The sequence below is a fragment of the Pogona vitticeps genome, chromosome 2, assembly GCF_051106095.1.
Source record: "Pogona vitticeps strain Pit_001003342236 chromosome 2, PviZW2.1, whole genome shotgun sequence".
Lineage (NCBI taxonomy): Eukaryota > Metazoa > Chordata > Lepidosauria > Squamata > Agamidae > Pogona > Pogona vitticeps.
In genome coordinates this window covers 242,810,916-242,941,521 of record NC_135784.1, presented here as the reverse complement: position 1 = coordinate 242,941,521, position 130,606 = coordinate 242,810,916, and the positions used below count along the sequence as shown (strand labels likewise).

Genomic DNA, 130,606 nt, shown 5'->3' with positions numbered 1-130,606 from the left:
GCCGGCTCAGGATCAGTATGAAGAGATAATCTATTCAGCCCATATTCTGAATGTGCCAGCTTGCTTATAAGTATTGGCCCTACACAACAAGTGTATTCACAGGCTACAGGCTATGACAGTTATCAGACACTCTGTACACAATTAGTCTGATGTCATGGTGAGACTTGGCAGACTCAATGGTCTTGGCCACTCTCTGCCTGTGATTACAATCCAGGTTGTTCCTTTAGGCATGGCCAAATGCTTGTACACACCTAAAGGGAATATGACACATTTCATCTCAATGCCAGCTTCCTTCTGTACAGCATGAACTGCTTTTACAGAATCATGGAACTGTAGAATTCAAAGGCTCCTTAGATGTCCAAGTGTCATCTAGTCCAACTCCCTGACAATGCAAGCAATTCTAGCTAAAGCATTCCTGAAAGATCATCATCCAAAAATTTCCAGTGAGAGTCTGCCATCTTCTGAGCTTGTACAGTTAGTAAGTTCATACTTCTACTGACCTTCCATTTATTTTTGTTTTTTAAGGATACCACTTGAGACATTACTATTTGGAGAGAGAATTTTTGCTTCTAATGCATTGACCATCTGAAGCTTTTTATGGATTTCCATCTACATTATAATAACATGACCAAGTGTTTGTGATGGTTTTTGCCAGTGCGGTATACCTCTGCAGCTATGAAAATGTGTGATGTTGCCAGCATTTGATTATTCATCATGCTTTTTCTGATGCTGCTGCTGTTGGTGGTGGTGGTGGTGGTGGTTTGTATACATTGCAATGAAAATTATATGCTGAGAATCTTAATAGCTTGTAACATTTCTCCGACAAAGTCTGTTTGTTCCATAACTGTAAATACACTATTGATCAAGTTATCTACCTGAGAGGGTGAGCATATTAAATCACTTGAACTGCATTTGCATGATGACTCTGCTAAACATGCAGGCTGAACTAGCAATTCCAGCAGTTTGAATGACACACTTGAAATTGCTGTTTATATGTGTGTGTGGTGGGGGGAGGCACGGGAAATGAATTGTTAGTTCTTATCCATTTCAAATTACATTCAGCCCATAATTCTGAAGACAGCACACCTAGCAGTGGTTTACATTTGTCTCCCCAGTAAGCTTTTTAATCAAAAGTAATTTGGTGTTAAGCATATTGGAGCGTGTTTCATTAGCTGTGGATGGTATTTGATTTATTCAGATGCTCTGCAACATATGTTGCCTGTGCTTTTGAAGCAGCATCATTTCCAACTGTAAATTAGGGCTTCTGTGTTTTGTTGATGTGCTGGCATTTTGCCTGTTTTCATTCTGACATGGTGGGGAAGGCAGAATAAAAAACTAACAGCTCGTCTCTGGATGAAAGTCTGCAATATTAGGTTTGTGTGAGAACAGTAAGAATGTAAAATGCCTCCTGTGGAAGGAAGTCTCAAATTAAATATCATAAGGTTGTTCAGGTCTTCTCGAGTTCTCAAATATTTTATATCTGACTCCATACATCCTTGATCTGTATCAAACATTCTTGAAAATATAACCCACAGAGATGAGAAAAAGTTATTTTCTCTCTCTTTCTTTCTCTCTCTTCTCTCTCTCCTTCTTTAAAAGAATTTTGGACCACTATGATCATAATACCACATAGTTCGTGGCTAAGAAAGGAACTTTTCCCATCTCTGATTAGCTGTATCATAAATATACAGTCTTTTTTCCCCACCCATTTCTCTCTCTAATATGCACAGGATGAAATCTATATGGGCATAACTTGATGCTCTTGGTGAAACAAAATAAGAACCAAATGACTGATTGTGCGATCAACTTTTTCAGTCTTTGATGATGGAGCAGAATCTCCATTATATTTGCACAGGTGTAACATCATGGTATACCTTCGCAAACAGGATTCTGGCCAGAGCTAGAAGAATGGAAACATATGAGAAAGAAAAGGCAGAAGTACTCAAGTCATACTTCAGCAAAGTCTTATCCCAAAAGAGAGTCTACAACTCTCCAAGCAAATGTGAAATACAAAGGGAGGAGATAGATTTGTAGCCTGAGATTGATAAACAAATAGTCAAGGAGTACCTTATTACTCTAAATGAGTTCAAATCCCCAGGATCGGATAAACTGCATTCAATGATATTGAAGGAACTGGCTGAGGGATCTCTTATTTTCTTGAAATCATGGAGGATGGGTGACATCCTGAATGACTGGAAGAGGACTAAAGTTGTCTGTATCTTCAAAACAGGCAGAAAGGAGAAACCAGGAAACTGCAGACCAGTCAGCCTAACATCAGTCCTAGGGGAAATTGTGGAGCAGGTCATAAAGCACTCACTCTGCAACCATCTTGAAAACAATGCCTTAATAAGCAGAAGCCAGCATGGGTTTGTCAAGAATAAATCCTGCCAGATTAATTTTATTTCATTTTTTTTTATCAGATAGACTCCCTGGTAGATAGTGGAATTGTTGTAAACATAATACATACAGTATTTACTTCAGCAAAACTGAAATCAAAGTTTGGGCTGAATAGCACAAAGTGTAAAATGGATACATTGTTTGTTACAGAAATGCACTCAGAGAGTGCTTGTCAATGCCTCTTTCCCAAACTGGGAGGAGGTAACAAGTGGGGTACCCCAAAGCTCAGTCCTAGGCCCAGTGCTCTTCAACATTTTTATTAATGACTTGGATGAGGGAGTGCAGGGAATATTTCTCAAATATGCAGATGATGCAAAATTTGGTTGAATAGCTAATACCTTGGAAGACAGGAACAAAATTCAAAAAGATCTTGATTGACTTGAGTACTGGGTTAAAAACAACAGAATGAAATTGAACAGGGATAAATGCAAAGTTCTACACCGGGGGGGGGGGGGAACAAATGCACACTTACAAGATGGGAGATACTTGACTCTGTAATACTACGAGTGAAAAGGATCTTCTAATTGTTGTAGATTACAAACTGAATATGAGCCACACTGCAATCTGGCTGCAAGAAAGGCAAATGCTATTTTAGGCTACATTAAGAGAAATATAAAATGTAAAGGTTCTCCTTGACAATTTGTCCAGTCGTGTCCAACTCTAGGGGGCGGTGCTCATCTCCATTTCCAACCCATAGAGCTAGCATTTTGTTCGAAGACAATCTTCCGTGGTCACGTGGCCAGCATGACTAGACAAGGAACGCCGTTACCTTTACCTTCCCACCGAGGTGGTACCTATTTATCTACTTGCATTTGCATGCTTTCGAACTGCTAGGTTGGCGGGAGCTGGGACTAGCGATGGGAGCTCAGTCCGTTGCATGTATTCGATCTTACGAGTGCAGGTCTTCTGACCTTGCAGCACAGAGGCTTCTGCGGTTTAACCCACAGCGCCACCACGTCCCTATTAAGAGAAATATAGTCCCTCTCTATTCAGCACTGGTTAGGCCTCACCTTGAATATTGTGTCCAGTTCTGGACCCCACACTTCAAGAAGGATGTGAACAAATTGGAACCAGTTCAGAGGAGGATGACAAGGATGATCAGGGGCCTGGAAACCAAGCCTTACAATGAAAGGTTGCAAGAACTGGGCATATCTAGCCTTGAGAAAAGAAAACTGATAGGAGATATAATACCACTTTATATTTGAAAATAAGTCATACAGAGGAGGGGCAGGATCTGTTCTTGATCATCTGAGAGTGCAGGACATGTACCGTAATAATGAGCTCAAGTTACAAGAAGCCAGATTTAGGTTGAATATCAGGAAAAGCTTCTTAAGTGTTCCAGCAGTACAACAATGGAACCAGTTACCTCTGGAGATGGCGAGCAGTCCAACGCTGAAGGCATTCAAGAGAAAATTGGACAAACATCTGTCAGATCTGCTTTGATTTGTATTCCTGCATTGAGCAGGGGGTTGGACTCAATGGCCTTATAGGCCCCTTCCGACTTTATTATTCTATGATTCTATTCTAATACTTTTCAGAATATTGGGGGGAGGGAATATATTATGGGAATTGTCATCCAAACTGGCAACCTTCAAAAGCTCTGGATTAAATGAATAACTTCCTAAGGACTACAAACTATTGCCCTTACCTTTTGTACTCCAAACATACCTTTTAGCTCCCTCACCTGTGTGAGGCTTTTAGAAAAACTCTGTGCCATAGGCCAGTGGTTCTTAACCTTTTTGAAAGAAACGCCCCCTTGAGCCATTGAGGAAGTTATCATCGGCCCCCTCCCCGCGGTGATGATATCTTATTTATTTATTTATTTATTTATTTATTTATTTATTTATTTATTTATTTATTTATTTATTTATTTATTTATTTATTTATTTATTACACTTAATCCAATGACCCCTGAAAACAAAATTCAATTCCAAGAAAATGAAATGCCCCCAAAAAGTAACATTTAATGATTTAGTTGCAAGCGAATTTTAAGACTCAAAAAGAAATATAAAAAGTGCATAAAAACAAACCGCAATGCAGGAACTAAAATTTTCAAGACGAAAACTCTGAAACTAAATTAAGATTGGAGGAAAATATATATTCATGCACATTGTAAAAAAGCTGCAGCCATCTTCACAGGTTTGTCTTGCTCCAACGCCCCCTACCGCCCCCTTCTGCTCCAGCACCCCCACGCCGCCCCTTTTCGTTCTACCGCCCCCCTGAAAAATGAAATCTGGGGGGCATTATCGCCCACGTTAAGAACCACTGCCATAGGCATAGGAACACCACTGTGTCTTACCTCAAGACTCATTCTCATTCAAATACACATTTCTAGACCCTCTAACCTCCAGGCAACAAAATGTCTTCCATTGGTGCTGGCTACCAAAATTGTTATGGAGCAAGTTTTATATCTTGGTGCACAAGAGTGCAGAATATTACTCTCGAAGGTTGCAGATTATCACAGAAGAATGAGAATCACCCCATATAAACACATAGACTTTTCCCTGTTTCTTTTCCACGTTAATGTTCTGAAGGCCAAACTGTAAAGCAGGGTTGTTCAGCTGATTGTTTTTAAACCAGTGATATTCTGTTACAACTACAGTTGCCCTTTAAACATCATCCAGAAATGGCTGCTATAATAATAAGGATGATCTGCAATATTGCAAAGACCCGTAAAGTTTAAAAAGCAATTGTGCAAAATCACCAGTTCTGTGAACACATATCTGTTAATATAAAATATGACTGTATAAAATATTCATTTTGCAACATAATCAGGACTGATTGAATTAATGGCTTTGTGATGAATTACTCCCATATACTCATCACTAGCAAAACTGGCAAAACTTAAAAGTTGTCCTTTTGCTGTGGAAAACCAAACATCTCCTTAACAAACAGCACCATCTAGTGGGTTTAACACATGGCAAGGGCTATTATACACTGGAATTCAGGAAAATGCATTGGGTGGTCTAGCCACAGCCAGAGGTTGAGAAGAAATGTTGGACCCAAACCTCTTCCTGCAGGTAAGAGCTCAGCTCTGTAGACACAGTAGTTTTGGTGACTAAAGGAATATGATAGACATCGTCAGCAGTATGCACACTCTTTTTCTCTGGTCCTCTCTCAGTCTCTGGTTTTACAGATTTTGCAGCTTTTAAATCCTCTCTGAGTTTGATCAGCATATTATTCCAGTTAAATGCAAGTAATCCCAAATAAGATGCTTGATCATGGATATAACGGCAGGGACACACTGGAGGAATATATGATGTTACTGCTTCTTTGCCGACAGTCTATGGACGGTAATGTATTGATGTCGAGCCTCCTTCCCACAAGGTCATCCCAGTACTTAAATATGGCACAGGGGTTGGCCAATAGCAGAGGAGTGAAACCTGTTGTCGGTTCACCAGCCCTAGTCAGCACAGCAATTATGAAGGATTCGGATACTGTAATAGAGCAACCTCTACAATAAGGCAGTAGGCAATTTGATCTCGTCTGCAGCCCAGTTTTATTACCTAGGGTCTTCTGTGGGATGTAGGCCTGTGAGCAACCCCTGTGCCCCCCCTCCATCATCACATGATGAGTACTTGCAGGAACAAGCTTTTACTGGAGCAACACAACTTCTTAAAGAGGCAGTGTGGCTCAGCAATAAAAGTTAAGACTTATAGGGTGTCAGAGTGTTGACTTCATTCCAAAATAGTCCAAAAGGGCGGTGGAAACCCCACAACAGTCTTTTACTGGGAGGAGTGGAGCTCCACTTAGTCAACCAGTTCCAGTACCCCATGCAGGTATGCCAAACCTGAAGTGCCGCAGCAAGGGTGATGGATACAGGCATTCAACTGTCCATGGATTCGTGTGGCATGGGCTCCTTCCCATTTTATACCTCCATAGTCACTACTGGCAGCAGTCACTCTGTAAACGCAGCACTCCTCCTTGGAGACATGGTCAAAGTCGATCTGGGCATGGCTAGGCCTGCCCAAGTAACTGGGTGTGGAGGAGGGAGGTATGGGAGGAGGGCCAGCTGACTGGCATTGGATATGTTGACTGGGAGGTTGTTGCTGGGGGGCTGTTGCCCCTGCTGCTTCCTCTCCAAGCAGCGCATCCATCTCTGGTTCTCCAGCTATGTTGATGTGCCCAGGCTGCCTCCTCAGGAGGCACCAGGAAGTCCTCCCAGCACCCGGTGTCTGGATCCCAGTGACAGTTTCCCAGCCTTCAAGCATTCCGGTACTCAACACCTCTTGGTCTGATCAGCCATAGTTTTCCTCACAGTCTTACCTTCTTAAACATGACTATAATGGTCTATGATGAGCTTGCTAAAACAGCATTCAGGGGAAATGAGATATAAATCAAACAACTGCGGCATAAAATTATCTGGAAAAGACCTGACCTTGTGCCATTAGGTATCACTTCAGTGCACTTCTGGCATTACTGTGGCATCGCTTTTTATGAGGGCAAAATATGGTTGTGTGTGAAACTATACTCCATATATTCTATATCCAACATGGAATACAGTGTCAGACACAACCGTACTTTACTGTCACAAAAATGTATGGCATAGTAAACAGTATGGACCAGAATCCTATTGTTTAGGTACACCAAAGTAAGAGCAATGGCATAAGTCACAGTGGCAAATTATTTCTACTTAAGGAGCTACCACTTCCATTCTTTGTTACATGCCACATACAACTGATGTACATCAAGGTGACTCCTTAAGTAACAGCAATTTGAAAAGGTGATGTATGCTATTGCACTTATGCTTGTGTACCTATGCAATAGGATCTGGACAGAGATTAATTTCCTATTCCACTTGGCTCCAATCTAGTTTATTATATAGATGAAGGTTGCAATTCTGCAAGGCCCAGATGCATAAAGTAATGCAGTGGTCCCCAACCTTGGGCCTCCAGATGTTCTTGGACTTCAACTCCCAGAAATCCTGGCCAGCAGAGGTGGTGGTGAAGGCTTCTGGGAGCTGTAGTCCAAGAACATCTGGAGGCCCAAGGTTGGGGACCACTGAAGTAATGTACCTAAGGCAGGTAGTGTGATACAATATCAGATTACACTGGGAAGACACAGATCTAAACCTTCTCTTATACGTAAGACCACAGTTTTTCAGTATACCCCACCTCATAGACTTGTCATGAGAATAAAGCTAGAAGAGAGGGGGAGAGACCACAATGCCACTTTGAGCCCTTGAAAGCTCAAGATGGCATCAACCACAGCTCTTTGAATATGTGGCTGGGGGACAGATGGAGAGAAAAGGGAAGTGGCAGAAGCAAAGGAAGGAAGGAAGGAAGGAAGGAAGGAAGGAAGGAAGGAAGGAAGGAAGGAAGGAAGGAAGGAAGGATATAAATATTGCTATATTACCCCATAAGTGCTTTGAAGTGTTAAATGTGGTTGTCTTGTAATACTACAATGTAACTCTTACAGCAAGGGTAAGCAAGCTCCCTGAGTTGCACCAGTCCCTCCATATGTGAATTCCAGTCCAGTCAGATTTGCTTTGGAAAAATCCACGTCTGATTTGAAAACAAAACAAAAAACTTTTTTTTCCCCTGGAGTAAGTAGGGGGCACACGTTGCTTTAGAGACCAATCACTATTCCTAGAAGCTTCTAGAAGAAAACTTCATTTTTAATTTCTCATAATTTTGGGGTAGGGTACAAAAACACATTCCAGGGCCTTGTGATTCCTACCTTGTTTTGCCTTAGAAAACCAATCTTCTTTATTTATATTTATATTTATTTATTTCACCTGATATACTATGTAACATGAATATGCAACAGGATTCCAGCCAACAACCTCTTCCCACAATATTCTTTGGGGTGGGGTGGTTTCCTGCAATAAACTAACACAGTCCTCGGAAAACTCATAGAAGCTAGTCACAGTTAAGACAGCATGCAGAAATATCAGCCAAGTAGAGAGAGAAAAGTACTATTGGCAGAATCAGCAGTGACATTTGGACATTAAAGGCTCCTTCCCTCCATCGTCCTGAGGCCCCTAAAGTATTCTCCGCATTTAAAGGGATCCCAAAAGGTGGGGAATCGGAAACTTTTGGTTAAAGATCAAATACTGCATCTGATGACACCATCAACCTTGTGCACACAGAGCTATGCCAACAGATTACGGCCACAGACTGTGAGTTCAGGAAATTCCTTTTGACTTTTTTCTTTTCTTCAATGAAAGTGTCACAATTCCCAAACTTCACTTTCATTGAGACTGCAAGATCTTGATACCATTTAGTACCCCACAATACCAGCTAGGTTTTGGTTAATGATCTTTCTTTTCAGTTGGGCCAACTTTGGGGCTGCTTGGCCTGCTTTGGGTCTAAAATCACAGAATATTGCTTTTGGTCAGGAAACAAACTTTTTAAAAAAGCGTACTAAAAGTTTCCATTTCAGTTTGTTAACCAGAAGTCCTGATTTTGTCTAATATGAAAGGTAGTCAAAAGCAATGTTTTTATGACAAGATTTACCATTTCAGCAGCAACAACAGCAAAAGCAATAACAACAACAAAAAGAGAAACTTTTCCATCTGAAAGCTATTATGATGAATGTATTTCCTCCCCAAACAGGCCTAATTATGAACGCACAGAACATCCCTGAGGGAGGCCATTCCATCTTTTATTAACATTTCTAGTCACACAGCTGCATAGTTAGTACTGTTTTGGTATTCAGGAGTATACTGATAAAGAAAAGGGAATCTGAGAGAAAGAAATGGAAACTGATGAGGCATGCCGGATGTGTCAGAGTGAATGGAAATCAGAATAAAAACGATAAGGCTGTGTTTGCAAGAACCATTTCAAAAATAAATCTGAAAGCTGTTGTTACAGTAGCCTGTACGTTCAATATGAGAAGGACCCACATAGCATTTGAGTAGCAAGAACAGAATACACCTCTGACACCAAGTGGTCAATCTGCAAAGTTGCGTTGCACAGAATGCTTTGCATGTCCTCTGGCCATTTGCAGATATACTGAAAATAATTGGCACAAAATCTCATTTTATTATAAGAACAGCCATCATTTGTATTACAATTGCAGCTTCTGCCACCTGGAATTAAGGCCACAATATTATACCCAGCCGCCTAAGATCAGGCCCAACCAGAGCCAGATGGTGCCAGAGAGCCAGCGCAGCACTACCTTACCTCAGGCTCAACCTAACTCCAGCTGGTCCATTTGGCCCTGCCCAGAGGCAGAAGGCCTCTTTTGAGGTAAATCTCTGGCCTCACACTATGTGTGTCAAAGAGATGAATAAATCAGCAGCAGGGAGGAACATTTCTAATATGGAGGAAAGGTGTATTTTTCTGTCCTACAGGTGAAGTGTAGAGTGAACAAATGGTTTGGTGATGAGGGAATATTTGTTTGAGTGCCTCTGTCTGTGAGTGCATGCACATGTACCCACTCCCCCCTAGCTTTAACTGTCATCCCTGGCTCCTCCCATCATTGGTTGTTGTACCTTCTGCCCCACCACCAATCACAACTGAGACTGTAGACACCAAGGAGCCCCACTGAATCCATGGACGAGGTGTCCACATAACTCAATTATATACAATTTCCTCCATTTTTCTGCAGCTACATATTAAGTCAGATGTTAGCCAGTCTCATGCTGAAGATTCAGAGCAAGTAAAGATACTTAAGGGGATAGTTATCACCATTCCTTCATCTGCCTGATGATCTCAGAGATGTGCTGACAAAGCAATCTGAAATAAGATCTGCTGACTAAGATCTACCAGCAGAAGAATGCAGGAAGGGGGCTGTTAACAGACAGTCCAAGCTTCTTCCAGACCAGAGACACAAACACATTGCATGAAGTTAAGCTGGCAGAAAGAAACTCTGCGACGTCTGGAGCACAGTATCATTTTTTATGGGACAGGAATGAGGGTTGTCAAAAGAGAGAGAGAGAGAGAGAGAGATTATTAAAATAAAATACTGACTATCTTATATATTAATAACTTAGAATTAATAACTTGGTAATATACAGCGACCCTTGACTTACAGACGGCTCGACTTACTGACTTTTCGAGTTACAGACTTCTCTGGCTGCAAAATTTAGGCTCGACTTGCAGCTGGAGAATCGACTTACAGACCAGAAAAAACCCAAAATGAAACAAAAACGGAACAAAAATGGCCGGTTACGGATTAATTGGTTTTCAATGCATTATAGGTCAATGGAGACTCGACCTACAGACTTTTCGACCTCAAATACGGATGATTAAAATGGATTTCCCCTGCAAATATTTTAATTTCAGTGCAATACATCTGAGCTCACTGGATAGTTCAGTGAATGGGTTAGAATTTCAATTCCCCACTGTGCCACCTAGGATAAGAGTCAACCTTTGTAGCTTAGGGCAAGCTGCACAGTCCAAGGGTGCTGCCATCTGAAGGGAATGGCAACAGTTGTTTATTTCCTTGCCTCCTTCTGTTTATTTAAATATCTGTTGCAGTTTAAGGTTGACTTCTGCAAGTGAAGGGATGTAAGAGGAAGAGTGAGGAAGGGAAACAGAGAGTAGTCATCAGAACTATACTGGATCAGGGACATATAGAATCATAGAATCGTCGTAGGGTTGGAAGGGACCGTGGAGGTCATCTAGGCCGACCCCCAGCCCATGACAGGAGACCTCATGCCATCCCAGACAGATGGCTGTCCAACCTTTTCTTGAAAACCTCCAGCAATGGGGCACCCAGAACATCAGGAGGCAAGCTGTTCTACTGCTTAATGGTTCTCACTGTCAGTAAATTCTTCCTTATTTCCAGGTTGGATCTATCCTCTGATGAGTTTCTACCCACTGGTTCTTATCTTACCTTCAGGTGCAATGGAGTATAACTCAATGCCTTCTTCTCTGTGGCAGTCCTTCAGATATTGGAAGACCACTATCATGTCTCTCCTCAGTCTTCTCTTCATTAAGCTACACATACCTAGTTCAGAACTGGACACAGAACTCCAAGTGTAGCCTCACCAGCACGGTATACTGTGGTACTATCACTTCCCATGATCTTGATGCCATCCCCATTCATGCAGCCTAGGACTGTGTTGGCTTTCTTGGCAGCTACAGCACACTGCTGACTCATCCTTAGGCGGTGGTCCACCAGGACACCTAAATTCTTCTCACAGGTACTACAGGTACCACCTATCCTGTACCTGAGCATCTGGTTTCTCCTGCCTAAGTGTGGGGCCTTACTTTATGGAGAGGAGGAGAAGCTACAGATTCCATGCAAGAGAGGAGGGCAACTGAATGTTAGTTGTCTCTCATCTTTCCCCCACTTCAAACAGCCTGGATAGGCTTGGGTTGAAAATGCCCCATTTTTACTATATGTACACTGTACATATTAACTCTAGAACTACAGGAAAAGTGTGTACTATATGGTGTCAATACAGAAATCTCTTAATCTACTTTGGCATTTTTCCAGCATATAGATCCAGCCCCTGGCTGTTTATACTGAGGCACTTCTATGCCCCTGCTGAGACAGCCTTGACAGGAGTGACTAAGGACTTCAGGTGGTTCATGATGACCATTGGTCTGTCCCAAGTGGTAGCTGGCCCCACTCATGCTACAGATCACACTCTGAGCCTGTTTTTTTTATTTTTATTTGTTTTTGTTTTTAATTCAGCAGAATGCTTGTGATCTGGGTGTGGAGTAATTCCCTGTCAAGGACAGATCATTAGCTGGTAGGCTTCCAACTCTCTGCAACTTACAGTCTCCATAGGAGTGGGGAGCGGATCATCATCCATCTCAGGAAAAATGCCAGATTTGAATGGTTTCCTGATGGCTCTTGAGGAATTTCCTGTTGCTTTGGCAATTAATCTATCTGAAAACCTGGCTAAACAGTGAAAAGGCCAGAGCTGTAGATGGAATGGTTTCTTGTCACAATAGCTACTGGTTGTTTCAAGACACAATTAGAAGTCCTGCTTTTGGCCTATAAAGGCCTAAATTACTTGAGCTAAGGCTATGTAGTGTGCGTCTCCCCATCCGAGCTTTCACTGATTTTACGATCTTCAGTGAAGGCCTTTTTCTTGGTTTCGCCACCCTCAGAGAACCACCTTGTGAGGGCCCATGAGAAGGCTTCTCAGTGGCTGATCCCAGCTTCTGGAAAGCTAGACTGGCCCCTTCTTGGTGCCCTTCTTTCTTTATACACAGGTTTTAAGTAACTGGTTGCTATGAAAGAAATTTTAATGGGAAATTGTATTTTTAAAATATCTTTTAATTTGTGCTTTTAGATTGCTTTAAATAGGTTTTTATTCACTAGGATGAATAAGTAATATGATTGCTTTTTAATAATGTCATTTAGCTTAGCTGCTTTGATATTGGTGTAAGCTGCTCTGGATCCCTTGGTTAGGAATAAGGCAGGACTTAAATTGAATAGAGAACTAAATAATTTTGGATGGAGATTCAGAATGAGAAAAATCTATCTATGCACCATACTTGATTGATATCCGAAATTGCATTATTGATATTTATACTGATGTTAACAAAGACAAAAGCATTAGCTTTGCTTTCTATGGGCTGCAGCTTGCTGGGAGATGGCTAGGTGGTGAAATGATACATGAGCACCACTGACTTTTGATATAACATGTGGTTTTTAACATCAGCAGAAAACTTTACAGAACAGATTATAATGTCCAATGTAGAGACAAACACTGACTTTTTAAATACAATGTTGTACCATTCTATTCTTCACACAAGAAGCAACAGCTGTCGCATCTAAGGGGCAAATATGGTACTGAAATGAATATGTCCAAGTGCAGAAACAGAAATCATGTAGCACTCGTTATTCAGTTTTATTGAGGAGAATGGCTGTCAGAGAGAGGGCCTTTGCAGGCTTGACATCCGAAGTGCATCCCCAGTGCTTTTTTTAAAGCTTCTTTTAGACATCAGGCAAAGCATGTCTTGTTTTCTCATGCCTTTAGTGAATTTTCAGTAACGTCTACTAACGAGAAGGGAAATGTAGTCCACCCAAAAAAAATCCCCTAACATAAGCTTCCCTACTTTTAAGATATTCAGGAGAGGCCATTCTCTCACGAGGACTTGAGAGAGGGCCTTTTTGAGCTCCTTTCCATGGCAGGCTGGTTTGCCCCATCTTTTTGCTACTAAGTAATGACCATTCTCTTCAGCCACGTTTTTGAAATTTATTTATTTATTTGATTTATTTGATTCATACCCCGCCTATCTGGACTGCCAGCCCACTCTAGGCGGCTATGGGCTGCAGAGAAAGGTGCTTTTCATGGGGACGCCAATCTTTTACATTGTACAGTATTTGAAATATTTTTAGTTGTTCTAATTTAGTCATCTACCGAGCCAGTGTAGTGTAGTGGGCAGAATATCAGATTAGGACTCTAGAGACCTGCATTCAAGTTTGTGTTCAGCCATGGAAAGTCATGGGAGGGGTAGCAACAATAAACAACTCCTTAAAACACCTTACACATCAAGAAAACCCCTAGGATGGTCACCATGAATGGAAAGGAACTTGACAGTACATTAAAACAATAACAAAATGTCTATTATGCATTTATTTCTGTTATTTATAGGCTTCATTTCTACAATAAACATAAAGTAAGCACTCCACAGTAACTCTCCTTCATTCTGTCCCATTCAATGGCTGATTAGCCTGCCTTTAAAAGGAGTTTTCATCTGTTGTCAGAAGAACATTACAATTAATATTTAATTGCATTTTCATGTTATAATTTATTTCTCATAAAAAAAAAAGGTTTACTAAGCTAGTTTGTGCCCCTGCATTAGAAGACAGACAGGCTATAAATGAAATCGATCAGACAAGAATCTATGGGGCATACATTAGGTCAAGGATCGGAAGCATTTTACCAATCAAATATTTCACCTGCAGTTGGAACAAAGGACAATGATTATTCATACATGTGACAGTGATGTTACCACTTTATGTTGGGGCTTTGGTGTTCTACCATAGTCACACAGTACTCACGTTTATTAAAGTTGGGTAATGACATAAAATCTGTCTGGATATCTCACTGAGTTGGAGCACTTAGTGGTCATGAGTGTGATTCCCTAGTGTGCCTTTCAGGACAAGAGTCAGCCTGTATGGCCCTGGGCAAATTGAACAGCCCCCAGGATAATAAGAAATCATCCTGATTACTTTATATGGGGGGGGGGGGAGAGAGACAGATGGCCACCATAAATTGGAATTGGCTTGACAATACACAATTATTGTTTATTACATAAAATGTGGGTATGTGGGGGGGGGAGGGTTCCTACAATCTAGAATAAAACAGTGAGCCCTATATCTCTTGTAATTCAGCAAATTTGGGGTGGTCACTAGTTCCCTACCTCTGTAACTATTGTTGTTGTTATATGCCATCAGGTAAATTCTGAGTTATAGTGACCCTTTTCAGGCTTTTCAGGGAATCAAAATCTTAATCTCTTACTCCATAGCCAGATACCTAACTCACTAAGCTATCCAGCCACTGCATGAAGTCCCAAATATAAAGTACAGTTAAAGCAGAGAGAAATTTACCCAAGATTCTGGAGAACTCTGGCTGGTATGAGGAAACTAGGGACGTACTGGTCAGCTTTTGAAAGACTGAAGGCAGCAAAGATTTGGCAAAGATTTCTGACTCCCAATTGCCTAGCAATAACAACTCCTTCAAAATGCTGGCATTGATTTAAAAATGTGGAGAGGTACCTTCTTCTGTAATTCAAATGTTATTGTTGTTATGTTGTCATCAAGTCACTTCTGACTTACTGCAAACCTTATAGTTTTCATGGTTATGTGAGAATTTTAAGAAGTTCTACCACTCCTGCCCGCCAGAAAGTTTCTATGGCCAAGACAGGCTTATTAAAATCCAGCTCTTCTGAGTCGTGGGCTAATGCCCCATACGCTACTTCACACTGCCTCTCTTGATTCTCACACCTATTGCACATTTCTGCCCTTAGCTCCAGTACATGGACCACAAGTTCCTAATGCACTCCTAAAGAGGAAATCAGAGAATAACCTCTGATCTACAAAGAATAACAGTTATTCTCATTTTTTTAAAAAAGGAACACAATTCATTACATAACTGTTTACAAAACCACCTCCCCTTTATTAATGTAACTAAAAAATAGTGATTCTTTGGTGACTTCTGCACACCCCCATACACATAAAACATGGGGAAATGAGTTTTAAATTGTGACTTTGATATGCCATTCTTTACTCCAAATGGGTAGCATTTCTCCTTAATAACTTCCCCTTCCTTTCTTTGAAATGTTATTTCTCCCTGCTCTCAAATGCAGGCCGTGGCGTTGTCTGCCTGTAACTGCTGACCCGAAACTCTGAATCTCATAAATAAGGACGAATCTGATCCCGCCTAACACAGTGTAGCTGGTTTTTCCACGTGTGGATACAAACCACGGCCACGGCTTTGTTGAACAGCCAACACAGTTTTCACAAAACAGGAAGGCACCCTTGTCGAACAAGACAGCTGAGGCCAGCAACAGGCCTCACAGATAATCTTTAAGAGATAGACTAGGGCGGGGGATACGAACCGCCAAAATGACGGTTCGGCCGGGTTCGTGGTTCGGCCAAGATTCAGCCTCGAGACCATAAGGCAGTCAAAACAAGAGAAACTTTTAAATCGGGGAGGGGGGGGCAAATGCAAGGAAGAGCGGCTACAACGACGGAAGCTCGACAATAAACTGCCATTTGAGGGGAGCCCGGAATCCGGAATCCCAAAGTGAAGTTTCGGCCTCTGTAGTGCGTTACCACCGGGAGAAGAGGCGGGGAATAACGCTGCGCGGAAGTTAGTAAAGATGTAACGACGCAATTTGCCTCTTCCGAGCTGAAGGAAGCAACGAAAGCCTTCCTTCCCGCCCGCCTGCCCGCCAGCCACCTCTCCCATGCTCGAGTTCCGCGGCCTCCGGGTTTGCCGCTCCTACGGGTGGCGGATTTCGCTTGCCCGGGCGTGAGTGGAGGGCTTCAGACTTCCTTTCGAAGGTCCGCTCAGGCTGGCCAGGGCGGACATGGCCGGGCGAGCGACGGGAACCCCGGCCGAGAGGGCCGTGGCGGCGGCGGCGCCGGTCACGCGGCAGATCGGGGACCAAAGCCCTTGGAGGCCGCCGGGAGAAGAGCCCGCGGAACTCCGCGACGCCGCCCGGTGTCTGGTGGTGGACGCCGCTGGGAAAGCCCTTCCCTTCGGGAGCCTCTACAAGGAGCGGAAGGCGATCGTGGTGTTTGTGCGGGTGAGCGACGTGGCTCCGCCACGCCCGGCCTGGGCCAGACCTCCCGAACGATCGCCTGACATTAGTTTTAAAATAAAAACGCTCTAGTTTCGTTTACGGGTGAGCAAATATTTCACTTTAGGATGCCGGAGCGTTACACGTGCACACAGAGCCTGAAAGTTGCTGAAAGGAATCCAGGCTGAGGAGCTGTGTTCCCCAGACTCCTCTTGTAAACAGGACGTGTGAACGGCCACCAACGAGCACCGACGTCCAAGACTGTGAAAGAGGCGGCGGGGGGGGGGGGGCGCGCCTTTCTTTGTCCACGTGTTTGGGTGCGAGTCGCAGGGAACTCCCCTTGGGAGCAGGAGGAGTTGTGTGGACCTAACCTTGAGGCTTGACTTGCTGGGAAGGCTTGCTGACATCAGTAGGGCTTACTTTCGAGTAAATAGAAATACGCACGGGCGAGGTGTTGGTTGAGATCCTATGCTGGCAAATGACCCTGGATCTGAAGCGATTTGGCTTTGCTCTCACTGGGCTTCTCCCTCATTCTGCCCCTTCTCTGCATCCTTTTCAACTTTTCTGTTGGCAGATCTTAGATGGCAAAGAAGTTCTGTCTGCAGGTCATTCGGTTGGCAGATTTCCAAGATGAGCCAGGAGAAGGGCTTTTCCCCCCTCATAGAAGAACCTTATATGGTGCATAATTCTAACCACCTACAGTGAGTGTATACTTTGAGTTTGTTGTTTAGTTGTGTCGGGCTCTTCGTGACCCCATGGACCAGAGCACGCCAGGCCCTCCTGTCTTCCACTGCCTCCCGGAGTTGGGTCAAATTCATGTTGGTCGCTTCTATGACACTGTCCAACCATCTCATCCTCTGTTGTCCCCTTCTCCTCCTTCCTTCACACTTTATTTATTTATTTATTTATTTATTTATTTATTTATTTATTTATTTATTTATTTCCTGACATCAACGTCTTTTCCAGGGAGTCTTCTCTTCTCATGAGATGGCCAAAGTATTGGAGCTTCAGCTTCAGGATCTGTCCTTCCAGTGATCACTCAGGCTTGATTTCCTTTAGAATTGATAGGTCTGTTCTCCTTGCAGTCCATGGGACTCTCAAGAGCCTCCTCCACAAATAACAGTATTCCTTCTGAGCCTGCCTGCCATTTCCCTATCAGTAATAAAACGTTTCCTACTCCCTGGGACCACATTGTTATGTCTGTTACCTTCCAGCAACATCAGATGGACATGGGTTTTCTGCCATTCTTTTTAAAAATCTCCCAGTAAATTAATTGCATGTTATATGAGTATGTTTTCATATCACTTCCACAGTACAGTGGTGCCCCGTATAGCGAGGTTAATCCGTTCCGGATTAACCTTCGCTATACGAAAACATCGCTGTGCGGGCAAGGAAAGCCTATTGGAATGCATTAAACTTAGTTTAATGCGTTCCAATAAGCGTCCAAACTTACCCCTCCAGCGATGTTTTCGCGTCCGGCGGCCATTTTGGAGCCGCCGATCAGCTGTTCGGCGGCTCCAAAATGGCCGCCGGACGCCCCAATCGTCGCAAAGCGAGTGCGGCGATTGGGGCAGATCCGTATAGCGATCCCCAAAAAGGGATCGCTATACGGATTCTTCGTTAAACGGTGCGCTCGTTAAGCGAGGCACCACTGTATTTCACCAACACATGGACACACATGCTCAATGAATACAACATAGTACTTTTATCTTCTCTTTGTTTCGGATGCTTTGATATTTTAGGAAACAAGAATGAAAACCAGTAAAGCCTCTCAATGTGCATCAAAACTTCCACCTTAAAGGGATTTCTATCCCCCCCAACCCAATTTAAGCTCTAGTGTATTTCCCTATTGTCCACTTTCATTATATATTTTGAATTACACATTCTCACTCATTATTCATTTTGAAACATAATAATTTTATTACAGTTATATCTCCTGACATCTCTAATTATCTCTTTTCAGCATTTCTTGTGTTACGTTTGTAAGGAATATGTGGAGGACCTGGGCAAAATTCCTAAGAAATATTTACAAGTAAGTTTTTAAAAAAGTTTTATGTTTGAAAGTATAGTGAAAAATTGGCTGAAATCCTGTTGCTTAGCCTATGTAACTGCACTAGAGTGAGCCCATTGAATAAGTGGGGATTTGGTGAGTCAGCTCCTGCATAAATTCCATTGATTCAGAGTAGTCTCTTCTGGTTGTGACTTACTTTAGTGTAGTAGAAAGTATGTAACAGAAAAGGCTCTGTACTGCAGTCTTTTGCCTCTAGTTCATAGAAGTTGACAAAGACAGTAATTGAGGTACAATACACTTTAATGTGCTTGCCACACTCTCTGCTTTTACATGTTATTTCCTTATGGAAAAAAGAGCCAGCGGCATCCATAATTTCATAACTATCATCTGGAATGTAGACAGTGCAGAGGGGAGCCAAGTGGTAGCCAGTGATTTAATCTGAGCTATTGGAGCAGCCATTTTGTCCACCCGTTGCTCTATTACAGTAAAGGGAAATAGCAGACAGCTGAAATGAGGAAGATCCAAATGATAGCTGGTTTGTCAACTAAACCAGTGGAGTAATCGCTACATCTAACCTTTTAATCTGGTTTACCAGGTGAAATGGCTTGTTTGACAATTTTGTCCTTTGACAGGAAGATGGACTTCATGACCCTTGAGTCCCTTCCAGCTACAAAATTCTGTGAATGTCTTGACTTAATGATCCTGTCATGTGCATTTTGACATTGAGTAGTTTGAAAATCTTCTTTCATTGGTCCCTTTACCAGTGCATTGTCATTGTGTCCATGGGTATTGTGGTCAGCTTGTTGGTTGGTGGTCAACTTTTAGGTGATGAACCTCTCTCTATATTAGTGGGTTGGTCTTTGAATGGCAAACCTGCAGACTATTGCCAGTCTTCTGTACTTGAGGACTTTCCAGCTCGATAGAACTTGCCAATACTTACAATTTGTTGGCACAGCACTCAAGAATCTGGGATCCCTTCCACACCACAACAAAAAATCAATTTTTTAAAAAAACTAATTAATCAATAATGTTATAGAATTGACTTTGCAGTCCAAATGCAGTTGTGCTAATATCTGCCTCTAATACTGGTTTAACTTCATTGTAAATTGCTAGCAAACTTTCAAATTTTGAATCACAGCAGTGTTGCACTGTTTCTTAGTCAAGCTTAATGTTGGCACAGCGATCAAGTAGTCTTAAGTTATGGGAACAGCTTTGAGATGTATATCCCTAATATGTTGTTGTTGTTATTTTAGGATGCAAATGTCAAACTTATAGTTATTGGGCAATCATCACACCACCATATTAAGGTAAGTAGGAATATATATTTCAGTTTAAACTGACACTTTATTGTATCAAGTAGTATATCAGTGAACAAGTACAAGCAGAAATGTGATTAGCATGTATTTAATAATACACATTACTTTCCCTGGAAAAGACGTGATGTTAGGAAGGTGTGAAGGCTGGAGGAGAAGGGGACGACAGAGGATGAGAAGGTTGGACAGTGTCATCGAAGCTATGAACATGAATTTGACCCAACTCCGGGAGACAGTGGAAGACAGGAGGGCCTGGCGTGCTCTGGTCCATGGGGTCACAAAGAGTCGGTCATGACTAAACAACAACAATAATGTTCTTGGAGTAGCCCAACACATTCTCACCACAGTGTGCACTGGTTGCTTATTTTCATTATTAGCCAACAGACTGGAAGCTGGTGAATCCCATTTTATGGGGACAGTAAGTTTGTTCTGGGTTCAGCCTGAACATTCCAGGAGCTAATCAAGGTGCTGAACACTATCTTCAAAATGGGCTCAACGTTTTGAATAGTTCCTGTAAAGTTCAAATTAAAATTTGCAGTCATCCCCTGAAATCAGAGTCACCAACCTCCACTGATTGGTATCCAGCATCATTTTTGTTGTGGAAATGGCTACATGCTCCTTTCACAATAGTGTCGTCCAGTATGACTATGGTAGTGGGAATTTTTACTTTGCTAATGATGCCCAATGTGGTGTAGTGGGTAGTTTGACAGAGTAGGGCTTAGGAGTTCTGGATTTGAACCTCCAGCTTGGCTGTAGAAACTCATGGAGAGTGGGGTGGATATAGTTAAAACCACTTCTTAAATCTATTTTGAAAGCCTTATTAGCATCTCTGTAAGTTGGTTCTGAATTTATGGCACATAACAATGTTACAGTACATGGGATTTAGGCCCATGTTCCTTTCTTGTATTCTGAAGTCAGTGCTTCTTTCTCTGTGAGTATGTGGGCATGCACCTTTGTTCAATTTCACTGTTTCCCCATAACAGTGCAAGGCTGGAGATGCAATACATAATAAATATATTGAGTAGACAATCACGGCTGATTTTCTTCAGAAGTTCTTCTTCCACATCTTCAGAGTTGGGTGGATAGTGGAGAGAGGGCCTTTGCAGGATTAGTACCTTATATGTGTGCCTAGTGCCTTTCTAAAACATCTTTTAGGTACCATGCATAGTATGTCTTTTCCCCCATGTCTTTAGTAAATGTTCAATAATGTCTACAAATGGTTGTTGTGGGTTTTTCGGGCTCTTTGGCCGTGTTCTGAAGATTGTTCTTCCTGACGTTTCGCCAGTCTCTGTGGCCGGCATCTTCAAAGGACTGGAAGAACAACCTTCAGAACACGGCCAAAGAGCCCGAAAAACCCACAACAATCATTAGATCCTGACCGTGAAAGCCTTTGCTAATACAGTGTCTACAAAGATTCTTGTTGTTTCCTTTTGCTGCTTGCTCATATTGTGATTAATTTTTGCTTACCAGTTTTATTGAAGAGAAGGGGAATTGTTCAGCCTCTCTGTTTTTTATGACTTGCTGACTTTTTAAAGGCTTTTATTCTATACACACATACCAGGAAATCTGCTTTCAAGCTGAGATACAATGTTGTTGTTTAGTCGTTAAGATGTGTCCGACTCTTTGTGACCCCATGGACCAGAGCACGCCAGGCCCTTCTGTCTTCCACTGCCTCCCAGAGTTTGATCAAATTCATGTTGGTTGCTTCAATGACACTGTCCAACCATCTCACCCTCTGTTGTCCCCTTCTCCTTTTGCCTTCACACTTTCCCAACATCAAGGTCTTTTCCAGGGAGTCCCTCTTCTCATGAGATGGCCAAAGTATTGGAGCCTCAGCTCCAATACAATATATAGGCTTATATAGTATATAGGCTTATGCTGTTAACATAGCAATTTTAAACTAATTCAAATCCCTTGGCAATCAAATAGTATAGATGTTTTAGGAGATGTCATGCAGTCCATGCAGTCTGGTTCATTTTTACTCAGAAGCAAATCTTAGTATTCAGTTTTGCTAGACTAGATTTTTTAAAATTAATAATTACAGTGGTTTTCCCTGAGCTTTAAAGTGGTTTTCAGGGCAAACAAAGCCTATTTTATTTAACAAAAAAATCCCATCAATTTTAAGGGAAGCTTTATTTGAATAACACATTTTTAAGTCTCAGGAGTAGCTATATATTAAATATGGAATTTGAATTATTCAGAATTAGATACATATTCTCATCCTAAATACAATGACTTGGAAATAAGTCTCTTTTCATTTCAGTGAGACCAACCAATTTGAAAACAGTTGTGCTTAGGACTGTATTTATATAGCATGATCCTTACTGAGCAGAAAGTGCCAATGAGTGTAATGGGATTTATTCTGTAGTAAATGTGCACCCTCTATAGGTCAAGTTGGATGGTAAGAGGAAAGCCTAGCTTCTCTCATTTCCCCTCCGACAATTGGATTTTCTCAGGAATGCATACCTCTTGCATTCTGACTTGCAAAAAAAGCCCGTGTTTACTTTCCAACAAACAATGGCAGAACAAAGCATAGCTAAACACAGGATATGGTGGTTGTGAGGGAAAGTATGATGTCAAACAAATGTCCTTCATGCTTGAGGAGCCACCTCTTCTAAATATGCGTTAAATATATTATAGATAGATTTAGACATAGATATAATTCGAGCTTTTCTTTTCCAGGCAGCAGAAAATGTCTTATAGTATGTTCTACAGATATTTTATTTATACTGTCTTTTGCAGCCATTTTGCAATTTGACTGGCTATCCTCATGAAATGTATGTGGATCCTGAGAGGGAAATTTATAAAACACTTGGCATGAAAAGTGGGGAGACATCTGTTACTTCAGGTAGGCAGTCCTACCATCTACTCATAAAAGAAAAAGAACTGAAATGTCTGGCAAAATGTTGTTAAACAAAGGGCCAAGAAATTTAAAATAAAAAGAATCAAGGAAAAAGAGAGAGAAGTGGGAAAGCAAGAAATTAACTCCCTGACAGCCCAACAAGCCCAGGATTAGCTAATGTGCCCTTCCCATTTCCAGGCTCATATAGGGCTAGTTAGTCATCTGTGTGTCCATGAACACGATACTGCTCAATCTTAGACTCACTTCTCTTTTCCCCCCTAAATGATGAATCCAATGGGGATGATCATCTCTGAAAACGAAGGATGAACTATTATCATAAATTACATAGACATAGATGCAAATTCTTTTTATACGTATAGAAAATCTTAAGGGCTGTTCAAGGCTTAGGTCGTAAAATGTCAATAGCAAGACCAGTGTAAGAGGGATGTATCATTGGCCAACAGGTGTGCAAATATTGTACCTGTGATTCCTCCTCTTTGAATGTGTACACTGTCAAACTTTGGAACCCTAGGGTTTGCAGTTCACCAATTCACGTAAAGAACTCATTCACATACTACTTTTCCCACCACTGTGTTGAGGAATCTCTTGCAGAAGTGATTGTACTGCACAATATAATGTATCAATCAGGCTGCAGTCTGAAATCCTCTTAGGAAGAAATGAATCCTACTGCAGAATAGAAGTTATGTCAGAGTACACTTATGTAGCTTTTGGGCTGTTAGTCTTGTGTCTGGTGATCACAGGTTCTGTAAAAGAAAAGTAAGTATAGTAATGACTTTGCAAATAGGGAGAAACCCTAATTTTCTTCTTCTGTTTGAAGTTTTCTGCAATTTTTTTTCTGCATCAATATTTCATTCTCTCCATACCCCTTCTCCTTTCTCATTTCCTATTGTGGTGCTGTATATCCGATACTGCTGTCTTAGAGAAGGGAAGAATCATTAATATTTTCCATCAGCACTGGAGTGAGCCCCAAACCTGAACACCTTCTCTCTTTTTTTGGGGTGTGTGTGTGTGAGAGAGATAATTTTATGCAGTATAAGCACACACAAAAATGCTTTCCCCAAGTTCTCTGATACATGAATACATGTAGCCTGAACCTACACACATGCATTTGCAGTTCAGCCTGTTGATTTCAACTTACAAGTCATTATGTACAGGGTTCTCACTCCAGCTATGCTTCCCCTTCTTTTAGTGCACAGCCCTCACGTTAAATCCAACTGGCTCTCGGGAAGCGTTAAAAGCATATGGAGAGCAATGGCAAGCCCTGCCTTTGATTTTCAAGGAGATCCTGCACAGCAAGGAGGGACTTTGATTTTAGGTCCAGGTAAAGCTGCATGACAAAAATCGTTTTTTTTCCCCCTTTGGTCATGTTACATAATGTTTTTTGTCTCCCAGCTGAGGCTGTCTGTGGAAAAGTGGTTTTGTGTTTTGACCAAAAGATTTTGGGGTTTCACATTTTTTAAGATGGGTTGGAAGCTTAATTGGTTTTCTTTGGAAGTCTGCAATGATTTGATCTGTGAAACATAAGGGAAAGGCATGCAAGCGTAGGTGGTAAAACAGTCCTTGATTTCCCCCGCACACTCTAATGCTGTTTAGAAATTTTAAGTTTGGAAATTTTCTACTTTACACATTTATTCCTCCTGGGTTAGAGTTAAGATTGCTCTAGAAATGGGATGTTTTGCAAAGTTTGTAGAAGTTACTTTTTTGGATGACTGGTCTGAAAATTTACACTGATAGGGAGTCATTAAAAAAAGATTTCCAAGATGTGCTGTTCTGCCCTCTGAAAAGCAGCTGCAGTAAATCCATGGCTGATGTACCATCTTGTCCCAAATCAAAACTGAACACCCAGTGCACTGGATCACATGGGCCAAAAAACAAAGTGATGCTGAAGCAGTATGTTGTATGGATAAAATATAACAGATGGGCGGGATAAAAATCGAAGAAATTAATAAATAAGACAATGTTGTTGGTTTCTAATTTCTTCCAGGTAATGAAATCCACTTTGTGCACCTGGACAAGAACCGGTTGGATCACATGCCTATTAACACTATTTTGCAACTTGCTGGAGTTCAAACAGTGGACTTCACCCAGAGATCTAAAATTATCAATGTGTGACTTTTCGGAAGTAGAAGGATCTAGGTGGCAACTTAAATGTCGCACATGAAAACTATGTGCCACCAAACCATTCAGGATGAAGTTAATGTAACTTTGCTGAATAGAAGTTCTCTGGTTATGATTTATTGGGCTTGCTTCCAAAGAATGAGAAAAGAACCTCACACTAAGGAAGCTCATGAATCAGCGTGTGTGGCGGCTAACTTAGAAATTAGCACCTCTGCTTGCCTGCCCAGTCACAGTCTGCTTATTCTCATGTTTAACACTGTATTTAAGAATGTACAGTAGTGCTTTGACAATGAAGCATTTGACAAAACTCATGTTTATGCACCTTCTGCACAAAATGTTGTATTTATACTGCAGTCCTATACCACATACCTATAATTAAGCCCTGTTAAATTTAGTGGCCAGTATCCTGTTGTGTAGCTCTGTCTGCACAACAGGAATGCCATCACTGGCTGCAGGAGGTTGCTGCTAATTCAGAAGTTCATTTCTTGATTTTGGGATGGGTGTGATTTTGGTATCATTGTGCATGACTCTCACACACACCAAAAGCAGAAAAGGAGCTGTTTAATTGCAGAAGTCTGCCATAGCTGGTGATGTCACAGCCATTGTTTCGATGGAGCTACATGGCAAGATACTATCCAGTGGGTCTCACTTCTGACTAAACGTACCTAGGACTGTGCTTTAAGTGTTAGCTATCACAAGCAGGGTATATGCATTCCATTCACAGCAATTTGCTGATATGTTCATTTTTAAGATAAACAGAAAAGTATGGACAATTTATATATTTTTCTCTCTCTGCAACCTAATAAAATGCAATGCTTAGCTAGAGATCTAAATTAAAAAGTAGATAACAGACATTGCAAGAAGATGGTAACACACCATTGGGGAGTCTGTATTCCTGTTGACAAATACTGATTTACACTCTGTAAGCCATATGATCAACTGGAGAAAAAGTGCTTTCATAACCATCACCCAGGGACCATGTAATGTCTTCAGCTTTTTCACAGCAATTATGCAACAGGGCCTCAATTTAAACTTGTTTACAAAGATTCTTTAAGTTTTTTAAATCTAATTTTAAACCTAGTTGATGGAAGATATGAGGATTATAAACTTTTGCTCAGTTTTGACTCCAAATGACTACAAGAGATTCCCAATGCACTGAAATAGTCTGTGGACATATTGTGGGATAAGATACAAAATAGACAGTGCAAAATGTGTGCAACGTGTTTTTCAGCATTTGCTAAGTGAAAAATAAGTTTGTCTTTCAGCTGCCAATTGTATACCAGAATGTTCCCCATTAGCAGTACAGCCCTGACTGAAAGATGCACTGATTAAAGTGAGTTTGGAACAGACAGAAGCCTCTTGTGCCAGCTGGTCTCAGAGGTCTGACAGCAGAAGGCTCTGACAGCAGAAGTGCTGTGCTGGCTTAAATCAGGCAGCAGAAGAACAAACAAAGCAGACAAAAAAGAAGATATGAAGAAGAGGTAGGGTGAAAGAGGAGCAAGGTTATGCCACATCCAGACTCCACTAGCCCAGAGACATAGCATTAGTGACATAGCAAAAATTTCAAGTGCAAACTTATAAGAAAATATGGATAGCCCCAATAGAGGCATTTACATTGAAAGTGTTAAATCAGGAGGGAGTTTTACTCACGTATAAAGACTTGTTAACTAAAGATCAAACTATGAAAAATAAACAAGACTTGGAGAAGCTGGGTGTAGCAACAGATTGGTGGTCAGTGCTGAAATTGGAATCAAGATATAAAAAGGACAAAAATATGGGCTTTTTTGAGGGAAAAGTTCACGTAGATAAACTATGGATTTATACAAATGAGAAAATAACAAAAAATGTATACATATCTATTAGAGTATGACCTAAGATGAGAGGGTAAAGGAGGTGATGGTCAAATTGGCACAAAATTTTGGTTATAATATTGATATTGATGACTCGACAAGAATGTGGAAAGATAATTATAAGCTGATTAAACTAGTCAGCCTCAGAGAAAACATCCTTAAAATGTTTCACAGATGGCATTTTACTCTGGCAAGATTGGCAAAAATGTCAGAAGGGATCAGTAATGTTTGTTGGAAATGTAAAAAAAAAAACCTCTAGAGACTTAATATGTATAGTGGTCATGCAAAAAAGCCAAAAAAATTTGATTACAAGTTTGGGAAACATCATAAGAAATTGTTCATCAAAAATTATGTTTTAAACCCGAAATGTTATTATTAAATATAATGCCACAGATTATTGATTAAAAAATAAAATATAGTCTGTTGTATATATGTACACAGCATCCAGGTTACTCTGGGCCCAAAAATGGAAGAATGGAGAAGTACCAACGATGGAGGAGCTATTAGAGAAACTACTAGATATGCTTTCAGAGGCTGTGTGGGATCAACCAAGATACTTTGTAAAAGAAAGCTGGAAGCTGATATACAATTGGGCCCAGAAACAAATGGGAATTCAGGGATAGAAATAGTCATGGCAAATCGGTGCTCACAGATACCCTTTGATGATATTAGATGACCAGCCAATGGCAAAATCTCTGATACATATATGTAGTATGAATGCTTAGCATTATTTTTGTTGTTTATGTTATTTTTGTTAGGTCTTATTCTGTATGTTTTGTATGTATGAATAGTAATAGTATGTTTTAAAGAATATGGATAGCCATACATTTTGTTTTGAGGGGGAATTGTCATATTTTCTTCATCTGGCAGTATTGAAAAATACATAATCAAAATTAATGAAAGCAATATAATTGCACCCAACTGCCATCTGGTTTACACCCCCATATAAAATTTGGTTGTATGGTTGTTCCTTTAAATATGGGCTTTTTAAAAATAATCTCCTTTTGCTGTTTGTTTCAACTCTGTCCATGTCATGTCTCCAGTAAAATGAGCTAAATTGTGCCACAAAAAATAACTTTTAATTTGCTGCGGGACCCTTTATTGGTGTTTCCTTTAACAAATTAACACAGTAATGCATGTGGGATTTCTGTTTTTAAACAAGAATCCTTGAAAATGAAATGGAATTATAATATATAAATATCCAGCAGATGGCAGACTTATCCCAAAAGGAAGAAAACAGAATCAGAGCATGTATAGACTTGAGGTGCAAAAAAAGGGTGAAGGGAGAACAGCCACTAACATGCTAGTGCCATGCCTTTCTGTTTAACAGATTCAATAGATGCACATTTTCAAGTAGCTGTGTTTATATCTAAAGGGCTTTTACTGTATTTTCAAACTACATTTCCATTGCATTGTTTGAGGGCATTCAAAAGCATTGTAATCAGCAATAAGAGTGCTTTTTGGGGCAAAAACAGTTATAATAGCTTAGAGCTCTTTCCATATTTTTCAATAGGGCTGGTGCAGCAGAATTTCCCAAGAAACTGTGTTTCTTGTTTTCAAGGAAGCTTCACTGATACCAATATACCCAGGATTCAAATTACATATTCAGCCCCTTTCTTCTTGCTATTAAGTGTTTTTCCAGATCATATTCAATATTAAGTTAAACTTTAATTTGCTTATCCAGTTCCCAGAAGCTACACTGAACATTATAAAACAACAGCAGTAAAACAACATGAACACTGGAAATCCACAATATAAAACAGTTTTCTGAGTTACAGAATCCAGAAACTCACAATCACCAGAACAGGGTGATTCAGCAATTCTAGGAACTGTAATCTGTTCATCTAACAACCAATCAATTAATCAATCAGTTACTGGGCTTCATAGCATTCACCATAAGATATATTTGTGATTCTGATTCCATGCTATAGTAAGCAATGAAATAAATACTAGAGCTTGGAGGGGTGTGTGTCTGTGAATCTTTTGATTTAATTACTTGCTATAGCATGAAACATGACATCACAAGTGTCCCATATGGCTAAAATTATGAATCCCAGTGATTTCACTGTAACCATTGGCCAGTGACGTGCTAGAAGTATCATTTTGCCCATTGCCAATTAAAATAGGAACTCCACAATTCTGATGCTTGCGCATAAGCCACTTTCAGGTTAAAAAAAAAACATCCCCACCAATAATCCCTGCATGAATAGTGCATGTGTTATCTTCTGCCCGCACACCAATGTAGCCCATGAATTGTGGGCTGCCACATGCTTAATAATCACTCACATCCCATGTAGGTAGCAAAATAATGAAGCTCATTCTGCTCTGTGCATAATGCATTTGTCATGTGTTGAATTGACCAGATATAGCTCATCATCTAGCACCACTTCAAGATGTTTGGCTGTAAAGACTAAAATGGTGACTTTCCCCACGCCATTTCCCCTGCCTATGTCAAATGAGCTGGCAGTTGAACCTTATTTCAGCACTGGTGGTGGGGCAACATTCTGTACATCAGTTGAGGGCAGAAAACTAGTTTATAGGGCACAGAATAGGTACACACACAGTTCTATTGTCCTATACCCTGCTCGCAACCCTTGTGTACCTTTCAGTTCTGCCTGAGAAGTGCGCTCTCTCGCTCTCTCTCTGCCTAATGACAGTTGGCCCAGTTATCACTAAAAAAGAAAAACATTCTCTGCAGCATGGCACCACAGCACTTGAGGGCAGGGGAAAATGTAATGTATTAATGAGAGCAGAGAGAGAAATGCAGTATTATAGGGCCAAAGTTGTGGCCCTGTGTTAGGACTGGGTTAGATTAATCCTGCCATTATAACTGGGGTGGGGGAAGTAGCTTCTATGTCTGATCAGCAGAAAATTGCTCACCGAGTTTATCTAAACTTTGACAAAACTGGAGGACACTCCTTCCAGACTGGCCCATGCCAAATCTGAGGTAGCAAAGCTAAGTAATTGTTTACAGGAGTTCAAAAAGTGCTGAATGACTTCCAGTTGTTCGATCATTACTGACTGCCTTTCAGCTTTGCTAGATTTACACACCAATATCTGCATGTGCATAGGGTCTCCTGAGGAACACACTATTGCAGTGTGTCAGGATGCAGGTCTGATATATACCAATGATAAGAAGTGATGATAGCTTTTATTTAAAATTGGGTGGTGGGTGATTCCAGCCCATTTTATCCTATGCATTCCATAAACTCTTCTTCTACAGGGACCAAAATTCTGTTTCCTCTCTAGTGCAGTTGGTGAGGGAAAGGCAAACGAGTGGCATACAGGGGGGTGAGTGAGTATGGCTGGTTACCACAAAAACAAAAGAGACTGCAAGGAGTAGGCACAGTTTAGTCCACCTTTGAGAAGGAATATTTCAGAATAGAACTGAAATCACTCGCCTCCCCACCCCCACCCGCATGCTTTGATTTATGCACGCTGTTGTGATTACACTGAATTGACTAAATAATTTTATCTGGTTATTAGTGAAACTCTGCTTATGATCTTGAGGAAAATACTGAAATGTAGTGTTTTTTAGACTGAACACACCTTGAGTTTAAACAGCCACTCACTTTTTTTCCACAAACATTCCCATACTCCAAATGCAGAAAGCTGAAGGAAGGAAAGCTGAAATGTGAAACTCCAGTCCCTCCATCTTAATCCGACACTCTGCGATTGACGTCCATCCAAGCTGGAGCTAACCACAGCATCACCATACCGTGTTCATGTCAGCTACATAGTGTGTCTATTAAGGATCCAGCTGTTTCCCAGTATTTTGAAGTTCATGTGAATATGGAAGGCCCTTAATGCCATATGCTAAATGGAAGTGTACAATCTGTTAATTGCATGAATTTAATCAAGGTGAGGTATGCCAATGATAAAGGAAAAGGGTGTTGTGTGCAATTAATCCCTTCTGTAGAAGGGCAGTTAATGGCCTGTCCCCCCCCCCCCCGCACTGTACAGTTTTTCCATGTATTTATTGTGCGAAGTAATGAAACACTTTTCAAACTGAGCAAGTCTGGATGGCTATAGTTTCCACATAACTTGAAGGGGTGTGTGTATAAATGCATGTTTTGCCACCAGCCAGGAGGATAAGAGCATCGAGAGCCAAAGTGTTCATCATCTGATCTCCAACTCAACAGTTTCTTATAATTAATGCATAAGGGAACCGTTTATTATCCCGTGGCAAGGAGAGGGACAAGAAAAGAAGGCATTCAGGGAAGGCTCTGGAAGAGGTCACCAAAGCTCCGGAAACCAGCGCGTAGCCTTTCACACGTGCGTCGTGAGACAACCCCCCCCCTTTTTCCCTTGTGTCCATGATGCAGATGTTCAGGTGTATCCGTATGATATCACCGCCGGCCGAGGCTCTGCGATTGTGACGTCACACGGCCCCGGCCCAATGAGAGGCGAGCGGGAGGGAAGGGGCGCCCGAATGAGGGGAGGGAGAAGCGGCTGAGAGCGGGAGCCACGGCGGCAAGTGGCAGGTTGGGAACAGACAGGGGCGGCGCTTCAGGGAGCGACCGCAGCGCAGCGCAGCGCAGCCTCCCGCCTTCCCGCCGCCGCCGCTTCTGCTGCTGCTCCCCCGCGGCGCTGCTTGAACCCCCTCTGGAAGAGGGCGGGAGGGGGAGCGCGCAGAAGGGGCGGGAATGAGCCCGGCTGTCCTGCCGCGACAGCAGCCGCCGCCTCCGCTCCCGCCGCCGCCATGAAGCGGAAGACCACGGCGGCGGGGAGCCGGCGACACTCGGCCCCGGCCACTCTGCCGGCCACGCCGCCGCCGGCGGTCAAGAAGACGCGCAGCGCCACCGCCGCGCCCCCGGACCAGGCGGAGGACGAGCCCGCCCTGAGACCGATCCGGCGGGAGGTCTGCCTGCAGATCACAGGTGAGGAGGCGGCGGGGGGGCGTGTGATGGGGGGCGGAGGGGGGCCGGTTGGCGCCACCGGGGGATCGACGCCAACAAAGCAGGAGGCGTGAGCTTCGGGGGGGGGGGCGCGGACGGAGAGTCCCGTGGGAATGGCAGAGTTTGTCCCCCCCCCCCCCGAGCGTTACTCTTTGGCAGTGGCCTCTTCCCCCCCCCGGGCAATCGGGGCCCCATAGCCCTGCGGAGACGGAGGAGGGCAACCCTCAGGCCACCCCCACCACCGTTCCTTCGACCGAAGTCCTGCTCCGTTCCCGCGGAGTTACTTTGAAGCGGAGCGGGTGGTCCGTTACCCCGATGAGCCGTTGCCAGGAGGGGCTCAAGGCGGCTCTCGCCGGACGTTCCCGCGCATCGGGTTGTCGGGTCCACACGATCGCGAGTCCGGTGTCCGCGGTCCTAATAGGACAGCTTCCTAAAGTGCCTTCGAGGATGTGGATTTAAAGCTGGATGGAACTCTTGATTTAAAAAAAAAAACAACGGGAGCAGGCTTGTAAGCTCTGTAACGACCCCGCAGAATAAATGGGCGGTGGTATGAAAACACAAGCCGATGCAAACCGGGACCACCAGCGCACACCGCGTGTGGGATCCCGAAGACAGATCTGACCTAAGAAGATACCCTATGTGCCTTCTGTAATGAAGATGAAGTCGCTGGGGTTGTTAATTACTTTCTGCTAATTTATGAGCCGCGGTGACAAATTGTTGCTTCTCCAGAGTTGGCTGGTACACCAGAGTGGGGTGGGGGAAAATAATCCTCCTTTTTATTGCCTGCTCAGTGGGTGCCCGTTTTCCTGGCTACGGTTTGTGCAAGCATCTTTGATGACTCAATACTGTCTTGACATGAACATCATGGACAAAAAGACCCGAGGGCGGCTTTCGCAGGAGTTCCCTGCAGCTGGGTTAACTGCTGGGTTTGCTGTAGAAAGTACTGGATCATTGTAAGTAGTTCTGAGATTCTGGGGGTGGTGTTAGACATCAAATCAAGGGAGAGAGTCTAAACACTGCTGTTTTTTGCCTTTTAAAAGTTTTGATTACATACATTTGAGAAGTGATTCTTCCTCTCTGCCTGTTTTCAGTTTTAAAAGGTTTTATTGCATACACATTTTTTAAATAAACATAATACATTCACAATATAGCAAGATCTAGGCTTGTATGGAAAATGTATCTGTGATACAATATAGCTCCAATTGTTATAATTACATAGTTATAAGAGACAGAGTACTTAAGTAATCATAAAAATTGCAATATAATTGGACCATTTCTTTTTAAAAATCCAATTTAAATAAAAAATGGACAATTTTTTAAAAAGTATTTGATTTTGATCCACCCTGTTTGCATTGATAAATTATGTATACCTTGGGACAGTATGTAACATTTTGAACTAAGGGCTAGAGAGAAAGGAATCAATAAGTATACTGCCTGATAGTTGTGAGCTGGCTGCTGCAGACGATTCCCTCTCTGACTAGCTGCTTACAAGATACGGGAGGACAGGATGATTCTAGAATGATAAAAGGGTGCAGGAAATACAGTTTTTTAAAGCATGAAAATAACATGATTCAATTGAGTTGAAACCTGTGATATTCATGAGTATGTATATGAATATGTGTCATGTGAGAGAATGGGTTATGTAATGAATGGGTGTGTGTTGTGTGTGAGGATAAATAGATATGCATAAGAGATGTTACTGTAGTGAACAGAGTGACAGAATAGGACTGTGGAGAACAGGTTCAAATCCCCAATTAGGCATGGAAACTCACTGCAGAAGGAAAGTGGCAAAACCACTCCTTAAATATCTCACTCAATTTAGAAATCCCTGTTAGGGTTGCTCTGTGTGAGTTCCGGGTTGAGAGCCCAGAACAACAACATAAGAGAGGGGTTGCTCCACCCATCTATTACCCTTTGATTCTACTCACTCTTAGCATCATTCTGCCTCTCCAAAGGTAAGTCACAAAGGAATGTGACCTTAACAGCAACAACAACAAAATCCATCCCTTTGAGGGGACTGAAAGTCCTTCTCATAGGAGCCAAATAAAATCTTCTGAACTCCCTCATTTCTTTAGAGTTTCTTTCTAGCAGCAGATCAGCTCATTATCAGATCTCATAGCATTCTGAGTGGAACCCCCCCCCAAAGGAAAACCCCTCAGAAACAGTTAAGGGGACACAGTGGGTGGCAAGCACCAAGAGGGTTAGAAAACCCTGTTCTCTCTTTGGAGAACTTGGGGATTTGGCCAGATGCCCAATTAAGAATTAAAAGCACTTCAGACTCCAGACATAATATTCATCTTAATTTTCAAGTTTGTGATATTTCCTGCAGATGAATGCCTATAAAGGAAGATGGTTTTTAAATGTCTCAGCCCAGGTAATATAAATTTTTAGTGGAAAATCTGGAGGGCTACCTAGGATCAGAAAGTTACATTCCTTCGTAATAAAAGCTTGAATTAGTTGCAAACCGGTGGGATGTGGTTCCCCCCCCCATAAAACAAATTAGCAAAAATAATTTTTCAAGAATCATATTATTTTTTTAAAAAATGGAATCTTGATTGCTATCCATTTTTATTTGTTGGCCTATTTTTTCTTGTGATATCAATAATTATTTATTCAAACAATTGATGTAAAATTGCCTTGATTTAAATTGGACCTCGTACACACAAAGTGTTTAAATTCAATTTTTCTCTCCATTATACTGCTCGAGATAATATTTATATGAAAAAGATAACAGTCAGATGATGAAAGATTGCATGCATTTTCATAGAGGCTGAAACAAAAAAAAATTAGTGTGTGCTGAATCAAAAGGGCAGTTATGTGTTCTTATGTGCAGTTGTGTGGTTCTATCTTCCATTTAAAGAAAGTGGTCTTGTTAAGTATTAATCCAGCCTCCCCTAAACCGGAACCATCCTCCAGATGTGTTGGTCTAACACTGTCGACATCTCAATTCTATAAAGCAATTCAATTCCCATTGAATTTCATAGGAGTTGCATTCTTCTATCTTTGGAGGATATTTATTTTATTTTATTTAAAATATTTTACCCCACCTTTCTCCTTGAAAAGGACCCAAGGCAGCTTATAACAGTGAAAAACAATATTTGAGGTTGAAAACAATGAGTATACAATGCTGGTTAAATAATTAAAAGATAATATCTGAAACTACAAACAATGAGGGCATCTTACATAATTAAAAGGCTATATTAGACCTATGAACAATAAGTATACAAAAAAATTAATGCCACTCTGAGAAATGGAAAATACAAAAATGGAAAACACAAGTAGTACTAAAAATCCAATCAAACAGTAATTCATAACAATCCATCTTTTAAAAAAAATCACAAGGTAGCTAGTTACTGTGGGAAAGTTTGCCTGAAGAGAACAATCTTTGCCTGCTTGCTGAAGGACAGCAAAGATAGGGCCCGCGTGGCCTCCTGTGGGAGAGAGTCTGGGAATAGCAACAGAGAAGACCCTCTCCTGTGTCTCCATCAGATGCACCTATGAAGGTAGTTGGACTGAGAGAAAGGTGTCTCCTGATTACCTTAATACCCAAGCTGGCTCATAATGGGAGATACGGTCTTTGACCTAGCTTGGAACCCAGGCCATTTAGGGCTTTATAGGTTAACACCAGCCCTTTGAATTGTGCCCAGAAGCTGATCGGCAGCCAGTGGAACTGCTGTAACGGGGGGGGGGTGTTATGTGATCCCTGTAACCAGCCCCAGTCAGCAATCTGGCTGCTGCACTTTGGACCTGCTAAAGTTTCCTGACGCTTTCTATCGGCAGCCCCTCATAGAGCACATTACAGTAATCCGTCTGGGAAGTAACTTAAGCATGTGTCACAGAGAGATCAGATCTCTCAAGAAATGGACCAAGCTGGAGTCCAGATTAAATTGTAGGTATATAAAGGGAATGCTATCGTGATGGATGTGCAAATTCAGCAGGACAGAAACAATATGAATTATGATGAGTACAGTATCTGCAGGAATGTGATATCAAAAGAATCCTGAAGCTGCTGTTGTAGCTTGGTTTTCTTAATGTTTTTAAAAGCTTAGAGTGATCATTGTTTATCTGCTTAAGGAAATTTCCTCCTTTGAACTAGCTGTATGTTTTCTTCTGTTACATTGCAAAAGATTAGTCATATCATGTTTTGATTCTTATAGACAGTATTTTTCCAATCCAACATATAAATACCCAAATAACTACAGTAAAATGACTATCATCTATTTTAGCACTTTTAGACAAAAATTGCAATAAACTTTTATAACATGCTAGCATATAATTGAGTGCTAACTGTGGGTAAAACAAGGTTTATATTTAAAATCATGTAAAGCTTTTGAAGCCCCATGGAGCCCTGGATTTTAGGGGTTAGTATTATAGGACAGTTGCACCGCTGTGCTGTGCTGCTGAGGCATTAAATAAGCAATGGCAACCAGACTGAGCTCTAGATCAGAGGATAGCTTTATCTGTTTTTAAAATGTTCCTGTATTCTACATGCTAATAAAATAGGGAGAGGTTAAAATAACATGGGCCAAACTGTTTGCGTGTTCCTGAGATATGTACCTGTACTGGAAGGTCTGCAATTTCTTGAATAATGTGTGACAGAATCCTCAGAAAACTGCTCTCAGGTGTCAACCTGCATTTGGCCAGGTTGCTTCTTTTCAGCTTCAGTGACCCATCTAAGCACTATAGTCAGTTGCTTTATGTAGATCTTAGATCTTCAGAGCTAGAAGGGACCCTATGGATGATCGAGTCCATTCCCTGTCAAGGAGGCACAGTGGGGGAATCAAACTCCCAACCAAATGCCTAAACCACTGACCTATCCAGCAGTTCATACCAGGAGGCAGAGTTGTAAAACCGATGACCTATTAAGAGTACCAGTCTATAAGTGGGTTATGATAATAAATCCCAGACTCTTTTTTGGAAAAACCCTAGACATTATTTGCTTACAGAGTGGACTTGCTCTAAATCAGATTTAAAACATTACTTAGAAAGATCTTTACTCTTGCATGCTGTAATCTTAACACATACTTTTTTAACAACTTAAAGAGACATGTTTTGTTTTTGAAGGCCCATGTATTTTATACTTAGAAAAATATAGTGGTTTATTTTTTTAAAAAAAATCATATTAGTTTTACAGTCATATAAATAGTTAAGTAATTGTTCTAGCTATCAAAACTCTTTAAAGTAGGTATTTGTAAAGGCACCAAAAGATTAATAGTCTCAATTAAGGAACTGTGAGCTTGTAGAGATGGATGTAAGGGCTTGACTTTGTTTACAGAAAGTTGTAGAGGGGCAATAGCTAGAGGTGCCACTCTAAAGGAATTACCATTACTCAAGGGATTGATTGATTGATTGATTGAGTGAGTGAGTGAGTGAGTGAGTGAGTGAGTGATTGATTGATTGATTGATTGATTGATTTTGCTTGCTTGTTTGCTTGCTTGCATACTGCCTGACTTAGTGAAATCACCACTTGAGTGGTTTACATGAAGTGAAGCAAAAATGATACAGAACCAAGCAAGAACAGAATTCACATCATTAACGCCCCCCCCCAATCAGACATTACAATTGTAATAGAAAGGCAAGCACCTAATGGCACCTGACATAAAAATAGAGACCCTAATAAAATTACAATAAACCACATGAACTAAAGAGACAAAATATAACAAAAAATAGCAAAACATACCAAAATATGGGTCATGAGTTGGTTTATGGAGGACAATGCTGAAGGCCTCCCTAAAAAATTCAGTTTTAACACGTTTTCTAAACATTTGGAGAGAAGAAACCTGACTCACTTCTGAAGGAACTCTGTTCCACAAAGAGAGTGCCACTACAATAAACTACAGAAATTTTAATAGGACTTCCAGGATTTTCTAGCATTTTGTCATGGGAAGAAAAAGGCCACAGGATTGGAATAACTTCAGTCAAATTAGAAAACAAGACTGATCTGATCTGTTATTTCTCATCTACGTATATTGCTATTAATACAAACTGGATGGAAGAACTGCAAAAAACTTTGACAATGTGCACTAGACTGAGTATTAAGGGAGACAGAACAATTCACCTAATATTGTGTAAAGAAGTCCAAGGAACGCTGCAAAGCTGAGATCCTACTTCAGGAACAATTGGGCTCTACTTACATTTTTTTTAATGATTGTATGATCTGTGGTCTCATAATATTTAAATAGAATATTTGATCCCTATTACCTAATGAAAAATGTAAATTATAAAATATTTTAAAATTTAAAAATATCATCATGTGGAACTGTTTTTTTTAAGAACAAAAAACATTTTTAAAAATTCTGATTTAAATTGTAAAAATCAAATCTTTATTTTAAAGAAATTATTGCATCCATATCACTTTACAGTCCCATGTTTGCACATTTTCACTGGAAACTTCAAAAGACACCACTCATGGTCTTCCCACGAATATTTGTTATTTACTCTCTTTTTTTTCATTTTCTAATTCTTTTTAAAAAATCTTTTTTGAGGTGGAGGTGAGTTATGCTTTGCTTACAATTAAAATGTAGAAACAGCCACAAGGGAAAAAAAGGAATATACACAGCAATACAAAAAGATCACTAAAGGAATCATGGAAACCCCCTGGTTATAACTTTCGATGTATCATTCAGCTGCTGTTTTTTCTCTTATGTTTGTTGAAGTGGACTTGCCAATGAAAGCTCACATATATATATATAAAGTTAGTCTTTAAAGTGTCACCACATTTTTTTTACTTTTTCCACTTTTTATCTCTATTTTGCCTTTATCTGTACTTCTTGAAAGATGAGCCCTCTAAGAGAAGAGGTTTATAAGTATGTTTGTAAAGGGGGAAAAAGCATCTAGGCATTATTTCCAAATAGGTGACACACTGAAATTGACTTTGTCCCTTCCAAAGAAAAGGCCATTAACCAAGGGCAGTTTATAACTAGAAAGGGGAGATACCTTCCTGAAACGTGGGCACAAGACAGCCCCACTCTCTTGGTCCATGTATGAATAGCCTCTGTCCCTAACATTGAGGGTCAGTTCCTGTAATGGGCTTGTATAAAGGGGTGCTCTGTCAAGCTGACTGTTTGCCGAAGCTCTATAAACCCAATTTGCCACCTGTCTCAAAATTTAAAAAGTAATAACAATTAACAAGTGTTGTATCTTGTGTCATAGAGGGCTTTGCAAACCACAATATATTGCTAGTGCCTGTGTCAGGCTTGGTAAATCCTCAGTAATGCAGGCCTGTCCTATATGTGCATGTACATGTATGGATAGATAAGTCCCCCAGGACTGCTGTGTTAGAGCAAATTCTCATTTTGAAGCATTGGGCTGGGGTGTAGAAAACTTTCACTGAGTGACTTCTAGGAGCTTCCTTAGCTCATGAGTAGCCCAGTGTTTTGAAGGGTTTGCTGGAGGGTTAGAGGTAGCAGAAGGGTGAATGTAGTTTTTTTTAATTGCCCAAACCCAGTGAGAATTCCAGTGTCTCCCCCACATGAGATCAACTTACTGACAATCCAGTGACATGTCTTCTGCTTCTTTGCAACATGGTTTGATGAAACGTGGCATGGGACCGTTGTTTCCTTGTTGGTGTTTTTGTTAAAAATATTTTTAACTCAACCTTTTCCTTAAAAAGGACCCAAGTCAGCTTACAAGAATTAAAAGACAGTATTTATGTTAGTAGCAATGAGTATACAGTACTAAAAGGATCAGTGAATACAATACCAAAAAAAAAAAAGCAACATCAAAACACATTCAATGCAAAAACCTCACTCAAACAGCCATTCATTCAGGGAGAGCTTGCCTGAAGAGAAAGGTCTTTGCCTGCTTGTGGAAGGAAAATAAAGATGGGGCCAGTCTCGTTTCCTGCAGGAGGGAGTTCCAGAGTCTGGGAACAGCAACAGAGAAGGCCCTCTCTCGTGTCACCACCAGCAGGTCCGTATATATGAAATTGGTTAGGCCAAGTAGTAGTAGTAATAATAATAATAATAGTGATGATGATATCCCAGTGGCAAAATATAACAGATTTGTTGGAACAATTTTTGTCCTAACTATATTTTGTCTGTTTAAAATACAAACATTGTACTTGGCAAGTGGATGAATCTTGGAGACATTGTTTGCAGCTCTTTGGATGACAGTGTTGGAATAGAATGCCCCTGAAGGCCTACATTCAGGACTAGTTCTGTACAAATTCTGTAACTGAATCCAGCTCTGAACAAATAAAACACCTTGTTTCATGAGGGTTTAAAATTACCTGCCTTATGTTGTTTAACATCTGCATGATATCTGTGGGAGAGAAGTCCTGGAATTGGGGGTGGTTTTTACTATTGACCATCAGAGCAGTTGGTGATGTGTGCTGGATCAGTGTTTGGAGGCAGCAGTAAGCTAGATGAGGTTAAATGGAGTTAACGCAGATAAAACAAAGGGGTGCCTCATCGGAAGACAGGTAAGAATGGGGAAAGGAGTTCAGTTGACCTGACAGGGGCCCTCCTGTGTTGGCCCCTTCTTTGTGACATGACTGTCTTGGGAAGCATGTTATTTAAAGTGAAGTGAAATTGCCTTTTTTTAATGGCTTCACCATTGGCAGTTCCTTGCTTTGAGAGGCTTTGTTGGAACCTGCTCTGGTTGCTTCCCTTCTCTCCCCCCCCCCACACCACCCAGCAAAGACCTTCTTATTCAGCCAGGTAATTGCTTCATAAGTTGTATCGCCTGTTTTGTTTGCATTAGTGAACAGTTTTTATTGTAGTGTTCTTCAGTTTTGTTGCATTTGATGGTGCATGTTGGTTTAAACTGCTGTTAGCAGCCCTGAATGGTATGTTAATTCTAGATGCTCTGGGTGGTTTTTAAACACTAAGAGAGGCCACACACTTTTTCCATAAATTAAAAAAGAAAATGCAAGGGCAAAATAATACAGTATTTTAGTACATCAGATTGCACCAGTGATGCCACTGCAAAAGCATCAACAGCTCCTCCATGGCACAAAAAGCTGTTATGTAGCACAAGCGTGGTATAATTACATCATAGGGAACACCTGGCGGCAGGAATGTTTCAGGAGTAGGGTCATACTTCCACACTATTAGGGAGCAGAGCGGGTAGGTGGGACTCGTCAGCCATGTAAGGCAGCCCATCTAGGAGAAGGAAAACTCTGATTTCAAACCTCCACTGCCTTGTGGCTATATCCACTGATGGAAAAGGCTTCAGGAGATAACCTCGAGGCAAAATCCGGAGCCGGAGTCCCGTAGACAGTTCGTGTTGTTCTGCCAACTCCTGCGACATCGCTGGAACCAGTTGTATTGACTCTTGCCTCTCCATTGGACTATTTCAGTGACGTGGAGAGGGGGGATTTGCTGCTTGGGTAACAGCCTATCCTCCGTATTATTCTACCCAGGCTTCGTGCTCTGGAGAGGACACTCCAGCTTTGCATACAGTGCCGAAATAACACAGGAACTAGCAGTTACTGGTTATACGTTTTGCTCGATTGGCGTAGAGCATGATGCCAGGGGCTACTTCTGATGGTGGGAGAGCCGAAAAACAGATCAATAACCCTGCACCATGCAACAATCAGAAGAAAACATCTGCCCTAAAGTTGGGAACCTGGAATGTTCGGACAATGACCCCTGGCTTTTCTGACAACCTGCAGGAAATAGACGACGTGCGCAAGACAGCTGTTATCGACATTGAACTGAGTAGACTGCGGATGGACCTTGTTGCCCTGCAAGAGACGAGATTGCCAGACATGGGATCTGTCAAGGAAAAAAACTTCTCATTCTTCTGGCAGGGAAAACCATTGAACGAGACCAGGGAATATGGTGTTGGCTTTGCGGTCAGAAATACTCTGCTGAGATCCATTGTTCCACCTACTGTGGGGAGTGAAAGAATCCTGTCTCTGCAGCTCCAGTCATCAGCGGGACTGGTCACCCTCATCAGTGCATATGCACCAACACTGTCATCCACAACAGAAGTCAAAGACAAATTCTATGATGATTTGGCAGCTGCTATCCAAAAAGTCCCTGAGAGAGAGCCGCTGTTCATTCTTGAAAACTTTAACGCTAGAGTTGGTGCTGATCACAACTCTTGGCCCACCTGTCTAGGCTGTTTTGGCATTGGGAAGATGAATGAAAATGGCCAACGCTTGCTGGAGTTTTGCTGTTATTATGGTCTTTGTGTCACCAACATGTTCTTTAATACAAAGCCTCAACACAAAGTTTCCTGGAGACATCCAAGATCGAAGCATTGACATCAGCTTGATTTGATCCTCACTAGACGTTCTAGCCTATCTAGTATTACGATCACACACAGTTACCAGAGTGCTGATTGTGATACTGATCATTCCCTGGTGTGTAGCAGAATAAAACTGCAAACAAAGAGATTGTATCACACTAAAAAGGAAGGAAGGCCATGTATAGATATCAACAAGATTCACAATCAAAGAAAAGTGGAGGAATTTGCCCAAGCGCTTCAGGAAACCCTTCCAGGCCCGGCTGATGCGAATGCACCTGAACGATGGGAACACTTCAAGAATGCTGTTTATAACACTGCCTTGTCCACATTTGGCAAGAAGACCAAAAAGACAGCTGACTGGTTCGAAGCCCATTCGGAGGAGCTGATTCCAGCCTTCGAGGATAAGAGGAGAGCTCTAGCAGCATACAAAGCCTGTCCTAGTGAGTACAACTTGCAGGCTCTTCGAGCTGCTCGTAGCCAAGTCCAACAGACTGCCAGGAGATGTTCCAATGATTATTGGCTTCAGCTCTGCTCTCAGATACAGATAGCAGTGGACACAGGTGACATCAAGGGAATGTATGACGGTATCAAGCAGGCTTTAGGTCCAATACAGAAGAAATCTGCTCCCTTGAAGTCTACTACAGGCGTGATCATCCAGGACCGAGCACAGCAGATGGAACGCTGGGTGCAGCACTACTCTGAGCTATATTCTAAAGAGAATGTAGTAACGGAAGAGGCACTAAATAACATTGAGTGCCTGCCTCTCTTGGAAGAGCTGGACAGTGAACCAACTTTAGCAGAAATAAAAGCGGCCTTGGATTCCGTTGCCTCTGGCAAGGCACCTGGAAAGGACAATATCCCCGTTGAAGTTTTGAAGTGCTGTAAAGAGATCATCACCACTGAGCTGTATGAACTCTTTTGTCTTTGCTGGAGAGAAGGTGGAGTACCACAGGACATGAAGGACGCAAACATCATCACATTGTATAAGAACAAAGGTGACAGGGGCGACTGCAATAACTACCGTGGTATCTCTCTTCTCAGTGTTGTAGGGAAGCTGCTGGCCCGTGTTGTGCTGAAGAGACTTCAGGTGCTTGCAGACAGAGTGTATCCAGAATTACAGTGTGGTTTTCAAGCTAATAGATCCACCACCGACATGATATTTTCCCTCAGACAGTTGCAGGAGAAATGCAGGGAACAACAACAGCCACTCTTTGTGGCCTTCATAGATCTCACAAAGGCCTTTGACTTGGTTAGCAGGGATGGACTTTTTAAAATACTTCCCAAGATTGGATGTCCACCTCAACTCCTTAATATCATCAGGTCCTTTCATGAGGAAATGAAAGGCACTGTAGTTTTTGATGGCTCAACATCAGATCCCTTTGACATCCGAAGCGGAGTAAAACAAGGCTGTGTCCTTGCGCCGACCCTGTTTGGGATCATCTTTGCTGTCATGCTGAAGCAGGCCTTTGGAACTGCAACAGAAGGTGTCTATCTCCGGACTAGATCAGATGGAAAGCTCTTTAATCTCACTAGATTGAGAGCGAAGACCAAAGTCCAACTGAAATGCATGCGGGACTTCCTCTTTGCTGATGATGCAGCCATTGTTGCCCACTCTGCTGAAGACCTCCAACAACTCATAAATCATTTTAGCAAGGCCTGCCAAGACTTTGGACTAACTATCAGCCTGAAGAAAACACAAGTCATGTGCCAGGGCGTGGACTCACCTCCCTCTATTACTATCTCCATGCAAGAACTGGAGGTTGTTCATGAATTTGTGTACCTTGGCTCAACAATCTCTGACACTCTCTCCCTAGATGTCGAGCTGGATAAACGCATTGGGAAAGCAGCTACCATGTTCTCTAGACTCAGAAAGAGAGTATGGCTTAATAAGAAGTTGACGGCATACACCAAAATACAGGTCTATAGAGCCTGTGTCCTGAGCACACTCCTATACTGCAGCGAGTCCTGGACCCTTGTGCATGGCAGGAGAGGAAGCTGAACACCTTCCATATGCGTTGTCTCCGACGCATTTTTGGTATCACCTGGCAGGACAAAGTTCCAAATAGAGTAGTCCTAGAACGAGCTGGAATTTTCAGCATGTATACAATATTGAAACAGCGCCGTCTACGTTGGCTTGGGCACATCGTGAGAATGGCTGACGGTCGGATTCCAAAAGATCTCCTGTATGGAGAATTAGTGAAGGGAAGCCGCCCCCGAGGGAGACCACAGCTGCGTTACAAGGACATCTGCAAGCGGGATCTGAAGGCCTTACGAATGGACCTCAACAGATGGGAAACCTTGACGTCTGAGCGTTCAGCCTGGAGGCAGGCGGGTGCATCATGGCCTCTCCCAATTTGAAGAGACACTTGTACAGCAGACCGAGGCAAAGAGGCAGTCCCGAAACAAGCAAAACCAGGGAGCTGGACAGGAGACAGATTGGATTTGTCTCCAGTGTGGAAGGGATTTTCACTCTCGAATTGGCCTTCTCAGACACACAAGACACTGTTCCAAGACCTCCATACAGAGCACGATACCATAGTCTCTCGAGACTGAAGGATGCCTACACAGCGTGTTTCGAATGTCCAAACTGTGTGATGTTATATACAGCGTTAATATATGGAAAGCCAGTTTTATCTCTATTCTACAAAGGGGCAGGGGGAGGATAGAGAATAGTTTCCCAAGTACGTACTGTAAACCGAGATGAGATTTGAACCATGGATTTTTTTGGCTTTATGATGAACACTGGGAGCCACTCTGTGCCACTGACTCTCTAAAAAGACTATTTCTCCCCTGTGTACTATTTTAAGAGCATCTTAAAATTAAATCTCTTTTTGACTGGTACAACAGTTGGCCTTTGTGTTGGCACCTTGCCTGGGAAATTTTAATAAGCTATTATAAAGGGCTTTTCAGATGATGAGTCTTGCTCCCCTTGGCTTGTGCAGGACACTCTGTTTGGGCTGTAAGCAAATTACTGCACTACCATCACTATATATTGAAAGAGGCTTAGATGATGTGCAGAACACAGCTGCTGGTTGTAACACAGCTGCTGGTTGTCTAGAGGAGCTTGTCTGAGCAATTTGTTTTTATTAGTAAGTGCCAGGCCTTCAACAAGCCTTCAACTAGTGGGTGGGGAGTGTTCGGGGAATTTTATGTGTGTGCATGTGTCTGGTCTCTGGGTGTCTGTGAATTTCGTTGTATGGGTATACTGTGTATATACAGTACTTACAATGACAATAAATTATTATTATTATTATTATTATTATTATTATTATTATTATTATTATTATTATTATTATTATTATTATTATTATTATTATTATTAAAGAATTCCAGGAGTTGTATAAGGAGACAAGATCAAAGCTCTAAAAAGTTAGTTTTTTTCCACTATAGTTTCCAGAATCCCTTACTCATCAGAGCCTATAGCCATGCAGGCTGGGGATTTCTTGGAACTGTAATCCGAGACATAATTTTTCAAAGCTCTGGACAAGCTGACACTCACAGTTCTCAATACAGCACCACAAGAAAGAAAATTCAGAAGGACCAGAAGTTGATGATGGCATCTAAGACAGGTGGGAGGCTGGTTTCTGGAACAAGCAGGGTGATGCCTGGGGTTGTTCATTTTGAGGAGCTGAATTGGGTGTAATGAGGTTGTAAGGGTTGGTGTGTCCAAGCTGGTTTCCTGGACAGCTGCTGATACTCAGGCTGGCACTGCACCCTGGTAGATATTTTTGGTGACAGAGAGCCAAATGTGACTGGTTTGCTGTGGCACCAGAATCCCAGATACTGCAGAAGATAAGGTATTGGAGACAGGCTGCTGCATTGATTCTGTCTGTATATCAAAATAAGCCTCTGTTTCCTGATATCTGTGCAAAATGATACACTGCCCTTTTAAAAGATTTATTTAGGGAGGAATCACAGCTTTGAAAAGTTTGCTTATTTGATTACAGCTCTCAGTATCCCATAGCCAGCATAGTCAGAAGACACTCCTCCATTTTTCACCCTTCCACAAATGCATCTCAGGTGTGAGTTCCTGTCACTCTCTCTTGAGTCTTCAGCACTTTCATAAATCAGTTGCCAGTGTTGACCATGGCCAGACTGACTCAGGGAACCTGGCAGATGTCATCCAAAAAAGTAACATTTTCAGGTTCTGATTGGGGTCAGGTTGGTCAGGAATGTGGACAAAGGAGATGTGCAAAATTGGGGAGCATTGTGACAGCAGTGGCTTTTTTCAGTGCTACAAGGCTGCTTGAAAGCATATGAATGGGACAGATAATGAGAATCTAATAAAAGAAAGAAGAGGGCCTAAGTAGGTTCAAATTTAGGAATGAGGAACATTCCTAAAGATGTTGTTAGACTGCTCCCCCTGCATTCCTCACGAGTAGCTTTACTAGCTAAGGCAGATGGAAGTTGCAGTCTTCAAACATCTGGAGGGCTGCATTTTGCCCATCCAGGTTCTAGCTAATCTTTCAAGTAAGTTGCCAAGTTAGTGTTTCTTCCTCTTAAGACATCTGAAGACAATCTTGGTCTTCTCCTCCATCAAACCTGTAGCCCAATGCTTATGCATATTAACTCAGAAGTAAGTCCTGTTTGCTCAGGGAGACTTACTTCTAGGTTAAGTGTACATAAGCTTGAACCTATCTGGCATTGGTCAACACACATTTCCCATTTGAGTGTATTTATTTAATATAAAGTGCACCATAACGCAAAGATATTATGCTGCGTCTGTCTGTTCCCATTACCGCAAAGCTTGCTCATGACACACATTAGTCACTCTCCAGCTGCAAGCTTTTACTCTGTAAATATTGACAACCGATTTATGAAAGTGCTGAAGACTGAAAAGCACGAGAAGCAAACTCTGGAAGTCTCCCTTAATATGAAGTTAAAGAGCTTTCAGAAGCAGTTGTGGGAGGATGTGAAATGAAGTAGTAGCTAGTTAAATATGGATTGTAGGGGCTTTGGGGGAAGGTTGTTGACATAATCTATTTTAATTAAAAATTTGACATGCAGTAAGGAAGAAGAGTAGAGCTTGAGCTTAATGGGTAAAAATACAGGGTGGTTATATCTTTTTATTAGTGTTGTGATCAAACACTATAGCTCACAGCTATGCTTCCCAATCCTAGGTCCCCAAATTTTGTTGAAGTGGAATTCTCAAGGAACCAACCAGTAGACTTGTTATTGGAGTTGTAATCCAAGAACATAGAGTCCCAAAACTAGGAACCACTTAGTGAGGGAATGGGGCTTGGGAGCAGGAGTAAGCCTGTGGAGCATTCTAGACTGGACTCTTGTCCCAGTGGCCCAGATCACATACACAAGCTGGAGGTTCTCCACGATTCACTTGTTAATTCTGTCTTGATTCCAGGAAATTCAACCTACTTGGTTCTTTCCCTGCAGTCTTGATCCTGCTGAGAACAGTAGAAGGGAGGGTAGATACAAAGCTAGTACTGTATAGCTTTTGCCTGCTTTCTCTGGTTGGCTGGTGCTGCAGGAGTAAGCTCATGCTTACATGGCCATGACTCCTAACATGTGTTTTGCTCCTCCTTGTAGTTGGTTACAAAGCTGTCCTGCCATTCCTTCAGAGAGAACAAATCATGATTACTGTATTGCCGTCAGCCTGTTAAAAGAAATATTTCATGCTTGATGAATTGCAAAATGTAAAAATTTCTCCTTTATAGATGTCCAATTCTTACTTTGCAATTGATTTGTGGTCAACATGTATTGCTGTAGGGTCTACACTGGGTATCTTTCATGATAATAGGAGTGGTAAAGGATTTTAAAAAATCTTCTGCCATGAGCATTCCATAAAAAGTTAACGCCCTGAAACACCACCTCCACGCCCTACAGTTAGCTTCTTTCAAATGTTATTGCTTAACCCACACTCTTAACACTCGCTTGGCAGGACAAGAGTTCTCAGCTTATAAATGATTAAAAGTACATTATTTCCTTAAGTGTTCACATATTTCTGCCCATCAAAGGAACAAAATGGTACTTGATAGCCTTAGGCAGAATTTGGAATGGGGAGAAGCAGCCTTGTTTTGGGGGAACTGTAATTTCTTTCACATGTTTTCCTTCACAACCACCAGAAGTGGAATAAAGTAGCATGCATGCCTCTTAGCAAAGATTAAGTGGATCTGGAACAGTGTTGCTGATACTTCTATCATTGTTACTGATTGTTACAGCACAAAGTTCTATTAACTCCTGAATGTCTTGAATGGGGAGGGGAGCTATTGTTCTTTATGGCGCTAGGAGTGTTGATCAGCTCAACAGTGCAAAAATGTGTGTGCCATCCTATTGTGCAAATTGACATGTTTAATACGCGAATTTTTACTGACTTTACTATATTTAAATTTCCTTTTAATGTGTGTATTCATAAGCCTCTCTGCATTTGTGCGCGGGTTCATGCATACATATCTCCATACACAAATATACTCAGAACGACATGTCAAGAGCATAAGGAAGAGGGCATTAGTTCACAAAAAAAAAAAAAAACTGACACTTGGGTTGTATGGTGTGGCTTTTCCAAAGGCCTTTAGAATTCGTCATATTGCACCAACCCGGCTCACGGGGAAAAGTCGAAACGTCCCTGCCCAGCGAAGTGGTTGTGAGGGAGTTCTGACTATTGGACTCTGAGGAAGGCAGAGGGGACATGGTCGCCGAGGAATAGAGCCGCGCCTGACAAGCGCTGACCGCCCTCGCCAACAGCGGGATGAGCTTTCCCCTCTATCCCCCTCGGCTCCTCGAGGGCTGGGTTGCGACTCGCCAGCCTGAGGGACTGTGTGTGTGTGTGTTGCGCCTCACCACTTGGAATGTGGAGGGCGGAGAAGGAGGTGGCGAGCAGCTGGCGAGTGGCCCTGCCCTGACTAGCCAGCCAATGGCCGCCGCCCAGGCGGGGACCTCGGGAGCCCTGCTTTGACGAACGGGGCTGCCCGGACCATTCGTGTGTGTGTGTGGCTGGGCTGCCTGGGGCGGCAGCATTAGCCTCTGCCACCTCCGGCGCGCGGGGGACGAACCCTTGAGGAGACGTGCTCGGACTCCGTCGGGCCGCTTTTGCTTCGCCTCTCCCGCCGCCGCTTGGGGCAACCCAGCCGTAGAAGTTGGGTGCTCGGGACTGAGAGGCGCTCCCCTCCCCCGGCAAACTCCCGAAAGGGGCGGCTGAGGGTTTCGCCACCGACTCGGGGCTTCGCTCGGTGAATGCGGGAGCGACGGGGAAGCGGCGCCCACCCCGCGTGCCAACGCTGCCTCCTGGGACTGGCCTCGGGAAGGGAGACGTGGCCCCCTTTCGTTGAGGAGCGAAACTTTTCGGCGAGAGGGGAGGAGCGCCTCGGCCGCAGCCATTTGCAAGAGCTCTCTTCCCCCCCCCGCCGCCGCCGCCGCCGCCGCCGCCGTGCCTTGTTAAATGTGTGTAAACTATGAACGCGGGGAAGGACTCGCGCCTCTGCGTGGAGGTGCTCAAAGGTGAGGGGAAGCCCGGGGTTCAGCTCCTAGCTGGGGAGAGGGCGGGCGGCGGGGCCGGGAGGCTTGCGCTCCTCTCGCCTCAGGGGTAGGCAGGGGAGAGTGTGTGCCTGGGCTGGGTGGACTCGGGCCTTTTAAGAGTTGCAGCCTTTTTCCGCGCAAAAGTTTTCTGGAAGTGCTCGGGGGCGCCGGGACTGCTGCTCGGTCGCGGGGGGGGGGCGGGTGTTCCGCGCTCGTTGCGGCTCGCCGGGGCTGCTGTTTTGCTGGCTTGCAGGTGGGTTGTTTAAAAACCGTGCAGGAAGTAGGCGGTGTAACAAAGACTGGGGAACGGCCATTCTGTTCTCCAACCCCCCTCGCCCCCACTTTCGCCCACCCTTTGGTACAGGCCGCTCTCGGAAACATTTAACTTTTTGGAATCTTTCTCCCCCCCCCCAAAAAAAAAAAAGTTTTCCTGATGTGTTTGTTAATCATGTAACAGCATTCGGTCAGCTGCTGGGCTCCTGAAGTTGTCCTTTTGTTTGCATGCGTACAGATTGGGTTTTTAACCGTCGTACTTGCACCGTCAACCTATCGGTGCAAAGTTACTTTCCGACTGGAAAAAACCAAACAGATTACAAGGGATCAGAAGAGGGATGAATCTTAAGGATATAGCTAAAACCTAATTAAATTCTAAAGATTTCACTGGAGCTTTTGCGGTTTTCTACTTCAAATACATAGCACAGGGCAGCAGTCCTTAAATGACTAAAGAATTAAGCTCCCTGGCTATGGTATAAAATGTTTAGTTGGCAGTAAATTGCATTGGAAATCATTAGGACTTCCTCCTGAATAAATAAACAAGTCTCAACAATTGCATGTTAGGCTGATTGCTTTGGAAACATAATTATGTGCCAGCAAGTGGACTGATATATTTACATGTCTAGCAGAATTTTAGTTTTTTGACTGACAGAATCCCAAGCCATGATACCTACTGGCGATGTTGACTATGGGATGGTTGCTATTAAAAACAAGTTAAGTGGATGTTGGTAACAAAGAGTGTGACTAAAAAGAAAATTAAAAATCTTGGTGTGAAATGTAAATGCTGTCTTGCCTTCAAAACAGAATAGTTTTTCATCTTTCCATAGTTTTATTTCATGCCTTCTCGTAACAAATTAGAGACAGACAGTAATTATATCTTCAGAGTTACCAGTCTGACATTCTGTGGCCCAAAAACATTTGGATGACTGAGCAGCAACAAAGATCCCCTCCCCACCTCCCTCTGAAGCAGTAATGCAAGGAGTACAAACTCCTTGAAATACCTATGGAGAGGAATTGCCTGTAGAACTTGTTTGCAGGGATGTGACCACCTGACTCCACAATATCCAGGTATCAGGTATGAACAGCTGTGCGGGGAAAGCCCACAGACAAAGATCTCTGCAGGTGGTAGGCTTTTCCATATACAGTATGTTGGAACTGTGATAATGTAAGGTTCCAGACTGAAAGGCGCACCTGTACACTTTTGACCTCTGTGCATGGAGGCTTTCACTTGCAGGTTATCTATGGCTATTACGTGGACCTTGAGGTAGTAGTAATGATGCTGCAGAGCATGTGCCTTGTTCTAAAGCCACATGAGGCTGGGGCTGCATCTCTGAAGCCCTGTCCTACACATGATTATCTTTTTCAAGATACAGTCATGTGTTCAGTTGCATGTCTATTTTGTTTTTCCTCTAATGGAATTTAGTAGTGACTGAAGATCAGGAACATTCCTGAGGTAGGGTAGAGACCTTTTAATACATCAGAGGGTAATTGAGTTGTGTCACTGACTTTATTGTTGTGAATAAACAAAAGCAGTGCACACTCCATTTATCCGAAGGTGAGGGCAGCTCATACCCAATAAAACTAGTTTGTCTTAACCATTGCCACAATCTCTTTGGCCAGAATCCTGTTGCTTTGCTGCACAGTCGTGTAAGGCCAGTTGCAAAAGCTGAGTAAGTTGGTTACATGCCCAGAGCAAGCTAGGAAAAAAGATCTCTTTCACAATTGTGATATTCTTGCTGCAACAGATTAACATGACTGCTTCTTTGTGAACTTTAGACATTGACTTTGCCTGACTACCCAATGAAGTTTCGTAGGTAAATAAATGAGTATTACACTTGGGCTGTCAAATGTACAAGCTTAGTATTTCATTGTTGCCCTAGTTTCTGAAAAAAAGACTTGCTATAGAAATTCTTGGTGGGAAAGGGTGGGTGCTTTCTGTTTATTTGTTTGTTCTTGCAGTATTAATTCAGATTAGAGTATCAACTTATTCCCTAAAGTTATTATAAGTACTAGTTTGACGGTCTTCTCTGTTTTCAATTTCAGATCGTCTTTATTTTGCCATTCTCTTCCATAAACCAAAGAATGGTAGTCCAAGCACACACTATTTCTGCATAGATGATGAATTGGTATATGAGAAGTAAGTATACAAGTGAAATAAAATAATATGATCAGCAGCAAGGGTAGAGATATAATGGGAATTTTGAGATAGGATGCATATTAACCCTGATTAAGGAAGATACTCTCAGAGTAGATAGATAAACATCAAATGCCCTCCTGGGTTAGCCAAAAAGCCTTATTGGGCCAGCAATCAGTTTCCCACAGTGCCAAACAAATGTTTCTGGGAAGCCCACAAGCAAGACATGAAGAGGAAAGCCTTCTTCAGCTCATGTTCCTCAGGGACTGGTACTGAGATATGTGCTACTTTGGAACATGGAAGTGGCAGATAGCTATTGTGACTAAAAATCAATGAAAATGTTATTTTCCATGGATGTTACTTCTCTCTCTCTCTCCCTGACTCTCTCTTAACAACTGTCTAAGTTAGTGATCATCATCATAGCTTGTGGCAGGGAATTCTTCCATGGTTTTCAATTGATTGTGTGAAGAAGTCCTTCTTTTGTCTGTCTTGAATCTGCCACTATTCGGCTTCATTGACTAGTTTTATTGTTACAGGACAGAAACAGAATTTATCCACGTTGAAAAGTTTCCAGAACAGGCCAGAACTATATCTTTGCATCTGTCATTGAATGGAATTCAGTTGAGGCCTTCCATGACCAGAAAAAGTTTCCACTAGTGGAATAGGAAAAGAAGCCATTTGCCAGAGAACAGAACATGTTACTTTCTGGATGATCATGAGCTCCAGCTCACATTAGCCATACCCATGTAGCCTGTGATAAGAGCTTCTGGGATTTGCAGTTCAGCAACATTTGGAGAGCTGCATGATCCTCATTTTTGCCTCTTGCAAATTTACTTTTTAGGGCTGGTGGGATCCCCCAGAGCAGATTTTAGAAGGGTGTATGGGCTGTAGGGGGAAGATGAGAAGGAAACAGGCAGAAGTCCACTAGTGCATTTATTTATTTATTTTATTTTATTTATTTTATTTCTATCCCGCCTATCTGGTCATACTAGACCACTCTAGGCGGCTTACAATTGGAGCAACAATAAAATTATTAAAAACATTACAAATAGACAAAAATGGAAATCAAAGAATATAAAAGAAAAATCGTCAGGGATTATCTGTTGGGAAAGCCTGCCTATACATCAGTGTTTTCAATTGTTTCTTAAAAATGCCCAGCGAGGGAGCCGCGCGAATCTCAGGAGGTAAGTTGTTCCAGAGGCCAGGAGCCACCGCCGAGAAGGCCCGATTTCTGGTCTTTTCCTTCCGGGCCTCTCTCGGCGTCAGGCTCCTCAGCCTCACTTCCTGGCTTGCACGGGTGACACGGGTAGATCTAGGTGGGAGAAGGCGTTCCACCAAATATTGAGGTCCTAAACCGTTTAGGGCTTTGTAAGTAAGCATCAACACTTTGTAGTCGATGCGGAATCGGATGGGCAGCCAATGCAATGCGGCCAGAGTGGGCGAGATATGTTGGTATCTTCTCACTCCACTGAGTAATCTGACCGCAGCATTCTGCACCACCTGTAGTTTCTGCAGCAGCCTCAAAGGTAGCCCCACGTAGAGTGCATTGCAGTGGTCTAATCTTGAGATTACAAGCGCATGTACCAAAGTGTTGAGAGCCCCCACATCAAGGTAGGGTCACAGCTGGGCTATCCGCCGAAGATGGAAAAATGCGGTGCGGACCAGGGACGCCACCTGGGTTTCCATAGTGAGCGCCGGGTCCAGATGAATCCCCAAGCTGCGAACCCCATCCCTGGCAGGCAGGGTCACTCCCCCAAAAATGAGGGAGTTTCCCAAATCCCCAACTGTGGGAGCGCCCACCCTCAGTACCTCCGTCTTGTCCGGGTTCAGCCTCAGCCCATTCTCCTGCATCCATTCCCGAACGGTCTCCAGGCAGCGCTGAAGGGACAGAACGGCATCTCCTGTAGTTGGAGAAAAGAAGATGTAGAGCTGTGTGTCATCCGCATATTGATGGCACAGGGCTCCACACCCCCTGATGACCCCCCCCAGCGGCCTCATATAGATGTTAAACAGCATTGGGGAGATGATCGACCCCTGTGGAACCCCACAATTGAGACTCCACGGGGCCGAGACATTCTCCCCAAGCTGTACTCTCTGGGGACGGTCCTCCAAGAAGGAACGGAGCCAGGCAAATGCCCGGCCACCTATTCCCAACTCGGTGAGCCTCCCCAGGAGGATACCGTGGTCAATGGTATCGAAGGCCGCTCAGATATTGAGGAGGACCAGCAGAGACATTTTGCCTCTGTCGGCCTCCCTCAACAGGTCATCACACAGGGCGACCAATGCCGTCTCTGGATCATTGGATTCAGCCCAGAGTATTTCTCTTCAACCAGGAAGAAGTCCAGGACCATCTCATTTTGTAACAAGTGGTCAAAACTTTAACAGTTGCAGAGTAGGGACAAGAAAAAAGTTAAAAAGAAAGTGGGGAAAGCATAATTGGAAGAAGCTATATATGCAGTTCTTGTGTATGTTATTAGGAGACATATTTCCATATAAAATTGGAAATTGTACATCATATTTTTCTCACTGTAAAGTTAATGCTTCAAGAGTGAGAAACATGTAGCCCTGCAGGTGTTGTTACATTCCAGTTCCCATTAGCCAAAGGCAGTAGGAGTCAATGATCAGCCCCACAACATCTGGAGGGCAACACGTTTCTCATCCCTATACTACCCAGAATATCTGGTTCTTAAAACTTCAAGTTTACTTCAACAGTTTAAAAAAAAAACTTATTAGAGGAACTTACTGGGGTCAAGATCTAATGATTATTATCAGATTTAAAACCTTTTGTTGCTCCCCCATACTACTGGATTTTACTGGCACTAAAACCTCACTGCAGAGGATTTCCCAGTCCTCCAAAGCAGATTTTTAGAGTTCACTGGGGAGGCTTGGCTACAGGCAGAGGAAGGTGGTTGTTGATTCTGACGGAACAGCAACAGCAAGAACCAGTGAAGAAACACGGTTGGCTCCTGTCCTGCATCCTTTAAAAATAAAATAAAAATGTTGCCAGTTTACTTGGAAACCTAGTTGGAATACAGAGTCCAAACAGATTTAAATTTGGCAGTCTGTCATCATAATATGCAGGTTTCTCAGTTTCTTCTTGACCTACAATATATTCTAAAGATTCCTGTTGAATGGCCTCTGAAAGTACAGGAAAGCGTATCAAAACACTACCAGTGAAATTCCAGCCTGCTCCTCTGCAGTCACTTGGTGGTGATGTTCAGATTCTCAAATCACAAAAGGGATTGGGGTTCACTCTTAGTGAAGGAAATCAGTGACAATTCCTTGGGGATTTCGTTTTTCTCTGTGGTATTGAAAATGCTTGCTTTTCTTTTTATTTCATGCAGATCTACATAGATATGAGATGAGCAGAATTTTCAGTCAACTACTAGGGTAGATGATGCTACCCAGCTGGGCTGCACTAGACCCCAGTACCTGAGGATTGTGGCTTAAGTTTGCTGTTTGAAAGAACCTCTTTCTTTGCACGTAGGGAACTGCATATAGGAGAGGTTTCTTATACATTTCCTCCAATATATTTCACAATGGCAAAGGCATAGTTCCCTGTTTCTGTTGTCTTTGGCATTTGGAGTTTTAAAAAATCCACTAATCGTAAAATCTGTTTTGTATTTGCCTTTTTTCAGGGAAAGCTGAAAGCCAGGGCGCTGTTACAAAATAATAACTTTGCTCCTTTTCCTCTGGATCCTGCTTTATTAATAAGAACTTGTGGTTTAGCAGCCTACATGTGGTGCTAGTATGGGAGCGTATCTTGCCATAATGGAAGGATAATACTTGTTCCTGGCATTACCTGCTTGAGTTAGCCACGTCCCATTATGTCTGAACAGAACTCTTGAGGAGTGAGCAGGAGTGTGATGATTCATGCCATTGGAATGTCCCTACAGTTCCTTTTCCACATGAGTCCTCTCTGTTTTGGATACTTCTCCTTATGGAAGGGAGGCAAGTCCAGAGTGTAGAATTCCTACAAAGATACAACAGGCATATCTTTACTGAATTCCCCTCTTCAGCCTCCAAGGGAAGGGCATTCCACTTTGAGCAACAACCTCATCCACTCCTGATATTTGATCCTGATGCTTTAGCTCAAGGCCAGTGCACCAAAAGGTTCTCCACCGCCTGTGATCTAACCTATTTATTATTTACAGCTCCCTATTATGTGAATTACTTGATTATTACTGCAATTTGCTGCTTCAGAAGGGGCACAGCAATGTTTTGAAGAACTTTTAATTTCTGTGTTATTTTTCCAATTGTGTTTTCTAAAAGTGCCTGCAGAGTATTTTATTCTGGGTTCTAAAAGTGGTTATTAATATTTCAGTGTATAAGATACTGCAAACTTAAAAAGATACTGGCCAATATGTGTAAGGCTTTAATAACTGTTCTTCTACCCATAATTATAGAATGTGGAAACTTTCCATAATTACAGGCAGAAGAACAGTTTGTGGAGGTGTGTCCACCGTTAGCCTGAAGGGAATTGACAGAACAATATGCCACCTGCAGCAGTCTACGTATTGTAATGCAAACAGAGCTAGGAGAAGAATGGTTCTTTAAACAGCCATTTCATTAGAGATTTTTTGATTTAATCTTTTCTTTCTTTTTTCCCCACCCTTCTTTTTCTTTCTCTTCCTTCTTCCTCCCCAGCTTCTATGCAGATTTTGGCCCACTCAATTTGGCAATGATTTACCGATATTGTTGCAAGCTCAATAAAAAATTAAAGGTAAAATGGTTATGTAAATTTAGACGTAGTTATTCTGGACTATGTTCCTATATAAAATTTTGCATGATATGAATAGTCTTAGCCCGATGTGTGTATGTGAACTAGATTAATGTTCATTTTAATAGTTCAGTGAACATGGTTTCTGTTTATTTACCAGAAGAGTGGGAAAGAATACTGTGGTACAACTTGCTTGCCTTTATTTTAAAGTACCAATAACTGGGTATACACTCTGTAGTTAATGGTTAAAGGAAGAAAAGCCAAGAAGCTCACAACCATGAAACTTAAGTCTTGATGATCCGTAAACAGAAGAAAGACATTAGGAAATACTCTTTGGAGTAGAGCTCCGTTCCTCAGGAATTTCTCATTTGTTAACCTGCCAATGTCCAAAGAGATTTATATTTGAAGCAGATAGTTTATTATGTTTTTAGGCTTCTTTTTTAAAAAAATGTTATGAGCAGTGATTATTACTTATACTTCTGAAGTTGAACGTATTAAATTTTTGCACTACAAGTAAACTTGGTTCCAGTGGCATTTTGAAAAAGTATTGTGTTACATGAACACAGTACTAATGGCAGGAAAATTAGATTCGTTCCTCCCAGATTCTTTGAAAATATATTCTGAATTACTTGTTTTTTATCCTTAGCTATGTAATAAATGTTGGTACAGTAGTTCCCAAAAGTTTGCAATTTATTTTCATAATTTTTCACCATAACAGGTCAGGTGTAGCCACTAAATGATTGTGGTTAACTAACTAGTTGTCTTTAAAGTATTTACAAGAATACTATTGTATAGTCACTATTGTGTCAGTTTTGTAGAGCTAGGATACATGTCAGTTTCAGCATGGTGTATAGCAACAACTCTCTCAAGACTATCTTCCTGCCCTTTTGATACATTTTCAAAATATTTAGTGAAAGTCACTTAATATTAGAGGAAATGCAAAGGCCCTTTAAGGTAGATGTTTGTGTAGTGGTAATATGGAAATTACAAAGGTGTTTTCATTTAATCTTGAAACTTCTGTTCAGAAGTGAAGATTGAAATATGTCACGCAACATTTAGTCATAGTCCCAAAACTGAAATCCTTGCTTCTTATAAAACTAATGAATGGTATGTTTGTGATTTAAAAGAGTATACTGTACTAGGAGTGATTTGTGGCAAGATTTTTGGGTTCTTGTACTCAAATTAGTCTTCAAAACTCTGTTATCTTGTGGTATTTATTTTTCAGTAGGTAAAGAAGCACACTATAGCACAGCTAAGTGTTTTGAAGACACATCTCTTCAAGAGTATATGTAATTTATATTATGACTGTGCATGTCCACTTGCCTTCTCTACAATAAATAATTAGTGATTCTCTGAGATAGGAAAAGAGTTTCACCACCTAGAACATGGTTGAATTTTACTAAGGACAATTTCAAAACTACAACGCTGAGGAAGTTTTTCCTCATATAACAGTATTATGCCTTCATAGGCCTTCTGTGCCAGATCTAAATATCTAGGCATACTATAGGCTTTTAAATGCTTTCATTGAATTAGGAGCCAGAAGTCCCCTACGCGAGCATGAAGGGGCAAGGTAATTACTTAAGTGTTCCCCCCTCACACTGCCCTGGCTAAGCTGTTCTTCTCATGTCCAGACTGGCTGTGAAATTGGTCGCGCAATGATTTGTGCTGGCGATTACATGCCAGGGGACCTGCTTGAAGGAAAAAAATCCACAGTATAATTGCCTGTCCATGCACAGATTTTCTAGAAATAGAATGCCAGTCTAAGAGTTTGCTGTAGGCATAGGTTCATCAAGGTCATTTAATTCTTTGTGTTTGAATTGCTGCTTCTTGATTAAGCATATTGGGGTCTAGCATCATTCTTTCTTGGAGGTGGTGTTGATAATGAAGCCATATTGCGTTCAGTCTCGAATACAGTATTTACATTTATATTGCTTATCTTCTCCGACTGGAACTATTTTGGTTCATTAGCTAACACAATCTTTCAAAATCAAAGAAACCAGTTTATAATTTTGTTCATTTTTTTTGATACAGTCCTTTACCATGTTAAGGAAGAAGATTGTTCATTATTCTGGCTTTGATCAGAAAAAGCAAGCCAATGCAGCCTTCCTCATAGGCTGTTATTGTGTAAGTATTATGCTTACTATGTAAGTATTTTAATGTAAAATTTTAAATTGTAGTTTTCTCTCTGTGTTGGAATTATATTTAATGGTCAATGCTTTGCAATGTAGGTGTCCTGGCCATGAACTTATCATAAGCAACATGTTTGTGTTTTAAAGCTTTTCCCCAGATTTATCAATAAGCTCATTTCCCTTCCTTCAGAATGGTCTGCATATTGAAACTCCAAATTTTTTTAAGCCGCAGAGCTTTTTGTAGACATGAAATAGGTCCTGTTGAGGTGGTACATCGGTAATAAAATAGTAATGGGGTGGGGAACCTCACCTTTGAGGAGGTATGTTACCACTGCTGCATTGCAGAGATTTGCTAAAGATACTTCTCATTCTTTAGTTACTGTATTTGTTTGAAGTGGTTCATGATGGGAAGGAAGAGTATCTTTTTTTCTTTTGTGTATACCATTGGATCTACATCCCACCAGTCTCTTTTAAGAACCAGGCTGTTTCTTGTAACCCCGGGGCTCTTTGGATTTTATGTATCTACACAGTTATGCCGGTTGATTCCCGTTTAGCAGCCCCACCCCCATGGGAGTCTGGTGTTTGTTCTTTGTTGAGGTAGCTGGAATTCCGTGTTGAAGAGCTGTAGTGCCCTTTCCCAAACTACAGAATTCTAATTGTTTCACCAAACTACAGATTCCAGCATTCCTTAGAATGGAGTGATGGCAGTTAAAGTGGAGGAAAACTGCAGTAATTGTTGACTATAAGACACAATTAGGATAGCATTGTTGTTTTCCTCTTAGAACTACAGTGCTGGAATAGACCCTGTGGGGTCATTGAGTCCAGCTGCTAATGAAAGACAGAATTTCCTCTTCTTCAATATCTTCGTTTTTGCCTAGCAAAAGAAGTAAGAGGATGTCATAACTGAATTTCTCACATTAAAAATCTTTATAACTAGTCTGGTTGGTTTCGGTGGTGTTATCCTTCAAGTGAGCACATTTTTGAATGCAGTCCTATTTTAATTTGCAGTTAGTGAGTCAGTCATAATTGTAGATTAAATGTATATTTTCATCAAGCACCTACAGATATCTAGTAAGAGGGAAATGTAGCATGATATGTGTCTAGTGGTCTACTTGCTATGTCACTGTCCCTCTTCTATTACTGTGAGGGAGTGCCTGATGCATTTTCACTTATTTTATGTAGAGTAATTGGCACAGTACCCCTGCCTTCCATGTATTTCAGAATCTCTTACAATGTGTTTAGCTGTTTTAGCAGATGAATACTTGAAAACTAGTTTTCTAAACAATAGTGGCCTTATGATATGGCCAGGTTTGCTGCTTTGCTGCGCACAGCTCATATTAATAGCAAGGGTGGGTTATGGAGTGAAATGAGGGGTGCCCTTCACCCCAGTCAGTAAGAGGCATTTGTTAACTTATTTTATTATATATTTTTTTCATTCCTCACGGAGAGCCAAGGACCATTCATAACCTATCTTGAGTTTTGAATTATGGCTTAACCGTTTCATACGCAACATGCTTTGTGTATGATATTTTTACATTTGTGTATTTGTTTTAGAAAAAGTGCTGTTTCAGAAAGCTCAGAAAGAGAGACTAGATCATTTCTCACATGCATTAAAATATATAGGCCAGACGCTTTGTGTGTTGGTTGGAAATCATGTGGTAGGCTTTGCTTCTATTTCAGTCTAAAGTGGATATGAAAAGTTTGCACACCACTGTTAAAATGTCAAGTGTCTGTGATGTTAAAAAATGAGACAAAGATAAATCATTTCAGAACTTTTTCCACCTTTAATGAGATCTATAAACTACAACTCAGTTGAACAACAAACTGAAATATTTTAGGTGGAGTGAAGTAAAAATTAAAAAAACTGAAATAATATGGTTGCATCTGTGTGCACACCCTTAAACTAATACTTTGTTGAAACACATTTTGATTTTATTACAACACTCACTCAGCCTTTTGGGGTATGAGTCTATCGGCATCTTGACTTGGCAATATTTGTCCACTCTTCTTTGCAAAAATGCTCCAAATCTGTCAGATTGCAAGGGCATCTCCTGTGCACAGCCTTCTTCAGATCACCCCACAGATATTCAATCAGATTCAGGTCTGGGCTCTGGCTGGGCCATTCCAAAACGTTAATCTTCTTCTGGTGAAGACATTCCTTTGTTGATTTGGATGTATGCTTTGGGTCATCGTCATGCTGAAAGATGAAGTTCCACATGTTCAGCTTTTTAGCAGAAGCCTGAAGGTTTTGTGCCAATCTTGGCTGGTATTTGGAACTGTTCATAATTCCCTCTACCTTGACTAAGGTCCCTGTCCCAGCTGAAGAAAAACAGCCCCAAAGCGTGATGCTGCCACCACCACGCTTCACTGTGGATATGGTGTTCTTTTGGTGATGTGCAGTGTTGGTTTTGCACCAAACAAATCTTTTGGAACTAGGGCCAAAAAGTTCAACCTTGGTTTCATCAGATCATAACACTTTCTCACTGCTTTTGGGATACTTCAGATGTGTTTTTGCAAAATTTAGCGAGGCTTGGATTTTTTTCTTCGTAAGAAAAGGATGTTTTTCTTCATAAGAAAAGGCCACTCTACCCCATAGTCCAGATATTATGAAGAATATGGGAGATTGTTGTCACATGTACCACGCAGCCAGTACTTGCCAGATATTCATGCAGCTCCTTTAATGTTGCTGTAGGCCTCTTGGCAGCCTCCCTGACCAGTTTTCTTGGAGTCTTTTCATCACTTTTGCAGGGATATCCAATTCTTGGTAATGTCACTGTTGTGCCGTAATTTCTCCACTTGATGACTGCCTTCACTGTGTTCCATGGTATATCTAATGCCTTGGAAATTCTTTTGTACCCTTCTCCTGACTGATACCTTTTAACAATGAGATCCCTCTGATGCTTTGGAAGCTCTCTGCGGACCATGGCTTCTGCTGTAGGATGTGACTAAGAAAATGTCAGTAAAAACCTACTAGCCCAGCTGATCTTTATTTGGAGTACCTCAGAGGCACTTTGAATGATGGCAGGGTGTACTGACTCCTACTTAACATGAGTTTGAATGTGATTGTTTACTGCTGAATCCCCAGTTATGTGCACATAGATGCAACCATATTATTTCAGCTTTTTATTTTTTTACTTCCCTCCACCTAAAAGATTTCAGTTTGTTGTTCAACTGAGTTGTACAGTGCATAGGTCTCATTAAGGTGGAAAAATTTATGAAATGATTTATCTTTGTCTCATTTTTTACATCACAGACACTTGACATTTTAACAGGGTGTGTGTAAATTTTTTATATCCACTGTATATCTGACAAAATTTAGGTGTAGCATGAACAGAATTTTTGTTCAAAGAACCACACTATTGAGATCTGTCATGCACTTCTGTTCATAAGCATAAACATTTTTTCCTTAACTCTATCCCGTTTACACCAATAAATCTTACCCACATCAGTGCTTTGTTCAGTTATGTTACATATCAAGAAAGGTCGGAGGCAGGTGTACAGATGTAACCATGTGCGTTCCTATCTTGGGCAGAGTGGCAGTTCCAGCTGCTGTGTTATGATACTGATTATAGCTGTGGAATACTCTTTCTGTATATATATAACTTAGTTTTATTTTATTTTTAAATAATTGGAACATTTAGTCAATTGAATTACTCAACTAAGGGCTTTTGACCAAATGGGAGAATATTGTTACTTTTTGGAAAATGATATTTCATATGAAAAACAATGGAGCCCACCTTCTCTTACACAGTTAATTAAAGCAAAGTGTCTTCTAGGAGAGTGCCTGCTGAAACACATGTTTGCAGCAATCAGAATACAAAAATAAAGTTCAAGATTCATTCAGTTGAAAATATGTAATGTTTGTTGCTTCTTATCCCTGACTTAAACAAGCAGTTACTGCTTCAAGGTGCCAAAATTACTTTGATATTTAACAGTATGAGGTGATTTGTGTGTTTCACCTATTTGCAATTAGTTCATGATTGCTTTTTGAAACACAAATATATAGTTAATTTTCTAAATTACAGTTTTGACTTCTGCTGCTGTGACTTGGCCTGTAATATGGAAGTGTTTTCATTTTTTCCATCTTGTTGAAACATTGAGTAAGGAAAATAAATTCAGAAATGAGTGGCATGTCCATATTTGTATTTAATGTAGAAATATTTTGGGTTACTCAGTGCTTTGTTACTGCAGCCTAAGTCATTTTGATGATTATAAAAGTCTTGTGCTCTGTCTCTGCTGCATGTCTTTGAACATTTACACAAGTTTGTAGACAATGTGTTAAAAATCTTCAGCAGAATTGTAAGAAATATGAAACAAGAACAGTTAAACTGTTACACTGACTTTCTAGTCAATATGACTGTTCTAATTATCAGCATTGTGTAACATTTTTTCTGCACAGAAGTTTTTGTTGTTGTTGTTTTTAACATTAGACTCTCGTACTTTTTATATTTCTCCATGGCTACAGCACTACACAATTGAAAGTTTGTGTATGTTTGTCAAAAGAATGTTAAAGTTTTCAATCACAATCACAAAAAAATTAAAAGAATATTTTTACAATAATATGCATTAGCGCTTGGATTAGCTTTCTGATAGCTTGGTATCTTCTTTCAAAAAGGAAAATACATGGTTTGTGATTTCATGAATGTGCTGCATGCAAATTATTGGTTTGTTGTTGCGGTTTTTTCAGGATACATCTAACAGACAACAACAATTTATGTACAGTATATACAGGTATAGTTATAAGTTATACACGTTTACACAGTGTGTCAGGAGAGAAATACCTAAGGCTAATCTCACAAGTTTTGTTTTTAAAAATAAACATAAAATCATAGCACTTGAAGGACAATGAGAAACTAATCCAGAGAAGAATATACCTTGAAGTTGGTGGAACTTAATAAATTAGGCAGGTATTGGGATTGCCTACAGTGAAACAGGATTTTACAAGTTTCTTTAATTCAAATGACCACATGGAAACCTGAGCTTAAGAGAAATCAAGTATTGTTTATTAACCATATCTAGAATCTTCTTTTTTAAAAAAGTCAATTTGTGCCACAGAGAACTTGTTGCTCTTTTTTTTTTTAAATTGTGGATAATGATAATTAAAAGCATTTTCATACTTCCACAAGTTTTCAGTCTTTGTAGATGGTCTGTTTTCTTCCCTCGGTCTCCTCCTGAGCCCCATTGCTTTCTTTGTCTTTTCAGTAAAAGTTTCAGTAGAGTTGAGCCAAGATTTATATAGGATGGTGTGGTGGTGTTTTTTTGGGGGGGGGGGTGCTTGAGCATTTGAAACAAATGAATTATTTCAGATAATGCGAGATAATCCAAAGTAATTATCTGCAAGGTTGTCTAAAATATTTTGCTAGTGGTCTGAATGTGCTATGAGATAATTTTTTTTACTAATCTCCTGAGACTTATAGGTGTTAAGTCAATCCAGATATATTAGCTTAAGGTTGTGCTCCTGGAATCAAACATAGTAAATGCTCAACAAGCAGTGTTGTTTCTGAAACTAAAGTATTGTGTCTTCTTTTTGCATCATTGGAATGCAGTGCATAAAGCTGATTTTAAAAAGGCAGAACTGTATTAGAGAGAAGAATACAGTTCACCATCTTAACAGTCTAATATGACTTTTCCAGCAAAAGCTTCTGATTCTCTCTAATTTAAAAAGGATTAAGAGAGAAAACCTGTTTCTCTCTCTCCATTTGCCTGCTTTAAATCAAAAATTGCTTCTACGTTTCTTTCCTCCTTGCCTGCTACCTGCAATGTCAGTTCTTCCTTCCTAATCCTGCATTAACTTAGTAACAGTGTTTCTTTTTCTCAGGCTTGGCACTAATTATGTCCTTTTGGAGGGCCACCCTTGTTGGGTCCTACCCTAAGAATTGCTGTAATTAAGGTGATCTTCTCCAGGATTCATCTCTATGTACTTTATTTTCTCATCTTCTTCCTTCAGGGTAAGCCGTTTCCTTCACCTCTTGTGGTTCTTCTTAATCCTTTCTAGGTTCCACTTGCCGTCGTTTCTAGATTTAGCTTTATTTTAGATGGAGCTATTGAAGCAGGAGCATCTTCTTTTATGCAGCATTCAAATATCTAACTCTCCATTAGTAGCTGAAATTAAATATATGACAATAAAAATCTGTTTTGATTTCTAGGTTAATGCATGAGAAGTAATGCAAGCAGATTGTTTCATATGCAGTACTGTATATGTAGGACTTCATAGCCTTCTTTTCATTTAAATTAAATCTGAAATCTGCGTTTGTGCTATATTTCTTTAAATGTTCCCTTCCTATGAATGTGTATTTCAGTTAATGCTGCTGTGTGTCATTTTTCCCTAGGGTGATACCATTACTCAGTCCTTTATCCTTTCAAGAAGGTTTGCCTTTTTATATATACATTAGCAAGTTTTTATGATAGTTTAGGATGTTTCCCGTGAATTCAGTTTGTAGTGTTACTTGATAAACTGTGCTTGTTCCTTAGCTAAGGATAATGATTTTTGTACACTATTTCCTTTGTCTTTTGTGGATGGCTTCCTCCCTTTTGTAGTTCTTATAAGGAGTTGTGAGTAACTGTAGATGACAAGGAACACATACAAACAAACCAGTTTTGATTTCTAATTCTCCTCACTAAAAAAAGGCCTGCTTTCCTTTCATAGGTCTGTCTCTTTGGCACAGAAGCGTCCATTTTAAATTCTTACTCCTGTTTTGTTGTTTAATCCCACACAACCACACCATGAATAATATTTGTCTGGCTAGGGGAATAATTAGAAACGTTAGTTAAATGTACAACTTGACTCTTCTGCCGATGAATTGTTTACCCAGCTATTAACCATGGCTAATGGATCAGGAATGACGTTTCTTTGTTGCACATGACTCTACTTAGCAAGGATGGGGACTCAGGACTTGCAACTCAGTCGAGTCAGACTTAAGTCACACCTGTGACTTGACATGGATTCAACTTGGTGGTTTCTGGGGTGACTTGAAACTCAAGACTCATTTGTCCAAGTCATGTTGTCAAGTGCCTATGCTTCCCTCCCCCTGTTGGCCTATCTGCTCCTGCTGTGGCTGCCGCCATCTTCAAAGGCATTGTGTCTGAGGGCCTTTCACACTGCCACTCTCGCCTGCCAAAGTCGGAGGGCAGGTCCTCTGACCCGCCTGCCACAGAGCTTCACCATGGTGACTTGCAGGAAATGGTGGGTTGGAGGACCTGCCTTCAGAGTATGGCAGGCTAGAATGTCACAGTGAAAGATCCTTTGCCATCCTCCAGTTTCAGAAGGCCTGCCTGCATGGGGGGGGAAGGAGCAGCCAAACGGAGGCAGCAACAGGCAGCTGGGGGGTGCAGTGGGAGGCCCAAGTCTTTAGTATCAAGTCCTGAGTACCAAACCTGAGGGGGTTGGGGCAAACAATTTGCAACTTGGTCTCAGGGCTCAGATTTGGGCCTCAGGATTTGCCAACATCCTTGCCCTTTAGCTTCCTTCACAGAGGTTCATGGTTGTCACTGCATCACCATTCACCATGAAGATGGGAGTCCACATCAAAGCAGAGAAGGCTTCAGGAAGGGCTTGTATGGTCAGATTGTGATCTTTCAACTGTGGTTACAAGCAGCTATGGCTGTACTGCCTTCCGGGCAAAGTCTCAAAGAAACTAAAGGACCTAATTTAACTGTTGTTGATGTGAAATTACAAATATGTGTAGCCTTATTTTGAAGTTTGAGCCAGTGCCACTAAAAACAACAACAACAACAACAACAAAAACCTGGCTGTAAAGCTGCCTAGCCAGGAAATGTGGCAGGAGCAACTAGTTGCTTTGCTTATGTTCAGCTAGTCATCTGAATTTTTCCAGCTTGATTAATGCAGCAAGACTCCATTGACTGTGAAAGAGACTGCTTTCAGGAACTGATCTTCAGCCTGCAATGGCCTGGAATATACACGTACACTCAGATTCTTCCAGCATGTATGTTATTTGCACTTGTCATGGGTTACACTTGCCATGTAGGAAACCCATAACTTCATCATGGGTCCCCATGATGGACCTGTATGTATTGCCCCTTAGAGCAGCAGTGGTTCCCAATCTTGGATCCCCAGATTGTTCTTGGACTAAAACTCCCAGAAGCCTTCACCAGTAGCTTTGCTGACCTAGATTTCTGGGACTAGTAGTTCAAGAACATTGGGAACCACTGCCTTAGACCATCTCTTATGAAGTGCTTGGGCAATTTGTGGCCTTCCAAATGGTGTTTGTACTGCTGCTCCCACCATCCTTTACCACTGGACTTGCAACCCCACATCTGGAGGCCAGCAGATAGCTCAACCCTATCTTATTGAAAATGCAACTTGTTGAACCCATTATATTTGAGCCCTGAAAAGATGAGAAAGAATAGCTGCCATAAGAGCCACACCAAGGGATTGCACTGAAGTGCTTATAACAGCTAACTGTCCTTGTTATCTTACAGCATGATGTGGAGACAGCCTTGGGCACCTGGATTAAGATGGTGGCTATCAGTTGTTTTATTGGGAAGGCTGGCTTTCAAAAGAATGGATTCTCCATTTAAAAGATGTCTTGTACTGGCCTCATATTTCAGCTGCCTTTGCAGCTTTCTATCGAAATATCATGTAGATGGTTTTTGTTAGGAAGTTGTGTTAATTGTATCATCTGCAAAACATAGTGCTCCCCTCATGTGCATGCACTTCCACATGCAGTGCAGATCTACCTGACTGTTTTTAATGAATTTTCATTCAGGTACTACATTAAAAATGTGGTCTGACTGTTAATGTTAGAATTTTGTAGCTGTGAGAAACTTGCCTTGGGCATCCCCAGCACATTTGTCTGGGTTCTGCCCCACAAACTTAGGGGAACCCAGGATAAAGCAACTCTCTTGTGTCCCTAGCCAGCAAGGATGTTTTGCTGCAGGTGGAGGAAAGGCCACTGCCTGATGCAGGACAGCTGAAAGAGGGGTGACGATAATAAGAGGATTGGATTTCATGGCTCAGGATTATCATTGTCAACCACATCAGATGCAGGAGAGACATGGGAAGAGGCAGTCGAGCACTGGGGCCACATCTTCTGTGCTTCCACAGAGGTGCAAACAGGAATAGAGGACAAGTGAGCTACCTCCCCCAGCCCATTTAACTGGTAAAGGGCTCAGGGAGCTAAGGCTCTGATCCAGCACCACCCCAGCCTTGGTGTCCTTCCTGCCCAACAGGAGCTGTAAAGCTTGCCCCAATCCAATTTCAGCATTGGAGACACAAGTGGTAACAGGCAGGGCAAAGGAGGCTCCAGGAAAAGCAGTACCACAGAGTCTGGTCTCCATCATCTGCCTTTATCAGCCCTCCATAAAAGGACATAAAAGCATCTCAGATTGGAACTCATATTTTTCCACCCACTTCTCCAGACCTGGACTTTCAAGAATTCCAGTGAAATTAACTGGGGTCCCAATCAGACAAAATGTGCCCCCAGGGGTTACTGCCAGAAGCTCAAAAACCCCTGGGAGCATGGGGAAAGAGGGCTGACTCTGTACCTTTAATAAAAGTTGTTGTGCATGACAAAACCAAGATAGAACCCATAAAACTATTGCTAGGAGACTTTTCAGCCACCAAGCCTCTGGGACAGGTTCCAACGGGACCCACAGTAGCTAATTTCCTGATGTTGGTTGTTCAGTGCAAAGCCTCTGGTTTCCAAAATCTTTGAGTGCTGTTGTTATGCATTGACTGTACCAGAGCATATGGCCAGTGAACCTTCCCTTCAAGGTTGATGGTAATAGCTTGTTTTGTTGCTAAGAGTGTAACATCTGTTCATCAAAACAGGACTTGACTGTTCTTGAAACATGGCCTGCAGCCTCAATCCATGTTACGCATAATTACCTTGTATAGAGCAGTATTGTCTTGAGAATGCTAATTGTATAATCGAGACTTGCAGGAACTGAATTAGATTTCACCTGTAATTGTAGCCTCCTAGAAGGAGAATACAGTTGTTCTGAGACACCGGTTGAAAAAATTATAATAGCTAATATTCAGGCTATTTCAACTTTTTTTTATTTGGTTAAAATTTGGTAGAAACGTGCATCTGCTGACTTACAATGTTTTGTGTAGTTCTTTATGTTTTTTTAAAGGGAGCATAAATTTGCTTTTATTAAGTATACATGATTTATTTTTAAGGTGGTATGATGATAATCACAGTTCATATCTTGCCTTGGTGGAAGCAGTTAAGATATTAGTATTCCAGTGGGTATGACTTTGACAAAGTTAGTTTTATGTTTCCCAAAGTCTTCGGTTTATCCTACTGTGAAGTAAGAAATACAGATAATATTGAATGGTGATCTAAACTTTACAATCAGGCAAAGACTGATGGTTGTGGCTGAGCTCAACTGATACTTTATGGGTATGGTATGATTTCTACATGGATGTGGTGCCACATGGTGAGAACAGCTTGTTTGAAATGCTGTGCAACCAGAACCTTGGGCTCAGTTGCGTACATGCCAGAATGTTGTTAAATCTGCAAATTCAAGTTTAATGAATCTTGTTACTTAAAATCACCAGCTTGGTGATGTATCAGGTTGTGGCTTCTGAGGAAAATGTTACAAAACCTGCAGCCTGAAGAGTACTTAACATATGTGTAACAGTTTGCTCTGCAATTCCATTGTCTTATTATTGGCTTCAAGGAGATACCTATATTACATTGTGTCTACTATGTTTCCCAGGCTGCATACATGTTACCTTCTGCTATATACAGTATCCTGCTTCTGTGGGAGACTTATTTAAAAAAACAATACTGCATATTGAAGTTAAGTCCTTAAAAGCACTATCTAAACATTTTTCTTTTTCTTTCTGAAATAGATCCTATATCTGAAAGAATCTCCAGAAACCATATACAGGCACTTATTATCTGGAAATGTTTCATATCTTCCTTTCAGGTAAATAAAAAGCATGTACTTGTCATCTAGTCTTTAAAAATAATATTTTTTGCATCTTTTTTTTTTAATGGGGAGACAATCATACCCTGGCTATTTGAAGTTCCTTTTTATATATGGCTCATAAAGCCCCAATTCCTGCATCTCTTAAAAGGGGCAGGAGATAGAATCCTGTATAATGTGCAGTTAAAGAATGAACAACCAAAGTTGTTCATATTACAGCTGAATTTCCAACCCGTACAATGCACTGGAAATCCTACAACTAGACCCTGACTTTCTATCGTCCAGGAAAGTAATCTACTCAGTTTGTTTGTTTGTTTGTTTCAAAACGTATACAGCCCTTCTAATATCTGAGGATTTCAATCTGCCTCGTTTCAAAGTCAGCAATTTAGCAATTAAATAAAACAGCATAAATGTCTGGCAAGGTGAGATGATGGCCAAGTAAAACAGAGCTGTGGCAAATCAGGAAAGGTCAGGTATCGCAGAGGTTGGTTGGAAGGAACAGAGACCATCAGGCCTTGGACACAGCATTGCGAGACAGCCAGGTAGCAGAGATGGGAGGTTTTCTGGATTACAAATACCATTATTCTCCTTTCTGGGAATTCTACCTATCTTGAGACTTAACTAGGCCAAACGCCACCCAAGCTTCCTGTTCCTACCCCAGTGCTTTCTGGGAGCATTCTTTCTGAAAATTCAGCTTTCTCTGGGGGAGAGGAGATGTTCTGTCCTCATATTTTATCTAGTTAGTTAACTACCTTTTGCAACATTAAAACCAGGGGTGAAAATTCAGTGATGGGCAGGAGGAGGATATCATTGTTTTTGAGTTAGGTGCATGGTATGTATGCCTCCATGATGTAGAACGTGTCTGTACTTCAAGAAAAAGAAAAGAAAAATAAAGAAGGTAAAAAAAGTTGTGGCACCTTAAAGACTATTATATTTTAATGTGAACTTTAATGGGCAAGTCCACTTTCTCAATCTGCACCTACGCCTCTGGGTTATACCATTGTTGGCCTCCCTCAGCCATCCATGCACAGGGGAGAAATGTGTGTAATGGAGAGCTTGCAGTCCTGGATGGGAATGAGCTTTCTCAAATGTTCCCACCGCCTCTTCTGTGTGTGGATAGAGGGGGTGCTGATGCTGTGTGGCATGCTGTCATTCTTCATTCTCTGTATGCTGTTGTTAAATTGTGCCCAAATAGGACTGACTGTGAGGCCCCAGATGGTAGCCCCTTTACTTTCTCTCACAGATTGCGTGGGGGGGACTGAGGACACAGACAACTGTCCCCAGCCACACAGTTATGTGAACTCCATTTCTTGGTGTGTTTCAGAAGCTTGGGAACTAGGTTTTCTTTATTTTGATCATTATTGGACTGTTTTAGTTATTTTAGTTAACAGGTTCCCTAGGAAACTCTGTCATCCATAAATCCTGATGATTAACCAGATCTAGTAATGAAATATCTAACACTGGTGGGATTATAGGGTTTTTTATGTTGTAGGTTAAGAGATAGCACTGAGACATAATTCAAAACATTTCTTTTTATAAATGTCTAATTTGGACATTTTAGGTTGGAATGGGTATTTTAGGTTGAGATGAACAAAATGTGCCCCTCAGCAGCTATCTTTGCACCCCTTGTCTTCACCCAGCCCTCTCTTTTTCTAGCAAATAAAACAAAAATAAAAGTGAGTTGCAGCCCTATGGAAGCCTGTTGATTCACTTTTCACTAGTTACTAACAGTTTCATTTTTTGACATTTTTTTAGCAATCTCTACGGCCCTAGAAGGGTCCCTGGAGTGAACATTTGCCCTCGGGAGCCACAAAAGTGCTCCACCCCTGTTTGAAGTGAACATGTGTGCAATAATTGAGAAATGAATAGTGTATATTTTATAATAGAAATGTAAGCAGAATTCTATGCATATCTACTTGGAAATAAGTCCTACTCAGCTCCTTGGGATTCATATTTCAGTCCTACTAAAGATGGGATAGTTGTTCTGGGGTTTAGTCCTAGGAGAACGTGCATAGGATCTACCTGGGGTCTAAACTCCAGCTTTACCTTATTGGAGGTACGTAGTTGTCTGATTATTCAGTTGGTTGAAATGTCAGAATATTTCATATTAGTTTCTTAAGGTAACCTAATTATCAAATTAGTCATTAATGCTGGATGCCATTTTGATAGGAATCTAACAAAAAGAAATAGAATTAGTTACACATGAGAGTGTTCTATTTACCAACAATTGACTGAATAGATATGCCAATGTGTTATTCACTCTATTCAGTGAAGCAATATATTTTTCATTGTACTTGACCTGATAGTTATTTTTTGTTGTTGTTGGTTTCTCTGTTTAAAAAAAAACAACAAAAATCAAAACAAACATATTAATCGAAAAACTGAGATTAGGTATGTGTTTCTTGCAGGGATGCTGCCTTTGGTACCTGCAGTTTTCACCTAACACTGCTTGACTGTTTTCATGCAGTAAATAAGGTTAGTAAAATCCATGTTTTACTGACCTCGAAGCCTATGTCTGGTATGGGGAACCTCTTGGATCTTTACACAATTCCTACAGTCCTTTATCAATGCTACTGGTTATGCTAAGTGGGCCTGACAAATGTTTTAGGGTTTATACCCTGGATGGTCACAGCTTCCCCCCACCCTTTCACTGAAAACTGCATGGAACTCTGAACAGCTGTAAATTTAAAATGCTACTGGCAGAAAGACTAAAGAACTAAGAAAGAGATGGCAAGCCTAAATGACAGTGAATTGGACCCAAAGGTGCCTTACAAAATCTGGAAGGCACTTCCAGGCATAGAAGATCCCAGTTTCATCATTCCACTTCTGTTGCTCCAGCTCCCTGTTCCCTGTCTTACGTGGCTCTAGCATGCCCATAAGTGGAATGGGCAGGGAGGTTGCTGCTGGAGCCTTGATGCAGTGTGTCAAAATTAAGAAGGCTCAAACTGATAGAAGGATACCTGCCTGTCTGTTGGAATTAGCAGTTGGAAAGATAGAACCTCCCTTCCCCCGTCCCAAGTGTTTAAATTGCTTTCACTGCTCCTCCACAGGCAGAAAGAAACACAAAAGAAGTGGGTACTTTGTGCACCTAGCCTGACCCATTCCAACCCCTCCTTTTGTCCTGTAAACCTTGTGTGACCTAAGTCGAGTTCATAAAGCAGTGAAACCCCAGATGTCAAAATTTTTAGTTACAGCTTTGGATTCCAGAAGGTCCTCTGACCCCCCCCCCACAAGCAGATTTTCATTGGCCAGTAGATGGCCAATGAAAATCTTGATTATTTTTAATTAGATGGCAGGGAGGTGGGATGATCTTCATTGTGCAAGTAGAACATTATACCTTCCTGGATTCACCTCATTAGTCACACTTGTTTGCAGTGACGTTTCTGTAGTCTTTTTAGAGTATTTCCCTAAAGTTTTAATTCAGATAGGGAAGGTAAGTGAATGAGACTTGCTAATGATATTCTCAGTATCTCTTCTGCATGACTTCTGATTGTTTAATTTGGTCTTCTGTTGATTTTCAGGCTTTGCAGTATGGCTTCCTCGATTTCAATACATTTGATGCAGAGGAATATGAGCATTATGAGGTAAGTACCCTGTGTTTATTGCTGACTATATATAATTACTGCTGAGACTGTCTTTGGCATAAAACTGGCATGCATTACTTATAGCTCTGATTTTTTCTGTTTTCAAGATAGTCTATATCTAAAAATATGGAGTCAAGGAAAGTAAGGTAAATAATCAAAAGATGTTTTAATACACTTAAGGGTGTCGCATGACTATGTGAGAGCATGCGGTTTATAATCCCAGCTGAAACTGGAGGTACACGTTTCTTATACTGCAAAACCTTACATCAGCATTCCTTGTCATCTTCACTCTGTTCACTGAAGCAAATATATCAAACCTCAGGGATATTTTAGAGATGTGGTAAACAGTCTTATTTTGTTTTTCTTGACAGAGGGCAGAAAATGGGGACTTTAACTGGATAATACCAAAAAAATTCCTTGCCTTTAGTGGACCTCATTCAAAAAGCAGAATTGAAAATGGTATGTTTAAAGCCAAGATGGGAAATTGCAATTGGGTGAGGGGGATGATTCCTTAATCCTTATCCCTCTCCTGTGTGGGGAAGTCAGGGAGGGAGTTTCTGCAAGATCCAGTCAGTGATAGGAGACTGTGGGGGTTCTGTTCAGAGTACCCTCCAAGGGCACACCATCGGAAGGAGGGAGAGAAGAGAAATGTAGGCCAGCAGAACCTCTTTCAGCTACATGCGGACATCTGTGGACGGACAGTTCACCTCTCCTGGTTAAAAGAAAGGAGGAATACAAAGCAGACATAAAATATGGCTATTTATACTTAATTTACTGCATTATCAGCTAAGGAAAAAAATTATTTGAAAAAGAAAATATTTGGGTTTGACTTCTTGGCTTTGGTGATGTGCAAGATACTACTATCCACACTGCCATGAATATTATTTCTTCTGTGTTTTCTTTTTTTCTAGGTTATCCACATCATGCTCCTGAGGCTTATTTTCCCTACTTCAGAAAACATAATATCTCCACTGTAATTCGCTTGAATAAGAGAATGTATGATGCAAGGCGATTTAGAGATGCCGGCTTTGAACATTATGATCTGTTCTTTGCTGATGGAAGTATACCTAGTGATACCATTGTCAAAACATTCTTAAATATTTGTGAAAATTCTGAGGGTGCTATAGCAGTTCACTGCAAAGGTGAATTCAAGTGATTATATCTTTTTATAATAGTGTGCGTAAAATGAATTATGAACCCCTGCCTCTTCATGAGGTTTATCTATCTTGAGTACTGCCTTGTGCTGCATGTTTAAATCATTTGAATCACAATTAGTTCTTTGTTTCGAAAAAGTGAAGTTTTATGTAATGGGAGAATTTCTCACTTCTCTAAACATTGAAGGGTAACATTTCCTCCATCTTGTGTCAAACTGCTGTGATCTCTGGCATTTGAATACTGACATTTGTTTGCCAGATTCCACCTGGAAACTTACGATCAAACAAGTTTTAGGTCATGGTGAGCAATTGTGGCCCTTCAGTTATTGTTAGACTACATCTTTCAGCATCCCTCTCCATCACCTGGTAGTGGTTAGTAAACATGGGGCTTTTGTTTCTTTTGTAGGGTAGCTCCCAGAATTCACCTCGGACAAAATCCCGGAAGCCGCAGCTCAAAAACAGTAGTTTAAAGAGGAGCTGTTCTAACCTCTGTGAGAGCCTCCATTACCCATTATATTATTCTTTCAAGGAGGAGAAAAACTGCTCCCACTTAATTTCTAGGAGTGTCAAGCATTCATGGGAATCTCAGGGGGCCACTGGATCCATCCTATAAACCATTTCAAGATATTAATCTGTGCTGCTGAAACTGAATTAATCATGTATAAAATATTCTTTCTGAGATGATCTGGTAAGAGCAATTTAGATACAGGGGAACTGAGAACAGCCGTACAATATTGGGTTTGTTCATTCCCTAGCTGTTTACACTCTAAGAGAAGTAGGAAGCTGCTTTGTATCAAATCAAGCCATTAGCCCATCTAATATATGCTGGTTATATATTGCCCCATTGTGCTTAAAGCACTCTCTGGGCAGTTTTGTAGTTTAATTGTGCAAGTTACACATTGCCCCACTCTACCCCAGCAAGTTTCCCAGTCTCAGAAGAATGGAAGTCTGAAAGCGTTGAACCAGCTGCCTGGGATTGAACCCTGGTCACGAGCAGAGTTTTGGCTGCAGTACAACAGTGTAACCACTGCACCATGAGGCTCATTGACCAATATTGTCTGCTTTGCCTAGTGTGGTTCTCCCACGTCGCGGGTGGATAATGGTGCTTCACATCACCTGCTGCCTGATTATTTTAACTTGAAATGCTAGAGAATGAAACAAAGACCTTCTGTTACTGAGCCACAGTCCTCATCTTTAACAAATGGGACATAGATGGGACTTCATGTTGTAAAGCACTTATTTAAAGACAGGGTTATGAAAAATTCCTTCAAGAGACTAAAACTCCCAAAATCCATGTCATACTGGCTACAGGTTTTTGGGGCTTACAGTAAAAAAAATGTGATTTTTGTAAACACTGAAGGAATGTAGGACCTAAATTATTTGGGTGGATGGGCAACATACAACAATTACTGGGTTTGTCTTGCTAATGTCAGAACAGGACTGGAGATTGCAGTGAACTTTCAGATATTTCACTGCACTGCAGCTCCCATCATTTATCCATCTTGGCTGTGCTAGCTTGAGTTGATGGCTATTATACTCCTGCAACCTCTGCTGGGTTGTACATTCCTCACCCTTGGCTTAAAGCTTGAATGAGGAGCTGTGTACAAAAGCTTGAACAAGAATGAACTTTCTTTTGTTTTACACAGCTGGACTTGGCCGAACCGGCACACTTATAGCCTGTTACATTATGAAGCATTACAGAATGACTGCAGCTGAAGCTATTGCTTGGATTAGGATTTGCAGACCTGGCTCTGTGATTGGATCACAGCAGCACTTCTTGTTAGAGTAAGTAAAATTATAAGCACATGTACTAATTAGAGCATTTAAGTCAATGCTAATGCAAGTAGTGAGGAATGTTGGTGCTGGCCCTAGCCCCTGGGATCACACACACATGCGATAATCATCTTATTTTCTGGAATATATGTGTAGAATAAGGTAAATAGAATCCTAGAACACCCATTATCTTGATGAGGGATGTAAACCCTCAGATTCTTGGCCTTGCATGTGAAGATGAAGAACAACAGAAGTACTCTTCTCACTGACAAGAACTTATCACTACAAGAGAACAATTTCTTATTCAGAGTAATCAAAATAATGCAACTAATACTTAATATAAAATAATCCTTTAATACAAGTGATGCAGAATGCAGAAAATGACAAAATCAGATACTTTGCACAGACATTTTGAGGAGTAGGACCATCAAATGGAGTAATTTGCCTCTTTTTTCAACAACCATCTTGTTGAACAGTGCCTCCCTTTTTTTTAACAGTCGAGAAGTAGTCTATGTGTACTGCACATGATCCTTTGCTTGTCCAATGACAGGAGAGTGTTTTGTAGAGATAATTTGCGTAGATTACAAAAACATGGGCCAGAAACCCCCTAACAATGTTGCTCTCACCCTCCTCTGGAGGGGAGGAATCACATAGGGACTTGGTAATTCTTTGTTGAGGGGTCTTATCCAGTTGGGACCCTGTAAATCAATGAGAGTGGAGCATTTATCAAGTATTCTTGAAAAGAACCTTTCTCAACCTTTATAATGCTGCTTGGGGTTGTTTTTGTTCCTTGCTGTGGCTTACTTGCTCAACGTGACATGTGAATTGTGACAGAAATTATAATACAGTCAACCTATAATCAAATCTTTATAGTTGGTGGTGTTTATCTGTTTTGATACTTTTCACACTATTAGCAGTATTCAGTGGCTAATGTGCTTAATTGGGTTAGGCTAATGATACAAAGGGTGCACAAGGATATCTAAAGAATTCTGGCTTTTGTGAACGAGTGTATGTGATCACCACCCCTTTTGCAAGAATGAACAACTAAAGTAAACCACAGATCTTCTCCTTGTGCTTTCAAAAAAAAACATGTCATCCTAATCTTGCAAGACACAACATAATACTCATCCCTGATAAACCATTAAAATAGCCCTAGGAACAAGTTATGTATATCTCTGGCTTCTTGGGGCAGAAACAAGAGCGTTGTTCAGGTATTCAGAAAGGGGTTGACCTGATTAAAGAAACAGACATGGATCCCTAGCCTGCCTCCTGCCTGCCATTGTCACCATATGAAGGAGAGTCTGAAGAGGGCAGAGGCTGCTGTATATGTGAACTCCCCCCCCCATGTAGTCAGGAATCCTGATTTTTCGGGGTCCTCAACAGCATGGGGAGCCCACAAATGAAACAGAGACTTTCCTCTTTAGACTGATCCCTTCCTGTGAAGAATGCAGCAGATGGCAGTAGGGCTACAAGTCGTCTCCCTGCTCCCATGTTCTAAATGCCTACAGAGGCCTAAGGTTTGGCAATAGTTTGTTTCCCTTTGTAGCAGGGACTAGTTCTGCTGTTCTTATGAATGACAAGTAGAGTTCCCTCAGCAGCCTGTCTTTGTCCCACTAAGCCTGTCAGCAGACAGATAATAATCATCTTGACTTGCCATATTGAAATTTGTCTTAATTACGCAAAGACAAAAATAACTGTATCCAGAAATATTTCTCTTTCAGTAAAATTCCCAGGGTTGGTATGATATATTAGTTGGCATTACTTTTAACCATTGAGGGCTATGTCAGCTGCTGCAACCCTCTTTTTGCAGATAGGCTTTTGAACTGGCAGAATTTCTGCTGATGGAAGGGGCAGAGAAGATTTTCATCAACAAGCTCTCATGTTTATTTGTTTGTTTATTTGCTTTATTTAAAAAAAATTACTCCTCCGTTTCTCCTTTAAAAGGATCCAACACAGCTTACATCATTAAAATACGATATTTAAAAGCTAAAAAACAGTAAGTATGCAGATATTTAAAAGAATCAAACAAATACCACACTAAAAATGGTAAACAAAAAAAGTCCAAGATGTGAACATCCATACTGTTCCACAGGGTGTTACATTCCTCCAGAGCAATTTTTAGAGGAGCTGCAGAAGGAGAAGATGGGGTGGGGGAGGGAATCACCTATTTTTTCAGTAATGGAAACCTGTGGTGGACCAAAAGCATTTTGGCAAATGGAAGAGCCATGACAGTTGGGTACAATCCAGTAGACAGAATCATCACTTGAACTGTTGTTCATAATTGAGTTTGTAGCAGGAGAAGTGCTTGACCAATGCACTCTCATTAAGTTACTTGATTGGATTATAAATGTGGTCATGAACTAGTTGATTATTAACACATTTTCTCTCCTTAATAGAAAACAGTCAGAACTTTGGTTGGAGGGTGATATTTTTCGTGCAAAGCTAAGGAAGACGCAGAAAGTTGCTGTTACAAAAATCCTTTCGGGAGTAGATGACATTTCAATTAATGATTCCAAAAATCAGAATGTCAACAGAAAAGATTCAGAACCGGTAATCATCCGAATGTTGTGCTGTTGTAAATCTTAGGGTGTTGCTATAAAAAATATAGGCATAATAAAGGAAAGAGTGGTTGCATTTCGTTTGTATGTTCTTTTGTATTCCTTTTCCTGATAAGCATTTAAAGATTAAGGGGAAATATGCAACTAATGAACAAGATGAAAAGACGTTCTACAAACTGAGGTATGGGTGTAATAGTTCGGCTTAAAACTTTGGTTATAAAACAGATGTGTACACACATTTCAGCATTGATAAAGCAGGAGTTCCACTCAAAAATGTGTGTCCAAATGACTGAAATCCTTCTTTCTTTTACAGTTGCTGTGGTTGTCTTCTGTATACAAACATTTCATCCTCTTAGTTTGATACTTTCCGTAAACAACTAAATACACAAAGACATTAAAACATTGAAAAGTTTTTTTAAAAAAAATTACATAAAATAAAATCAGTTGATGTGTTGGAATCAAAGCTCAATTCACAGATTATATGTATTAAATCTGATCTTTCAGTATTATGACTCTGACATTTAATTTAGATAATTCCAGCGGTTTACCATTTGTTTACAGTACAGTGATGAAGAAGAAACACACACAGTTACGCAAGGAGATAAACTTCGTGCTCTGAAAAGTAAAAGGCAGGCAAAAGCAAACTTAGTCCCACTAACGTAAGTTAATTTTATTTTGCTTATGTCCATTAATTTTATTTTGCTTGCCTCTTTGCCGCTTTCTTGAAGACTGACATTCCTTATATTTTTGTTCATTTCAAAAAAGTGCCTGTTAATTCATTTCTTCAGTATGTAAGTGTTCTCTTTTTGTCTTTTGCCACAATATCCTAGTGTTCTCATTGTGTTTCATGTTCTCAAAACCTGTCACTTCTCTGTCATGGTGAGGGTTGCATTCTCTAATTTTTTAAGTCCATTGGCCAGACCACAATATACTTCCTTAAGTTGGCCCATTACATTAACACCTAAAAAGCTTTTCATTCGCCCACTGTCTATTTTTAAAGCAGAGTCAGCTGCCTTAAAACAATATTTTTAGATTGTTTTTCATGCGCATTATTTTTGTCAGAAGATTCTTGCTTTCAGGGGTTCTGTATTTAGGAGAATTGCTGAGAAAGGTGGTTCCCTGTGCTAGAATAGATTGTGACATGTGAAAGTGTCACTATTAAAAATTCCTTTGCCATGTCCATTTTCATTTGTGGAAAAAGATGCATCTGGCCAAACACATGCTTTTTGAAACACAATTTTAAATGTCAAAAAGCAATGCGTGTCTCTGTGCTGTTTTGTATAACGTGTATATGTGCATGCATGGGCGTCTGTTGGCATTAGATCAGATATAATATTAATATATTAGTGAAACAACTGAGCATCCTGTGGAGAGAATTTATCAAGTTTTTGTGGCCATTTTTGAAATGCCATTTTAACAACGCTAACCTTATGTTCCCATTGAGGCAGTTTTTTTTGAGGTGGAAGGTGATTTGTAGAATCATTATTAGTTTTTGGAGGTATTTACAATCTAACCATTTTAGTTACATTGAAATGAAGGGGAAAAAAGTACTCTTTAAGGGAAAAAAAACAGTATGGCCTTGGAGCACAGGGTGGAAAATACTTTCCCTAGTCACTGTTGATAGAAATTTTTCTTCTTAAATGGCAACTGGCTGAAATGTTGTACCATTCATTTCTAAAATTCTTGAATATCCCCCCCCCCTTTGATTTCATGTTCATCTTCTCCTCCCCACCCTCACCCTTTTTTAGATGTCTCCTAGCTATGCTGGTCTCTGCCCTGAGTAGCATTGTCATCTGGTGGATTGTGTGTGGCTCCCTTCTTCCCAACCTACTATACTGTCTAGATGGTTTAAGGACATAGGTTCCCCAGGACCTCCCTTGAGAGAGCCACTGTGTAAGTGTCCCTGTTACATTCTATACAGTAGCTCACCTTCTCACCTCATCCATTAATGCATGCACAAAGCTTTTCCTTGCTTCTCTTTTCTTTGCAAGAGTTCATTTAACTTTTCTAATTGCTTCCTTCTTCTTCTTCTTTTAAACCAAACAAGGTCCAGTAAATGACTTTGCATTGCCTTTGGATTCCCCTTTGAAAATTGCCAGATAATTTCAGGAGTGTTCTTGTCTGTGTGCTAGCCTGGATAGTCTGTGGTGAAAATGTTGTAGTAGCAATGTGGTGTTTTTGAATGAGTGAGTGATATGTATGAAAAGAATTTGGTTAGCATAGGTATTTTTATCAGACCAAATGTAAAAAGACAGCATGTACTGAGGCAGGTGAGGCACTTAAGGCTGCAAGCTGATGCTCATTTAACCTTAAGGCACATTGAACAGGGTGGCTCTTACTTCCAGATAGCAGGAGTAGATTTGTGCTGTAGGCAAAGTATATTCTGCACTCAGGCAGATAGAAACACATAAATTTATTTTCTAGATTGGGGCTATTGTTCTGAATATCAGTCTACAGCCCTACATTGCATGTTTCTCTCACTTAGGAGGGTAATGAAAACAGAGTTTACAGAACATGATAATACTTTGTCACTTAACTTACATCAAATTTTTAAAATGAGGTATGTCCCCTAGCCATTCTGAATACTTCATATTTTCCTGTATATCTCTTTATCAGAAAGTTATGCTGTGTTCAACAGCTTTTATTTGCTTTTAATGTTTTTCAAGCTACCTTTTATACATCCTGGTGTAATATGTCATAACAGCTAATTCAAACCTGCAAAAATAAGATAGAGTTTCTTTAAATATGCCTTCTAGATGCAACTTTTTATTTTTTGCCCTAAATGTTATTACTGAAAAGTTGCACCATCCTATATTTTAATTATAAAAATACAGTAAATGTTACGATCAACATATATACTTGAGCCTATCTGTACTTGGAACACTTGAATTTATTTGTTTATAGAGACCTTGGTGATACATTTGTTTTCTTTTAGCTTACAGCAGTGATGAACTACACTGTAACCAAACAAGATGATCTAGTCTAGTGGATAGAAGCACACATTTGCTATAGTTTCAGTTACACTGAAAGATTAAGCTTTTTCCCCCTTTACCATTGGCACTGCAGTTACAGTCTTACATCAGAACTACTCTCTAAACATGCATTTTTCAATTGTGCCTGAAGATAGAAGCTATTGCTGGAGGAAAAGTTTTATCATAAGGCACACAACTTGTGATCCCCACATAGTCTTGGGTTGCAGCCCTCCTCATCTGCACCATGGTCTTTTCTTGCCAGAGTTTATGGAAATTGCAATCCAGCAGCACCTAGAGGGCCAAAAGATGTTTCGCCTCCTATCATTTTGAAGTTTTAATTGCTCTCCTACTAACCTCTACAGAGAGAAAGAGAGAGAGTTTTTTAAAAACATCTCCTTTACAGAAAGAAAAATATTTCTGAAGTAAAGTAGACTGCACACACACACACACACACACACACACAGAGAGAGAGAGAGAGAGAGAGAGAGAGAGAGAGAGAGAGAGAGAGAGAGAAGTACCTCGGTTTACGAAATTAATGTGTTCTCCTTAACGTTACATAATGCAGACAATTTGTAAACTGAAACGCGGATTGCCATAGAAATGGGGGCGGCGCTACAAACCTCCAGGTACAATTCATCCTGCGGAAGCTTTCTTTGCAAATGGAAACAAAACCAGAAAGATAATTGAAACCATCGGTATTGAACCCCGCCAGATACGTTAGTCCTACTGTACTTCAGAAATATTTTTCTTTCTGTAAAAGAGATGTTTTAAAAAACTGAACTTTTTCTATAGTTGTGTTCTTATAATACATTTAGATTAGTTTTCCATATGCCTAAATTAGTAAACAACATTTTAAACACAGCAGTAATTTTAAAAGCATACATAATCTCCCCCATCTGAGAAAAAAGAAATAAGTAATCATCCATTGTCTTCTCTCTGAACAGAAATCTATTTCCAGTTCATTTAATAGCTCCCAGAAACAGACTGAGGCAGCCCTTCATAGGGAGAGTATTCCAGTTTGCCATTGTCAGAGCCATGCTAGACTAACATCTTCATTTCAAGAAGGAATGGAAATCCAAATGAGCATGCATAGCAGGGTGAATAAAAATTAATGATTTTTTAAAAATAAATCAAATTGATTTAAATCATAATTTTTTTAAAAAAATCAATTTTTAAATTTAAATTGTCAAAAAAATCCAATTTTAAAAAATTTGAACCATGATTTAAATCAGTTAGATTTAAATGAAATCCATCTTGATTCATAGCTTGAAATGTTAACAGTCCAGTGGGGGTACCACATTCATATGCTTAGATGTGTGGCTTTAGATAGTTCTGTTTTGCACGATGAATGAGAGATGAATGAAGAAAATTCCAGAGAAAATAGTCCACGTTCAGAATAGGCAAGCATAATTGAGAGTACAGTATTTGCTTTTCAATAATGTTGCTTCATTAAACACATTTGGACAGATTCAGAGCTGGCACTGCTTCCATTTGGCAGAAGGAAACCAAGATCATAGTAGAACCTTATCATCATCAGAAGGGAGAGGGGCTGTCATTTTTCTGATTCTTCCTCTCCACTGCATCCTCTAGCCCCAATCCACACACTGTTCTGGGCAGTCTTCCAGTTGTTCAAAACCATGTTTGGTGAGGATCAGGAAGACTACAGTGAAAATTGCCTCCAATGATTTTGACCCATGTACCTCAGATTTCTGCTCTGTGCAGTAGTTGATCAAGTCCACTGAAAACTAAAGAACTTTTTTCCTCTTCATTCTTTGGACATACAACACATGGCAATTCAGAATTAGTATATAGAAGTACTAGCTTCCCTGAACAGGAATTCTAGTGGTACAACATAAGAAGGTTTTATTGTTGTGCTCTGTATATTTCATAGAACCAGTGACTATATTGAGTAGATTTATCTTAGGGTGTCACATCTAAGACCAGCCCAATCCAATTAATGTGGAATGTAGGAGTGTGCATTAGTTTTCATAAAGTTGCTGCTGGTATTCCTGGGAAAGATAAAAGCAATGCTTTTCCCTGTAAGAAGTTACCCCCCCCCCAAAAAAAAAACAACTACTACTACATAAATCATTTTAAAGCAAGGAAGAATTGAACTAAGACCACATAGTCACTAAGGGGAGACCGTGACATTCTTGTTCCCAAATACTCTTTTTAAAGGCATCCTTGTGTGAAACCATATACCATATCATTTTTCTCCCCACTGTATATTCTGCAGCTTGGTTTATATAACTTCTCTCTCCTACTCTTTTCAGAGTAATTCTGCAGTCCAGTGTTCAGAAAAGTAAACAGTCTGGACCTAGCATTTCTGACAATGCAGGCCTTAATAAACGAACTACCAGGTCTACTGCAAGAAAAAGCACTTTCAAAAGGTGAGAATTACTGTCATGAACTTTAAATATGGTTAGTTAATAGGAATTGAACTTCAAATAAAATTAGCACTTCCACTGCCTAAATCGGTGGCCTTTTGCAACAGCATGCCTCTAAAACATAGTTTAGGATGGCAATAGTGAGCTTTAGACTTCATCTCCTCCACCTGTAAGGAGCTGTAAGGAGGCCAAAAACATCTGCTACAAAAATTAAGCTAATCATAGCTTCATGTTACTCCTGAAGTAATACCACACAGCTTTGCTTGGTTTTTGTGAAAGAAACTCTGGTCAGTTTAAATCAGATGTGGGGAACCCCATTGGAAGCAAAGGCCTGCATTCAAGGACCATCTAGGGGCTGAATATCAGAGATGAGAGGGTCTTATGTAAAGTGGACAGGAGCAAGACTGAACTGTGCACACTCTCCTGTGCATAAAATTCTTGTCTCATATGATGTAAGGATGTATATAAATCTCATAATTTAGCTCACTGGTTCTTAACCTTGGGTTACTCAGGAGTTTTGGACTGTAACTCCCAGAAGCCTTCACCACCAGCTTTCCTGACTGGGGTTTCTGGGAGTTGCAGTTCGAAAGCATCCGAGTAACAAAGGTTAAGAACCACTGATTTAGCTGAGCTAACTCTAGAAACTTTCATAAATGTATTTCAGGAAGGAAATGGTAAACGTAAATGGAACAAGGAAAGGCAACACTGGCAGGTTTGAGGGCCAGTTTTCTGCTCTCAGGGCCCTGCAAGAGCCACTCAGACCACCAAAAAGGCCAAAATATGAAACCAGAAGTCTCTAGAAGTCCACTTTTATTTTGAAAACATTCGTGTTTGAGTTATTGGTGTGTGAGAGTAATCTATTGAAAGGACATACTGCCATTCCTGGAATCTTCCAATGGGTGTGTGTGTGTTTGTGTGTATGCATGATCAAGTCATTTCTGACTTATGGGGATCTTTTTCAAGTACTCAGTGGTTTACTGTGGAGGCATCCTGGGACTTGGCAGCTTGCCCAAGGCTGCACAGGCTAGCTCTCCTCCTGTGTGTGAGAGATTGCATCAGGATTCATAATAATTACTTTCACAACCCACTAATTTTCACCTCAGGTTCGTGAAAGAAAAGGTTCCTATGGATTCATTGTTCGCTCCAGATTTGCTGGCCAATTGCCATCTCTTTTCTGGATTATTTTAAGATTATCACCAATATGGCTTTATTTCAAAGTACACCCTCTTCAAATACTTCTAATTAGGTCCATTTCTGTTCTGATCCAATAGCTGTGCTGGGGCAAAAAACCTGAAGTAGTTTGGCTGTAACAGAACTTGGCTTATCATGCCAAGACATATTCAGGTCTTGTGCCTGCACAGATCCTCTCTTTTTTGTGCCCCACAGTGCTGCTGGTGGTGGTGGTGCTTTTTTCAATTCTAGTTTGCACGAAGTGGGAAAATAGTATGGCTAGCTGTACCAAGAGCTGATTGATAATTCTGCACCGGGGGGGGGGGGCAGCATGGAAACAGTGCATGTAGACACAGAGTTCAAGCCTATCTCATATACAGTGGTGCCTTGCTTAATGATTTTAATTGGTTCCAAAAAATTCGTCGCTAAGTGAAAACATCGCTAAGTGAAACGCGGTTTCCCATTGAAATGCATTGAAAACCAGATAATCCCAATAGGAACGAATTGCCATCCTTAAGCGAAAATCGCCATAGGAAACATTGCTAAGCGAAACGCACTTCCCCAATTGAAATGCATTGAAACCTATTCAGTGCATCTCAGTGGGGGGAAAATTCAACAACAAATTAAAAAAGAGTCAGAACAAAGTCAAATTTGGTTAACAAAGGGTTTATTAAGTGCACTTTATGATTTTAAACATTTTAAACAGTAAACCTTAACTTTATAACATTTAAAAAACAGCAAACATGAGGCTGTTTAAACCATCATTAAGTGAAACAGGGAACCCAAAAAATTAATAGTTATGCAAAGCATGGTCCCAGCATCACTAAGCGAAAATCGCCCATAGGGACCATCGTTAAACAGAGCGCAAAAATGCTCCGAAAAAGACATCACTAAGCGAATTCATTGTTAAACAAAGTGCTCGTTAAGCAAGTCACCACTGTATTATATCATATAATTGTAATCATATTATTGTACACATTTGGTTGTAAATTATAACCAAATATATTTACAACCAAATATAAATTATAACCAAAATATAAATTATAACCAAAATATAAATTATAACCAAATATATTTAAATTTTTTTTACTTACATGCCACCTTTCTCCCAAAATTGGGACTCAAGGCAACTTACAATACAGTTTAAAAACAAAATAAATAAAAATGCACTAAAATGATAAACTATTGTTTTTAAAATGAGAGAAGGACCTAATCTTCACTGGTTTGAGGCTACTGTTTGCCAAAGATGTGCCTAAATTAAAAGGTCTTTGCCTGCTGGCAGGAAGGACAGCAAGGGAGGGGATAGAGGTAGCCTCTTTGGACAAAGTGTTCCTGCGCCTGAGAGCACTCACTCAGGAGACTTTTTCTTGCTCCAAGAAATGGTCTTCTGAAGGTGTTGGAAGCGTGAAAAAGGGCCCCTTCAGTAGATCTCAAAGCTTAGGCAGGCTTGTATTGAAGAATAGCCTGGACCCTAGATGTATAGGGCTGTATAGACAGGTCATCACCAGCTCTTTGAATTGTGAAAAACGAATGAAGTTGTTGTACTGAAGTTGTTGTACTGAAGGAGCTATATGGGTGCCTTTTTTGGAAAGATGTAGGCCTAATGAATCTGTCTTATTGTTTAAATATACCGGAGCATCTTGATTTGAGCTAAAGACTTAAGTGGAACAGATTTGAAATGTTATTCTGAAGTTTCGACATCAGAAACAGATATTTTGCATGGAATTAAACCCAACATTAATCTTACCCAGAGTAGATGCCTAGAAAAGAGTAAGACATGTTAGTTATAGCGGACTTTTGCTGCATTGATTTCAGTGAGTCTTCTCCAGCTGGAGTAGTATTGGATTTCACCTGTAGCCCATAATAGATTTTTAAAAATCCACTTTTCTTCAGGGAATGACATCTGTGTTGGCTGTCAAATCTTATTAATACTTTAACTCTAAACTGTAAATAATCTTTGGTTACTCAAAACAATGTGGGATTTCTCCTTTTCATCCAACTTCTGCTTATATTTCCCTCTTTTTCGTCCTTTGTTCTGAAACATTAAACAACAGGACGCTGATTTTAGTTGTAGTCTCACTATCCCTCTAGGAAAGGCAGTGTTGTGGCACACAACCAGGAAGAGAAATAGGGGACTGTTCTCCTTCCTACCCCAGTCTCTCAAATAGCAAATTTATCCATATAAAATATGCCACAGTGCACCAACACCTGATCAGTATAGCTTGAATTAATGTGTAATAGAGGAAGAGTGTGGAAATCTAACACAGTCAAAGGAACATTCCCAAGGGAGTGGAATGAATTTTTGTTCGCAGGGTCTTTCTCCCCCCCCCCCCGGTAAAGGTCACATAACAGTACATAACAGTAAGTTTTTTTCACTGAAGAAATGGTTTAACTTTTAAAAGTCGGTTGTTTAACTGGAAAGGCCTCTTTGCGCCCCCTAGTGAACACAAAGCAAAAAAAGAGCAAAGCATGCTGCTTATATACTGCCCCATAGCACTTCAAGCAGTCCCTGGGCAGTTTACAAGTTAATTACGCAGGCTACACATTGCCCACACCCCCAGCAAGCTGGGTACTCATTTTACCGACCTCGGAAGGATAGAAGGCTGAGTCAACCTTGAGCCAGCTCCCTGGGATTGAACCCTAGGTCGTGAGCATAGTTTTAGCTGCAGTACAGCAGTTTAACCATTGCGCCACGAGGTTCTTCTAAAATACTTCTAATTTTAAAAACAGTTTTCAGGAGCTATTAGAATAGGGGTCCCCAGTGCCAGTCCATGGCAGGACTGGGCTGCGGAGACAGATCTCCCCCCCCCCGCATGCACTCCACCTACACACCCCACATGCAAAGCCCACACACATGTGCACACAGGTGCCCCTTCCACCCGCAGGCACACCCTGCCCATCCACACATGCACACAAGCGTGCCCCGCCCATCCACAAGCATGCTCTGCCCCCCCAATTGGTCCATGGTTCAGAAAAGGTTGGGGACCACTGTATTAGAGCAGTGGTTCTTAACCTTTGTTACTCAGATATTTTTGAACTGCAACTCCCAGAAACCCCAGCCAGCACAGCTGGTGGTGAAGGCTTCTGGGAGTTGCAGTCCAAAAACACCTGAGTAACCCAAGGTTAAGAACCAGTGTATTAGAGGACCCAGGGGTCCTGAGAGCCTTTGAGGCATGACAATCCCCCCTCCCCAATTTAAATTAAGACTAGCCTAGGAGAGTCCAAAGATGTGTGGGCAATTTGCAAAAGTATTGGATTAGGCTTTCAGTCATTAAATGCTCTGCCTGGCAGATCCTTTATGTAGCGGTTGTAATGCGTTGAGAAGCTCCCTCCAGCTGTTGTAAGTTCTTTGCTTCCAACAGACATTCAGTGCTTGGTGGCCGGAGTGGATATTCTCCCTAGAGAGAAGCTGCTTTACAGATACAGTACTGTATGTCTACCATTTAGAAGTGTGAAAGTGTACAGTAACCTTCTATGATTTATGGTTACATATGTCTCAACCTCTTCTAAAAATGGGATTGGAAGATTATGGAACTCAAGTTTCAAGAATACTTAAGTAACTCCAACCCAACTGTTGTTAGCAGCTTAAGAAATGATATTTTACATTGATGCAATAGAGTTGAGGGTGGATTTATAAACAGATCTAATGCATGGGAACAAATACACCAAGTGCATGCTTCTAAGAGTGAGAGAACATTATTTACTTATTTAGAGATGTGTGTTCTTAACTATGAGAAACTAAAAGGTAGGACCTTTCCTCCCCTAGAAGTCTCTGTTTCCAACATTCATTTGTACTTACTTGATTCTCTAATTAATTTGGAAACTCAATAAAGTGACAGAAAATAGCCTCTGAAATCTTGATTAGTCTTAAAACAATCTTTTCTTTACCTTTTCTCCTCACTTTTCCCACAGTCTGATGCCTCAGAGAGAAAGAAGGAAAAGGGATGCTTTACAACAGATACGCTTATGGTACTTTGATCCCACTGCTTTCTCTTTAAGAACCTGAGCTTCCTTGGCTTCTAATATTCATAATCTGCATTGCAGGCCTGTGCCTTCCTTGCTGTTTAAGTTGTATTTTTTATTTTTTTGTAATGTAGTTCATGGTTTCCCCCTCCCCATGTCCTTTAATCTCCTCTTTGTTTGCTTGCTTATTTTTAACTGATAGCAATGTCTGAATTATTGAGATATGCTTTGGTATTTGACATCCCATAAACTTCATTTTTATCATTTCCACAGTGCTCCTATACCAAGAACCAGAACTGTGTTGCGTTAAACTATCAGAATTGAAGAAGATGGATGATAAGAAGACATATCTGTCAATTAAACAGACATTCCTGGCAATTTAAAAAAAAAAACAGAAATGTCAAGGGGTGAGGAAGCATTAGTCTATTTTAATATTCAGCTGGAAAACTTTTTTAACTTTGGTGAAGGTTGTGTAATGCCCCAAAGTTATTGTAACTGTAAGATTGATTTGCTTTTTTAAATATTAGAAGAGTTCCAAGATGTAAAGATAATGGCCTGTAAATTTTAGCCTTCAGTTTAACTAAGTCTCTTATTACTAAGATAGTTTCTTCTCTGTTTGATGATAGTGTACAAAATGTGATGGCAATCACTTATCTTCTGTCACCACAAAGAATTGTGTCTGTGTGTGTGTGAGAGAGAGAGAGAGAGAGAGACAGACAGACAGACACAGAGAGGAGGCTGTTGTAGCTCTTCCATAATTTACACATTTACACAATGTGACTGCTTTCCATGGAGAGGGAGGCATTGAGAAGATGCACCTTTTCATATTACTTTTTGCTTATAACATGACCAGTGCTTGGAGAAGTTACTTTTTTCGCTCACAGTCCACAGTCAGCATGGTACTGAGAATTCTAGGAGTTGTAGTCTAAAACTGTACCTGCTCCAAGCTATGAAACTACTTTTGATTATCCTAATTTTCTTAGGATTTTTAAATCATCACCAACTGATTTTTCTAAAACCACCAAAGAGTGCTTTATTTTCATTGTTTCATGTTGTTGATTTTTTTCAAATTGCACCACTGCCTAAAGTGTTTATTTATTTAACATGAACATCTGTAAAGATCAATAAGCATTGTGTCCTATATTTTAAAGCCACCTTGAAATAGTCTGTCCTATACTGATAGTGATATGAGGGTAGATAAATGATTTTAAGCCTGCTACAAACAATAGATAAATCAAGCCTGTACTGTGTTAATTAATATGTTTATAATAATACTTTGTGAGTGAGTTGGTGCATCTGGACATGCACAGAGACACCCATGTTTTGCTGAAGGAAAGAAAGGGCAGTCTTGCAACTCTGCCCCTCCCCACAAAGCCTTTTAAAACCAGGGTGTGGGGAAACAATCCCCATTTTCAAGCAGTAGCTCTCCTAGGATTCAAGCAGAAGTCTTTGTCCTATCTGGAAAGGTAAGGGTTCACGCTGTGTTCTCCTGCATTCAAGTGTATGCACCACTACTAGAATTCAGTGCCCAATGAACTCTAGAGTGTGGGGAGGTGAGCTGCACTAGACATCCATCTTCCTAATGACTGACGCATTCAACCTTTTTCTTTATTATTCATTATATTTTAGATCAAGAAGAGACAACAGAATTAGCTGTGTAGTAAAATATAGAAAGAGCACTATGAGTTGGTACAATGATGATTCCTAACCATAAATACCCAGCGGTACTGCGTTCTCTTCTTTTGTCATTACTAATTAGCACAACAGCGCTGTGCCAAAACTTTCATGCAGCAAATCCTTCCATGTTGCTACATAAAATCTGGCCCGCTAGAAAAAATAAGGAAACCCATAGTACTCTCAGCCGGTAAGAAGCTAAATCTTCAGTCTGTTAGAGTGGAAATATGTGAGTGTTGGTTTTAAAATTCATTTTGGGCATCTGCTTTATTTTTTTAAAAAAAATACAGAGTTCTGTTTCAAAACATTTCCTGAATATTCCTTGTCATACTTGGAGCAGTTTCATGTTTATGTTACGGAATTATTGGTACTAATGTAATACTGCCAGCTTTTTTTTTAAAAAAAAAAAAACCTCATTTCTGCTGCTATATCATTGCACACATTCACTTTGTTCAAATGTTTCATTGAATTTTCAGGTGACTTTTAAAGACTTATTTAAAATGAATTATGTACATTGTGGATATTTGCACAAGAACCCAAAACACATCAATTAGAATTATCATAGAATTTCAGGCTACCTGTTTTTAAAAACATCAGATGTTGTGTATTAGCAAAATAATCTGACCACAGTTAGGATACAAAACTTGCAGTCTCCCTTGTAATTCTAGTTTGTGTCCCAGAAGCCAACTTAAAAGAACCCAACTATCTATTAACTTCTACCCAGCCATATTCTGTTGGTGTGCAAAATGGAATGAAGCATTTTGGAATTGGCACAGATGGAATGAAGCAAAATGGAATTGGCACAGATGGCCATACGTTTTGTCAGAGATTCAAGTGTACTTACCTGTATCTAAAGCATGAAAAGCAAAGGGAAAATCTACATAATTCTACTTCATTTGACAAGTAGGTAACATTCCATTTTCAGATATACTTAGGGTCTCCATCTTAATTACTCATTGGCTGAAACCAAGGAGTAATCGTTGACTAGAGTAGGCCCATTTGATACAGTGGAGATTTGGTGAGTTAGGGATTACAATCCAAAAACCCAAATCAACTCATCTTGTAGCTACCTTTCCCAACCTCCAGAAGGGGTTGCATGTTATTTTACTGGCATCATCTTTCCTGATGTTGAAAAAGGAGGCTGCCAGACTGCTTCCTGGGAGTCACAGTACTTACCTAATGAGGCTCTATAGAGGGTGCATCCCAGGAAGCACTGCAGTAATGTCATATTTCTCACAAGTCACCAACAGGAAAGCCAGAGGAGCCGATGGTGCTGGTAAAATCACTCAGAAACCCAGAGTGGGAGTGCTCATTTAGGTTTCTTGGCTGGAATTCCCATAAAACTCAAGTCCAAAAACAGAACACACCTCTACTAATTATCTGGTTAGCCAGTGATTCAGTGATAAGTGTAAAAAATATAAGCAGAAATGCTTCACTTCTATATAGCTACACATCATCTGGTACCCTCTTTGTGTGCAGGCAGGTATCATGGAACATAAGTCCATGCTGACAACATCTGTGATTTGATCCTTTGTGAAAAGGAGCAGCCCAGTGGTAGGAAATGTGTAGATTATAATGTATGCTTGATCACAGCAGCATAACCCTGAAAAATACATAAATTCCTTTACAGCTCAGTGCTTCTTTTAAATGGAACTCATTGGCCATGCTTTTTTACTAGGCACTTTTTCAAATTGTTTTGTCCCCTAGAGAGGAAATGTTTTGCTATATAGCTAGCAAATGCTAAGCGCTGCTCCAGAAAGCTCAAAATGTCCCTACATTGCATGGAAGAGACCTGCTACTGGCTTTCATACAATCCTAGGCATAATTGCTGAGAAGTCCCATTGAGTTTAGTAGTACTGCCAGGAGTTTAATGCTTGCCACTTACATTACAGATTTGACTCAGCACTCTTTTTAGGCACAGGCCAAAAGACTACTGCTGGCCCAACTCAAATGGCATAACTACTTGCAGCAAACTGCTGCAAGCTATGAAGTTAATGTACACATTATTTGTTGCATGACTCAGTATGCAACAGACGTCCTACAGTAATTTCATACGTTGCAGCAATCTGCTGTCTAAAGTTACACCTGCAAAAGTTTAACTGAATTATGTAACACCCACCCAGCCCCATTAAAGCCTGATCTTATCCTTGGAAAAAGCTTTCAAGGTTTCTGGGTGATCTAGTACCCGAAGTTCGTAAACCAGAGAATTCTCCATTTTTTTCAGTTGATGCATGTGCTTCAGTTTATAACCAATTAGCATAGGTGTCTTACCAGACATTCTGCCTCCTTACCCACAGTACTTACCACATGAAGTGACTTAAGCTCTGTAATAGTTGGTTAACATAACTGCAATCACCTTAAAACAAGCACTGAGCTGTAAAGGAATTTATCCATTCTTTTTCAGGGTTATGCTGCTTATCTGTGCTCAAGCATATATTATAATCTTCTACACATTTCCTATCAGTTAACAGTGAAGATATTTCACAACTTTGACCTGCTACAGTATTGACAGCTGTGCTGTTGAAAGACTGGACAGAAGCATGTAGTTTTGTATCAACTTCTTTGTAAACTCTTGTACAGACCTTTTTGTGCGAAGCATATGGCATAATCGATACTGCTCATTTTTTTAAAAGAATCTAATATTTAAAGAAAGACATTTATTTTGCTATATGTATTTTATGAGTAAACTTAACACTATCTTGAAAGGTTAATTTGATAGTGTGCATCTGTCATTCAAGTGCAGTTTGATTATATTTTAACTTGTAAAATAATTGTATACAAATAAAATGTAATGCTTATACCACCACAGGAGTGGCAGAGAATGCAAGATTTTCTGAATATTCATATGGACAGTGTTGTGTGTGTATATATGTATTACAAGGGAAAGTGACTTGGTGGATTTTTACCAGTGAAACATATATGATCTTTCTACAACTAAGCCATCAATTCAGTTCTTATTGGGAAATATAAAACAATTCTGCTTAGAGCTACGTCTCTTGAAGGTTATATTTAGTTATTTATACCTGAATGCAATACACAAACAGGCCCTCAGCAAGGAGCAGTAAAGGCCAAATGTCTTTTAAGAGCTACCAAAGAAAATGTTTAGTTAAACTAAATTAAAGGTATTAGCAAAACCTTGACTAACGCAATGACAGAAACAAATCCAGGAGAGTGCCAGGTGATACTTAGCAGGTTATAACCTAAAAATAATAGAGAGGATCTTCGGTTTATGTCCACACTGAAATGTTTTAAATCTGGTCATATCTTAGTGTCACCAATTTTAGGTTAGGCTCAAACAGAATACGGCTCCTTGAAAAGCAAAAGTCCCAAACGAAAAACTAGCATCTCTAGTCTAATCTTTATCAGTGCTCTTTTAATGGAGGAACATTGTCTCATACAGAAAGAACCTCAGCAACACGCTGAAGGTTGTAATAAAACTCGCTTTCCAAAAGCCGATGGATGGTTTACAAAAAAAGAGATAATTTCAATTGTTTGCCAATGTAAATAAAAAATTTAAGAGCCCAAATACCAAACAAACATCTGGTTGGTATGCTTTGCTTTTTATTTGCCAACTTCTAGAAATTGTGCAAACTATTTGATATGGCAAAGGTATATTTCACTCCATGAAGCTGGGCAAACAGTTGTGAAGCATCTACAGGGTTTTGCCATAAAGTCCCCAAAACGGATCATCTTACAGAGCTTATACCGGAACACCACAGACAAAGAATCATCCTTTTGTACCTGTTGGAACCATCTTGAACCTTTATTTGAAACCTCTCGTGTATGATACCATAAGCCTTCACACTGCTAATCCAAATACAGTTGGTACTGGACCTTCATATCTTGGCCCACTGAATATGTCTATGCTCTTAACATAATAGAAGTGGAAAATTCACACACAAAAGTCATTTCTCTCTGTAGACCAGAATGATTCTCTTCCACAGCGATGTAAAGCTGGTATCTTCACAGCTATTTTGGAGGTGCCAGATGGTTCTTTCAAGCTAAAGCAGGAAAATCCTCAGGGTCATCAGGGTTTGGTGCAGTGATGTGCATCTAAGAAGAAAAAAATAGATAGTTCTAAGCTATTTGTCCTAGACTCAGGTGTTATTTTGTCCATCACCTTTTCTGCCTTGGTCCTGTGCTCAGGTCATGGCCAGAGTATTATTAAGCCACTGCAGCAGGCACTTCTCTGTTGTTGGGCTACAGTTCCCTTCCTGCACCCCCACACCCTTTATGCTGACTAGGGCCAGTGACCGTTGCTATCCAACAGCAGGAGGCCCTGTTACATCATGAACCACTTGTTTTAACAATAAATGGGTGGCTTCAGTGTACATCAGGCATGCAGTTTTTCCAGCACACTGACCACAAGAATTAAGATTTTAAGAATTCCTAAAGCCTGAAAATCTATGATGTACCAATGAAAGTACATTCCAGATTTTAGCCCATGAAGCTCATTTGGGTGTCCTTGGCTCAGGCCTTCTCTTTTAGCCTGTTCTACCAGTTGGTACTGGACCTTCCAGAGTTGTGAAATTAAAACTGTCAAAAGAAGGATCAGGGTACCAAGTGAGATAACTGCATTTTTAAAATTCCAAATTCAGTCTCCTCCCCTCACTGCTATTCTCTTAACAGTTCATGTCAATGTACTCTTCTAAAAAGAACCCTTAACTGCCATCCACACATGTGAGCCTTCTGGTGGTAGATGCAAACATTGAAGGAAATCTAGCTGTTTAGATTTTCTTGCTGCTTACCTTCATACCCCTAGGGAGCCCTTCTACTTCCAGGCATTTTTTAAAATCCATACTTCACTGTGAAACCCATAGAAAATTAAAGTGTCCCAGTCATTTCTTTAGATCAGCAAATGGCTGAAGAGAATCTGGGAGCTACTAAGCAACCAAGCTAGATACTATCTCGGTTTGGAATCTCTCTTTTTTCAATTGAAATCTAAGATTGTTTATGCCTGTTTGAATTATTTGTCTCTGTACACTAAGTGCCTTTATTCTGGATATAATTTTAGAAGAGGTAGCCATGTTAGTCTGTGCTAACTCCTTCCTCCCTGTTTTATGTAATAGTCTTTAAGGTGCCACATGTTTTTGTCTTGTTCCTTTGGATTTTGCCTGATATTCCAAATGTACTTAATCAGGGAAGAGAAACTGACTGTTAATAGATAGCACCAGTAGGGCTGACAATGAACTGTTCATTTTAAGTCCAATACATGTACACTTTCTGCCATTTCTTAAGTAGGTTTTCCACGGCCAATGAACAAACCCAAAATTCACTGCACTAAACGTTTCCCCAAGACCATCCTGTTGTAAGTGGATGGTACCATTTTGGGTTTGTAAGGATGGCTTTGGAGAGATGTGAAATGATTACCATCACTTCTGCCCTGGGTCCCGAGTCCTCAACTCTACGGACGCGTCCACGACCGCCTCGTCCTCCTCTGGCTCCACGTCCAGGGCGAGGCAAACTCCCAAAATTAATATCCAGTTGAGAAGTGATGTCATTTGCTGCTTTTCGAAAAAAGTGAGAATCGTCTTCACCATCCTCCTTCAGCACCTAGAACAGAAATTGCGAACACTAAGTGTACCATCTGGCTTTTCTTTAAACATCTAAAGGAGCACTGAAGGCTTCCTAGAAGCTGTTGGAAAGGAACTAAAAATAACAGTTACAGGCAAGAATGACAATACGTCCACCCAACTTTTGACCCAACAGGTATCCAATCTAACTTGTAAGAAATTCAAAAGGCACTACAGCACCAAAAAAAAAAAAGAACAATGAAAAGAACAGCCATAACCAAAGCATACCTAGATGTCTCTGAAAGAAGAGCAGCTGAACCAAACATCTAAAAACAAGAAGCAAGGAATCAAAACAGATTTTTGGAGGCAATTCTGCAACACTGGAACTTCTACTGAGAGGATGTGTCCCATGTTGTCATCTGTCATGCGAAAGATGGCAGCAAAATTAGAGCAGGAACCCACAAGATATTGAGATGTGGACAGATGCACCCAAAACGTCCTTCCAAATAATTATTTTGGTTGCTTGATACTAACATTTTTTTCTACAAGGTGTACCAATAATGTCCAGTATCAACTTACTATCCTAGTTGTCTACATACATCAGCCTTCCTTACTCCTATATCCCAATGTTTTGGATTACAACTATCAGCCCACTGATCACTCCATGATACACTGCTGCTGGTTGTACTCCAAGCACTTCAGTATCACAGCAATGAAATAAGCATAAAATGAAGCTGAAATAAATGTATTACATTTTTGCTAGATTCTGTGGCCTTACACTGCCTTGGCTTTTGTACGTTCAATTAAAAAAAATCAGTATTACTGACAAGTATATCCTTAACACCTCTTTCTATTATTCAGTCTTTTCTGCAGCTGTGTAAATAAAGAAAACTATTTTGTCTTCAAAGAGTGAAATTATAAATCAGAATCGCTATCTGTTATGACACAAATGTATTTGATATTCAAAGTGCTACATTTTATTATATTGATATATTAGCTGCTTTCCTGCAATTATTTCAAAGCAAGATATGGCATAAACAATCTATGTAACACTATTTTCAAACTGAGTATTATGAAGATTAACACAGCTTTTACACAGATTAACTTGATACAGTGAACAACAAGCCTAATATAATAAGCATGTACTGCCACTAACAGCCCAATAAGCAAAGCCAGCCTTTTTGATCTGAGTAAGTTTTCACATGACAGGCCTTCTCTTGAGCTGGGGATTCTCCTGGTACCACCACTAAGAAAAACATGGTCCACGACCTACTTCAGGAGAGGACAACCTCTGGGTAGCTGAAATTAGGCTCAGAGGGCTTAGACAAAGTCCTTGCCACAAGCCCACATCATCTTCTCAAGGTCTCTTCTATTCATTTGTCCTGCCCCAGCCTGTTCATCCACGGCTCCAAGAACACAAGTGGGAAGGAGGAATCTCAGGATTCTCTCTGATCACTGATCAGAGATAACATGGGGTTCCTCCCCACGGAGAAGGCTGGCAGCTGGGGGAAATTGTCAAGTTACTTGTGAGTTCTAACTGATGAAGACACAGGAATTCCTCTCTACCCTGCTCATCTTCCTAACCTATGACTTGCTCTGTTCTCTCTTTGCACAGCAAAACTGAAAATGGCATAATGTATTCTGCTAGCCGAGTCTTTGTAGGACATAACTGTTTCCATCAGTAGAACTAAGAGGGATACAATCCCTGTTCCCCCCCTCATGTACTTCTGAAAACTGTTCAAAAAGGGGGTGTCATAAAAGAGCTGGTTTTCTTGCTATGAAAAGGGCTGTGATGGAAAGGAAGAAAAATCCACTGTATTGCTATCTGGATGGCAGTGTAAAGTTAGATCCAGACCAATACGCAGGCTCTGTCTGCATAATCAAGGTCCCCGATCATATGGATATATCATAAATGCAAACCCTTTTAAGTGTAGAAGGCTCTATGCATGGCCTTCGGCTGAATGCAATGAGCACCCCTTCTTTCTATGACTCTTTTCTCTTAGTCCCTATCCTCAAGTGCAGCAGAGAATTAGAGTTCTGTGCATGATTGCAAGCTACAGACTATGAAATGCAGCAACTGCTATTCCATAGCCAGCAAAAGCCACAAAGAAGCAGGAACAAAAATGCTTCTGTTTGTTTGCTATAGCTGAACCATCAAGTAAAAAAGGAAGTTTGTGTTAGTGGAAGTTAAAAAATCTCCAGCTTTTCAGGGCGCTGAACTGCATGTTCTAACAATGTGTTGATATCTTTTCAGATTTTTTTAGAAAGAATGAATTTCAATACTGAAAAGCCAGAAATTTTACCTCAGGGTTGAAAGGAAGAACCCTCTAAATTCTAAGTTAATGCTTACATCATCGCTATATTTTGACTTGTGAATCACCACTGCTTTGGAAGGAACAGTGGTTTCAGGCTTCCGGATGTTGAATTCGGGCTTTGGTCGATTTTGTTCCTGAAGATTTTTCCACTCATCCAACGTCATCTCTTGAGCTACTTCTTCCACTGGCTCTCCTTCAGCAACTCTAAGGGTTTATAGTTGTAAAGTAAAAACCATTAGCCTGTGAAATGCCAGGAACTGAAAGGTGCAGTATAATTTCACTGAAGGCAGCAACCTACATTTCTAAACAGCAGCAGAGAGAATTTTGCACAAGTGAGACTTGCAATGACATATTGCAGTGTGGAGTGTGCTAGCCAGTCCATTGTGCACGTTCTCTCCAATAATCGTCCGTTCCATTCCCATTACTCTCCTACTTGAGCCCAGGTTTCCATCCACAATAATCATTCAACATTCCATGGCCACTGAGCATGCTCAGTCTGCATCAGATGCGCCGGGGTTGCCCCTTTTATGGTTTTTCCAAGAATTTGATGATGATTGCCTCTTATTACTCCAGTTACACAGAAAACTCTGGTGTTACAACAGGGATTGGTACATGTGGCACTAAAACCCAGAAGCTACCACTGCAGTAGCATTCAATTGCTGTGTCATTGGTAGCAAAATTATTATTAAGGAACTGTTCATAAAACAGATTTTACGGTCTATGTTTTGTAGATCAGGTAACCATGATACAGAATCTTTCTAGGTGATTAAACAGCGACTCCCATCTCTCCAATGACAGGCAATGCTGATTGGGGATAACAGGACTTGTTATTAACAGTATCCAGATGGTCCCAGACTGAGGAAAGGCTGTTCTATACGGTTCTACCACTCTTCTTATCATGCAGGATGTCAGAGCTCCACAAAAGGCTTATTTTTCCTATAATAACAGGAGCATATGTTCAGCTACAGTGTGACTAATTCTAGCAACCAAGTCTGCAAGACTTGCCACTCAGAGTAGACTCTGTCTAGATGCGTGGGGTATAATTCTAATAAAATAAAATAAATAAATAAAAATACTATGTGTGTGTAATCAAAATTGATCTTTGTGTACTTGGTGCACAAACTGCAAGCTTGCTCACCCAAGAAACCTCTAGGAAGTACATGTCCATTGCCTTGTTAATAAGTTCTAGACTTTCACTAATCAACAAACATTTTACTAGTTTCCATGCTTCACATGTACATACATCAGAATTCTGCCATATGAAAGAAAAACAGAACTAGTTCATTCTTCCTGAACGCAATAAGCCTGACAAAACCTAACAGATGTATATATTTTTCTAGACAGGTACCTTTATGAATTTCATCAAGATCTAGAATGGAAAAAGAATATGGATATTTCAGGGCTGTAGCTGTAATTCTGTTGCCACTTACACCACACAGCTGGGTGTCAAAACTGGCTGCTAAAGGCAAGCTAATAAAATTAATTTAGTATTTATTTATTTGAAATATTTTACCTCGCCTTTCTCCTTAAGAAGGACCCCAAAGCAGCTTACATCATTAAAAGACAATATTGAAAACTAAAAACAGTAAGTGTGCAATTTCTAGACAGGACTAAACAGATAAAACAGTAAAAAAGGCAACACAAAAATGCATTCAAAGCAGTAAGACACAAGCCATCTATTTAAAAATCCCGTCCAGGCAGCCAGTCATTAAGGGAAAGCTTGCCTGAAGAGTAAGGTGTCTACCTGCTTTGAAAAGACAGCAAAGATGAGCTTGAATACCATTGCCTCCCCCCCCCACCCCCGGAATTTTCCTTTGTTTCTCCAAATATTGTTTGAAACTCATCTTAAGTTATATAGCAAAAATGCAAAATGCATTTGAGTTCCATGATAGATGAAAAATAAGATATATGAAAATATTGAAAACCCAGAATGGAGCAAGGAAATATAAAATAAGAGGTCTCCACAGGAAAAGGGGGTTAAAACTTGTGAAGATCAGCAAAAAAAATATTGCAGCAGATTCCTCCCATGCATTACAGATATTCTATACAGTCTCAAAAAAATTGGAGATTATTTTGATCTGATCTTAAGGCATATGTAGATTATTTTTATTTATTTATTAAGCTTATATGTCGCCCATTTAGACATAGTCTACTTTGGGCGGCTCACAAAACACAAGAGTAAAAACAGTTAATATACTGTATATTGAAAATTTTCAACATTTATACAATAGACGACAGTTAAAAATAGAGGAAAAGAAGAGGTAAGTTAACTAATGCCCGAAGGGAAGGCCTGTCTATATAACCAGGTCTTGAGTTGTTTTTTTTAAAAATGCCCATTATGGTTTGATATACCATGTTGAAAAGCTTTTAAATTAAAAAATATTTTATAGATGCTTGCATCAGATCACAGAAAATAACTTATTTTTAGCTTGCATACTCTTCAATACAGCCCTCAATCAGAAGAAGAGATTATTTCAAACACTTGCATGAAAAATGTGCATTCAGGGACCAATTCCTGTTTCCAGCCTACTCATATTTTTCATTGAGAAGAAAGCTAACGTGTATACTGTGGTGTGAGAGGAAAGCGGAACAGGAGACAGTGTGTGCCATCCCCTCAGCAGTCTAGAGAGAATCAAGTGGAAAGAAAGAAATCAAAGATAAAAAGGGAGAGACAACGGGCAGATGTTTTCCTAACCACAGAAGTGAATGAGAAAGCTACCAAAACCAAAAAAAGGAACCATGTATGAAAAAGATGGGGAGGGAAAAGCAGTTGATGAGCCGAAGGTGTTTATGGTACCTAGAAAGAGTCTAAACCAAAATATAGAAGTCACTTCGGAGAGAACATATTAGAATTAGAATATGTCTCTTTTCTAGCTTGGAAAGGCCCTTTGTGCCCTCCAAGGAGTGGAGGAAGCAATTGGTGCCATGTTTTGAGTGACTACCAACACCCTATGGTTCCACATACTCCTCAAATGTAACTTCTTGGATTTTATTTTGGCCTGTAGAGGACCTAATGGGGCTTTTCGATTTAAAAACTCAAGTCTTAGTTAAACCCATTAGTAAGTTACCAAAAATGCACTGCAGTGACATTTACCATCATAATCATAACAATAATAAAAAATTAAAAACTTAATTATGTAAATAGGCTTCTTCAGCCACATCTTCCCTTTAGCCACCCCTTATAGGCTTGTTGCAATTTTTAAATTGCAACAACAGGAAACAAGAGAACAGGCATCACCCCCTCCCCACTAAAATTAACCACCACATGCTATATGAAGAGGGAACACACTACAAGGATCAGGCTATGAAAGAGGGGTAAGCAGAAACACTTTATGTATGTTTTAAGCAATTTAACAGATGACAGGCAAGGGAAAAAAATCAAATAAAAGTACTTTGCCCATCAAAGAGAGCACAGTATTTTACACCTTGATGTTTCATGAGAATTCAGAATGAGAGAAGTTTTCTAACAAACAAAACAGGTTCTAGATTTCAGCTGCAGACAAGAGGCTCTAAACCAAAATTTAGATATGAAATAGGGCACGGTAACTACTATCACTGTTGTGAGAAATATGATGAGCCACTTTGTAGCAGTTTTTTATGACATCCAAAGGGCATTCTAGACTGGAAATATGTTAAGACCCATTGACCACTGCCATAATAGCTATAGATCAGAGAAATGATAGTCTTAATACAAATGTACTTCCTGCTAATTCTCAAGATTTCTGCCTCACATAGCCGTGCAATGCAAGGTCTCCAATAACAATAGAGGCAAAAGCTCTTAAGATCCTGAACAAGGAATTAAGAGAGCAGGCCAAACATTTCGGTGTAACTCTTGTCCTGTGACAGTTGCATATAGGCTTTTAAGATAGCATATGCATAGCTTCACAGATCCCCAAAACTGGTTATGTGTAGAATAAACCTGTTCAACCTCTAACTCATCAAGACAGATGCACCTCACTGGCTAAGTACTTGTGTTAATTTAGCAAAGTTTGGCATACCTCCAGTTTTTGCCCACGAGTGCAAAAACATAAAGGCTGCATGTAGCTGTCCAGCTAGCTACCTGACAATGCAGCCAGGTCTGGTAGAGAAAGTTCCAAGAATATATGCAAGCAGTAGCTTGAACTTCAGCTCTGCAAATGTTTCTTTAAGATTAGGCTGTTAAGTTCAAGATAGAGATTCTTGCCAGCACTGTAGTCACGATCTGCCAGTATCACCCCTGCTTTCTATTTTTAGATGGGACCACATGAAAATCTAGTCTGCTTGGCAGGATGCCTGGTTATCTATAATTGTGACTTGGGGGAAAAGGAGCAAGGTATTCAAAATTAGCTCATACTTGATCGGTGCTTCTCCCTCAGGCACTGCTGGAGTCTCTTCCGTTTCAGCGATTTCTTCCATAGGAGCAGGTGCTTCCAGCTCACTGTAGGATATTAATACACCCATTAAAGCCACCGAAAATCAAAGACTGCACTGTGTGATGAAGCCCACAGGACTATCTGGAAGAATAACTGTATTTAGTGTCTGGGGGGGAGGGGCACAAGACATTATTCTCTGCAGCTGGCACAATGCATCACAGGATAAATAATACTTTACATCAAGATAAATAATTGCACTAAAATTAATCATTAATAAAAATCCAGAATATATTTCTCCAATCTGCCTCTTTAGCTCTTCTCTGGCACAATGGCAGCATGCAAATGAGTGTTATGACACCTGTGTTAGGGACAATTTTGCCAGTTTGTGCTTTAAAAATGTAATAAAGTTAGAAATAAGATTCATGCTCAAATACCAACAATTTCAGCTTTCAAAACATCCAATTTCTATTTTTTAAAAAGGCTACATTACTTTTTCAAACAATTTGGACTGCCTGCTCAAATACTGTAAGGCAGTATTGTAATCAGCTCCTCTGCAGGGGCCTGAGCAAAAGTGATCCTGGGAGTTCCTTGCAGAATTCATTCAAGAGATGCCAAGGGCTGGTCCTGGAGACTTGCACATAGAAGACAGGAGTCCTCCCACTAGGCAAGATCCATCATAATGATTCAGATTGCACAATAAAATAAGACTGATACATCATTTGGCATAAACATGTTAGCTTCTAAATTCAGAGGAAAGGGCAAAAAGCTGAAAATGTTGAAAAAATCAAGACTAAAGGAAACATCAACCCTGCTAAATATGCATAGAGAGAATTTGGGGCGGGGGGGCAAATAAGTATAAGAGGGATGGACTCTTTTTATGTTGAAGGCTCCATTCCCCCATTGGTCATGTGCCAGCAGTTTGTGAAGCTACCCTTCGTTCCTCATTCAGATTCTATGCTGGGCTTCTTTTCTTCGCCTTCCCTGAGCACAGAAACATAGGAGGATGTGAGCCCGGAAAGCAGCAGAGCCAAGAAAAGGTCATATGACAAATCAACAAAATTATGTTCTAGGGCGTTCACTAGAATACATGATCATACCTCAGATCATCCTTAACAGATCCCCAGTTGCGAGGTCCACTTCCACCCCTTTTCTCTTCTGCTCGGATTCCTCTAGAGAAAGAAATAATAACTCTTTCAGTTCTTTTCATCTAGGAAACTAAGATTCTTATATAAAAACAACTGCACAAAAGCAGCCTATATAAATGTGTAGGATATCACTCCTACGAATAATCCTCTTATGAAACCAAGTATTAACCCTCGCTGTGTGAAAACATCGCTGAGTGGGGCAGAAAAGCCCATTGGAACGCATTAAACAGTGTTTAATGTGTTCCAATCGGCTGCTGTACTCACTGTTCAGCGATGTTTTTCCGATGGCCGGCAGCCATTTTCGCGCCCTCCCCTCGCTTAACGAGGGCGCAAAAACGCTGCGTGCGGCCATTTTGCAGCTTCCGGCGGCCATTTTGGACCCGCCAAACAGCTGATCGGTGGGGCGCAAAGCGAACCGCTTACCGACCTTCGCTCTGCGATTTTTTCCCTATTGAGGCATTGGTATGCGATTGCATTTGCAATCGCAAAACCGGCCTTGTAGAGCGAATTAATCGCTCTACGGTGCACGTGTTATGCGAGGCACCACTGTATTGCTAAGATGCTATTAAGATACCGAAAAGATAGATACAAATTACTTACGTTTTGTCACTCCCACTCTGCCGGTCAAATTCCCGCTTGCCTCTCTGATCAAAGCCATTGAAAGTCCTGTTCATTCCACCACCTCTTCCTCTGCCTCGCATTCCACCTCTCCCCCCGCCACGACCTCTCATAGGCCTTTCCCGTTCAACTCTTTCTAGTGGTCTGAAAGAGAACATACTTAGTTTGCTCTAACATACAAAAGAAAAAATAATATAAATGCATAAAAATCCAAGTTATTGTACAGAAATACCAGCTCAATTCCTGTTTAAACTTTGGCTTTGATACTTCTGCCTCCCAAACTTAAAAAACTAAATCAAAGTTACAATAGCAACATTTCAGCCCAATGAGGAATCACAACTTGTTCTTCTGCCACTTTCACCAAGTATACCAGAAGCAAATCTAAGCTTCTTTCCAAGTCCACAACTGAAGTTTATCCATATGAATTATTCTCTAAAGAGCTGCTCAAAAGTTCTACAAGGTGAATTAATATTTTACTCTCAGTGTTCAGACAAGCTGTAATTCCAGGTACAAAACAGGACAGTTTCAAAAGGAAATACCATCTACAATTATCCCAACTCTACAAGAGCTCAAGTCCAAATGCTGCTCCACCAGTCTAGAGACAGTTATGTTTAAAGACAACAATGTACATTAAGCCAATACATGGTAAACCAGATGACCTCAAATCTGCCTTCAAAAGCCCTCTGCAGGCAATCTGCTCAAACTTCTGAGAAGAGCTGCCTGGTCCTCTGATAGTAGATGAGTGATTGGCAGAGAGGAAAGGAGGAGGGATGGCTCCATCCACTATTTAGTTACAATCACAAATATTTAAACCCAATAGAGTACAAGGCTCAGCAGGAGAAGCAGGGTACCCACATATGTTAGACAACACCATAGTTCAGCAACCCTACTGTTAATTCTGTAACTGTTGTTACACATTGCTTCGATAAACAGGTCAATAATTTTACTGGTGACATCCAGAATTATCATCTACATATATGTAAATAGCAGGTATAGCTGCTTGGTGAAAACACCCAGCTCACATAAATAGTCCATACAAATAACAAAGCAAATTCAGTAAAAGAATAGCAGCAACAAGAAACCCCATATCCCATGAAAAGGGGACAACTAACAAATCACAAAGAATATAACTGTGTGTAGGTCAGACTGTGGCCCTGCGGACTGCCTCCTGAAGCCACTGATTACAAGGCTAGCTGAAGGTTTGCCATAAAATGAACTCAAAGTCCTTTCAAGGGCCAGTTTACATATTCTGCAGCAGCACGTACCTCTCCACTGTCATCTCTGATTGTCTTTCCATTTCATGAGAACGGTATTCCCTGAAAGGTCTCCATTCAGCTTTATCTTGTTTTACCTCCGTACCTCTACTTTCATTCCATCCCTGCTGTTCTCCTCTTTTAGGAGCTCGCTTCTGGACTGCGAAGTGCCAAGAGAAAATCATTAGTTTGATAATTTAATCAAGCAAACTGATTACAATAACTATATAACACTATTTGAAATTGTGGAACAGCTTTTTGTTCCCTCTCCTTAGAAAACATCACTGAAACTACAGCTATTTCTGTTTCGTGCTGCCTGTTTTAATACCAGCCTAATACTTCGTTTCATATCTGTCTAATGTGTTAAAACCTATGCTAGACCACCAAGCCTTCCAAATTAGGCCTTTTTCCCAGGTGAGCCACATGTAGGTGTCCATTTATCACATGGGATTCCCAATCAATAAAATCAAACATTTTCTCTAATGGCAATCAAGCGTTTTCTCTAATGCATTTTTCCAGCATCTCAATATTAGATGCTGTCACAATCTGACAGGAACTGTGTAAAGCTGCAAAATCCCAAGCAGAAGTTTTGATCTGGAAAAAATGGACAGAAAATATAACCAACTATGAAAATCATAGCTCTATTTTCTGGCAGGTACCAACATCTACCTATTCTGTCAGTGAGGAAGGGGAAGTGGAATGAATGGCAATAATCCGTCTTAACAAAACTGGGAGAAGCATTCTATACAACCAACATCACCAGAGGTGGAGTCTGAAACCTACACCTCTGACTTGACTGTGCAGCCCCCATTTTGAAACAAATTTTTAAGAAGGGAACGCCACAAACACATCTTACAGTGTTGTTGGCAACTTTTTATGTTTCTTCTGCATCATCCATAGCTCTTCAGTAGCCAGTTGGATGAAGACCTGATTATTTTAGTGATCTGATAACGGTTTAACTCATCCTTGCCTTCAGACTGTTTATAACAACAACCCAGCTTTTTGTCACTGTTGCTGCTCAATAGGAGACACAGGTGAGTGTGACCCTGTTGATTCATTAGAGATCTCAAGCTCTTCAACATCAGTGGTAACATTTTCTTTGGAGAGGCTTTGGATTATGTGGTACAATTTTGCTAATAACTCCATGTTCAGGAAGTAGTATTCAATCTCTGCTCCAGCCCATGCCATCTGTACTTCATGGTTCCACCTGCAATGCCCCTGCCCCATCCCCACCCTTCTGGAACATGAAAGTGCTGAGTGAGGCTTTCCAGAGATTTAGAGCACAGCTCCTTTGGGATGTTTATGACATACAGCTCTCTCTCATTTTCATCAGCTCAAGCTGAGAGAGCGAATGCTTAATCAGTATCTGTGATAATGGCCCGGATGAGGGTGAATAAAGTGAAATTCAAGTCTAGACAAGACGCATGCACTGTTAGTGGGTGTCTTGTTTTTCTCGATGAGTCTTGTTCCATCTGTTCTAGAAAGGACTGCACTCCCTTAAACAGGTCAGTCTCATAGTTTAGGGATGCTTGCAGAGCCACGCTTGTCAGTAGAATCACAACTGACCTTTTTTAACAGCTTGGATTTGCAAGCCAACACAATGCTATTTGGAGAGAAACAGCCTGGCTTCAGTGGTTCATTACCTGATTTTGTTTAATTACTCCAATACAACATACTGTACATGGAGCTTCTAAACACACGTTTTAGAAACACAATGAGAGCGGGAAGGGCAGCAGCAATGTGATAGCTGTATTATGTACACCCCATTAGTAGAGCATTCCATGCGTTCATAAATACATTTTTATATGAACTAACAACCAATTAAATATGGCAAAATAAGGTATCAGTTAAAGTAAAATGAAAATCAGTTATGGGAATTAACTGGTGGGATTTTGCTATATATGTTCCCTTCTTAACAATTATTGACCCAAACAGAATACTTTTACTGAACCTAATCAACAGAATTTCACACATCTGTAATTTCAGCAAATACTAAGAACCTGTATATTCCTGCATCCATACTGCAATTTGCTTTCACTGTAATTATGCTTTCACTGTAATTATGTAAGGATTTCCAATGAGTATGGATGAACAGCTTGACAGTCTTGAGTTGCTGCTAAACCGCAGCTTTCATCCTATCATCTTTCATCACCGGCTATACTGGCCAGGGCTAATGGGAGTTCCAGTCTAATAACATGCCTGCCTGATGTCTGCATCAGAAAACCCATGTAATGATGCTAATTGAAAGATGGCAAGCGGGAGAAGACAATAATGCCTGCAAGAGGCTTCTCTGCTCTGAGAAGATTCCAACAGCAGGTGCGCGAAGCATATACAGGTATTAATTTGGCAAAGCACCCATCAATTCCTCTTATTTATGTATTTAATTTATATCCCGCCCATCTAGACCAAAGTCTATTCTGGGCGGCTAACAACAAACAATAATAAAAATTAAAATCAACAATGACATTTAAACCATAAGGATAACAATAAATTAAGAAATGACAGGAGGAAAGGCCTGCTTAAAGAGCCAGGTCTTGAGTTGGCTCTTAAAAACACCCAGCGAGGGAGCCAGACAAATTTCAGGGGGGAAACTGTTCCAGAGGTGAGGGGCCACTGCCGAGAAGTCCCACTTTCTTGTTCTTTCTCTTTGGGCCTCCCTCGGTGTTAGGCCCCTCAGCCACCCATTTTGACTAAACTTAGGGCACGTAAGTTATAAACTACTGCCTGATTTCCTCACCTTTTCAACCAGCATAAGCCAAGTTGTTCACATGTACAGAGACAACCTAGAAGAGCCTTTAAAATGGCAGGCTGCAGATCATGAGAGAGGAGATCCTAACGAGCAAAGATTCTGTATGGGCCAATCTGGAACCTCAACCTAAATGTTCTTCAGGGTAGTGGACTACAACTCCCATCATCCCAACAGTAAAAATAATTACAGTACAGCTACGTGTGGTGACCACCACTATGGAGCAAGGCATGTGAAGAACACCAGGTACAGTAATGGAAAGGTGCCTCTAGTAAACACAAAACCTCTTCACCACAGCCCTTTTCTGGAGGCTCCCGCGCCAAGGAGCCCCCCCTCCTCCTCGCAGGGGGGCACAGCGTGACAGGTGAGCGGGAAACGACGCCCCGCGGCGGTGCTTAGTTTAACGGGACACCCCGGAGAGCGTGGCTCCAACAGCGGCTGCCGGAGAGCAACTCCCCGCCAAGACGCCACAATCGCTCGCCTCGACGCGCCGCCTTTCCCGAGGAGGAGACTCGCCCACGGTCGGCTTTTGGAAGGACGGGAGCCCCGCCGGCGCCAACCACGAGGCCGAGCGTGCGACGCCTCCGGAGACACCGCGTGGCCCGGCTGCGGTTCCAGGCGCGGCAGACCCCCGCGAGGGAAAGCGCCAACCCGCGGAAGGGCAGCCGGGGGGGGGGGGAAGGAGGCAGGGCAGCCTTTCGGGGCCCGGGAAGCGCCGCCGCCTCCTTCCCTCCCATGCCGGCTCCAGGCTCGCCCATCCTCGAGCGGACAAGGCAAAAGGCGCCGTCCCGGAGCGGCCCCCAGACCGGCTCCCATCCTCCTGCCTGGGAAAGAAGCTGGTTCCTTGTGGGACCCAAACCGGGCTGGGCGGGGCTGCTCCACCAGGCGCCGGCAGCGCGGAGCCCGGGGCTCTTTTTACTCACAAGCAAGCCCGCAAAGATCACGGGAACTTGCTTCCACGCAGCCTCGGCCGCCCGAGACTTCCGCGTTCAGGTGAAGAGGCTGCGTCCCTCCCCCCCGACTCCTCCCCGGTCCCCTTCGCTCCGCTCCGGTCCCGGTCCCACTCCCGCTTCCTACCGGGCGCCGGGGAGCTCTCCCCCTGCAGGAACGTGGCGCTCTTGCGCTCCTTCTGGGACTCCCGCTTGGCCGTGGCGGCCCCGGCGGCTCCCCCAGGGCCGGGCCTTCTGCCGGCGGAGACGGCCGCCTCTTCGCGCTTCTTGCCCTGCTGCTGCTGCTGCTTGCGCCGCTCCGCCTCCCGGAGGATGTCGAAAGGGTCCGACTCGTCGTCGAGGAGGTGGTGGAAGCGGTTGGCCACCGCGCAGCCGAAGCTCTCCTGCATGGGGGTGGCGGCGGCCACGGGGCTGGCCAGCGCGCCCTTCATCCTCGCCGTGGCGGCGGCACCACCGGCGGCCACCCTCTCCCGAATGCGACAGAAAGAAGGAACCGTCCCTCAGCGCGGCCCAAGTAACCACGCCATGGCCGCTCCGCCCGCCCCGTCCGACTTCCCTGCCCAATCGACGCCGCGGTTCTGCCCTCGGCCTGCTTTAGACCACCAATCCACGCTCTCTGTTCCTCATCGCCCTACCCAATAATGAGACCCGACGACATTTACCCGTTGACCAATCAGCACGGCCCGCTCAGTCTTAGCCGACCAATGAAAACGCGGGATCCCCTCCTCACACAATTTCCCACGCCGCTCGGCAATGATGTAGAGCGTCTGTGGCGTCACGTGTCCTGCTTTGGAAATACATAAAACTACAGTAGTTGGCTTCTTCTTTCTGGCCTATAATTTAGAGTGATCTGATCTCCACCTAGAAAATACATTTGATTTGTTTTGATAGTGTGCATTACTATTTTGAAACAAACTGGAATTAACACACTGGGACGAATGGTGCAAATCTATAAGTCGCATTCTTTAGCCCAGGAATGCAGAAGCTAGGTCCCTCTTTTGAGACTGCATCTCCTGTCAGTCCTCACCACTGGCTATACTGTACTGCTAGGGATAATGAGAGATTATTATACAATAGCTGGAGGGTCACATGTCCTTAACTTTTTTTTCAAAAAACTCAAAGTGATGTGTATAGCTTTGTTTCCCTCACTGTCCATTTATAACTCGGTAAGGTAAAACTCAAATACAGTGACTGGTCTGAAGACACGCAAAGATGAACATGCAACCCAACCTTATGCTGCCATTAGGCCAGTGGTCTCTTCATATTGTTTTTGCACCTCCCTACAGCTGCAAAAAGAAGTCCCATGCAGCGCTTGCTACTACATTCTAGCCAGGAACTTCACAGATGTAAAAGCATGTATTTTGTTGAGCTACGCTCCATCCCCATCAAAGGTGAGTAGGAATTTGAATTTGGATCTTAACTGATAAATTTCTGTGGTTTACACTGCACAATATTAATCTTGTCTTTTTACTGCTGGCCATAGAAAGCCAAGATTAGGAATTAGAATTCAGCATATTCTAGAATCTAGAAGGAGGCATACTCATCTGACAAGTCACGTTTGCCAGTCTAGGAGTGCTCTTTGTCACTGGATGACCATGGTGAACAAGGAATTCCTTCACACAACTCCGCTTAGTGTACCAGGCTACAACCCTTTTTGAGTTGACCTGTCTGAACAGTAGTCATCCATGCCTTAGTGACATTTTGACTACTACAATGCACAGTATCTGGGGCTACCCTTGATGCAGGTCCAGTTGGTGCAACATGCAGGAGGTAGGGTGCTAACTGCTGAATGTTGTTATGGCCATGATACCCCAATACTGAAAGAGCTGCACTGGTAGACAATTGCTTACTGTGCCCGATTGAAGGTATCCATCTTAACCTTTAAAGCCCTAAATAACTTGGGGCCTAGTTTTCTGAGGGACTGCCAGTCTTTTTATCAGCGTGTCCAGACTTTAAGATATTCAGGAGACACTCTCATACAAATACGAACAGTTCAAAGGCCCACCTAACAAGCTTGTGGAAAAGGGCCTTCTCCCATGTGGCTTCCAGACTATGGAATGCATTCTTTTCTAAATTGTGATTTGTTTCCACTCTAACTGATGCTCAGAAGGCAGAAAAACGCATCTTTTTAGATGGCATATGATGTTTACTGCTGTGCTGTTTTTAATCTGTGTCCATTGCAATTTTAATGATTTTGCTTAAATGTACTTTATTAATTTGATAGTTTAATGTAGTTTTATCTGTTATTATTCTTTTAAAAAGTTTGTAAGCCACCTTCAGTGATCTTTCTTAGTAGAAAGATGGACTATAAATATGATAAATAGGAATAAGAATGTATCTGATATATGAATTCTACACAACATAATATGTAACAAAAACCAAAGTACTACAGCACCTTTAGGTCTTTCATTGATTGCGATCTACAAAAGTGTAAAGTATACTGAAATAAATCTGTTAATCATAAAGGTACCATAATATTTTGATATACATTTTATTGTACATGCAGAAATAGATAAGCATGCCTATCTCTTTGAAATTAACAGAGACACAAACTTGGGGATCAGTAGTTCTCTACAATAAACTGAGATACCAACTCTATCCCCATATCTGCATAGGCAATTATACTGCAATAGTAATGTGCTGTCAAGTCAATTCCAATTTATGGCAACTCTCCTAAGTCATTTCTAGTACTCAGAAGTAGTTTACTAGTCCCCCTTTTGGTGGCATTCTGAGACTGTTCAACTTGCCCAAGGTCACATGGGTAGCAGGGCACATAACCCCACCAGCCACACACAAAGTGAGAGAGAATAAAATATTCAGGTTTCTCTCTCTGTAACAGAATAGGTGCATACAGTATATGGCCAGTCAGTCCCACAACTGACTCACAAGTAACTTAGCAAGCTTTGGTGTGGCATACCTTGACTTTGGGAAGGAACAGAGAATAAAATGTCTTGTCTGGCCTAAATATATGTTGAGTGATAAGATACAGATAGCAACAAATGGGTGCAAGCATATATGCACACTATGTTTGAAATAGTAAGAGTCAGTAGACAGTTACAGTGCAATCCGAACTTAAAGATGTGTCAGGTATGGGGGGTTAAAATAGGCAGAAGCCTCCTCTGCTGCTAAAAATCCCCTAATGCAGAAGTGCCCTTAAGCCAGCAGAATCCTTTTCTCCTGGCTGATCTTGAGTATTTACCAGCAGAAGTGCTCTGCCGGCTAAAGAGCAGAGAAGGGAAGATCTGGAACAAGGTTCAGCCAGCTAGTCCTAAATAATTTCCACCATCCGTATGTTGGGAGGGGTTTGGATTTAACACAGCTGGCCCTGCCTTAGCTTTGTTGACTAGTCACAATTCTACTCTGTCTAAAACAGAATTAAATCTTCTGTTCATAATATCTGGACAATGCACCTATAATATTCCCACTAGAGATGTGCATTAACTGCTTGTTTAGCAGCCAAGCAGGTGTTCGGTGCTTCAAAGCCCCACCTCTTCTAGTGGGCACCCACTCAGACCAGTCGCCTTGTTTCCCTACCCACCTCCTCCTGACACTGTTTCTGAGTGGGCTCCTGCTGGAGGAGGCATCAAACACCTATTTGGCTGCTAAAAGAACTGGTACAAATCACTGAACCAGCAGTTCATGCCCATCTCTAATTCACACCCAGCAAGAACTTGTGGTTTACTCAGTTTCATATGTCTTCATTTCCCACATTATTCTTCTAAGCACTGAATAAATAGTAAATTAATGATTCCTCTAAGTTTTAGTCACTAAGGCTCTTCTTATGTCCAAAACCAACAGACCAGTATAGAAATTTGCCAACATCAATCATGTGGCTACACTGAAATTTCAAGATTCCGTTCCAGATATTGATGTTCTACCTGATCATATTTGTAAGGAAGAGTTAAATCTAGGATAAATGATTTTGCCCTTTCACCCTTTGCCCTATATGCTTTGAATTGCTTCCCAGAATCTGTGTGATGCCACTTCACTGTCTCCAAATCATTTTTGAAAATACACATTTTGGGCCATGCATTTGACTCCCTTATACCATTCATATGCCCTATTGCGACTGAGGGTTTGGTTAAATAACTCAATTGGAACAGACTGGAGAGTCACTTAAGGTTGCATAGAGATCCGTTATGCCATTTGGTGTGATCCTAGTATCCATGTGACAAATGCATCTCCAGTGACCCTATTTTTTTAAGAAAAACAAAGAAAACAAAACAAATTCCCCTCTTCACCCCCTCCTGTCTCTTCCTCTTTTTCTGGTAAGCTTTCAATTCCCCCCCCCCCCGCGTAGGTACAGTGCATCAGTGCTGCTCTAGCAGACATTTTTAAAACTCTTTTGCTTCCTTCCTCTGTTCCTCCAGAAAGAAGCATACGTTTTTTATTACTCAATGTTGCGAAATGGCCAAGCTGTCCTCTTAAGTCATAAAATGATACTGGGAAACTGGAAATAGAAAGGAAATTTAAAGTAGCAATCTCTGCATTGGTTCAATCCCAGTGATTATACACACTGGAAACAAACCAAAACAGAGTGATCCTAGGTTCTGTGCTGTCTGTGACAGATCAGGAAAGGGATATTGGTGTGTTGGTGGACAATTCGATGAAAGTGTCAACCCAATGTGTGGCAACAGTGAAGAAGGCCAATTCCATGCTGTTGTTGTTTAGTTGTTTAGTCGTGTCCGACTCTTCGTGACCCCATGGACCAGAGCACGCCAGGCCCTCCTGTCTTCCACTGCCTCCCAGAGTTGGGTCAAATTCATGTTGGTAGCTTCGATGACACTGTCCAACCATTTCATCCGCTATCGTCCCCTTCTCCTCTTGCCTTCACACTTTCCCAACATCATGATCTTTTCCAGGGAGTCTTCTCATGAGATGGCCAAAGTATTGGAGCCTCAGTTTCAGGATCTGTCCTTCCAGTGAGCCTTCAGGGTTGGTTTCCTTTAGAATGGATAGGTTTGTTCTCCTTGCAGTCCAGGGGACTCTCAGATATCAAATATTGGACTCTTAAGTATTCCATGCTAGGTATCATTTAAAAAGGGGATTCCATGCTAGGTATAATTTAAAAAGAGGATTCTGGTAAGACCACACCTGAAGTATTGTGTATAGTTCTAGTCGCTGCACTTCAAAAAATACATTGTGGAACTGGAAAATTTGCAGAAGAGAGCCACTAAAATTATGACTGGGCTGGGGCACCTCCTTTATGAGGAAAGGCTATAGCATTAGGGGCTCTTTAGTCTACAGAAAAGGCGCCTGAGAGGGGACATGATTGGGACATATAAAATTATGCAGGCATCTGGTGGGGCCACTGTGAGATACAGGAAGCTGGACTAGATGGGCCCTTGGCCTGATCCAGCAGGGCTCTTCTTATGTATGGATATACTGTACTGTATAAAAAACAGTAGCCCTTGACAGGGACCCAGAAGGTTGCAAGTAGGGCAGCAAAAGGAGTGAACCAGCTCATCCCCACAGTGGACCAGACAGCAGGACAGACACCCCCTTAACCTACGATATCTGCACATTTGTAGTGCTAGCATGCTTATTCATAAATTAATCTAACAGACGTCAGTGGTCCTCACTCGCTCAAAACTTGGTTAAGCTCAGGCAATATTCCCTGTGCCCACTTACAGAAGCATGCAGTATTTGCTTATAAGAAAGACCCACTAAATTCTGTGTGCCAAGAATTTCAGCTTCCACAATGCTTGTGCTGCTTGTTGAACACTTGAAAGTATTATACTAAAATGATGATTAAGAAAGTGAATTCATATTGAAATTAATGGCACGATAGAACAGGAGGCAGTTGGCAGGCTTGGGGCTTCTGTGACGTAGTTTAGGAGTATACTGACGCCCACGCCAGCTTCAAGGTGTGTCCGCACCCCCCCCCCGGAACAATCTGCAGAGGAAAAGAGGCGAAAGACCAAGACTAAGCGAGAATAGGGGGAACAAGTACAGTATATGGGATTGTGATGCAAGCGAATATGGGGGACTTTACGACTAACAAGGAGCACAAGGGAGGGCACCGAATTCTACCAGGCGCCTATTGGGGCGGGGGAAATGTCTGTTCGTAATGCTTCCTTCCAAACTGAAAGCTTTCTTGGCTCGGGTTCTTGTTTGCCACTCCCGCTCTTTAAATGTACCACATGAGAAAGCGAGTTGCGCAGCACGGCGAGGAACCGGCCTTGACAGTTAACGATAGGCCGGAGGCTGAATAACGCGCCAAACACACCCCTCCGCGCCCTCTCTCGCCCTGTTTACTGCGCATTTAACCGCCAGCGCGGTGGGACCCGCCCCCTTTCCAGCTCCAAGGCCAATCGGAACGGACCCCAGTCATTCACTAGGGAAGCTGGGGGCGGGCCTTGGTGGGGAGGGGGGCCGTCCCGCGCCCTTCCCCTCCAAACTTTCGAATTCTGTTGGCTGGCTTCGGGAAACGGTCACCAATGGCTGAGCGCGGAGGCGGCGAAGCCCAACCCCGCGCGTTCTTTTTCCCCCCCGCGAGCCGCCTTGAAACCCAACGAGCGTGGGGCTTTCTTTCCTGGTGATTGGCTGAGGCTCTCTCCCGCTCCTGACGTTTGCCCCAGCTTTAATGATTGGTTCCGCCCAGGCGCGAAATGTAACGCGGGAAAGTCTAGGATTCGGTGGCGGTGGTTGGGGCTGCGGCTGGCGAGTCGCATGTTGGGGGGAAAGGCCGCGGTCGCTGGAGCGAGCTTGTGGACAGTTCCTCTCTCTCTGAAGGATCCTTCTAGCTTCTCCGTCATGCAAACCTGAGAGGTGTTCCCTCCGGGCACTGAGGAAAAGCCAGCGGCCCCGGCCCCGGATCGCCTCAGAGAGAAGCCACGACTTCTGGAGCAGGATGTCTGAACGGCCGGGCCATCCGGCCGTGATCTTGTGCCAAGCGGACTCCCCGAAGCGTGTCCTGGTCTCGGTCATCAAGACTACCCCGGTCAAGCCGTCCTGTGGAGGCAGCGAGGATCCCGCCCGTGGGCCGCCGCCTCCGCCGCCCATCCCCACCAGCCCGGGCTTCAGCGAATTCATGGTCTACCCCTGGCGCTGGGGGGAGAACGCTCACAACGTCACCCTCAGCCCTCCGCCCGCCACGCCTCAGCCCCTCCGCGACGGAGGAGTCGGCTGCCCTGGCGGAGGTAACGGCGGCGGGGGCGGGATCCGAGGCGCCCCGGGACGCTCGGGCCGAGAAGACGAAGAAGCGGGCAGCCCGGACAGCGGCATCGGCATTAGCGGGCATTTGAGGGTGAGTGGGGTTGAAGGGGTTAAACGGAGAGGAGGCTGTGGGTGTGGGTCTGTATTGGGGGGGTGAAGAAGAGACGGGGGAAAGCCTCGCGCGGAGATTGCTGCAGGGGGGGGAAAGGGGGGCTCCTCTTTTACCAAACCCGAGCAAGAAAAAAAATTTCCGTGTCCGAGCGCCCCCACCCCGGCCCCCCTTTCCTAGCTCGCCCAAAGATTTCAGTTAAGTCACTTCCGCGGGTGATTCACGCTCTCGGTGACGACAGCTCCGCCCGCCAAAAAAAAAAACACACCCCGATTTATTTGTTTTTAAATGTCGGCCGCCAGCCCCGACCTCGCGCGCAAGCCCGGGAATCCCTCTCGCCCAGTCCCGGCGCGCGCGACCAGACAGGTAGCGCACGCGCCGTCCCTGGGCCGAGGGGTGGGGGGAGGGAGGAGGAGGAGGACGGTCGTCCCCAAGAAGGGAAGGAGAGTTTGCGGGAGCGGCCGAAGCTGCTGCTGCTGCTCATCTTTCTCCGATGCGCGCCGATCCTCCGTTTTCGGGATCGCCTTCTCCAACTGGGTGAACGGGGCTGCCTTGGACGCCGCTCGCCCATAAGCGAGAAAAGCCAGCCTGGGACAGCTGCGAAAGTTGTTACGGTTTGAAGCCTCCGGTGGGAGAAATGTTTGGAGGCAGGAATTTCCGACAATTGTCCCATGATCCCAACATCGGCTGCCCTGCCAGACTTCCAAAATCAAAACAATTCGATGGACAGATTGTTACTGTACAACGTGCGAAGGAAGTCCAGCTGCCCGGTGGTGCAAACTCAGATTTATCAATGACGTTTATGCCAAAGTATACAAGTGGTTCCAAGTTTAACAATACAGTTTGAGTCTGCCAAGATAATGTGGGTGATGCTCCCAGTGCTTTATGAATTCAGGTCTCCCCCCATTTGTTTTGTATAGATCCCTTGTATTTTGTCAGTATTTTGACCTCACTCTGCTAATTCACTAGGATGGGATTAGACGTGGTCGTCCAAGAGCAGACACGGTCCGAGATCTAATAAATGAGGGAGAGCACTCTTCTAGCAGGATACGCTGTAACGTTTGCAACAGAGTCTTCCCACGAGAGAAGTCTTTACAGGCCCACAAAAGAACTCACACTGGTAAGCAGAACAAGTTAACAAGGGACAACCATAAGTCTTCTGTCAATTCTTTGAATTAAAAATGGAAACATAGTTGAATGTACTATTGACTAATGAATTTGTGTGTGATGTGCTGAATTTTCCCAGTGTGGTGAACAGGGTTCAGATCCCCACTTGACCATAGCAACTCACTGGGGGAGGGGAACTGGTACCCCATTTCCCCGAAAATAAGACCTAACCTGAAAATAAGTCCTAGTATGATTTTTCAGGATGCTTGTACTATATGCCCTATTCCAAAAAAATAAGCCCTAGTTAAGTGAAACCCCACCTTCCACTATTGTGCAGCAACCAGAAGAAGATGACATGACTGTATTTGAATAAATGTAGATTGTTGTACATGAAAAAAATAAAACATCCCCTGAAAATAAGCTCTAATGTGTTTTTAGAGCAAACGTTAACATAAGACCCTGTCTAATTTTTGGGGAAACACGGTAAAAGCACTTCTTAAATACATTAGTGCCTCACTTAGCGAGGCCTCTGTTTAGCGACGAAATTGCTTTGTGACGAACTGTTTACGATCACAAATGCGATCGCTTTGCGATGTTCCCTATGGGGGAATTTTGCTTTGCGATGATCGGTTCCCTGCTTCGGGAACCAATCATCGCAAAGTGACCATTTTCACACAGCTGATCGGTGGTTTCAAAATGGCCGCCAGGTAAACAAAATGGCAGCTCGGTGTTTTCTGGGACGGATTCCTCGCTTAAAAGGCACCGAAAATGGCCGCGCTATGGAGGATCTTCACTGAACGGTGAGTTTTAAGCCCCTAGGAACACATTACAGTGGTGCCTCGCTTAACTATGTTAATTGGTTCCAAAAAACATCGCTATGGGAAAACATCGTTAAGCGAAACACCATTTCCCATAGGAATGCATTGAAAACCGGGTCATCCATTCCAATGGGAATGGATTACCGTCCTTAAGCGAAAATCCCCATAGGAAACATTGCTAAGTGAAACAATGTTTCCCCCATCGGAAAGCTATTAAAATACATTGAAGCCGACTCAATGCATTTCAATGGCTTTCCGATGTCCGTTTTCACTCATTTTTAAGTGGCTTTGTTCTGAGTCTTTGTTAATTTTTGGTGATTTTTTTGTTTTCCCCATTTAAATCCATTGAACGGACAGTCCAATGCTTTTCAATGAGGGAAAAACAAAAAAATTAACGAAGACTCAGAACAAAGCCAAACTAAGTGTGCATAGGTTTCACAAGGTGGACTAACTATTCCAAGCATTTAAAAGAGGTTTCAAACATTTAAAGACACTTTTAAATGAGTAAAAATGGACATCGTTAAGTGAAATTTCCCCATAGAGAACATCGTTAAACGATGCAGAAAATTCCTCAAAGAAACCCATCGCAAAGCGAATACATCGTTAAACGAAGCAATCGCTAAGCGAGGCACCACTGTAATCAGGTTTTAATGCGTTTCTATGGCCTTTTTAATATCACATAGCGACGTTTTCGTTCAGTGATTTTTGAGGAACAAATTAACGTCGCAGTGCGAGGCAACACTATATCTCACATCTTGAAACCCCTACTAGGGTCACTATAAATCAGTTCCAATTTAACAGGACAGAGCATACACATAGATACACACACACACCAAGATATGCTAGCATGATGGAGTCTGTAGCAGTACAAAAAGTGGTTGGAGATGCCATTCTTATATCAGGAGAAACAATCTTGCAAATACTTGCTTTCTTCTCTTATAACTTGTGAGCAGAAGATGCATTTAATTTGTAAGGATTGGAAAAGATTTTCCTGAGCTGCACATGCTCCAGATATGAAGCACTACTGTTACATATTACAGTGGTGCCTCGCTTGACGAGGATAATCCGTTCCAGCAAAATCGCTGTAGAACGAAATCGTCGTCAAGCAAAAGTAAAAATCCCATTGAAATGCATTGAAAACCGTTTCAATGTGTTCCAATGGGCGAAATACCTCAGCTTCCAGCAAAGATCCTCCATTGGGCGGCCATTTTCCGGTGTCTGTAATGCGAGGAATCCATCCTAAAACACAGCAGGGAGCCATTTTTGCACAGCAGGGAGCCATTTTGAAGACCCGACGATTACCTGTTTTGATCGTCGTTAAGCGAAAAATTGGTTCCGAAGCAGGGAACCGGTAGTCGTAAAGCGGTTTTTCCCTATTTAAACATTTAAATTTAAACATCATTTAAATTTAAACATTGTTTAAATAGGGAAAACTCGTTTAAAACTTCATCGTTAAGCAATTTCCTCGTCTAACAAGGTAATCATCAAGCGGGGCACCCCTCTACATGAAATGGTAATTGTGTCTTAATAAACATAGCAGCAATAGACACACCACATTTGAAAGTATAAGGCAGTATCAAGTATGCTTGCACCACATCCCTGAGCTTATTAGACACAGTGAAACTGGCATCCAAGTACACTGTTTCCCTGAAAATAAGACCTGGCCTGAAAATAAGACCTAGTATGATTTTTTTCAGGATGCTCATAATATAAGCCTGTCCCCAAAATAAGCCCCAATTAAGTAAAATCCCGCCCTCCACCATTGTGCAGCAACCAGAAGATGACATGACTGTGTCTGAATATATGTAGATGTACATGAAAAAATTAAAACATCTCCTGAAAATAAGCCCTAATGCATTCTCTACAGCAAAAATTATTATAAGACCCTGTCTTATTTTCAGGGGAAAACGGTAGCATAGGACTGATCACTCACTTCAAGAGTTTAAGCTTTGCATTTTCTCTTAAACATCTGTTATACCCAAGGGGGAGGTTTTATGAATTCTGGTCTTTTATAGATAACTTGGCAGATAAAAACCAACGAGTCAGTTTGAATTCTTTGTCGTTTCCTTTGAAGTGTTAGCTGCTTATACATTCTGTTGAGCATACATTCTAAACACAATTGCAAAAATGCATTTTAAAACTTGGTTTTTTTCCCCCCTATTGAACCTAATGCCTTCACTCTATATCATACTCTGAATCATGGTCATTCTGTTGCCTAAGGTTTATATCAGATTTTATTTTTTGTAGCTTTTCTTCATCCACTTTGATTTCATCACCTCTTCAAAGTAACAACACATTTTCTTAACAATTATAATCTTATAACTTTGGCAAGATAGTTCCGTTTCTGAAAAATGTTCAAAGCTTTAATATTTATAAAGCATCCCTGTAAAATCTCAAGTGCTACACATGAGTGTTCAATTTCCCCCCAGGTGAAAGGCCTTATTTGTGTGACTATCCAGAGTGTGGAAAAGCCTTTGTTCAGAGTGGGCAACTTAAGACACACCAGCGTCTACATACAGGAGAAAAACCTTTTGTCTGTGCAGAAAATGGTGAGCTTTGATGCTCTTTGTTCAAATAAATTGCTTTGGATTACAACCACAAGAGTTACTAGTTTTCAAGTATTTATTTATTAGCCTGCTAAGAGGCTGGTACAGTATTCTGTGTTGCTGCTCTGTTTTCTTGTGGTTAACACAGAAACAGGATATACTGTAGTCTTAACTAAGGCTGCAGCTACATGGTCAAGTGCCATGGGATTTGTTCCACTTATTAAATGGGTGAATTCAAAGTAGTTTTTACAGACCATATAATGCAAAGGCTGATTTAAATCAGCCCAGCCCTTTTTGCTTCTAAAGTAGTTTTTTTCCTCTACCCCTGGCAGGGTTCTACTTTTTGGAGCCAGCACTCTTTGCTCTCTTTTGATAGTTCTCCATTTTTAAAAAAAAATTACTTTTTGTACATACAGTGGTGCCTCTCAAGACTATTTTAATTCGTTCCATGAAAATCGCTGTCTTGCGAAACCCAGTTCCCCATTGGAATGCATTGAAATCTAATGTGTTCCAATTGAGGGAAAAATCACTGTCTTGCTAAAATTGTCCATAGAAGACATCGTCTTGCAAAACAGTTCCCCATACCATATTGAGAAAAAACAATCCCCTCATTTGCACTGCCATTGGAAATTCAATGGGTCTCAGATGGCCTCCCCCCTCTTTCTCTTTCCTGCATCAAAGAAAGAGGATGAAAGAAGTCAAAGCAGTTCCCTGGCTCTTGATAATGGTGACTCCTTTTGCCCTGATCCTTTACCATTTGGGGAGAAAAAGAGGAAAATGCAATACAAGACATCACCAGGACTTGCTACCTTTGCAATAGGTCCTGATGAGGAGAAAGAGAGATGAAAAGGAATCTAGAAAAACCAGGGAAATCACAAGTGCAATGTCCCATTAACACAAATTATGTAGTTGAGTTCCCCACATTTGGGAAAATCACAGGGATCAGCAGCCTACCAGAAGTGCAATGGATGAGCCTCCCTCTGGGAAAACCACTTTTATGACATGGTATTTCCCCTGCAAGGTATGAGTTGGAATGGCCCTTGCACCTCAAACTCTTGGCCTCTGGCAGGACTGGGGCTGTGCAGCCCTGTACTGAGTGGGAGGTGCAGCCAGGGGGTCACCATGCCTTTTGGGGTCAGGGGACAGAAGGGGATTTATATATACCATGTCATAAAAGTGGTTTTCCCAGGGGGAGGCTCATCCATTGCACTTTGGGTGTGCTGCTGATCCCTGTGATTTCCCCAAATGTGGGGAACTCAACTGCATAATTTGTGTTAATGGGAGATTACATTTGTGATTTCCCTGGTTTTTTGATAATCTCTTTACCCTTTGGTTCCTGGATGTTTTCACCATCCTCTGTCATTTAAATTTGTAGCCATAGCCCCATTGGTGATGCTTTGCAAGATGGTTCCCCCATTGAAACACATTAATTACATAAGACCTACTTTTTTATCCCAAAAAAGTGGGGGAGAAAATGTATGCTGCTGTTTTTCCAGGAGGCAGACCCTGGAAAGCCAGCAGCATACGCTTTCTCCCCCTTTTTTGGGATAAAAAAGTAGGTCTTATGTAATGTGTTTCGGGGGGGGTACCGTCTTGCAAAACAGAGTAAAAAAAACTGTCTTGCAAGGCATGGACCCAAACATCCAGTGAAAATTGCCCATAGGAACAATCGTTTTGCGAAGCACAACATTGCTCAAAAAAGTCATCGTCTAGTGAATTCCTCGTTTTGCGAGGCAATCGTCTAGCAAGGCGCCACTGTATATGAGATTAGCGTGAGATCACCTTACTGTTGAGTCCTTATTATTATTTCCCATATTTGCACCCCATGAAAGAATCAGCAGGGGCAGGACCAGAGAAAGAAAGGAAAGAAGTGGGAGCTGTGGTGTGGAGTGCAAATCACATCTAGTATGAATGGGAAACTTCCAAATCAATCCACAGCCCCTTTGTGAGCACTGACTGCAATTTCAAACAGAATACAGGCTGCAAATCAAATAGTAGTTTATCCACTGGACACATTTTCCAGTTTAGTCGCACCTAAGATGCTCTTACAAGGTTCATGAGAACAATCCTCAGTAATGAGCAATACATGATAGTATGAAGATAAGGCTGAAAATAAATTTTCTAGTGTTGGAGAAATCTAGAGCAGAACTTTTGACGATGACAAGGAGGCACTTTGAGGACTCATTAGAATTGGGATAGAATACATAAATAAAGTGGAATAAACTTAAGGAAGATGTTCTATTGATTAGAGATGGTGCTTGCCATTTTAGAATGAGAGTAGTTGGGTGCAATCCCTTGTCATGCCTGGAAACTTACTGGTCAGGGGTATGTTCAGAGGATAAGCTTTAGTTCAACAACAAGCAAAATATACTCGTAGCACTCTGATTTATGGAGTCAATCATAGTATTTGAAATACACACTCAGGTTTCTCATGGCTAATCTTAGCATAAAGTCCTCAGTTTGGGTGTCCGCTTTTTGACGTGCGATTTGTGAGAAGCATGGGTGTGGAGCCTGAAGTTTAAAAGGAAACAATGACAATGGGAAGAACTTGGTGACCTGTAAAATTGTGGCTTTAGGAAATAGGCCATACACCTTATGGCAGTACATACAAGAAAAAATGTAGGGACTAGGTGCAGAAGTCAGAAGGAGTTGGTCAGGAGTAGAGATAGGCATGAACTGCTGAAGTGTTTTGGCTAATGTAGTTCTACCAGCACACTGAGCTCAGTTCCAAAGCTCTTGACCAGAGGTGGACACACAGCCCTGCCTCCTCCAGCAGGTGCCCACTCAGGCCATGCTCTGGCTTCCCTGCTCTGCCTTCTCGGGCGCTGCCTCTGAGTCGGTGCCTGCCAGAGGAGGTGGGGCTGGGAAGTGCTGAACACCTGTTCGTCCAAAGGAGGAACTGGCTCAGCAGTTTGTGCTCAACTCTAATCAAGAGCCTTGGAATTGAGCTGAGTGTGTTGATAAAAACACACTAGCTAAAACTTTGGCTGTCGGGCTCAACAATCTTTATGCGACTAAAATCAGTATATGTTCTCTATTACATATTCTGGAAAAAAAGCATAATTACCTTTTATCCACAGGGAAGCCCATATAATATGTTTATTCACTGGTTTCCTACTTCTTTTTAATAAGGATGTGTCAGCAGATTTACACATGCAAATCGCCATTGTTCCAAGCATCCCTATGCAAAGCTGAGACGAGAAGAGCCTACAGATGGACTAAATAAAACACAAACTGCAGACAACAAAGCTGTTGCTGAATGGTTGACAAAGTAAGTTATACAGGCTGTTCCTTTTTCATGCCATTTGGTAAAATAAGCACACTTTTGTCTGAACCATTTTTGAGTAAGCATTTTATCCCATAGTGATGATGACATTAAAAGGGTCTTCCCGCTTGTGGTGGTTGGGGGATGCTCAAGTGCCCACTGCCTGATCTGGGGCTTTTTCAAAAGCAAAACAAGCCAATTGTGTGCCCCCCAGAAGCTTCTGAGAGTGCAACAAACTTTTTTATGGATAGTTTTTGGGGATAGAGGATCAAAATGGTGAATGTTGGGTTTATTTGGCGTCCATTGGCATAATGCCACCCCCATGGAAGTTGCCTACTTCTGTCCTAAATCTTCCCATACTTAATTACATAAAAACAATTACGTGACCAAATGTTTCAGTGATAATTTTGAATCTTAAGCTTTATTTTTATTAATAGGTATTGGGAAATGAGAGAACAGCGGACTCCTACATTGAAAAGTAAAGCTACTCATAAGCCTGATCAGGAGCAGCAAGATCCAATGGAATATCTTCAGTCTGAAGATGATGAGGATGAGGAAAAGTTTGCTGCCCATTTAACCCCCTATAGCCGCCTTCAAGAACAGCGTGAACGCTTGCACGGGGCACTGGCACTCATTGAGCTGGCAAACTTATCTGGAGCCCCACTGCGGCAGTAGTCATAGAAAATTGGACCTGCTGATAATGAAAATGTACTGCATTTTGGTACTTAAACCAGTTAGCTTCTGGGCATAAGCTAAGCACCTTATTTGCTTCTATAGGCTGCTATAAAGTAGATCTTATGAAGAATGTTGTTACCTCAGAAAATGGGGTGAGAGAATTGCACTTTTTTGTATGGAAAAAGAAATGTAAAGCTTTTAAAGTATTTTGTAAATAGGGGATTGTAATGCAGAGTGAGAAATGTTCATATATTAGAAAGATAGATTTGCAAGGTTAGGACTGTGCTTTTAATCACAGGTACATGGAAGTAACTCACTGTAATCAGTCAGAGGTATCTCTGTGTAAAAGTGTTTAAAATTAGCATGCCAGTCATTCTTTGAATCAGTTCTCACAGGAAGCACTTTCTGAACTCATTAGTTGGAATGATGGTACACGTGTTCAAAGAAAAGTTGGATTAACTAGTGATGCATCCGTGCTTTTCAAACATCAATATTTTTTTCTAGTAACATTGACAGATGCTAGAATACCTGTCTTAACCTTGTAGCAGTATAGAGAAGTTGGGTTATGTTTTGGTTCAGGATCTTCACTGTGACTGCTGACACAGAGACTGACTTTGCTTTTGTGGTCTGAGATCTCAGCAGTCTCTTGTTTGAGTAGCACTTGTTGTTCTTAATAGAATATTGGGAACGTTTGCACATTGTTGGACTTGCCGATAGCTGAGTGATTAGTCTTGCAAAATTTAGGCACCATATTAACAACACATAAGGTATGGATTTCTTTTAGATTTCTTAGACCCTGTAACTATGGCATTTACTTTTTGCTCATAGAGATATTTACAGGACCATTTTGTTTTCTGATAAAGTATATTACAAGATTCATTTAGCAAACACTAAAGCATTGCTTCAGAAGTTTTTCTTGCAGATAGATTTTTTTTATGTAACACCATATTGCTTTATTTGAAACATACATGCCAAGGTTGTGTTCACTAACTATAGCTCAGTCATTGATAAAATGGCAAAATATTTGCTGTGTAATTAGGAAAATATACTTCCAGCAGTAGTTGCAAGTGTGAGATTTAGGAATTAGCATTCTTTCCCTGAATGAGGTTAGAGAATAGCACTTAGTCTTCTTGAGCACTGAAAATACAAATTTAGCAAGACACCATGTTGTTCTTAATAGTTTTAAGTATTTTATCATGTGCCATGCATGTGCCGTGATAACTGTCTGAGCAAAATGACTAGACAGTAATATGATTTCATAAAGTAAAGGCTACTGATGAAAGCATATGAACAATCTCCATTCAGTAGGGCTCTCAACTCTTTGAGAGGAGGGTTGGACACGGCAGCTCTTGCAGATGGAATATCTAAATTTACACCTATGCCTGTAGCATCAGCTTCCTTTTGGTATACCTTTCTAATTATGTATTAATGTTGGCAAACAAGTAGAAAGCAGTTACAAATTTGAATCGGAATCGTCACATTTCGGCTTGTTAACCTCAAATGTTTATTAGCACCTGTCTCCTTAATGTGCTTCAACTTGGGCCTTTTCACTACATAAAAATCTATTTGAAATCCTAAGAAAATAAACTTAAGAACTCTCAAGTAACAGCTTCTGTGCTTTCTGTAACAGCAGTATGGAAAGACATTTGCACTTCCTGGAATCCAGTTGATAAACCCTAGTAGAAACGAATTTTGGAGCATATCACCTAGTTATGAGAACAAGGTCTAACTTGTTGATGCACACAAATTCCCTCCCTTGTTCAGTGTATTATTTACCTGAATACATAATATGTATTAAATACATAAATATTTAATCAAAATATCTTCTGCCTAGCTGTAGGCAAGTCAAGCTGCTTTACCAATTATGTATAAAATACATCTTTGGAATAACTCTGACCGTTTGCGGAAAATATTTTGTTTTTAAACATGGTAGTTCAAGAATTCTCTGCTTCATTGATTAAGCTGTACTTTTGGCATGAGTTAAAATGCTGTAATTCTAATAAGCTTGAAATAAAAAGTTGCCTGAATTTTAGCTTTGTGATGCTTTGTATGTACACTTTAGCCTAGACACTCCATCAGCCTCATTCAAACCCTTGCGGATGTTCTGATAGTGGTTCCTTGTCCAACTGTTCTGTTTTGGGAACTGGTTAGGCAAATGTGTTGCGTGAAAGTATCTGTACATTGGACTTGAGTTAGTTTGTATTTCTTTATGGACTTTCTCAGTGGCCAAACTGTTCTAGTGTTAGAGGGATTTTAGTTTAGTTTAGTTTTGGTTAGAGTACAAAATTTATGTTGGGGAGGGGCAAGCAAAAAATTGTTTAGTATCCCTGTGTTTTGAAAACAGATGTAAATAGTAAAAATCCACATGGAATAACAGATAAAAATATTTCTTTAACCATGAGCTGTCAGTCTAGCAGGCACATTAAAAGAATGGTCATGCATATGTTTTTGAATGCATAAATGAACTTCCTGGAAAAAGGACCAGAAGAAGCTTTCCAAAAGAGTGGTCTGATGATATCTGATGATGCCTTCATGTTACTGCCAATCACATTACTGGGATACAAAGACTTGTCCCAGGGCTGCATGAAAATTATTATCTATAATTTTATGCTTTTAAGAATTTTATCCCAGCACTTCCCTACTGCGAATGTTAAAGCAGTGCCATTCCCAGTCCTGTATTTGTACAAAACGTCAAAACAGTCCAATCATTCTGCTTACCAAGAACCTGAACTACAGAACGGATGAAACTTTAAATTCCCTAGTACTGCACACCACCAATATGGGAAACCTCAAAATCATTTTAAAAATACAGATCAAAATTATTTTTGTTAAATGCATATTAATCTGTGATCTATTTATGGACAAACGACTCAAAAGATTAGCTTTTCTTCACTTTAAAGATACCATTACATTATGCAAACATCAATTGCTCTTTATATAGGCCCCATCTGATGGTATTATAGGACTTAATGCTGGAATTTGAAGCCAGGGGGCTAAGATTATTTTCATTGCCTTTCCAAGTTTATGAATCTGTCTGACATCAGAAAGATCTAGTTCTTGGACAGTCACAGCCAATTCAGACCCCATCAGCATACATTTGATGGTAGGATTTTGTGCTTGCACCATTTAAGGTCATCTGTGATCCTTTTGCTTACTCACTTGAGCTGATATTTCTACAGAGTGTCTACTGGGCCAGGTTGCTGGCAAAAGTATTTCTGCTGCTTTCTGTGGATCATAGTGGAAAGGAAACAGGCCCAACATAATCTTCCGAGGGGAAAACATGAAGGGAAGGTAGGAGCAACTGACATTAAAAAGAATAGTAGCCGTAGGTCAAAGATGCTCCCAGGACTGAGAAGAACAAGGATTCTTATGATGCCTTAATGACTAGCAAGTTTACTTTATTTAAAATATTTTTACCCTGCCTTCACCTTAAAATGGGCAAGCTTCAGATGTACCGGTATCTGATTAAGTAGACTTAGGCTTTTCAGGACTGGAAAACCTCCAGTGCGATAGTGATACAAGTCTGCTGCAGCAAAAGTAACAAGGAATCCTCTGGCACCTTAAAGCTGTTACAGGCCAAGTTACAGTGGTGCCTCGCACAGCGAGGTTAATCCGTTCCGGATTAACCCTCGCTGTGTGAAAGCATCATTGAACGGGGCAAGAAAACCAAGTGGAACGCATTAAACAGTGTTTAATGTGTTCCAATCGTGCTGAATAGTCACCGTTCAACGATGCTTCCGGGCGGCTGGCAGCCATTTTCGCGCCCTCCCCTCGCTGAACAGGGGTGCGAAAATGGCTGCGACCAGCTGTCCGGCGGGTCCAAAATGGCCGCCGGAACAGCCGAAATGGCCGGCCGCAGTGTTTTCGCGCCCTTGGTAAGCGAGGGGAGGGCGCGAAAACACTGCGCGCAGCCATTTTGGCTGTTCCAGCAGCGTTTTCGTGCCCTCCCCTGCGCGCGGCCATTTAGGGGTCATGCTACGGCCATTTTGGACCCGCCGACCAGCTGATCGCAAAAACGGCACCATTGCGCGGATTCATCGCTCTACGGAGTGACCGTTCTGCGAGACACCACTGTACTTCTCAATTATGACCCCTCCGTCACCCTGTCATGACCTCCAAGAGGTCCTATTGTTAATAGTCCTGTTCAGGCCTTGCAAACTAAAAGCCATGGTTCTTCGTAGTGGTCTCTGTGAATGCACACATGGGTTTATCCTGCGCCTGTGCAGGACGCTCGGAAGATTCTAGAGCTTAGAAAAAAAGAAACAATTAAGCCTCCTCCCCCCCCCCCCGAGGTTATATAGGCTTCACCTCCTCCAGCTTCCTTTCAGTTCCTCTTTTTCCGCCGTACCGTTAGGACGTTCGGAGTAGTCAGAGCGAACTTCAGGAAAGTTTTGGCACTTTGGGCTCTATTTCCAATTTATTCTTGCTTTCTTCATTATTTTATTGTTCGGCACCAGAAGGGGGTAGTTTTTTTTCCCTGTCCTTGCGCGCCTTCCTGCCTTCCCTCCCCCCGCTCCGCAAAGGATTTTCCCCACCACTTTCTCTCAGTCTTTATTTTTCCTTTTTCTTTTATGGCCCCTTGGGGCTTCAAACAGTGCACTGCTTGTTTGAGAAAAATACCTCTTACAGATGGGGCACGATCGGTTCTGCCTGGGAGAATCCCACCGTGCCCAGTCATGTACCGCATGCAGGAGTTTTTCCAAACAGGCTATTAAACTGTGGCTGCAGCGGCTGCGTTCCTTCCTTTACGCAAAGACTCTCACTATGGAAGCCGCTGCTCTCCTTTTTTTGTTTGTTTTTTTGTTGTTTTTGATATTGTATTCATTGACTCTTTTAGTATTGTATATTAATTGTTACTAATGTAAATCTTTTAATTATTGTAAACCACCTTGGGTCCTTTTTTTAAAAAAAGAAAGGCAGTTTATGAATGAATGGGCCAGGACACCTAAACTCATTACATGCCTCTGAAGGAGCGGGCTACAGTCCCAGAAAGCTTATGCCAAACAAAACTCATTAGTCCTTGATACGCCACAAAAACACTTGTTGGGTTTACTGCAACAGAAAATCACATGGCTGTTGTTAATGTGCTATCATGTTACCTCCAACTTTTGCCAACTTTATGAATATGAGGTTGCCAAAATGTCCTGCCTAGCTCTTGCAAGCGGAAGCCTGTGGCTTCCCTTAGGGCAGACCTGGGCAAAGTGTGGCCTGAGGGCCACATACGGCCCGCGAGCCGCTCCTGTCCGGCCGGCGGACAGTTTTGAACCTCAAAACCATTTATAACTTTTTGTCTAAAGTTGATCAGTTGCTTATCTTTAACATACCGCAAAAAAAAAAAACTCTTCAGCATTTAACAATTTAAAATAACAA

General features: G+C 41.4%; 4 protein-coding genes and 2 non-coding genes across 13 annotated transcripts; 4 read left to right on the top strand and 2 right to left on the bottom strand.

Moving 5' to 3' along the window:
* The first annotated feature begins 11,678 nt into the window (after positions 1–11,678).
* PRXL2C (peroxiredoxin like 2C) lies at positions 11,679–25,689 on the top strand. Of its 2 annotated transcripts, XM_020803296.3 has the most exons (6): positions 11,679–16,565; positions 18,523–18,591; positions 19,824–19,877; positions 22,626–22,731; positions 23,936–24,067; positions 24,731–25,689. In XM_020803296.3, exons 1-6 carry the CDS (start codon positions 16,347–16,349, stop codon positions 24,856–24,858), a joined length of 708 nt encoding a protein of 235 aa, XP_020658955.3. In that variant the 5' UTR covers positions 11,679–16,346; the 3' UTR covers positions 24,859–25,689. The 2 variants fall into 2 exon arrangements, with proteins under 2 accessions (XP_020658955.3, XP_020658956.3); XM_020803297.3 differs by lacking the exon at positions 23,936–24,067.
* Positions 25,690–31,317: 5,628 nt separating this feature from the next.
* Positions 31,318–91,058, top strand: CDC14B (cell division cycle 14B). 7 transcript variants are annotated; one of them, XR_013542078.1, is made up of 16 exons: positions 31,318–31,594; positions 51,596–51,689; positions 56,334–56,409; positions 58,438–58,530; positions 69,355–69,431; positions 71,840–71,906; positions 72,953–73,015; positions 73,387–73,474; positions 73,927–74,157; positions 75,816–75,954; positions 78,339–78,492; positions 79,062–79,159; positions 80,249–80,393; positions 83,746–83,862; positions 88,942–88,998; positions 89,266–91,058. XR_013542078.1 is itself a non-coding variant. In XM_072992341.2 (15 exons), exons 1-15 carry the CDS (start codon positions 31,417–31,419, stop codon positions 89,300–89,302), a joined length of 1,569 nt encoding a protein of 522 aa, XP_072848442.2. In that variant the 5' UTR covers positions 31,322–31,416; the 3' UTR covers positions 89,303–91,058. The 7 variants fall into 7 exon arrangements, 6 of the variants coding, with proteins under 6 accessions (XP_072848445.2, XP_072848446.2, XP_072848443.2 ...); XM_072992341.2 differs by lacking the exon at positions 80,249–80,393 and having other exon boundaries at positions 31,322–31,594; XM_072992346.2 differs by lacking the exons at positions 31,318–31,594; positions 80,249–80,393 and adding an exon at positions 32,441–32,565.
* Positions 91,059–94,019: 2,961 nt separating this feature from the next.
* On the bottom strand, positions 94,020–110,107 carry HABP4 (hyaluronan binding protein 4). The gene is made up of 8 exons (XM_020803286.3): positions 109,686–110,107; positions 105,875–106,022; positions 104,592–104,753; positions 103,944–104,015; positions 102,828–102,911; positions 98,530–98,698; positions 96,037–96,219; positions 94,020–94,719 (listed from the first exon to the last, which is right to left on the bottom strand). Exons 1-8 carry the CDS (start codon positions 109,987–109,989, stop codon positions 94,663–94,665), a joined length of 1,179 nt encoding a protein of 392 aa, XP_020658945.3. The 5' UTR covers positions 109,990–110,107; the 3' UTR covers positions 94,020–94,662.
* A 6,161-nt stretch (positions 110,108–116,268) lies between these two features.
* Positions 116,269–127,263, top strand: ZNF367 (zinc finger protein 367). The gene is made up of 5 exons (XM_072992340.2): positions 116,269–116,807; positions 117,795–117,945; positions 121,180–121,299; positions 124,429–124,567; positions 124,999–127,263. The coding sequence occupies exons 1-5, from the start codon at positions 116,412–116,414 to the stop codon at positions 125,234–125,236; spliced, it is 1,044 nt and encodes a 347-aa protein (XP_072848441.2). The 5' UTR covers positions 116,269–116,411; the 3' UTR covers positions 125,237–127,263.
* On the bottom strand, positions 122,161–122,325 carry LOC140705075 (U1 spliceosomal RNA). The gene has a single exon (XR_012084626.2). It is a non-coding gene; the product is annotated as a U1 spliceosomal RNA (small nuclear RNA).
* LOC140705196 (U1 spliceosomal RNA) lies at positions 122,439–122,600 on the top strand. The gene has a single exon (XR_012084668.1). It is a non-coding gene; the product is annotated as a U1 spliceosomal RNA (small nuclear RNA).
* Positions 127,264–130,606: the final 3,343 nt, after the last annotated feature.

Bases quoted from the DNA above. Each gene is read 5' to 3' on its own strand.
- PRXL2C (XM_020803296.3), top strand. From the start codon at position 16,347: ATGGCCGGGCGAGCGACGGGAACCCCGGCCGAGAGGGCCGTGGCGGCG. The intron at 16,566-18,522 runs GTGAGCGACGTG...ATCTCTTTTCAG, and splicing joins CGATCGTGGTGTTTGTGCGG to CATTTCTTGTGTTACGTTTG. The intron at 22,732-23,935 runs GTAGGCAGTCCT...CCCTTCTTTTAG, and splicing joins GGAGACATCTGTTACTTCAG to TGCACAGCCCTCACGTTAAA.
- CDC14B (XM_072992341.2), top strand. From the start codon at position 31,417: ATGAAGCGGAAGACCACGGCGGCGGGGAGCCGGCGACACTCGGCCCCG. The intron at 51,690-56,333 runs GTAAGTATACAA...CTTCCTCCCCAG, and splicing joins GATGAATTGGTATATGAGAA to CTTCTATGCAGATTTTGGCC. The intron at 79,160-83,745 runs GTAAGTTAATTT...TACTCTTTTCAG, and splicing joins GCAAACTTAGTCCCACTAAC to AGTAATTCTGCAGTCCAGTG.
- HABP4 (XM_020803286.3), bottom strand. From the start codon at position 109,989: ATGAAGGGCGCGCTGGCCAGCCCCGTGGCCGCCGCCACCCCCATGCAG. The intron at 104,016-104,591 runs GTAAGTAATTTG...TTCTTTCTCTAG, and splicing joins CAGAGTGGGAGTGACAAAAC to AGGAATCCGAGCAGAAGAGA. The intron at 98,699-102,827 runs GTATGAGCTAAT...ATAAACCCTTAG, and splicing joins GAGGGAGAAGCACCGATCAA to AGTTGCTGAAGGAGAGCCAG.
- ZNF367 (XM_072992340.2), top strand. From the start codon at position 116,412: ATGTCTGAACGGCCGGGCCATCCGGCCGTGATCTTGTGCCAAGCGGAC. The intron at 117,946-121,179 runs GTAAGCAGAACA...ATTTCCCCCCAG, and splicing joins CCACAAAAGAACTCACACTG to GTGAAAGGCCTTATTTGTGT. The intron at 124,568-124,998 runs GTAAGTTATACA...TTTTATTAATAG, and splicing joins GTTGCTGAATGGTTGACAAA to GTATTGGGAAATGAGAGAAC.